This window comes from Drosophila guanche, unplaced genomic scaffold (genome assembly GCF_900245975.1).
Source record: "Drosophila guanche unplaced genomic scaffold, DGUA_6, whole genome shotgun sequence".
In the NCBI taxonomy this organism is placed as follows: domain Eukaryota; kingdom Metazoa; phylum Arthropoda; class Insecta; order Diptera; family Drosophilidae; genus Drosophila; species Drosophila guanche.
Window position 1 is genome coordinate 7045745 of NW_022995745.1, and position 142776 is coordinate 7188520.

At 46.3% G+C, this 142776-nt stretch overlaps 9 protein-coding genes across 20 annotated transcripts in view; 6 read left to right on the top strand and 3 right to left on the bottom strand.

The window, feature by feature from the left end:
- Positions 1–10875: 10875 nt before the first annotated feature.
- LOC117580860 lies at positions 10876–12528 on the bottom strand. The gene has a single exon (XM_034267608.1). The coding sequence runs from the start codon at positions 12497–12499 to the stop codon at positions 10898–10900; it is 1602 nt and encodes a 533-aa protein (XP_034123499.1). The 5' UTR covers positions 12500–12528; the 3' UTR covers positions 10876–10897.
- Positions 12529–15890: 3362 nt separating this feature from the next.
- Positions 15891–59178, top strand: LOC117581071. Of its 2 annotated transcripts, XM_034267947.1 has the most exons (9): positions 15891–16136; positions 22525–22548; positions 26150–26241; positions 26314–26425; positions 33133–33260; positions 38993–39135; positions 54106–54325; positions 55349–55734; positions 58437–59178. In XM_034267947.1, the coding sequence occupies exons 1-9, from the start codon at positions 16079–16081 to the stop codon at positions 58768–58770; spliced, it is 1497 nt and encodes a 498-aa protein (XP_034123838.1). In that variant the 5' UTR covers positions 15891–16078; the 3' UTR covers positions 58771–59178. The 2 variants fall into 2 exon arrangements, with proteins under 2 accessions (XP_034123838.1, XP_034123839.1); XM_034267948.1 differs by lacking the exon at positions 22525–22548.
- On the bottom strand, positions 17527–19810 carry LOC117581072. Of its 2 annotated transcripts, none has more exons than XM_034267949.1 (3): positions 19684–19810; positions 18533–18704; positions 17527–18466 (listed from the first exon to the last, which is right to left on the bottom strand). In XM_034267949.1, exons 2-3 carry the CDS (start codon positions 18672–18674, stop codon positions 17652–17654), a joined length of 957 nt encoding a protein of 318 aa, XP_034123840.1. In that variant the 5' UTR covers positions 18675–18704; positions 19684–19810; the 3' UTR covers positions 17527–17651. The 2 variants fall into 2 exon arrangements, with proteins under 2 accessions (XP_034123840.1, XP_034123841.1); XM_034267950.1 differs by lacking the exon at positions 19684–19810 and adding an exon at positions 18808–18893.
- Positions 59179–68831: 9653 nt separating the features above from the next.
- Positions 68832–69716, top strand: LOC117580977. Its single transcript, XM_034267772.1, has 2 exons — positions 68832–68907; positions 68969–69716. The coding sequence occupies exon 2, from the start codon at positions 68988–68990 to the stop codon at positions 69462–69464; it is 477 nt and encodes a 158-aa protein (XP_034123663.1). The 5' UTR covers positions 68832–68907; positions 68969–68987; the 3' UTR covers positions 69465–69716.
- A 650-nt stretch (positions 69717–70366) lies between these two features.
- LOC117580975 (probable isoaspartyl peptidase/L-asparaginase GA20639) lies at positions 70367–71574 on the top strand. Its single transcript, XM_034267769.1, has one exon. The coding sequence runs from the start codon at positions 70443–70445 to the stop codon at positions 71430–71432; it is 990 nt and encodes a 329-aa protein (XP_034123660.1). The 5' UTR covers positions 70367–70442; the 3' UTR covers positions 71433–71574.
- On the bottom strand, positions 71421–72855 carry LOC117580976 (UPF0454 protein C12orf49 homolog). Of its 2 annotated transcripts, none has more exons than XM_034267770.1 (2): positions 72463–72855; positions 71421–72395 (listed from the first exon to the last, which is right to left on the bottom strand). In XM_034267770.1, the coding sequence occupies exons 1-2, from the start codon at positions 72565–72567 to the stop codon at positions 71844–71846; spliced, it is 657 nt and encodes a 218-aa protein (XP_034123661.1). In that variant the 5' UTR covers positions 72568–72855; the 3' UTR covers positions 71421–71843. The 2 variants fall into 2 exon arrangements, with proteins under 2 accessions (XP_034123661.1, XP_034123662.1); XM_034267771.1 differs by having other exon boundaries at positions 71421–72392; positions 72463–72853.
- Positions 72856–73866: 1011 nt separating this feature from the next.
- On the top strand, positions 73867–102778 carry LOC117580699 (midnolin homolog). The gene is made up of 4 exons (XM_034267339.1): positions 73867–75122; positions 89698–89785; positions 98114–100330; positions 100393–102778. Exons 1-4 carry the CDS (start codon positions 74680–74682, stop codon positions 101101–101103), a joined length of 3459 nt encoding a protein of 1152 aa, XP_034123230.1. The 5' UTR covers positions 73867–74679; the 3' UTR covers positions 101104–102778.
- A 13172-nt stretch (positions 102779–115950) lies between these two features.
- LOC117580949 lies at positions 115951–117369 on the top strand. Its single transcript, XM_034267735.1, has one exon. It carries the CDS (start codon positions 116023–116025, stop codon positions 117121–117123), a length of 1101 nt encoding a protein of 366 aa, XP_034123626.1. The 5' UTR covers positions 115951–116022; the 3' UTR covers positions 117124–117369.
- Positions 117370–132450: 15081 nt separating this feature from the next.
- LOC117580742 overlaps positions 132451–142776 on the top strand; it is a 22741-nt gene continuing 12415 nt past the window's right edge. For 8 of the 9 annotated variants that reach the window (XM_034267418.1, XM_034267420.1, XM_034267419.1 and 5 more), the window contains exons 1-7: positions 132451–132796; positions 134331–135259; positions 135384–135633; positions 138227–139631; positions 140375–141269; positions 141341–141518; positions 141573–141744. In XM_034267418.1, coding sequence (XP_034123309.1) covers positions 134335–135259; positions 135384–135633; positions 138227–139631; positions 140375–141269; positions 141341–141518; positions 141573–141744 — 3825 coding nt within the window. In that variant the 5' untranslated portion in view covers positions 132451–132796; positions 134331–134334. Of the gene's footprint in view, positions 132797–134330; positions 135260–135383; positions 135634–136109; positions 136325–138226; positions 139632–140374; positions 141270–141340; positions 141519–141572; positions 141745–142776 lie in introns of those variants that run through there. The other variant, XM_034267422.1, reaches the window with a different exon arrangement.

Here is a 142776-nt window from a genome sequence, read left to right on the forward strand (position 1 = left end):
ACTGGGACGCCACTGCAGCCAAGCATTCGGGCTTGTCGTGCACGAGGAGGCCGCCCGGCACGAGGCCATACGAGCGCCACACGGTTAGAACCTCCGCTCGGGCCACGAATGGCTGGCTGGCTGGCTGGCTGGGTGCTTGTTGCCGCAACATCATCCGTTCGGTCGGTCGGCTCCAGCGGCGCGCCTTCGTCTTCCATGTCTTCGTTGTTGTCGTCGTCGTCGTCGCCGCCGCTGTCATCGTCTCACTCTTGGCGGCGTTTCTGCCGAGAGGGAAATTTCCGCTGCGGGGGCTCCTTTTCGTGCTATTTTAGTGACGCCGCTGCTGCTGCTTCTGCTGCTTCTGCTTCTGCTGCTGCTGCCTGTGCCTGCCTCACGTGTGCGTTAGGTCAGTGACGCTTCGCCTTGCGTTGCTTTGACTAGCGTCTAGCGTGTGGCACAGTGTCCAGATCTATGCCGTGCAACGTGCGGAAGGTCCAGCTACCATTGCTCCAATGCTCTCTCCCTCTGTCTCTCCAACAACGTATTTTTGCAGGTCCCACTAGTAACTCTCGCTCTTGCCTCCTATACAAGTACCTACATACTTACATGCATTGCACCATGCACTTACTTCTGCATCTCTCTCTCTCTGAATCTTTCACCGTTACATTTTTGCACGCACAATGATCGTGAAGGCTCTCTTGTTTTGCCCTCCCACTGCAGCTGTGGCGCGGAACTTTGAAATGAACTAAACGCATAACGGAACACCCTCTGGAAACACTTAAACTTATTTTTATGTAGAAATGTTTTTTGTGTATTTGTTCTTTTAAAGTTCACTTGTTGCATTCCATTCACATATGTATGTATTGTACATATACATATATACATATATACATACATACATATCTTCATGTATGAATGTATATCTCTCTGTGTGCGATCTGTATTTATATTTGCTAACATACATACATACATGCATTTCTGCCGACTAGAATGCGAGGTAGTAATGGTTCAACGGCGTGCGGGTCGGGGTGGCTTTGCGTAGGCGCTTTTCGGCTTCGATCATTACTCTGTCTCTTCTTTCTCTTTCTCTTTCTTTTTCTCTTTCGCAGCGACAGTCGCTCGACTCTTGTACATAAATAAAGTAATTTCCAACTTAACGAAAATTCCACTTCGAATTTGCACAGATATTTGAGTTCATTTTAGATAATTTGAATAATTGGCCCTCAAATCAATATGGGGCGTTGTATGGTAATGAAGCTGCGCATTGATAAGTAGGCAATCAAGGACACGCGACATTGTTCTTTGTTTGAGTTGGCCAAGAGTTGTCCCCCTACAGGAGGTCCCTGGTGTATAGATACGAATACAGCATAGATCCTTGTGGTTTAGCATACACCTGGTGGAAGCAGGGTGGAAGGAGTGTGTCCTGGCACCAGTCCAAACCAAACTTAATTATGTCCAGCATTAAAAATGCAACTGTCAAACCGTCGAGCGGTGCGACGCTCCCAAGATCATCCCTGCTTAGGGGATGTCCTTTGTGTATGTGTGCGTGTGTGTGAAGCCTTTGGAAAACTTTCATTATTCTCATTCGCACAATGAAGAGAGAAGACCACAGACTGCTGCATCCGTTGCATCATCCATTCCCCTCCTCGCTCTTTGGTCAATCTCCTGGCCCAGCCCCACCCACGCTCTCTCTACCATTTTGTCACCCATTGCGATTCCCTCCTTTGCCGAAATATTCGTGGAAATGTGGGTCACAAGGATACCCATTAATTTATAATAATTTCAACTAAGATTTCCACAATTTTCTTGCCCGGCCCCAAACACTACCTAACGGCTCCATCCCCTTTTGGTGTTTTGCCTTAACAATTTTCCACACATTTTCCATTCATCATCCCCCACGCAACCCCCTCCCCCCCTCCCTTTCCAGCAGCCGCAATGCCACTGTCAGCGGCCCCCGCAGAAGCAAAGTCAATTTCGCGCACTTTGCATGCCCCATGCACCATGCCGCATGCCACCCCACCACCACCACCCCTTCCACTCTGACAGGCTGTTTGAGTTTCCATAATGGCAAACGGGGGGGTGGCGTGGTCCCTTCCCCAGCCCCCTCTGGTGCAGGCAGCCTCTTCTGTTGCCCACAAGCCGCCATCAAATTTACAAGCGCAATGCATCAATCACGGGAGGGAGAGGGCGAGGGCGAGGGCGAGGGCGAGGGACAGACTGGCAGACACTTTGGGGCAGTGGCAGAGTCAACTGCGCTTTTTGCCTTACTCCACAAGAAAGAAAAGAAATGCAGAAAAAAATAACAAAAACAAAATGTCGGCCAATTTGACGTTAAGATGGAATTTGTGAAAAATTCATTAAATTGACTGCACGGCGCATTGCTCATTGGAAAGATGATTGAAAAGCGTGGGGGGAAAGTGAATGCTTTGAACTGATACAAGCAAGGAAAAGGATTACAATTTTCTGATCCTAAATCTGATGTAAATATCTTCCACGGGTCGATGCAGTGACACGAAAAAATACAAAACGAAATATTAATAATATTAATAACTCTCATGAATCAAACGAACATTTTTACCTCACCTTCAACTAAACTTTAGACGGCTAGTTACATTTCAGGGATAATTTCCCTTCGCACCCAAAAGCAGATTCAGCTTGAAGAGAGAAATTCCCATGAAATATGAATGTTGAGGAAGGACTGAAATGTAAGGCAAATGGATTTGACAACACACTCAATTTGTATGGAATAGGTCTCGTTTAGGTCTTGTTTAGGTCTCCCTAAACTCCTATTGTAGCATCCATGGCTGAGCCATGGCCTGGGTAAAGAACTCCCATTGATGAGCATTTACATAAATCCTTGGTAAAGCAATGTTTACAACAACCAAAAACCTGTTGCCATTCTCTGCAAAAACGCGCTGACAAACGCTGCCGTCACAGTAGTGGTTATCAGGGCTCGAATAGAATGGAAGCTGTACTCCTTCAGTGTTACTATAATTTGCGCCTGGAGATACCGCAGGCAGCCGAATCTGGTGATCTTGCCACACTCCAGCTCGTGCCGGTGATGGACTCCCGTAGTTCCATTTCGGTTCACATCCATGCTTGTATCCTCGACGATAACCACAGTGTCTCACTATTTATACAGCAGGATCTAGGCAAAATCACAGCCCACTCGAACAATTGAGTGCAGTAGAAAACGAAGAGAAATTAAGTTGCTTAAATTAAGAAAACTGAAGAAATATTGCTTGCAACTAGGTTTGAATACCAGCTTTAATTAAATTATTGTTTAGTATCCATTATTTTTGTTCTTCTTTGCCATTTTGTTCTCCTGTGCCATTTGGCTCTTCGTGGCTGTTGGGTTCTTCTTGGACAATTGGTTCTTCGTGGCTGTTGGGTTCTTCTTGGACCCTTGGGCGTTGTTGTCCCTCTGGTCTCCATGAACGCGTAAGTTCATTAAACAGACGACGTGTCTCGTGGTCGATTTCAATTGAAATGTTCTGAATATTTTCCAATGCGCAGTCTTGCATTATGTAGAAGCCTTCTCGTGTTCTATCCATTTTTCTACTGGAAAAGGTCCAAAGAATGCATCAAATAATGAACAATAGATGAAAATGTATGAAACAAACCTTGTGCTAGTGGATCTCTAATAAAACTCAACAGCTCCGTGCTCGCGGACTTAATTTAACTGAATTAAACTAATCAGCAATTACAAACTTTGCACCATGCGGCTCAATTGATCCAGACTGTAGACATATCGGGTTATCGGTTAAAGCCAGGGCTCGAGACTCTATCTGAGCATGTTATTCAAGTGGAATACATGTGTACCTTTTGAAGTGCTTTGAAAGTATTAAAATCAATTAAAAGTCAAGGGTAAAATTCCGTGAGGCCAATCAGACAATTTAAATTGATTCAGTTTACCGATCCAAAGAATATTCGCACCAGGGCCGTTGGTGTTGGAAAACACAAGTGTGTGCATGCAGCCCTGGTTTTCTGTTTTGCTTTTTAATTACATTTGTAATTGGTAGTTGCTAAACTCTATGAACATTTCCAAAGGGTAACGCGTTGAAAGGGCGCCAGGACAGATCGGCATAGGAACAGGCGGAAAATAGAAATCTCTCAGAGCTTCAAGTTGCTGGATAAATCAACAAATCAAATAAAATCATATACAAGGCTAGTGCTAGTGGCTGGAGTAGATGTGTCGAAAAGTGTTTGAGCCAGACGCCAGGCGCGCAGAAGCCGGAACGCTCCGAAGACAATCAAGTATTCAATACGGCTGATCTTCTCCGACGAGCCGAAGATGGAGATGGAGACTTGTGGTATTGGTCACTCTCTGGAACAGTTTCTGGAGTTTAAGCTGATCACTCGATACAGGCTGATGCCGCGCTTGCTGACCAGCAATCCAGCATCGAGATACTGCGGCCTTCAGCCGCATGGGCCATCGCATGGTCCACGCCCCAATATACTAATGTTTGTATTTTTATTTTGCAAGACATAATGTTTAAAGCAACAATTCGCAAGTTCAAGTGCAAAATTATACAATCTTGGAGAGCAGCGGCGTTGATTCCGAGATGACGATCTTGTTGCAGGCGAAGGCGTAGGCTCCCCGAAGCATTTGTAGAACAACATCGCTGCACATTTGTTGCCTGGGAACATTTGTCTGATGAAAAAGCGGACAATAATTCCCATACAATGTTGCAGCGGCCTTTGGATGCTCGTCCGGAACGTGGTGCCTGCCAGGGAAGTTCGCGCGCTGCCTACAGCTCCGGCAACTTGAAGCTCTGGCCGATCTGTGTCTGGCGACTGCTAAAGCCTCCAATGTCGATCAGTTCTGTTTCCCTTTCAGTGCATTTCCGTGTGCCAATCTACATAATACATAACAACATAATATAACATAATATACACCAATACAAATATAAAATAAATCAAAACAAAAAACCAGGGCTGCATGCAAAAAGTGTTGTTTTGCAACACCCAGCCTCCGTTCGATCCATTGAGCTCGTGCCCGACTGATTGCTTCTAGTGCATATCGATAGCTGATATATCGACAAGCGCACGCAGAAGAAGAAGAACGTAAACAAAGAAAAATTATTATTAGAAATCCTAAATTGCGCTTAATACTTCGTTGTTGTGTAAGAAATGTTCCAATTTTAAGTGACTACGAACGCAGGGAAGGGAGAGCACCGTGGCAGATGGCGTTCGCGTTGAGGATCTACCTTACATTTGTTAAAAGACTGCTTGCGGACTGTTTTGTGGTAAGCAACATCAAAATATATACATTTTATTGGAACTCCATCCACCATGCAATGGCATTGACACTATCCCATATGGTAGCATAAAACCATTAAAAATTAGCCAAAGAAATGATGTCGAAATTTGGTTTTGTAATGCGCAGAATGCTGCCCAGACTCAATGTTCTCCGCAGCATGCTGCAAGCATCCGAAATATGTTGCAGCATGTTTTTAAGCAAGCAGCGAGCTAGATGCTGACATGTGGGAGAGGAGAGCGCAAAAGAGATAATTTCCCCACGGCACTGCTTGTGGATGTTTTTGGGCGCTGCTGCTGCCGGTTGCTGCTGCTGGAGTTGTCATTAACCAAGTGACTTATTGACTTACTTATGAACCTGACCTCACACACTGCTCTGCCTCATCGTTTGCTCTGCACAGCCACCCAAGCAGTGGATTGGTCCTAGACAAGCAGTGGGCGGTGTGCCGCCGCCGTTTATCGCTCGTACATCAAGCGGACACCACGCAAATGGCGCTCGAGATACGTAAAAGACCGAAAACCCAATGCGTTTTCATAGCCAGACCAACCCTGTTCTGACGATTTTGCCCGAGTGGGGCACACTTTGTGGCGCTGCGGAGGCGATAACGCATAAGATGTCTCCATCTTCTGCTGCCCTGCGACTCCAGATGGAAGCGACGCCCGTTTCTGTAGGGTTGCATGAGTTGCTTCCAGCGAAAACTGGCTTAGCTAAAGGTATCTGAGGGTATCGCAAGAGTCTCTGCTGCTCTCTCTCTCTCTCTCTCTCTCTCTCTCTCTGTCTCTGTGTGTGTGGCAACAGTTTGTGGCTTTGTTTTGACTTTTATACTAAGTTTGTGTTTACTGCTGCGTTCGTTATATTTATTTGCTGGTGTGGTGTTGCCACAAGCGGTGCTTAAGTGTGTTTGCATTTGTGTGTCCGTGTCTTTCTGTGTGTGTGTGTGTGTGTGTGTGGCACACACTTTAACCGGATTATTAATGCTTGTCTAGCTGCCGCAAATTAATCAAGTTGACCATTCATTCATTCAGAGCCACCGGCCATACTCGCAACAGAACGACGTAAGCAGACGTAAGCAGGGGTCATGAAAACTTAATTAGACTTGAGTACAGCACCGCTCCTCCCACACACACACACACACACACACACTCGCACACACATCCTGCAGACCATCGCCATCAGTCACTGCTTTGCTCTGCTCTGCTTTTGCCTTTGCTCCTCTCTGTGTCCATCAGCTGGAAAAGTGTCCGCTTAATGTTGACTGCCTGCCGCTGATTCAATGTCCTGTCAACCTGTTATGTTATGAGCAAACGCTGATGGCTCCTGATTGATCTGATTGATGAAGGTCGCCGATGATTCGTTTTCGTTTTGATTTATTGGCCACATTAGCGGCATCCGTTCTCGTCTAGCCATTACAGAGAGAGATCCGCTGCCACGATGACTTGCCGCCCATCAACAAACAATCAATTTTTGTATCTTTATCTATGGGTCCATGACCCCAGAATGTTGACACCATCATCACCATGATTCCTATTCTGATTTAACTCTTTTTTTGGGGCACAGATTGCATATTTAGAGCAGGATTTCAAACAGTTTTGGAACTGCCAAAGGCCAAGATTTTCCCACATAAATGTAGGATGGTTTATCATTTCATTAAAGTTTCCCCTGTTAGTTTTTCTGTTCAGTGAACCTCTTTTTGTTGTTTATTGAAGCAATTTTTCATTAAATTTAGAACAGATTCAAAATCTTTCATGTCTAGATTTATCCCTATGTCTCCCATTCTTCCATTGCCTAACATTTTCTTGAACGTTTCGGCCCTTACTTCTTTTTAATTGAATTTTGGTTGTAAATTCCACCAAAATTTCGATCACAAAATGTCAACTGTCAAAGGGTGCCAGAGGGCTTCCCCTTGCCATGCCCATTGCCCAGGCCCGATCCGAGCCACATCTGGCCCATCCCCTTGCCGCTGCTGCATCCCGCGTAAGTTTGCTTGTTTGCTTTGATAATCCGCACACAGCTTAGAACGAGACGGGACGCGATGCTACGCGATGAGTTGCGATGGTGGAGCTGCTCGTGATGTTCGACCATCTCAATCCCGTGGCATTCCACGCCCACACCGGCGGAGTGCAGGTGCCCGGGACTGGGTTGAGTGACAGACGGCAAGACAGCGTGACAGCGAGGCAGTGGGGCGAGTAACTTTGTTTCACCTGCAAATATTTGCTTACAAGTGAAGTAAGCTTCGCTTCCATTAGTTACCAGCAGGGTCCTGCCTCGCCCTGCCTCTCCCTGGGTCCTCTGCCTTGCCTGCAAAATGAAATTTCGGCCAATTTTCTGCGCATTAGCCGCTGGAGCAGGCCGCCGACGCTGCCACTGGCCGAGTGCAGAAGCGTAACAATATTTGTTGTCACTTTTTTATTTAATACACTTTTTGGGCGCACCAGCAGCAGCAACAAGAACAGGCAGGGGTATGGGTATGAGTATGGGGTACCCGGGCGACGCACAGAAAGTGCGCAAGCAAACAAACCAGAGGCATTGGCAGACGGGGGCATGGGACGGTGGGATAACGGCTACACTGAGGAAAAAACTAAACATTTCAATGTCAAGGCAGTGTAAGATATTAACACGAACTACACGACTTGGGACAGCGCCTCGCGGTCGCTTCCACGTTTCTTTCTGCAAATGGAAGCTTTGCCTTTCAATTTACCATTCAGTTTTTCGGTAGAGCTCTTTCTTTTCTCAGTGTACTTGCTGGGAAGTGGCGTGAGGGGTGGCGGCGCTTGGCAAAATGAAATCATTTTCAGGTGTAAAACGCTTCAAGTCATTTACGAGACTGGTCAAAGGACCCTGCCATCTGTTCCCCCGCAGCAGCAGCAGCGGCAGCGGCAGCAGCAGCCAGCACCCAAGGCTGAAGTGGCATTCGATAAATGAAATGGCAAGCGGCAAATTTTCATTTTATTCGAGTTTATTTGGTTGGGGCAAACAAGCGTTGGGCCCAGAGAGAGAGAGCCCCAATCATTGTCACCTCCCAACTGTGGCCACACCCTGCCTCCTCCAACCAGCTCCATAACCTGCCATCGTCCTCTCTCGTCGGTCTCTGTCTCTCCGCTCCTGAATCTCATTTCTTTGGAGCCCCCATCTGGGTTTGCCTTCAATTTACGCGTTCAACATAAATTTATGCTGTTGCACCTGCTGCCCCAACCCATGCCCCTGGATGATGACCCCTGAGGCGATTTCGAGGGGCAGCTAAAGTGAATTATGTGGCCATGCACAAAGTTCCAACAAAACACCAGAATAAATCGAAAAACTTTTCATTTCTATTAAATAATTTATTTTCGATTTCATTTTTAGCATTTTTTCCCTCATCTTTTTGTGTGTGTTTTGGCTTTTATCTGGTTTTAAATTTATGTTATAAATGCATAAAATCCAACAAGGTTATGAGAGTGAGTACGGAATACGGAATACGTATGTACATATCTATGTATATAGAGTCGGTGACAGCATCTAGATTTGGCCATGAATCACTGCTGTCAAAAAAGGAGAGTTTAATGAACAAAAGCGAGTGCCAGACAGGGCAGCAGCAGTAGTTTCCTTTGTGAAAAGTCTGAATTATAAGCGATTAACAGAGATTAACAGCGATTATCCTGTTACCGATAGAGTCCTACAGCTTTCATTGCTCGCTCCCATAGATTTTGTCACTCTTTGTTTTTGAGTTTGAGTGCCCCCCGTCAATCACGCCCGCTCCGGCAAATAACTCATTCACATTCCATCAGCGTCGACAATGTCTTGTGCCGCCCACCTGCAAGGGGCAAAGGTGCGGGTCCTGAATGCCAGCCCGTGCAGGACAGCGTCCTTCATTCGTAAATGCCGAATTGAGACTGACTTCTGGCAGCCATAAATCTGACAATGAAAATTATGCTCTTTGCATTTAAGCTCGCTCACCCTTTCGCAGTATCGGGTAGCAATTATTTTCTGCCAAGTGTGCAGAACATCAATTCGGAACTGATGATTGCTTGTATTCAAATAAAATTGTAAAAAGGTTAAAATTAGCTCAAATAGCTGAGTATTCCCGAGGTTACTGCTTGCAAAGAGGTTGCTCTTTAACTGCTTGCTTCCCTCTTCGGTATGTTTCCACTGCTTGCTCTTTTGACTCCCTTACACCACTTGCTGTTGTCTTCCTCATGAAACTGCTCGCTCACTGCTTTGTTCTGTTTCTCCACTGCTTTGATACATCGTCCAACGCCGTGACATTTCGTTGCGGCCGCTGTAGTTATTATTGCCACTGGCTTTCGCTGTAGAGCCAGCGTGGCCAAAGCGGGGTCGCAAAGGCCAACCACCAAACGTACCTGACGGATGATTCGGTTACGTGAATGGTTTCGGTTACGGTTACGGCTCCAAACACAGGAGTCAGGAGTCGAAGTCGGAGATTGAACACAAAAGGCCTGTAATTGAGTGGAGCAGCAGCAACAGCAGCGGCAGTGCCTCAAATTTGCAACCGGCAACGCCCCACCAAAACGACAGTAGGTACATGGCTTGGCGAGCAACAACAGTGGGGCCAGCATAATCGGCGGCGCGTCAATTGAAAATGAGAATTGGAATTTCGTCCAAATAATTCCAATCCAATTTCCAATTTTACAACACACGAAACCCCTTGCAGGCCGGAACCCTCTCTTGGGGCCTGCACTGGCATTCCCTGGTCCGGGCACCGTGCACAGCGATGCTCCAATTCGTCATAATTAATGTGCCTGATTTGCAGGAGAACATGACCTGCCCGCCTGCCAGCCTGGTGTCCTGCCAGGAGCCAACGTTTCATGGATGGGAGACTGCGCTTCAATTTGATTTGGATTTGTTTCGAATTGCGGACCTCTCGCTTTATTCTAATTCGCAATAAACTGGGAATTGTTTGCTCTGGGCCACTCACTACTCCCTGCAGCAGGCACCCTCGACACCCTGCAGCTGCCTCTATTCGCGGGAAATGCAATTGCAATGGCAGCACCCAGCTCACCCACTGCTAATCACCATCCACTTCAATCACTCACAAAGAATGTGCCTACCCTGTACTTGCTGCATTTTTGGGGTATTTTAACACATGAACGAGAGAGATGGGGGATGATAAATCTAAATGAACCCATTCTATAGTCTGTATTTGGAATTTGCTTTGGCTATCTATGTATGTATGAATTATCATCTTGTTAAAATCAAACACAAAGAACCAAAATGCATTGCGCTCTCTCCAACGAGGAGCATTCCCAAGTCGTAATCCTTGCCAAATTGTGGCCTCCTTTTTTGCAATTTCTCTGTTTTCATTTTTATATGTTTTTTGTTTGTTTTGTTTTTTGTTGATGTTTCTGTTTCAATTAAGTAAACAGAAGTCAGTGCAGTTGATTTGCGAAATTAGTTGGCGATAGGAATGAGCAAACACAATTCAAATGCGATGCCTCTTACAGTTTTTCCACATTACATTAGCGCCAAACACATTCATAAGTATGGAGCATGGAGTCAGACGGTATTCGCTTTGTCTGTGACTATTTCGACACGCAATGGAAGACCTTTCACAGAAGCAAACACACGACAGACTAAGGTAGTTACTAAGGTCTAGCTATGCTCTCATTTTATATACACATTTCCGCTTCTATTCTGTACAATAACTCTAGAGCAAACCCCGAGCTAGGCTTCCGTGTCGTCCTTCTCAGGAGTGGATGCTTTGCCGAGGGGCAGCAGTCGCAGCGCACGATCTGGATGTGAGGCCGTGGTCGAGGTTAGCCCATGGCTGGTACTCGGCCGCTCTTCAGCTGTCGCCATTCCGGTCAGAGCTGTCTCTGAGCGTGTTGCCTTTGGCGCGACTGATTTCTGTGCCTTCTCCTGCCTAATACTTTCATAAAGTTCCATTACACTCGGCCCCGTGGAGCTGCCCCTCTGCCCCGTACCGGGTACAGCCGACACCTGATCCTGTTTGAGCTTTTGCAGGGTGAAGCAGAGCTCGTGGAAGCCATGGACCGTGTGATAATGGCTCTGCTGATGCTCCCTGAGAGGCACTCGGTCCATGCCTGGGGACCAGGTGTGCTGGTAGTGCGGCGCCTCTAAATCGAATTCAGCACCGAACTCCATCTGGCTCTGGCTCCGCGCCTCCCACCGATTGATGGCATCCTGGAGATCCGGCTCCTGATGGGCGGCCTTGAGGGCGGTGCGGATGTCGTGGCGCCAGAACTTCTGGTTCCGCTGCATAGCCGGCGTTACCTCCTTAATGAGCAGCACGATGACGCCCGTCACCCAGATGCAAATGACATTGACGAGGGCCAGGGCCATGCTGACCAGAGCACAGATCAGCAGCTCGGTCTCCAGATCGTTCGAGTACTCGTGGTGCTTGCTCAGGCTCTGGATGAGCTCGTGGTCGCGATCCAGGACGCGAGTGCCAAAGGCCAGGGCCCACAGCAGACCCGCGTTCACCGCCGGCGGCAGCAAGGAGGCTGAGATGGCGACGCCCGCCAGGGAGCCCGTGTTGCCGCCCAGAACGGCGATGGCGCCCGCAGCGCCTGAGGCGAGTGCCGTCACGACGCCAATGATCAGGGCATGGATGGTGCAGCGTGAGACGATCTCCTCGGTGAGGCCCGAGGCGATGGCGAAGAAGGGGCCCACGCGGAACACCAGAATGCCAAAGATGAAGCCAATGCCCGCCGAGAGGGCGATGCCGATCAGTTCATTCTTGAAGCCCAGCCACCAAAGCCCCCGGTCGCCGATCACCAGCCCAAAGGTGCCGGCAATGATCGGCCCCATCAGCGGCGAGATGAGCATGCTGCTGGACAGCAGCAGGTAGCTGTTGCCCACCAGCCCCAGGCACGAGATCAGTGCGGCGGCCACCAGCAGCACCACAAAGTCCAGCGTGAGGGTGGCATCGTTGCGCACCTGACGCACCACCTGATTGACGCTCAGGCGACACCTCACCGAATCCATGAACGTCTGCCAGCTCTGGCCGCGGCCATGGCTCGTCTGCTCCTCCTGCTCCGAGGCCTGAATCAGCGTGTCCACGCTGGCATTGGGCGCACTCGGGCCACCGCTTTCCTGTAGGCTGCTCAGCAGCTGGTCATGTCGCTCGGTCTGCAGCAGCAACTTCTTCTCCATCTGCACGAGGCGATCCAGGGCCGAGGCCAAGGTACCTCTGGTGCTACTCCTTCGATTCCGATGCCTGCTGCCCTGGCTCACCGATGAGGGGATCCTTAGCCTTGGTCCAGGTCGCCTCTTCTCAGGGGACACCGTGGCACTCTTTGGCATTGTTTTTCTTTGTTTTTGTGTGTTTATTTTATTGAGTGTTTGAGTGTGTTTTCAGTGTGTAAAGTCTGGAAATTGTTGTGTAAAAGGTGTCTAAAAGCTGGAAGACTTTCTCAATGGTAAAACAATCCATGATTATTTTTTATAGAAAGAAATGTATAGCTTTTGAGATCTTATTTGAGTTTGTACATTTATGTTTTTCTAGCGGTCGTTTCCCAGCTGTCAATGGCATAAAGTGCAGTGGCCCTCTACGCCCGCCCTAGCCCCAACAGTCTTGGGCTCTTCTTTTTGTTCATTAATGCACACATTTCCTTGGAGAAACAAAGGGTCAAAAGCGCTGGAAAATTGAATAAATGTTAATTGAAAGGAGTTCAGGAAAACGCTTTGGATTACTCCATCAGATACGATACCCTGCCACTCCGCCTTTCCATTGTTGTATTATTTGTTTTGTTATAAACAAAACTATAAAATTGTTGTGGGGGCTGGGGCTTCAGGCAGCGACGATTCTTCCATTTATCATCAAATAACTTTCATAACTTTTGCCTCAGTCTCAGGACTTCCCAAGACGCTGACAGTCCGTCAGTTATTCCATCGCTACATCCGTCAGTCTGTCAGTCTGTCAGTCAGTCAGTCAGTCAGTCAGTGAGGCATTCATTCCTTCAAGCATCTGGCACCTGCAGCTGGATGGGATGGATCCGCTCAATGCCTTCGCCCGCGATAGATATTTGCATACATTTCTCCAACTTTTATTCTCACTCATTCACAGAAACAACTCAGCCATGGATCTTCGCAAAATAGAGAGAAAAACTTATTCTCCGCCATTTTCCCTCTTAATGCTGCAAAGGGGCGTTGGGAGGTTGGGGAGGCTGTAGGGCCACAACTTTCGCTGCAGTCGTGGCGAAAGATGGGAACGGGTAGAGGTCGGGCATGGGCTTGGGGACTGCGACTGGTACTGGGACTCTCTTTTGTGAGTGAATTTAATTAAATTTATGAAAAATTTACATATTTATTGGTTTAAATGGCCAACAATTTTTCCGTCTCCCACACGCACAAAATACAGTGCGTGGCGAAAGTATAAGAACACTCAAGATGTTGCTTGAATTTTGTTTTTTTTTCGACAAAAAAGTCATTCAATGATTCCACATTGGAGGACTTTTTTGCTTTGCCACATTCTCAGTTGTAGCCTTATCACCATGTACCGCACTGCCTGCATGAATATTCATAAAAAACAAAACCAAAAAGCAAAAATCAAAATCTCTCGTGTTGGTGTGTTTGTGTGTGCCCCACTTGGAGGGGAAATAGTTTTTTGGAAATGCAAATAATTGTACAGGAAGGCGGCAAAGGGAACCCAACGATGGGTCGAAAGTGAGTTATGAGTAGCACTCATTTGCTATTCACAAATGCACACAAAACGTAGAGGGGGAAAGGGGACACAACAAACTTGTCCACACATACGACAAACGGACAGAGGCAGAGGCAGAGACAGCTCTTGTTTGCCTCTCTCGAGAGGAGCGCATCCCGCTCCCAATCTCGAGATCTCTGAAATGCTTTCACTTCCAGAGCCACTTTGTGCTTTAATATATGTACTAGCTAGAGCACATGTATTAAGGCAAAGCCCACGCTTAGCCGATTGCTGTACAGTTTCCAATTCGGCTGATTCAACTTTGAAACGAAAAAACCCAACAAAGGGAGCAACAGACAGAACCGATGGCCAATGTTTGTTGACGGACTTATCTCTGTACACCAATTCATGGATTTACTATTCCCATTGTTTCGAAATTAAATGTATTTATGTATGTACATACTCGTACCGTACAGCCGCTGCACGCACCAACAAGGGGCAAAATCAAATCGAATGAAATGCGTTCACAAAGAGCGAACAGCAACACTAACAGAAACAGAAACAGAAACGGAAACAGAAACCCTAAATGAATTCAAGTTCTATTGACATTTGAAACTAAAAATCGAAAGTTTTTTTGTGCATAAATGCTCGATGGCCAGAGCCAGCGAGTATCTGCGAATATATGTATCGGAATATACTGGTTGTTGACCAGTTTTGCTGATTGCCCTGATATATGCCAGTCACATCAGCTGATTGGAATTGTTCGGATACGGAAACGGATACGGATGCCATTGCCAGGTGTGTGTCCTGTCAGAGATTGCTGAATGTTTCTATCGAATATGCAACATCCAAGAGGAGCTCTTCGTGGAAGGATTTGCATCTTAAGTGACTTTTGTTCTGTGCTGTGCCACTCCAACACCACTGTAATCCCATGGCTATAGGCCTGATCGTTGGCAGCTAAGACTCTGTTAACTGCAAAATTTGAAAAGTTTAAATGAATATTTCTTCGGAAATCTAATTTGAAATTTAATTATTTGATGGCTTTTTTTCGTTCTAGACACGAAACGTTCGTTGGTCGAAAGACCAACTGGTTTGTTTGTGTGCGATCCGAGAGACTCAGCCCGCATGCCCCTCATTTGTGGGTTCACTCAGTCACGACACGAAGCCAATAAAGTTCTCAACGGTTCTCCAGCGTACAGCGAACACTTGTTGATGATGCAATAAGTCTCTTGTGTCTGCAGTTGATAACTGTATTATTCAATTAACACTTGATTGATATGCAAACACTGTAGGCCGGCAGCTCGCAAACGATACGAGTACGTCCGCATTTGGCATCTAAAATCAAGCAAGAACTTGTTCCAATCGGCAGTTGTTCCAATCTGATATCCAAGGCAGATGGTGCGATGGATGGTAGTCATGCATATGGATGGGTTTTGGGCAGACCAGCATAATGGGATGGTTGGAGCCCACATGGTGGGAGCCGCTCATTGAAATGCGCACGCATGCGCCCAGCCAGCAACGACTCTGGCTCAAACCGGCTGGCTCTCAAGACTGAGACGCGATCGAATCAATGTATTGCCCAGATACGAGTTGAGACACAGACCGACCCCACAGCAATACCAGTTCCGCTGAAAGTGAATTGAGTTTTGTTTGCTGAGCTCCCAACTCGAACTCGAACTATCCATCGAATGCTCTCGCACCCTACAAGCTTAACGTCGACCAGCGCTGAAGGTTTTGGTTGGAATTTCAACAGCAACTTGAGCTTTTCGTTCTGGACTTAACCGAAACCCACAAAAGTACCAAATCATTTAATAATATCTATAAAAATTATTTTGTTACTCAATTTGTAGCTTCACCCATTTATTTGTATGCCTTTTAGCTATGGTCAGGTTTTTTTTAGCTCTTTACCGCTGTATGCCCAGCGAGCATCTCTGCCACTTCCTTCTCTCAAAGCCACTCATCCACTCTGAGTGCTCTGGGCTCTAAGTTGGCCAAGTGGCTGGCCAGCACTCGAGTGTTGGCTTCTTGCAATTTGTTGGCCCAAGTCTTCGATCAGTTGGCGGTTTGCATTTGCTCGCGGCGGACGTCTCTGTCTCTCTCTCTATTTCTGTCGCTCTCTCTCTCTCTCCGTTTCGCTCGTATCGAGATCGCTGTTGAATCGATACCACGTTGCAAAAATCACCCAAGAAAGCATCGAAACGTTTCGAATCAGGCAGAGAGTGGTGCGTCGAAGCTTCAAGATGCAACTGCAGCATTGTCTAGTCGCTGCAACGCTGCTAATTGTGGCTAGTGTGAATGGTAAGTGTCCTGGAGTTCCTGCCGTACCCACATCCCCTCCACCACATCTGGTTAACGTTTCCGCATTCGTTACATCCATCTATCCATCTATCCATATCTTTATCTGTATCTACCCCTATATCATTATTATTTTTTTGTTTTGTGTTCAATTTTTTTTACTGTGTGTGTTTCGTTCGTGTTTCGAGTGTAAAAGAAAGAAGCCAAAATAAATGTGTAGAGTGGAATGGAGTGCCTGGGGGCCTTGCTTCCTGTACGACATCGAATGAGGTAACATGGGAGATGGTGGCATTTCACGACTGCTTAACTGGTTTACCCCTCATTCACCCTCATGCTGTCTGCAAGGTCAGCACTGTCCTGGCCAACTCGTAACTGGCTGGATGGAGGGGGACCGAGAGTGGACTCTCATCTCCAGCGCCATGCCGTATCACTCTTCCTTTTACGTAATCGAAGCGGCGTCTGGCAACTGCCGGACTGACCTCCAACTTGATTAGCGGCAGCTTTTGCAGCTAGTTGTTCATACTAATTAACGATTCAGCCAGCGGCAGCATCAGCCAGCGGCAACAGCAACAGCGGCAGCGGCACACATTTACATACCTCACGGATACACACGGATATCGGAAATATCTGCTAGTCTCATGAACTTCATGAATATGCAAATCTATCGGCGTTCGGTGGTCGGTGGTCGGTGGTCGGTGGTCGGCACATAGACATTTTCATGGTCAACTTTTGCTTTCGTTTATTTGCTTATTCGTCTACTCTTTTATTTCCATCAATAGATCGAACCCCCCTCGAACTCTTTTGCCTACCCGCCGTAATCAATCCATAGCCGTAATGCCCATATATCCGATATATATGTACATATATTTCTGTGCACATTTTTGTATATGTGTGTTAAATTTTCTTCTTTCGATTTCACTTTCTTTTGTGCCGCCTCAACGGGGCCGCCTGGCCCTGGTTTGGCTTACAAAACTTGTTTCCAGCGGGCGCTTATTGCCTGAATTATGTAAACGTTCGGCGTAAAGCGCTGAAAAAAAAATAAAAATGTAAAATGTAAATTGTAAATGGCTGCTGACACCGTAACAGACAGCGGACAGCGCGGACAGGCCAGCCGGGAATGCCAATCTATGTGTAACAGAAGAGACAGAGAGAGAGTGGCGGCGGGATGGCGGTCGGCAGGCAGAGAGATTTATTTATGCAACTTTTGATTGTGACATTGATTTTGCCTTTTGGTTTTCGTTTTAATATTATTTTGCCATCGAATCGCATCGCATGGCATTGCATCTTCTCAACCGAAAACCGAAAACCCAGCATCGAGAGCATTGCATAATTGCTTTTTGATACCCTGCCATCAGAGACGGGGCCATCAGGTAGCTCTAAACTCTTAATACTCTTGGCAGTAATTAACAATAATATTTATTTAAAATTTGTCTCCCTGTCTTGGAAATCCTTTATCTGAATAATTGTGTGTCTAACAATTTGTAATAGTTAAAACATTCTTTGACGGGAATGCTCCGCTTAAACAAGCATATCCTTGAGGTAGTCGATGATGTGGCTATATATGTTTCTCTTGAAATCGAGAAACAACCCTAGATAATCACAGTGAAGCTCCACACTAACAACCGGATCGCTGGGATTTTTGCTCGGCACTAGTTCCATGGTGTAGGACAGCTCCAAGGCGGCCAGCAGGGCCTCAGCTTGCTCCTTCTCGCTCGGAAAGTCTTTCGAGTTGATGACCTTAAAAGCCGCCTCTTTGAGCTCTGTGGGAAACTTCTTGAAATAGTTGTGATCGCTCGTCCTGATTTTCATAATATTTGAATTGTTGCCAAGCTTGATGTACCTATAACAAGGCTCAGGCCTGAGAGGAATTTCGTTGATTTTCTTCATTTTAGACTCCAAGGGAGGAGTCTTCAGTGGCTTCTTCACAGGCTCGTCATCTGGATAAGGTAGTTCAATTAAATTCAACTTTACCTCTGGTAACTGCGCCTGGACTCGACCAGGGTTGGGTCTTTGGATGGATTCAAGAATGGGTGCAGGAATGGGTTTTGGGATATTTGTTTGGATGTCTTTTGGAATGGCTTTTGGAATTGATTTTGGCATGGAGAAATCGGGTTCGGCTCTGATATGGTTCGATACATCGAGGATCAGCTCGTGCAGCTTTCTGCGCTGCTTGATGCTCAGCGAACTGATCTCCCCGAACAATGTGCCTCTGCTGGTGGACATCAACGCCGAAGAGTCGGCTTGCTCCAGCACTTCTCTGATAACCGGAATTTGTAGAATCTGCTTCCACATGTGCAGCGCTGCCGCTTGTTTGGCATTCTTCTTCGATGCACCTGCAAGACAAACAAGTGAAAATATTGCAAACAGCTGTATTCGTGTGTGTTTGGGTGTTAGATTACCCTCGCCAACGGCCTGCACATCCTTCAGCTTTAAATGACACAGAAATCCATCAGTCTTTGATAACACTTCGTACTCTGGCATTGGCCAGTTGGTCTTCACGCAGAACTCATTCAAAAATGACATCACAAACTTTTGCGTCATGGCGTTGGTCCACGAAGATTTTAAGTACAGCTGAAAAGGTTTGGCAAATTGTTTGGTTATTGGAAATACTCTTATCGTAGGTCGGGCCCCTGGAACTGCCTACTTGCCCACACCCAGAACGACTTGGATTTACCTTGTAAACCTACTCCTGACTCAGCCAGGGAGCTAAGGGATACGTTTTCCTATGTGTAACCACGTAAAGCGCCTTTTTCTAATTTTCTTTGAAATGAAAGTCTCTGAAAGTCGACATTCAATTGAGAGATCCGAAAAAAAATGATGAGCACTTTCGAGATAAATTCGTGGCTGCCATCAGTCATGCGTTTGACTTAAGCCAGTGTTGATTAATGCTTCGCATAGCCTGCGGCGATACAGCCCCAGGCCAAATCTCATTATCCCCAAAAGGAAAAGCCAATTAAGAGAAGGGAGAGGAATTCGTCGCAACACACACTCAGAGCCTCTCCAGCTCGCTGTTTCCTGCCGTTTTCTGCTCAGAGAAGAGAAACGATTATCCTTCCTTACTTCTTCGTTGCGCAAGGCCAAAGCGAAAGAAATCAACATAATTTAAAAATACATTAAAACCGAATTGCAAAGAACAGAAGGATGGATACGTATGTACACACCACTTGTGATATAGGTGGGGCGCGGCACAATGGGGTCTGCCTGTCTGGCTGTCTGTTTGTCTGGCAGGCAGGCACATGAGCCATTTAAACGCAAATTTGTTGACAAAGGCAAGTGGCTTTGGCCATTACACACTCGAAAAGTGAATGCCGAGGTTTTGCCTCTCCACGCCCCACTCTCTGTTACTCTCTGTGCCGCCAGCACCACCCCCGCTGTCTCTCTTTGGGGCTAACCAAATCGGCATTATTTACAATTTAAGTGTTGTAAATGCAGAAAAGCAGCAACAGAAACACTCACAGAGAGGCACAGAAAGCGAAAAACGGAAACGACTGTGGGAATACCCCCTCCCGAACCGAGTCTCGGGGCAATCGCTCTGATGATTAATGATTACCTCTCAAACTAGTTTTATCTCTGGAATTTCACTTCAGGCTAATAATATTTTATTCGCGATAATCTTGAGGCACTGAGCGACGCGTATTCATTCATGAAGTACGATAAGCGACCGCGGGAGACTGGCGCAGCGCAGCAACTGACTCGAGCGTTCATATCTCCAAGCCACAGAAGGCGACCAAATTATTTCATAATAATGCTCACTCTTGCATCTGTACATATCAGCATGAAGAGAGAGGCCAGTGTGCTCCGATTTATGGAAAGAGAAACTCACACGCTCAGAGTCCCTCCAGTTCGCGGCTTCTGCTGGTTCCTGCTGAGCGAAGAGAAGAGAAGAGAAAAGATTTCTCACTGCACTTGACTCGCACTGGGAGATTGAGAGGTAATTGGAGCCTCACTCTTAAGATTCTCAATTGGTTGGGCGAGTGAAATGTGAGTGTAAATTCTGCTGATATTGCATAGAGGGGGGCTCGATCAGCCAGACGGCCCTTCACATTTGAGCGGAGCCATGCACACATATTTATTGGTCTGTCGATGTTTATTTTTATTCAAGAGCGTCGAGCAGCCAGAGGCAATGCGCGTCATACGACACTTGAAATACGTGTGGCTTCGGTTTCAATGTGAGTCATTGAAAGGGTAATCTATGATTTCTTTCCATCTGGTTTTGTTTCATTTTCTGTATTGGTTTTTGCCTGCCTGTGGCATGTGCTTGGGGCATGTCAATATGCCCTGCTCTACCCCGCTGGTAATGGGTATTAAAAAATAGCAATGTTGCTAAAGGAAGCAACAAAAACATTTAAGCAGCTTAACACACACTCTCACACAGAGCGGGAGAGTACGCGAGAGAGAGAGAGAGAGAGACAGACGGGCAGGGAGTGAGTGAAGGAGAGACAGGGACAGAGACACACATGGACAGGCGTGAAAAATGAGGCGCAAAGCAGCCACAGAAATGCGTGAAAAATTACTCGAAAATGCCACAGCGGATAAACACGGAAACAACAGAAAAAAAGAACAGCCGAAAACCGTTTAACCAAAAACAAATACACTTGCAACTTGCAACTTGCAACTTGCAACAAAAGCAGAAAGAGACAGCGAACCCCAGCAGGCGAAAGAGAAAGAAAATGAGACAGGGACAGAGCGAAAAATTGGATAGACCATGGCCAGACAGAGACAACCGCTGAATGGGAAATGTTTTAAGTGAAAGAAAAATGAAAAGAACCGAAACGAAACGAAACGAAAGGAAAGGAAATGCAGGTAAAAAGAATAAAAGGGAATGCAGGCAGGGGCAGGAAAGAAAATTGAGAGAACGAAACGGAAGGCAAGGAAAAGCTGCAGCGGGGGAAATGCAATTTAAGCTGAAAACCCCACCAAGCACTCATTCATATTCGAGGCAGGGAAAATCCAATAGACTATCAATAGTATTCCTGCAAAATGGTTAGTCCACGGATAATCTGGACATAGGAGAAAGGTTTCCATTCAAAAAGATACTTAAAAACGTCTAAGTGCCATGGGAATAACAAAAAATTATAGCTACGATGTCCCCTTTTGCATTCATATGCACTCATGAGTATCAGGTTGGTGCAGTTGATTGCATTCCTTTTCATTTAATTGCTTTACAACACTTGTATTTACACCGTTTTGTTTTTCTTTACGCTTTTTTTGCCCCTTTTGGACACGCACTTTCGCTGCAGTCGCATTAATGAGGAAAACGATACAGACGATACAAATGCATAAAAATCATTAAAACAAAGAAGCTGCCGAGCAGACCACACCCAGAGAGAAAGGCATTTTGCGGCCCCATTCGACACCGAAATGTATACAATGTATTTTAATGAGGCACAGAAAACCGTAAGAGGCTCTGTGTACTCCTTCCACGTGTTTGTTTTCATTTCTGCCATGGATCGATTGTGGAGCACGCTCCCTCAATTTATCTTTTTGCGAAATGCTGTCTATAAAAACAACATTTCTGGCATCAATCATCGCTTTAAAGCACGCATTCTTCATAGGTTAAACCTAAACAAGAAAGAATTGATAATTAAGGGGTGAATGACCCGCACCGGTGTCGCTCTATCATGCTGCCTGAAGGAGCTTTTTTATTATTATAATCCTCAAATTAATTCCGTTCTTCTTCTGTAGCTCGGCTGATTGTTGATTTATCAAAAATCATTCACAAGAATTGAATTAAATTTGCAAACTGCCGAATGGCAGTCGATTTACTCGCTGTCCCTTTCTCTCTGTGTCGCTGTCTGTCCGTCTCTGTTTCTTCGTGTCGCTGCCGCGAGTCTCGCTTTAAACTGCCGCAAAAATGTTAAATAAATTATAGCCATGCGAAAAGAAAAATCGCCACTGCAACAACAATGCATTGCCGAGGGAAAAAACCAACAATTAAAAAAAAAAGGAGAATGAAAACGGTAGGGGGAGAGTGGTGAGAGGGGGAAAACTGAAACAAGAAAAAGGAAAATTATTGCACGATGTGCATAAAATAAAGATTTTTCCAGCCTTTCGCCAGGTTCTGCCCCATTTTGCAGTACGCTTCGGCTGGCGGACACTTTAATTTCTTCTTCAGAGCGGTTCGGTCCCTTTTCCGATCCCTTTGAACGAACGAACGGCCCACCGTTTTTGGGCTTATTTTTAATTATTATTTTCCGCACTTCCGCAATTTCTTAATTAAGGGAATCGAACAAATAAACACAAAAAGTATACAATAAATATTGAAAAAAAAAAAAGATGCAAAAGCCAAAGAGAGAAGCAGTTGCCATGTAATTGGCCTTATGACTTTTTAAATAAATGTACAATAAATTAATTATTATCATTATTTTTTCGTCTTTTCATTGCCGTGCAGTCATCGTCCCCGCAGCAGCAGCAGGTACGACGATAACAGGAGGCTAACAGTAACAATAACAGTAGTAAAGTTGCAACTCTTGATACTAACAGTGGGAGTTGTAGAACAACTGTAGATAGATGTTGGCCAGAAGCCAGAAAATATAAAAATATTTATTTATGCGTTGACAATAAATATATGCCGATAAATATTTCATCGTTAATTGTTTGTTGTATTGCATCTGCACAGAAATAACACAGTAGGATGCATAGAAACCCCAAGGGAGTATTAATACTATTAGTTTCCCCCACCTTGAATACTGAATGATTAGTAGATAGTTTGACTAATTGTAATATGATTTTCTTAACAAACAATTTCCATGCCTTTGAAGATTATACTGGCAGCCCTCACGTACTTACAAACATATATTATACGAGCACATATATAAATCCTTTTAAACAAAGTCGTGTCTCAGCAGAGTCTCCATCGATGGCCGGGTTGCCCTTCAATCCGTTCTTTTCCTCCGCTTTTATTTTGCTGAACTTTAGAGTGGCACTCCCACGAGACTTGAAACACTGCAAATACACAGCTCTCTCTCTCTATCTTCCTCTCTCGACAATGGGGGGCTGGTGTAAGCCGCTTAGAGGAAGTCGCCTCATTAACTGTGACTTCTTGTAACAGTTCCCGGTAATATCGCCCCTGCTTTGGAGTGGCCCAGGGCTAGCAGATTGACATGGACACGGGACACGGGACACGGACATGGCCAGATGGGTGATGGTGGTTGGTCTGGTTAATAAATATTAATTAGCAATAATAATTATATGAAAATGTTTTTGCATCACTCTCCACTTCTCCACTTCTCTGCCTCTCCACACTCACTCTCTCTCTTTTCTGTATCTTTCTTTGCTGTTGCTATTTATGGCGGATTTTTTCTCTTTTGTGGTACAACATTTTCATTTGATTTAATTTTATTTGCCAGTGGCTGTTTTTGTTGGCTGGTTATTGTTTATTTTACACACATTCCATTTAAATTAACTGGAATTTTGTTGCAATTCTGCGGCACTGTGGTTGCTGAGCACACACCGTGGATATACTCCCACCTCAAATATTTTAGCGCAATTTTTTTGCGCCATGCCTTAACCATTTTCCATGTTTATGAGTCTGTTCCATGAACATTAAAGCTTTTACTTTTAAAGCCATCCACTTAGCAGTAATCGGTATCAATTCGAGAGAGGCAGAGGTTGCAGTCATGCAACTCCGTTCATAATAAACCATATTTCCATCCTGAAAACAAAGAAAAACGTATCGAAGAATATGTGTGCAACAAATAAATAAATAAAGCACTGAAAATTGCCAAAAATGAAAACAGGGGATACGTGCATTGGAAGTTTTTTACAGCCGTATTTCCATGGTTGCTAAATGAATCCCACCGCTGCCCAAAATGCACTTTGGCTCTGGTTAAGTGAGTAGATGTTCGATGTCACACAGCGGAGTGGCACTGGTAATGGCGATGGCGATGAGGATAGGTTACCAAAAGTTCACCGAGTAAACGTACATACATACATCATACATCATTGCATCAAGATATGTACGCCAGCTTAAAGGTGAATTCAATTCAGCTGAGTGCGAATATTGTTTGCGTAGCGATTGAATATATTCGCAGCTCAATGCAAATTGTATGTTTAAAGCTGCATTTATGCGATAGCTTTTGTTGGGCATATAAAACTCTTTGATTCTTATAATCCCCTAACATTTTCATAGAGCATTTAGCTGTAGTTTTTTTGGTGGGGGGGTATTTGGCTATCAATTAATTGCCATTTGCATGCCCTGGCAACAGTGAAAAATCATAGAACCTGACAAATAATTATAATAATTATAATTATTGTGGCAGGAACAACGGCCCATGCTGTGTGCACGCACTGCAATTGTGTTCAATAATAGTTTTCATTTGATTAACATTTAGCGCCCAAAGTGGAATGAATACTTTATGAATAATTGCAGCGACAGCCAGCCCCACCATGGACGGATGTTTCGTTCCGCTAAATTCATCCCAAATTCCGGCTAAACTCCACATTTACCACCCATGGAAACCCGTTCGTATCGATTCCATGGCGAAATGGGAAACGGGAATATGGGCGCCAACATTTTGCTGTAGACTTTTGCTGTTTGCGTTTTAGGCTCGTGTTAATCTAATGCTGTTAGTCAATTTGTATTCATTATGGCTGAAACTTGTCCAAGACCGCGACAGAACAGTGCGCGGTGTGCTGCCCCAATCCTCCCCCGCTCAAACTTTTCCATCACCCTGTGCGGGGGGATTTTTGCTGGATTTAGATTTAGATTTTTGAAATATTTCCATTAATTTTGTTTCATTTATGCCATACCCTTGCAAAAGGGATTATGATTATGATCAGATTTGTGAAGCCAAAGGCAGAGAGAGTTAAATACTTTAAATACTTTAAAGAGACTTGTTTCTGTGCTGTCAAACGTTCAGAAAATCAAACACTCTATTTTCGTATCGTTCTGGAATGTATTTCCCGTGTGGCTTGAGCTCGAGAGATAAGGCCATGCAGCAGCGATCGGCCCTCTCTCTCGCTCACCCCCACAGACACACCACTGGAACAACTTTTTTTGCTGATAATGTAGTTGTTATTGTGCTCAGCTGCTGTCGCAAACAGTAGCAAAGACAGTAACACTAGAAGTCAAGATAAAATGCATATATGTGAACATCATCCCACCCTTTGTGCATGGATAAGTGCGTTTCTGCTGAGTTGTGTATAAACCTACTTGTGTAGATCACATTGCAAAAATGTTTATTTGTCTATTATTCCACGGTCGGATGGCAATTCACATGAAGGGTATCCAATACGTCGGGCATCCATGAATGGTTCTTATTTCTACTTTAGCTTTTTGTTTGAATCTGCACTTAATACTCTCGGATGTTTTTCCTTCTCTGGTTTATTGTTGTTGTTGATGTTGTTGTTGCCGTTAGTTAATCGAATGTAAATCGACATTTAATTATAACTTATCTGCCATTTATTTATTTATGCTCCCCTCAGACCCGCTTTGCATTTTGTGGCTTTTGTGTAAATGTCAAGCCGCCAAGCCTTTAAAGCTTATATTTGGCTTTTCCATAAAACCATAACAAAAAACAGCCACAGTCATACATACATACACGTGTAGATACAGCGTGTAGATGCAGCACAAAATCATCATAAATATACATTACGCGATTATAATTTGTATTTATCTGCATGCCCAGTCCCCTCTATAAATAATCTCCACATGTATTTGCATATGGGCCTATATATGGTATGCGGTGTGTCTATTATGCAATTAATTTGCCGGATATTTAAATTAAATGCGCAACTTAACTGCACAAATAAGTTAATGCAAAAAGGTTGATGGATTCTATGGCTCTACGGGATTACATGCAAATTGAAACTATTAATCTTCCTTGGGTAAGCTCCACAAGATGTACATGCCGACCCCTGACATGTACTCATCTCCAGAGTGTATTTATTTTTTAATTGACATTTCACATTCTTAGAATCCACAGATGCATACAAAAAATACCATTGAGTCAATCATCCAGCATAATCCATCAATTTGCAATTTCTAATTAAAAAATTTGCAATTTTCCCCACAGGCCAAAATAAAGAGAAGGAGGAGTTCCAGTGCCCCTCACACATTGCGAATGGCAACTATGCGGATCCTGCCACCTGTCGTCGGTTCTACCAGGTAAGTGGGCAGCCCCAACCGATGGTCTTTCATTTGAAATAAATCTCCCTCTGTCTCGTTTCGTCTATTTAGTGCGTGGATGGATATCCGTATTTGAACCGCTGCCCGTCCGGCCTCTACTTCGACGATTTACAGAAGTACTGCACATTCAAGGATGAGGCCAAGTGCGGCCCATTGCCAACAAGTAAGTCGTCCTTCCAAAAATCCAAATGAAAGAGAGGCCAATCCAAGCCAAGCCAAGCCAAGCCAAGCCTCTCTTTCTTGCTCTCTGTCTCTCGGTCGCTGGCTAAAGAGACAATTGAAAGTGCAACATAAATCAGAGAGGGAGCACAGAAAATAAAGTAAAAACTTTAAGTGCACTCTAAGTGTTGCCACCAAGAAAGAGATGGCACCAAGCGAGGAGCCACCAAGGCTCTGTGTCTGTCTCTGTCTCCCTAGATCTGGATCTCTGGCTGTGCAGGCAGGTTTTTCTCTCCCTTTGTGTGTGTGTGTGTGTGTGTGGCAAATGCCAAGCAGTTTGCTAAACGATTTCCAGTGAAAAACTAGAAATATAAAAGCGAACTTCGAGCCGAAACAATCGCCTGTGGCTTAGTGAAATGGCTGATGGGATGGGGGAGACCACCGCAGAGGAGCACCCAAATTTATTAGAAGCTCAACATAGAATTGGGCATTCTATTACAATTCGCAGGACACACAGAGGCACAAGGATATACACACACACACACACACACACACAGTAGAAGCAGAAGGAGAGCCATAGAGACAGAGACAGGGAGAGAAAGACATTTGTCTGGGCCGGATGTTGTGCATTAGGAAGCAATTTTGAGTAAATGTCGCATAATTCATTTATGGTTACAAAGTTCCACATACAACCAACGATTCCAGTGAGTCCTGAATGTGTGTGTGTGTGTGTGTGTGTGTGTGTGTGTGTAGAGCCAAAAATCGAATCCTATTCGATGACAATGCAATGAGCAAAACGGTGGCGACCAGTGCCACACACACCGAATCCCCTAAACATTGTCCGCTCTATTGACTTGCCTAACGAGACGCTGCCCAGACGGGGAGGAGATGGAAGCGCCACCTTCAGGCTCCAGCTTCAGCTTCAGCTTCAGCTTCAGCTCCAAGATGAATGCCATGTGCTTCTCCACACTGCCTGTTCTGTCCTCTCTCCCTCTCCCTCTCCCTTTCCCTCTCTCTCTGTCATCCCACAACATTGAGTGCACTTCAAATGGGGCACAAACGCGACCGCTTAAGAATAACCAACTCCCATCTATCCATCTCTTGCGCTGCTCTATCCTCCCCTCTCTGTATAAGTATATGTATATGTGGGAGTGTGAGTGTGAGTGTGGGGTGAAGGCCATTAAAGCTTACATTTAAGATTTAGTTTTCAGTTTTACGGCAGTTCTTAGCTTCAGTCTCCATGCACCTACAGAACTGGAAACCAGTTTGCTTCCTTTTCCTTTTTCCTCTCTCATTTTTTTTTTGCCATACACTTGACAAATTTCACTCTGGAGAATAACCGCAAAAGGGAAATTGTCTGTATAGGAACTAGGTAACGCATTTGGATAACAGTTTTAATGGCTATACGATTGCTCAGACGATTAGGAAAAATTATTAAGAGCAGTATTATAGAGAGGGTTTGTGAGGGCGGGTAGTTACCAGAAGCAAGTTACTGCCACGAGTCTGATGTGAAAGTGAGTTTTAAGGAAGTAATTCGTTTATGGAATATGCTGCATTTCTCTTTGGCAAGTGTAGCCACACGAAAAGGCCAAAAATTCAACAGAAACGAGCATAGAATTAAATGCACACACAGACATGGATATAGAAGGAGGCGAGAGTGAGAGAGAGAGAGAGATAGAGGGAGACACAGGCATATGCAGAGTGACATATCGCTCACATGCAAGCACGCACTTTTGCAGTAGTCGCCATTCCGGTTCCGGTTCTAGGTCCTGCCTCGTCTACGTCTGTGAGCAGTCCCATAGCAGATGCGGGGGGTGGGCAGCGGGCACACTGGGTACTGGTCGTTGGTCGTTGGTCGGAAGGCAACCGCTTGGAAGAAAGCTGCGACAGCTAAAGCGTTTTGGGGATTTGCGTAATACCAACTGGAATGTTGTCCTCATATAAATAGCTACCCCTCTCCACGCTCAACCACTATATGTGTGTATGTACATATGTGTGTGTGCTGAAGAAAAGTAATAACATAAATGACGCACACAAACACACTATCTGTAGCAGTGAGAGAGAGAGAGAGAGAGAGAGAGTGTGTGTGTGTGGGGCAAGGCAGGACGAGGAGAAATATTGCAGCAGAGATTAGGTCAAAGCTCTCTGTGCATAAAAATGTTGTTTCTATTTTTTTCGCTGCTTTTCTGCTGACGCCAGATACATAAAGGCGATAGGTATATAGTTCTATATGTCCATATACATATACATATCTGATTCCCAATTTGTTCTTCTTTTTTTTTTTTGCGTCTGTCGTCTGCTGCCACAGGAAATGGCTAACCCTATATAACAATTTTTGCCCCCCCTCCAACTACAACTCCGATTCGGCCATTTGGCAATTTGTACGTTTGCCATTCGCAGCATTTTTCCAGGAGATGAACGGGGTGAAAGGGTGCTTAGATGTGGGTGTTTTTGCTTTGTGTTGCGGTGGTGCGAGTGAATGTTATGTCACACGTCCATGTGGCTATGAGACACTGCTAAGTGCAGGCATATGATGCGTATCATCATCAAGCCAATACGCTGGAAATGGATCTTACTGTGCCTCGCATTTTTCCCTAAACCCAATGACATGCTCAAGTATTTGCCTATACATGAATTAAACAGCTTCCTAAAACCAAAGTGAATGCAAAAACAATTTCTTTTGTTGCTTAGCTTAGCATTAAAAGAATCACTTTGAAAGACACTTCGCAAAACCTTTCAAACTGCCAACAGCAAAAGCCTCGCATAAGCATATGTGTCTGTGTGTACTCGTAGTTCAGCTAGCTCTGGCTAGGTGTACATACGTGTGTCTGTTTGTATGTAATTTCAAGGAATTTCATCCAAAATGAGTAAAGAAGCAAACTAACTGATTGCCCCATAATCGTCTGGCACTTTAATTTAGCCAGCCATCTGCCAACTGCCTAAGCCAGACGGGGGATTAAAAGCTCTTGCCAGCCGAAAGACTTCCTCTGCAGCATCCGTTTTTGAACCAAGCCAAGCCAAGCCAAGCCAAGCCCCGCCCTGCCCCGCACTACCCACCCGGCACCATCATCGACCAACAGATTCATGACTTTGGCCAAATCTCGACTGACGAATTGCGTATACGCAACGGAGGTCTCTGCACAATTTGAAATTGTGACAGCAACTTGTCCCCCGAAATAAATAAGCAAAAAGTGGCTGAGATTTTCATTATATGTACGTACAAGTGAAGATACAGCTGCGTGTGTGTGTATGTATGTAAGCATGTGTGTACGAGTACGAGTACGAGTACGAGTACGAGTTGATATTCATTCATTCATACAATATATGCTATACTCGTACAATGCGCATATAAATGCGAATTCATTTCATTTCGATTTGAAACTGCTCTGCTGGCAAAGCGAGAGACACAAATTAAAATATTTAAGCCAGTTTTTTACTCTTGAAATTTAACAACATATCACGTGGTCTAAGGAGAGTCGTTTTTGGAATGGTGGACAGGCATTTTGGACAGGCAGCATCAGCAGCAGCAGCAACTGACACCCAAATCTACCCAATTCGCCCGCCCGCACACGCACGCACACGTATGCAGAGGAGCTGAGCTGATAAAATTCAAAGAAAAATGTTTTGCACTGAATAGTTTTCAATTTCATAATTCAGTGAGCACGCTCAATGACAGCATTTCAATATTGCTTACACAACAACAGCAGCAGCAGCAGCAGCAGCAGCAGCAGCAGAATGGCAACAGAAACAACAACTCGAAGGAAAACCATTCGGCAGATTGATCGAAGATTGATATACCTCGGCAGATCTAAGGGCAAACGTTGATCTGCCAGGCACTCCGTGAGGGAATAAAGAAATATCCGAAATATGCACATAAATGTGAGAACTATGATTATGATCGTTGCTCACTTTTCTGTTGTTAAACTGTTCCCTAGATAATGCACCATTGCTGCATGCACGGACACTTATCCTGTCAAGTCAGAAGCCATTATGCTCCTCATTTTCGCTGGGTACTCGCACTCGTAACAACTATGGACAGCAGTAGCCAAATATAACGTATACGCATTGTATGCAATGATGCGAGTCGTTGTCTATCCCCGCCCTCTGTCGTCCGTCCTGCACGCTCTCTCTCTCTCTCCCTCTCTCTCTCTTCCAGTGTCTACGAGCATAGTCTCTGGCAGGACAAAATGCATAAGACAAAGTTACTAAAAGTGTTTATTACATTTTATTCAATAACTCAGCACAAGTTGCAGGCAAACACAGTCCTAGCGTAGAAGAAGGAGTGGCAAGAGAAGAGAGAGAAGAGAGATTGCATGGGAGATTCTTGAAGTTACTTTTTGAAATAATAAAATTTTATGCATTTACTTTTGTGTGGGGGGCTGCTTGCTTTCCAGGCCCCCTAGAGAATTTATGTTGATTGCAGTTCTGTCCTCGTCCACACTGTCCTGTCCATTCCTGTTCTCTCCTGTCTCCTGGTCCCCGTGGTGTCCTGTGTGTGTGTGTGTGCGTCCTGTGTCCTGGCCAATTAATTGCCAAGCATTTCATTTTCATTGCCGTTATTTATGATGTGACCACAAATATTTTTCAAAAAGGCATTGATATACCACAAGATGGGTTTTATTTGTCGTTTTTTTTTCCTTCCGGTTTCCCTGCTCTTTTTTTGGGCTTCTCTCAATTTTTTCAATATAGGAATCGGATCAGATATTTTATGTTAATATTAAAAACTATCCCCCAACCCAGTGCAATGCTCATTCATATTTATTGTGTGCTTTATTGCATTTTATTTTGTGTAAACTATTTTTCTTGCTGGCATTACATACATGCCAAAGGTGGCACAGCAGGTGGGGAATTGTGTGCACAAAGAACAGCACAGAGAGCAGAGACAAAAACTAAAACTGAATCAATGCCAACTGCAGAAAGAGAGAGTACACAGATCCTATACTGTCCTCTTCCCGTTCCGTTGCGAAGGACAACCTTTGTGCCGCTCTTTTTTCCCATCCTTTGTTCCTGCTTATGTGCTGGCTGGGTATTAGGATTTTCATTTGCATAACTTTGTAGCTGTGTGTAATTAAATTCCGCTTGATCCAAAAGAAAGACGCAGTTGGAACTGGTGGCATTATTACTCTGACACTCTCCAAGACAAGCTTGAGACTCTGTCAGGCACTCGTCCAGCTACAAAAGAACTCATAAGACTGGAGTCTGTCAATCGAAGTCTGCCATCATTAGTTGTTCTTTGCATTCGGCATTCAATTGATTGATGATGTGACGAGAGAGTGGAAGCATAATGGAACCTGTAAAAGGGGTTAGGGGTCACAGCAAATTATCATAGACATCAGTCCTTATTGGCCATGCAAATGCTCCGAAATGTGCTGAAATTTCGAACATTCTTTGGTTAAAAGTCTTGAAAGCAGCCATTCAATTAAATTGTGGATGGAAAATCATAGAAAATCCAATAGATGACGGTCTGCAGTAGGTTTCTGCTGAATGACGCAGATGAACATTCAATGCCCAATAATTTACGGAATATTAGATCAATTTGCCTTCACCTGCTGCTCACACACAATGCCCAGTTTAGCCGCTGGCCCAATGACACTTCTCGTACGTACACACATACGTATCAGTGACACCACACGGAACCTGGGAATCCACACAGAGGCCGGCTGCCACACATTATGCCACCAGAAGCAACCGACTAACCAGGCAGACCATGCAGAATGCAGCCGTGCCCCGTCCCGAGCCGTGAGTGGCAGTGATTTAGAAATTTCCTTGGCCCCTGCATCAAAATCAAATCAAATCAACGCCTACAGCGCAGTGAATCGATAGCGTATCCATGGCGAGTGCTAATGCAGTTAGTGAAACTCCAGATATATGAACGTACCACCGCCAATATGCCGCCGTCAGTGATTGGTGCGCTGAGGGGAGGGGGATGGGGATGATGATGGGGATGGGGATGGGGCACAAGAAATGCATTTCATATTTGCCTTCATCGACTCCCATCGATGGTATGGTATGGCCATTGCCATTGGCTTCGACCGAGCATCGTTTCACCTTTTGTTTTGTGAACTTTAAGCGAATTTGTTGACTCGATCACGGAACAAAGCAAAACAAGGCCGGACTCCCTGGATGCAGGCTGAAGGTTGAAGGATGAAGATGCCAACGATAAAACACAACAACAAAAAACCAATTGAATTCTATTGAGTTTTGGGACTGGCAATCACATACTCGTACACGGATGGCCCTCAAACACACGCCCAACGCCGCCCACATATGCAAATAGCTTTCGACCCCGTCAGTGAGAGAGGGAGAGAGAGAGCTCAGGATTTAGCTTAAGGTTATTTGACTTTCGCTCTCTCTCTCTCTCTCTCTCTCCTTCTCTGGCCCACCCACACACAGACACGCCACGAGTTGGAGCATCTCTGTGCGAGTGGAGACTGGCGACTGGCTGGGATGTTAACTTTCTTTTAACTTGTTTCTTGCACATTTCGTTGGTTGTCTGTGCTCGGGTTGCTGGCCGGGATTCTGGCCTCCTTATTGATATTTGCTTGGCATTGTATTGTTACTTGTTGACTTTTAACTTTGGACAAGCCTCTCGATGCACTTCACTTCGATTACCATCCGGATTGGATCTTGCATAACAAAATAGATTTTAAATAATTTTCAAACTGATTTGTGATTCCTTCTCTCTATCTCTCTCCCACTCTATGTGTTTAGCTCCTGCCCCTGCCACGGATGCACCGGCAGACACCGCCCAACGCTGCAGCACCGAGGACTGTACCCTGCCCTACTGTTTCTGCTCGAAGGATGGCACACAGATACCTGGCGACCTCGAGGCCGAAAAGGTAACTAAAGATACTCGTATAAGAGGGGGAAAACCGATGTGGGATGGATACACAGCCTGTATTTATACATGTGTAAATGTATATACGCATCTTGTAAAAAACACGGCTACAATTCCATTTGGATGGGTGGCCACTCAGGTGTGTCTAGGGTATCACGCGCTGGTTCACACATTCGATTAGCAGAGCGTAAGGCTAACCATTGATTCAGCCATCAGTTGTTAAGTGTTTTTCCCTGAAAAATCCTCATCTGCTCATCAGAGCCAACTAATTTTTCTCAAACAACTCTCCACCAAATCTGCACGCTTCACCTACAGACTATACGTAAGTCGAACCTTTGGTGAAACCCTTCAGTGCAGTGGCTCTCTGCTACTTGTTGGCTCTTCCATTTTTCCCATTTGCATTTAAGTGTTAATTTGCAAGGCGATAAATTTCCAGTGCATTGACAGCTTTTATTTTTACGACACAGAACTGGGGCTATGGCAGCTGTGGATCGAATCGAATCGAATCGAATCGCAGCGAAATGCTTTGGATTGGGATATATGCAGCTATCCTTCTCTCTCTATCTCTCTATAGCGCTTACAGTTCTCAGCGAGTTCTCAGTTGAGTGGGATGGTGTGGGCTGGCTGCTGCCTCCTGCTTTTACCTCCCTCCTGTCTGTTTGGGCCATGGTCATAAATCTATGTATTTGCATTCGGTTTGCTCTTATCGTCGCTTTGCATAAGGAAATTGTTCTCTTGTATTCGTCGTACTTTTTGTCCAGAACTCCCGCTGCCCCTGCTCGTCGCTCTCTCTCTCTTGTTGTCCGCTGCCGTGTTTGTCCTTGCCATACTGTTGCTGCTGCCCCTGTTGATTCGAATATCCTGTTTAATAACTACGAGTACACGCTTTGTTTATTTGGCCAAGAGTTATGCGCTGCCTAGAGGAGCAGCGGCAGGGGCAGGGGCAGAGGCAGAGGCAGAGGCAGGCAGTCAGCAGCCAGAAGACTCCTTTGGCTTTGGTTTAAAGCAAATTGATTGTGGCACAATCTCAACTCATTGCAAAAAATCAATATCTAAATATATATGAACAATTATTTTGCAGTTCTTTGCAATAGTAATGCGTGCGTTTGTCACATGCCAATTGATTGGCAGTTCAACCTCAATGAACAAAAAATATTAATTAAATATAAGGTGCATTGCGGAAACGCAATCAAAACAGAGTTCTCACGTAATGGCACTACTTGAAGGATTCAGGCACTCATTTTTCTTCCACTGGATGCTCAGAGTGCCTCTTTGATTCATACACAACTTTCCATTAACCTTTTCCAAAGCATTTTCCATTGCACGCATAGCACACTCGCGTTGGTTGACTTTTAAATGAAATCATTTGCAGCGTGTTCTGCTTTTAAATTATGTGTGTATAAATATTTCCCGCTTTTCCCGCATTTGAAAGCGCGGAAAATCAGCAGTGGATCTTTCACCCTCAGTTCAATCTGCGGGTATGCGCCTGCCCCCTGCTCTGGGCTTCTGCTCGGCGATTGACAGACAGTTTGTAGTGCACATTAGTTGTGGTTTCACTTGCATAATAACACGAGCACTCGCAAAGGCAGTGGCAACAACGCGGGGAGTCGGTCTCCAACGACACATTGAATGCTCTGTGGCTCCCAGCTACATGCGCTCCAGCCATAAGCATCTCCTGCCGCGCTGATCAACCCCTTTTGGCGAGTAGAGTATCGTTTGGCTGCACAAAAAAAGGCGGCACAAACAAATATAAGTTGAAAGCAAAGCGGATGTTTATGTGGCAGGCAGCGGCAAATCGCAGACAAACAAATACAAATACATTTATGGATACAACACACACACGCACTCACACTCACACTCACACATACAAACAAGGCAAGTGGAGCCACTTAATTTTCGAAATTGAAATGTGTATCTGTCCGCTGCCATCCCACGCCGCGGCGTTCTGTCCGTTCTTCGTAGTGGTTGTATGTATCAGTGCGTATGTGTGTGTGTGTATCTGTATGGGTGGGTGCTTGTTTAAGTGTTATTAGCGCTTACACGTGTTCCCACCAACAAGCGGCAACCGACAACCGGCAGTGGCAATAGCAGCGGCAGCGGCAGCGGCAAGCCCCAAAACAATTCCATTTGCTGACTGAATCTTTGTGTCTATGCATGTGTGTAGATCTGTGTGCGAATCATGCGTGTGTGTGTGTGTACGCACATAATTATAATTAATATCATCTCAATTAACCGCAAACAAGCGGTTCATTTGCGCATGCCAAAAACTTGCTTTGATTCGGATTCGCCTCGCACCACGCATCACACATCACGCATACGCAGCGTATGCCCGCGCCACCACGGCTTTTCAACTTCACACTTCAGCTGTGCCCCTCTGTTACTCCCTTCCTTCCTTCCTACCCCTGCCCAGAGTGTGGTTTTTGACTTTTTTTTACCACTTCTTTCTTTCTTTTTACTTTTTTTTTGTCTGTCTTGGCATTTCGATTATCGTTTCGCTCCATTTCACAATGTGCGGCCAATTTCCGCAACGCAAACCGGATAGCTAGCCACCAAAAAAGTAAAGACATTTATACACCCTTTTGGGCCAAAACGAAGTAACTTTGAAGCGTAGAAAATGACACCTATTTGGCCCTAAATACAGTCATAAGAGAGAGTCTTCAGTGAGTTATCAATCAGTCAGTTGCCGTCGTACAATCGACTCCATCGCGCATTAAGTGTATGGGATGGGTTGGGGAAGGGCTGAAACTGCGGCTAGCAAACCGCTTTTGCTCAATTTGAATTCGAATCGAATTTGATTTGAGAAAATGAAATGAAAAGATGGCACAGTGTCAACAAAAAAGTTTGTGGATGGTGGAATGGAGTGCTTCTAAGAGGTGCCTACTGAGTGCTGCTGAATGGGTGGACGGGTGAAGGGGTGGATTGCTGCATGGGTAGTGCAATCAATGAGCCGTTCAATTGTCGCTGCGATTGAGCAACTGAGCTATGCAAATATTCGCCACCCAGCCCAGGCACCCCACAATCATCAATCTACAAGCACTATCTCTCCCCACAGTGTGGCTGGCAAACTTCGGTGCCGCCACCTCCAGCCTGTCATGGCCTTCGAGAGGTGGGTGGGTGTCTGGCGCGGGGTGGCTGCCATATTTGCTGAAAGACTAAAGTGCAAACTTGAGTCGCATTAGGCGAAAATTATCAGCGCACACAGAAAAGTGCAGCAGGCAGGGGGCGGGAAATCTGTGACGAGCTGCGTCAACAGGAGACTTGAGTATCTCTGTTTCCCATCACTTTTATCCTCTATTCGATTTGGCCATATAGTTAGTTTCTCTATCATGCTTAATGTATTGCATCTAATCTCTACTTTTCATAATTTTAAAATATTTCAAAAGATCATAGCTGGAGTTACTTACCACAAAACCCTCTGGATGGGTTTCCTTTGTTCCAATTATGATCACAAACTCAATTCGAGACTCATCGCATCACTCTCGCTTGAACTCTTTTCTTTCATTGTTTGATTCCCGAAAAATTCCAAACCTTCCTCAAATCCTTTCTCTCTAAAATATTCGACGTTTCGTATAATTTTAAACCCCAACAAATCGGTTCTCAATGGGCTCTACCAGCTAATTTACTTGGGTTCTAAGGTTGAGGGAAGCTCCTAGTTTCTGTTTGTTTGCAAAGGCTTGAGCTGCGATTTGGGTCACGGAAATAGGTAATAGACGATGGATGATTCAGCAATATGGCAATCGCATAAAGTTCAAAGAGCCACACAATGGATTTTCCTCACTTTGGTCCTTATAGACGCCACCAAAAAACTTGGCCCAAGCTGGCAAATTTTATGATTTGTTTTAGCCTTATCGCTCTCTCTTCTCTCTCGTTTTCTTCCTGTCGCTCTCTTCTGACATTCATTATATTTGCAATAATATTTTTAGTTCATAATTTAGCGAGAGCGCAAAAAAGTTTTGCAATTGATTTGCACTCATTTTGCGGAAACGCGCCTTTGAAATATGCCTTTCAATAAAGCTCTCGACCGAGCGACCAACCGACCACCAAAGGCAATAAGAAGATTCATCTGAGAGTGAGTGTGGGATTGGAAGTGGAAGTGGAAGTGGAAGTAGAAGTAGCAGTGGATGTGGGACGGCTGCGATGCGATGGAAACCAAATGAAAAACCAACCAACGGATGGGAAACGAAAGCAAAGGAAATGCTGTCAAATCGAAGCGAAAATTTCAATTTCAATGGCTGTCGGGAGCCGCATCACACCGAGCCACACCAGAGCCACATCCCAAGCATGGTGGCTGCCACTGCTGCTGCTGCTGCTGTCGGAGACGACTCCACCGTCATCTAAGCCGCACTTAAGCCGGACCTCCGCGCCCGATGCCGATGCCGATGCCTCGAGTGTTTCACGCCTCTGCATAATTTTGCCAGCTCTGTCCAACACCGGCTGCAGGCCGTCTGGCCATCTGTCCGTCTGGCTGTCTGGCCGTTTGGGGTTAGGTATCATCTTCACATTAATATTGAATTTGTACAATAATCCTTTTTATGTGTCCTGCAATGAGCGTTAAGTGGGTTTCTGCCGCCGTGCCTCACGCCTTTATGGCCAGCTCTCGGTCGAAATGCATTTCGAATTTGTGCTCAACCTCAAGTTCAACCTGTATGGCAGCTTGCTGGTTCTCCTCAGATTATACTCTAATGCTGTCTGGGGTTGCAGCTCAAGCGAGTGATTTTACTGCAAATTGAATGCTGAATAAGTTAAAAGACCTTTTGCACAACTCCTTGAACCCTATAGTCGATGGACAATCGATTGATTAGACAGCTGAATATTCAGGAATATATAACAAAAACATTCTGGGAGATCCCTCTTTGGCCTAGGGTATTTACATTTCGAGTTTGCACCCTTGATTTTCCCACCCTGTTTTTATGGAACTTCATTTCGTTGGGTTTATTATTTGTTATTTTACTTTTCCCTTAACCACATTTCTCCGAGGTCTTTGATTATGGAATTGCACTTAAAGTATTGCAAGTTGCAACAGCCACAGCAGCAGAAGCAGCAGCTTCTTCTTCGCGTTTTTCGGGTGCCAATTTTCGTAATTGAATTTTCGGTTTGTTGCTGTCTTCGTGTATTATTGAGTATTATTCGAAATGAATTTGGTTTTGCGATTCTGGCTTCGTTGGCTGACTGGCTGGCCGGGTGGCTGGCTGGCTGGCTGCCTGGCTGGCCACATGCCCCACTAATTATGTTTAATGCTCAAGTTGCAAGAGTTTCGCGTTACGAGTCAAAAGTAGGCAATTGCCACGGGTGGCTCAGTGTGCGGGGGGGGGGCACCACCAGCTGGTGGAAAAGTGCGGAAAAGTGGAAAAGCGCAACCAGGCGGCAACGTAGACAGGGGAAAAACAAACGCAAAATGCAAAACCTTCAATTAGAGCTGCTGCTGCGGTTCCAATGCCATCCCATGCCCGGCTGATTTTGAGGTCGGCAATCCTCTAATTGGGAACGAACCCCCACAACACCCGACCCCTCACAACACACACGTGCGGTCATAAGTGTATGTGCAGCAGCTTATACTTATATCGTATGTAGATAGAGGCAATGTAAATGAGCAGCATCATATAATTAAGAGATTTTCCTCTTAGGCAAATCGCCTGACAGGGGGCTGGAGGCCTGACGTAATGATGCCAACAGTTTACAAGATTTAACTGTCAAGCTGTGAATTTTCTGTTTCATCTTCTAATTCTCTTGCAGATCCCACAAATCATTATGCTGACGTTTGATGGTGCTGTCAATCTGAACAACTACGATCATTATACGAAAATATTCAATGGAAAGCGCAAGAATCCTAATGGTTGCCTCATCCGTGGCACATTCTTCCTGTCGCACGAATACAGGTGAGTTCTGTTTCTTTTCCGTTCTTGTGTTATTTCTGTTGTGCTGGATTCGGGTTGCAAATTGAAGTTTAATAAGCCAGCTGGGTGGAAGGCAGAGTGGCACTGCCGAGCTGACACTTGACAATTGATGTGTTGCCCCAGCAATTCTCTGTTGTCTCTGTCTGTCTGACTGACGTTGCTGTGCTGCTCGTTGCCTTGGGTTGACAGCAATTTTCCAAATGCACATTATTTTGGCATTATAATATTACGCATACGCAAGGGATGTTGCTTCTGCTTCTGCTTCTGCTGCAGCAGCGACAAAACGAACGAATGTCTTGCTCTGCAGCTCTCCAGCGCTCTCTCTCTCTCTCTCTCTCTCTGGAAAGTTCTGGGGGGCACAGAAAGTCAAGTGTTCTCTGTAGTCGGGTTCTGTTTGGCAGACAAAGTTTTTGTTCAAAATACTTGTCACATACTTGCCAGGCCCCCACATAGCTGCACCCCATCCGCACACCCACATCAGCACTTTGAGCCCCATGCGAGTATGTTAGTCAAGTCCTGCCCTGCCCTGCTCTGCTCTACTAATTGTTGTTGATAAATTGGGGCTGACAAAGTTATGTCAACTGCAAAATGAATTTTCGCCAAAATATATGAACTACATTTTGACAGACTTATAAAAACGACAGACACACGCGCACATACACACACACAGAGGCAACACTCAACAAAGTAAAAGCCCAGCAACAAAATGAAGGAAACGAAAGAAAATGATGAAGGAAAAGCAACTACAATACAACGCCAGCAGTTGCAGAACATACGAGTCTCTATGTGTGAGTGCGAGGGCGAGTGTGAGTACATAAAGCGGCAGAGAGTCGTGGATAAAGACAGTACAGTCTACGTATCCACAGCAGTGTATTGGTAGGGAGTAGCTAAAGCTACTATACAAGTAGCAGTTGCAGTAGCAGTAGCAGTATCTGGCTGTAGCAAGAGCAGTAGCTAAAGATAGAGGCGATGTTGTGGCAGTGCAGTGAAAGCAGTCAGCATGCATTGCCCAAAAATTATGTGAGTGCTGCCACAACAGTGGGGAAAAGGCACCAAAAATAGCAATTGGAGAGTTCAGCTCAAATTCTATTTATTTTCTTCATAAAAATGTTATACAAAAATATTTGTTCGTAGAAAAAACAATACCTAATATTTGATGGTTCTCTCGATACGTTTAATAATCTCATAACTAGCTCAAACAATATCGGATGGCTATAAATGGCTATTATAAGGAAGCTGTAAAAAATAGAACTCCTAGTTCATCAAAGATGTAATTGAGCAGCTGAGATTTATGTACCCATCCATCATTCCAATGAAAATGAAATATTACAATTAAATCGAATGATAATTTTCGTACTAATACAAGACCAATTACCACTTTTGGTTGCCTGCGATTGCAGCTCTTTACATCAGAATTCCTGCCTCATTTGGCCATGGTGCAGATGTGGGAATAGCCACAGTTGGGGCATGGCAATGGCATGCCCCAAAGTGTAGCATGGTAGCCTAGCACTGGAGAGGGGAGTGGCTGTGGCAGTGGCAAAACTAAGTGAGCGGCAACAGTCAAAAAATTTGCGAGCCGAGCGTGAACGGCAAAAATCTTGAGTGAAGTTTAAAAGCTTTTTTCTACTTTTGCACCACAGCTCGGAGGAGTGACAGCCGGGATGGCTGGCAGAATTGAAGATGGTGGGGTGTTTGGCCAAATGGGGAATGCTGGATGGGAACCAGTTTTGAAGTTGAATTGAAATGCGCTGAATGGCAGTAATTGCCTGAATATGTTACACATGCACACACATGAGTGCGCTAATCGGACTGTCACCGTGTTCCCAATAACAATTTCACTCGTACGCTAGCTCTAACTTTTGCTTTTGCATGGGGAATTCTCATGCACAGCGATCTACGTGAGATGTCATTTACTTTGATCCGCAATGGTTTCATTGGTCTCTGAGTTTCAAGCTTTCAAAGGTTTTATTTCTTATATCTTATCTACTTTTGTATGCTCTCCTTTGTGGCTTTGTCGTTTCTTGCTTTTCGTCGCATTTATCAACCTTAATTCTTATATTTTGATGTCACGAAAATTGTATGATAATTCTTCGAAAGAAATCATAAAAATATATCGCTTGACCTCTGTACAGCTTTTGGCAACCCAAACAATATTTTCCTTACCTTTTTCCATTTAATTTCTGGCGAATCCTGCGACTAGGCAAATGAGAACAGCACCTCTCAAGTCTGTTTATATACTCTTGCTTTTTTCGGGCGAATCATTTTTATGCTTCTGCCTCGGAGAAATAGAGAAACGGAGACACACTTTTCATTTTTTTGTGTATATATTTTTGTTGTTGCTACCCCTCTCAGCCACCCCGCTTTATGCTGCAGCCCCATAAATAGTGGTAAACTTGCAACTTGCCACAGGAACAAGCAAGAGAGTGTGGTGGTGTGGGGTTGGTGAAGGCGAGAAGCAAAAGCACAAGACGGGTGGCAAGAAGATGTGGCAAAAGAATCATCTGCCTGCTCTCCAGTGCGGAAATGATTTAATGCGCTCGGCAACTCTTCAGCTTTTAGCTTATTTTGTTAAGATTTTTATTCTCAATTTGTTGTTGGCTTTTGTTGCTGTTCATTTTTGTGTGTTTTCTGTCTCTGTTGCTGTGGCTGTTGCTGTTGCTGTTGCTGCCACATTTGCCTGGGGCATGATGATTTCTGAGAGATCCTGTTGCCGTTGCCGCTGCCACTTCCCCATCCCCATCTTTCACCCACAGTTGCGGCAAAGTATGCAGCAAATATTCTCTTTTTTGTTTACGGCCGCTGAGGCAATTAGTTTTGTCAGTTCTCTGCACGAGGAACAAGAAAAAAAAGACAAATAAACATAAAATAAAGAAGGATGAGAGAGGCGGGTTGAAGTGCAGCGGCAAAAGAGACAAATGTATATTCTCTGTCATTCGGTGAATGGCGGTGGGTTCTGCGGTTCCTTTTGGCACTCACCCTCACACACACACACACACACACACACACACACACACACACGAACGTCATGCAACATGCATCATGCATGCATCATGCTCTTCTATTTTTTTTCGGTGTGGTTTTGCGGTCAGCAATTGATTTAACAAAAGAGGAGAACGAGCTGGGATTATTCTCCAGCTGTAAAAACAAAAGTTTCCTGTAAGTATAATGAGAATGCTTCATCTATAATTTTATACACAGCAAACGAAGGCACATACAATTCTGTTTGAAAGACATCGCACTCTTCATTCAATGTACAATATTTACGGCCTGGCCTCTGGGTAAAAGATTTAAATTGTTTGTTGCCATGAAACACCATAAATGTTTCATCTCTAAGGCAGAAATTCAACTTGTTCGCTCTCGTAAATAAAAGCATCACCACCTTTCGTCGAAGATGCATCAGTGATGGGGACATGGGGCATAGGGCATTGGGGCATGGCCAAAAGAAATAATCAACTTCAATGTCGAATATTTATTGCTTGGCCTGAGGATAGGGCCCCATATTTTATTTGCATTCTTTCTATTTACTTCAATTGCCAGACTGCCAGACTGTCAGACTGGATCTGAATCTTTTCGGTAGCTGTGTGATTCATTCCCTAATTGCTCGACATCGACGTACTGCAAGCAGAAGAGGTTCCCCTCTCTGTTTTTTGGGAAAGAATCGGGGGCGAGGGCCTAAGATGAAGAGCGGTGGCCCAGCTGCTTAGAATATTCATTTCAATTGTCATTGCCAGCACGTTCGCCACGGCAACTGGGAGCTGTTAACTGGTGGAAGTTTCTCCGGAGTCCGGTAGAGAGGCTGCAGGATGAACGATGTTGGGCGAGCCAACAGCGAGCTGTTTGTTATTTATACGCCAAAATGTCACTGATAACGAACTTTCCTGCCATTGAATGGTGCTTCCTTCTGCTCAACTTCTGGAACTGCTGCTCCACCTCCTGTAGGTACTCGTTCTACTTGTGCTACTGCGGCTAAGAAAACAATCAGACAATTGCCACAGGACTTTGTACACTTTTCTGACTGCAGGCTAGCAGGACTTACGCACAGATACGAACACACACACACACACACGCACACACTCTTTTGGCTGTGGGACAATGCCAGTTCATTTGTATTTGGCTTTGGTAAACTGCAAAAACCCAAGGAAAAAATTAAGAACAATGTTGAGGGAAAACTTTTTGCGCAGCATTTTAATTGCACGCAAAAACTTTTAACTAACTAACAAGCCGAAAACTAGGCAACACCTCACTGCACACACACACACACACACACACACACACACACACACACACACACAGACTATTACACACACTAGCACAAGGCAAAAGCGAATGCAGGTCTAATATTTAATGCGATATCTGTGGATACCCTTGAAGATCGCTTGGAAAATCTCTACATGCATTTTTAGGCATTCAGTTTTTGTTTTCTTAGTGGAACTTGTCCGCAGTGATTGCTCCTATGGATTTATAGATTTATTTTTTGTCCGTAAGGCAAAGATTAAGCTGAAAACAGGAAATATTTTACATGAAAAGATACTATCGTTTCAAAGTAATTGCATTGCACTCCTTTTAAACCAGTTCCTACGAATAAAACCTATTGGATTTGTTATAACCCCCCATCTGTTAAAGGGTATACGCAGTGAAGGAGATGGAAAATAGAGTTTGGTGCAAATGCGAGAGCCAACTAAACAAAAGCGACTTGGGGGCCAAAATCTAATTTTCAAACATTTACGTTTTAATTTTACTTGTTAACAATATGCGAACCACTCCGCCGCACCTTCCGCTTCAGAGACAGACAGTCAAACAACGAGAAGGAGAGCAAATCAAGAGCAGAGAACATGTGTGTGTGTGTGTGTGTGGGCGAGAGGGGAGCACTCACTGAATAAACATGAGCGACTTTTGTGGTCTGCTACGGACAAAACGAGATTGAAATCGAGTCGCGTTATGCTCAGAGCTGGCTGGCTGGCTCGGGAGGGGGATAAAGTTTTATTGCTGGCAAACTGGCCACGCCCCCACTCTGGTGAATCTGACTCTGACTGCGTGTCTGAGGGAGGGGGAGGGCACCTGAAGACCGCACAACTTGCAGCAGCAGCTGCCTTAACTATGTAATTATTTATTTTAAATCGTTTTTTCTACGCTCTCATCTTTCCGCCGTCAAGCGAAAGAGCAGCACCGAGAGGAGGGGAGGGTGGCGCTGGACGTGGATGGGTGGAGACTGGGCGTGGCTATTAGTTACACCTAAACGGTTACCAACGACGCTGATACGAAGGTTTCACGCAAATATTTGCGTCCATCAGAAGTGCAAAGCAAAGCAAAGTAAAGTGAACGATTGCAACTGAATGTATCGACAAATGCAGTCATTGATCGATATGTTCTCCACAAAAATATATCCTAAATGAACTCAAAAACTCCTTCAAAAAACTAAAAATTCTTTTTTTTGTTGTATCTTTTCATTTGATAATCGCATTATCCTTGTACGTCTGACTAAACAATCCATTAACCACGAGGATTCATTAGCATCCAAGTCCATTAACTGGCATTCAAAGCCATTCCCATTCGCCTTCATTGCTCTGCATATTTTATGGGGCAATCTGTTTAGTCCCGACGGCCGATGGCACACAAACACACGCACACATCGATTAGAGGGACATTTATTATGGAATCAATGAAACACAAGCTGCAACCGCAGCATGCCCAATAGGGCGCCCAAGACATTGTCCCAGATTTCAGTTACACAGATTCTCAAATGCAAACTTACATACTTGCTGGTGCTCTTGTATGGGTAATTGCCTGTGTGCCTTGTCATTTGATATTGCATCTCCCGTGTTGTTTGCCATCGCTTGACCTCATAAGCCGCACAGACGTAGAGGCAGGGACGGGGCGTGACGGGCAGGCGAACAGACACAAAGGCGAGCCGAGCCGAGCCATCAGCAATTACCAAAAGGTGAACTTTGACACGCGTAGTCAACACCTTGACATTTTGCAATTCCCAGCAAGCCCCAAGCACCCAAAAGAACCGAAATCTGTTTAACGTCCCTTACTGGCACAGCCTGTCCCTGTCCCTGGTCTTGGACCTAGGCCTGCGCTTGTGTCAGGTAATTTTTTGCACCTCCTGCTCCTGCTCGACTAAACAACTTTGATGTTCCGGTTTCCTGCCCCATTTCGCTGCGGGCACAACACACGCGCCTCCACGAGCACACACATATGCATGATGTCCTGGGCGGGTGTTCTGAAGGCGGGCGGGAGCGCTCTTTCTGGCTTCAGAAAAAAGTTCGCTTTTCATTTTCATTCCAGTCCCGTTTCGGTGGCTTAATATTAATAACGTGAAGCGGCACGGCGGCTCCTGAGACACTGGCTAACCAACCGGCCTCGGTAGCCGCAAGCCAGACGCCATACAGCCTGTCCCAGCTGCCAGCCCATACTGTTTGCCACAGCTGCCACGCCCACTTATCGTTACCAAACGATGCTGCAATATGGCCAGGAAATACAATAGAATTGGGATAGAATGAAAATAGAATGGATAAAATAGAATAGGTGTTACTGGTACTAGATAAATGGTTTATATATTTAAATGATTTATTTGTGGATGATGATTTTGTTGTCCTTAATTTGTGGGATCACTAGTTTGAGTGTTGACTTAGTAGGATGTTGAAATGGATATGGATGGGGGAATAAGAAAGAAATTTCTAGAACACAACAAAAAATATTTCTACTCTATTTAACATCAATGAATTGCAACCACTGTTCTACACTGTTCTATGTAAGTCTCCATTCTCATTCTCAACTCTCTCGCTTTTGTGGTAAACTCTACCTTGATGCTGCCGTCCAGATGCTGAGGGAAATTTTCTATGCCTAGAAGCGGCCGCAGCAGCCTTAACGTCGCGCGGAGGTCGCGCGCCTGATGTTGATGCTGATGCTGATGCTAATGTTGACGTGGCCATGCCCCACCCTTGTAATGCCACTGCCACTATAGAGAGAAAGAGAGAGAGAGAGAGAGAGAAACAACAGGAAAAACAATAGCGACAGCGATGCCGACATCTTTAGCTTTAAACTTTCTAAATGACCTGAACAACTTTTGAGCAGCTGTCTGTCAGGGTTTGCAAGTTTTAAGTTGCCATCAAAAAGGTAAAATAAATAAGTGGGTATGTATAGGGTCGTGAAATCGGACTAAAACATACCGTTTAAGCGATGAAAATGGAGAAAAGTACCAAATTTCACCCAAGAACCTGCGCTTTTCTTAGAGATTTCGTGACGTAAATGCTTCGATTTGGCTAATGGAAATATTATCCCAACCCTTGTGCCTGTTACAAACCTTTTCACAAATACAGCAAGCCGCTGTACTTCCACGGCTAACGGGCACAACAAAAACGCAGGCCGCAACTTACAGAGAGCAACAGAGAGACAGAGAGAGAGAGAGAGAAAATACAGAAAAAGAGGGAAAGAACTAAAGCTAAATAGGGCCAAAGAGATAGGGAAAGATTTTTGCTGGTGAGGTAGGGAGAAACAGAAGTTTCATGCATGCAAATTCCACTTTAATTTGCTCCAACTGTCGGCGACATTGTTGGGGGTCTGTGTTTCGTGTGCTGTCGTCGCCTGGCTCCTGGCGCTGCCTGCACTTGGCCGACATTGCGTATACGCATTGTTGCTTTGTCCCGTCAAGCCCCTGTAATTGCCAGGATCCGTTTCTGTTTCAGTGTTTCGCTACTGCTACTGCTACTGCTGTTGGCTGTGTGTGGGGTGTGTCTCATTAGGACATACCCTTTGATGGCAGCTCTGCTCCTGCTTAATATTCGTCTCTTTTAAAGCCTCATGTTTCGTCAGTCTGGGCTTTGCCAAACTTACGACTTTGCATTCAACTTTGTAGATACTTGTTCTTTGAGTATTTAGTTGCTGGCCCTGTTGAGTGATATTTCGTTGGTACCTGCCAAAATACATAGTTTCCTCTTTGCAAAATGCACCAAAGAGGTGCAAACTTTATTTTCAGATTTTTCTACTCATTTCGGGATATTAACTGACAACATTCGTTGGCTTTGATGGCTATGAACTTAGGTAGTAAATAATATGAATTGAAATATTAGTTACTAGGCAAAAGGCAGCTGCATCCAGTTAATATTCAATCGATTTTAATCCAAAAGAGATAACCTACTCCTCTCGATATGTTTGTTCCTGCACGACATGTGAACTTTATTGGCGACCAGTGAAATGTCTGTGCGAAATTGGGCACACGTTTAAAGAAGGCGCTTTGCTGCTTCACTTCTTCGTATCCCTATTTTCTATATGCTCGCATGTACATACATATCTCCATGCATTTCTCCTGTTTCTGTGCATCTTTACGTATTCGTGTCTCCCTCCCTGTATCCCTGACTGTTTGGTACTCCCCATCTCCTCTTTGGCAATTGGTTTAGATCAGTGAGCTGTGCAACGCTTCTCTCTTACTCCCTCTCCCTCTCCCTCTCCTCTCTCTATCTTTCTCTCTCTCTGTGTTTGCAATTTGGTAGGAAAATATCCGTAACGTTAATACTTCTCGTACATACGTCGTATGTAGATGCCGCCTCGGCTAATGGTTGCGTGTGTGTGTGTGTGTTTGTGTGTGTTTGTCCATTGCACAGGCAGCAACCTTGGCCTATCCATGTGTTTTGGGTGTTAGAGTGGGTGAATGCCGCCCAGTTTTGGTCGCTTTTCGTGTTTTTCTTACTGCAAATTGTTGATGAAGGCTGGATTGTTGTTCTGGTTCTGGTTCTTGTTCTTGTTCTTGTTGTTTGTTGCCGGCATAGCTGTTGTCGACAATGATGATGAGTCTTGGTCCCTGGCCCCGGTGCTGGGTCTGTGTCTGTGTCTGTGTCTGTGTCTGGCTCGGGTCGAATGCCCCATTCCGTGTCTGGGCATTGCAGCCTGGACAGAGCCGTGGACTGCATGCAAAGGATATTCTTACCAGCAACGACGAACAGAGAATGACGACAACGAGAATGACGATTTTCAGGATGACGACAACAACAATGAGGACGAAGACAACGACAACGACAACGACTACGACTAAGAGTATGATGATGATGATGATGATGATGACAATGTCGTTGATGCGAAATAAAGATAACGACAACGTTGACAATGACTATGACAACAGCCCAATGACACTTTAACAGCTCTTGCAGGTGCCTGCCTGTGCCTGTGCCTGTGCCTGTCCCTCCAAGTGCATGGTGTATCCATTTTGCTCAAGCTCCACTCCGTTTGGGTCCATTAACTTTCGGAATAATCTTGGGATTACAAACGACAGATTTTACTGACACTGAGGATTAAGCGACAGATGAACAAAGAATGCAACTACAGATTAAGCTGGAATGGCAAACAAAAATGAAGCTACAACACAATTGACAGATGCAACAAAGATGTGACACTGGAAAGTCTATCAGATATGGCATCGCAGTTTGTCTTTGGGAATAAACTCAACGGAGAGCAAGCTGATCTTCTGCCTCGATTTACATGAAAGTTAATTTATATCCGCGGAATTCCTTGAAGATTTTGTGTCTCTCGCTCAGCTCTACTTTCCTTTAATCAAACTGATCCAAATTGAATGATCAAATCTTCCATTAAAACAATTAGTCTTAATGCTAGGGTATTGGATTCTTCGCTATCTTTTACTCCTCTGACATTTTGTGTGTGTGTGCTTTGCATTCTTTCTTCTGTTTTTCCGTTGTCTACTTTTATTAGTTCGTTCTTGTAATCACTAACGCAATCCACAACATGCTCTGGATTGCACCCATCCACATCCGCAGCCACATTTGCCCTTCACTCTCCACTTTTTGACTCTCTTTAGATACATAGCCACCGTGCCACCCCCTGTATCGCAACACCCACTATCGTCTATACGTCTGCTCTTCGAAACCCCCCGTACTCCTCTCCCCCCTCGGTTATTGCTTAACTGGTGTTGATAATAACGATGATCATGGAGGGAACGACGGCAAAGGGAATTGGATTGGGAATGGGAATGGGATTGCCAAACGGGAAACGAGAAACGAGAAACAGGCAGCAGGCCATAATTTTTCCATGTGAACAGTCTCCGTACACGAGACTGCACCGTGTGCCCCTCCTGCCCACTGCCACATACTCGTACTCCTCGCTAACCCTTCTTTTGAGGATGCACTTGCTGTGGCCTTTCCTTCCTTCACTCGTTCTTTTGCCAAGTCTTGGTTTCTGCTGTACTCATTTATTTCGGAGAGGGTATTATGCTACCGATTTACAGGATATATCAGTTTATATCTTATGGGTTCAGCAATATCTTTGGATGGGTACAGATTCCAAATTGCATCCCAAAGCCATAGAGCAATTCGCTAGAGTTCTCCAATTTCATATTATTCGAATCTGGGAGAGTATAGAAAATATTTCAATCTCCGCTTGGGGTTTGCTTTCTTCTGTTTTTCTTTTGTCTGTTTTTGTTTTTTGTTATTTTTTTGTTGTTGTGTGTTCAGTGCTCTCTCCCCCCATCTGCTTTTTTTCTCTTGCATATTTTTTTATGAGTGTGTAGGAGCCTTCGAAGAGCTTTATTGAAAACGGGACAAAGGAGTAGCGGCGACGGTCCAAGGATACACGGAGTATGCAGGCAGGTTGGGGTTTGGTTGGTGGTATGGAGTGATGTCGAGGTTATTGTTTTTATGCCTTCGCCAAAGTCAGGCAAGCTCGTTAGGCATGGTCATGACACACACACACACACACACACAGATGCAGATACAGAGCTCTGAACACACACATACACGCACAATATGCTCTCGCCATGCAAATGAAGTTAGTTTTTGGTGCAAGGCACAGGAAAAACAACAAAAAGCTCAATGCTATGAACACTTTTGCAGCCAGCCATGAGGCTGGCGAGGCGTGCCCCGGACAGCCAAGACACCCACCAGCCCCCCTTAAGCCAAGGAAGGCAAAAACAGCAGCAAAGAAAGGAAAGTAGTCAGAACGGCAGAACCTGTAGATTTGGCTTTTAAAATTACATTACAAGAAATTGTATTGCCTTCTCTGGGCAGGCCAGAAAGAAACAAATTGAAGAAAAACAGAAGAGAAACATTTCAGAAATTCTCGGACCGAAATTATGGATACTCTTGCAGATTGAGGGATCCCTGAGGGATTCACCTGAGGTACATTATACAAACTAAGTTACCTCCCAGATAGGTAGATGGTTATAGGAATTGTCAGACATGACTCTATCGAGCTGTGTTCCAGTGAATTTCTTCTCGTGAAAGCTTCATTTATCTTCTTTCGGTTTATTTTACTTATCATTTGTGGCAATTTCTTAAATTCACATTTAAATTTACAGTCGTGACATCGATCCGGTAAGCTGCTGCCCTTCGATTCAATCCGCATATTCCAATGTGCAGCTCCTCCTTCTGTCGTTCTGCCATTCTGCCATTCTGCCATTCTGCCACCCTGTTAAACTGCCATGAGAAGAGGCAACCAAATCGGCTTTGCTTATTTTTGGTTTCCTTTAAGACTTGCTTCACCCTTGGTCCTCTCTTGCTGCTTCTGTGTCTGTGTGTGCTTGTGGGTGTGTGTAATCTTACAATTTCTAATCGTTCAGATTACATGTGTTTCTGCCTTTTTAAATGCAAATTGAACTTGTTAGCAACCGCAACACAGAGCAGAGGCCAAACCACTCAAATGCACACACACACACGCAACACATTCATGCATGCATGTGTATGTTTGTATGTGGGAGCCATTAAGGCTAAAAACTCAGCTTGTAGTAGCAGGAAAATGTGGGAGCAACCAGACGATGCAAAGACATTGCCTGCCCCTTAGCATTCTTTTTTTTGAGAATTTTCGTAACGATTCGAAGAAAAAAAAATAGAATCCTTCTCTAGTCTCTGCCATTAATTGACGCCATCAAATTTCCAAATTTGTATCCTATAATTGTCATCACACTCGCACAGATCAATCTGCATAGATCATTCCTCGAAAAGCTTCTCTTTCTTTGCCGCTTTAAGTGGCAGACAACACATTGACTGTGGTGGCTGGAGTGGGCACGTTGTGTCTCAGTGAGTGGTGCAGAGTGGGCCTTCATAAACCATGCTAGTTTTTTATTTTCGTTAAAACTTTGTGAGTATGTTTCCCCCCTCGCCGACACACACTCACAGTGCACTTCGTCTTTGGCTACTCGCGACAAGGCCAAAGGGAAATTCATCAAATATGACTCTGAGTGTTTGACGCACTTCTACCACAAGCTCTTGGCCCGAAACTTGGCCCTCTGCATCATCATCTATGTCTTGGCAGTTTTTCCTGTGCTTTGTTGCCTATTTGGGCCTATGCCTGGCCAACTCTGTTAATTGCTGCTGGCATTTGTGCTGGGGCCAAGGCCTCTCCACTCAACCATCTCATATATTCAGTGTGTGTTTGTGTACCCTTAAGGAAATGCTAGACCCAAGTTTAGCGTTGGGTCACACTGAACCGTATGATGTGTGTTGAGGCTACCTTAAGATAATTCAGCTGCGGATTCGACCCGCCATATCTTTTTGCTTGCTATTGTTATGCCATGCCATATAAGTGTTGCATTTGTCATACTTTTTGGTCACACTGTTTAGTCACACCATCCGTCACAGCATTGGCCGCATTGTCAACCCACTGTCTGTCTGTCTGTCTGTCTGTCAGTCTGTCAGTGTGTCACATTGTTGGCAACACTGTTTGCATGACTTTTCTTGTTTGTTGGCTGCTCTCTCTCTCTTTCTCTCTCTCTCTCATTCTCTCAGTGTGTTTTTTGCTGTGCAGTTTTCCTTCATTTGGCCTTGGCTTCAAGTGCATCTCAGTGTCGGTCCTTTTGCTTCCTGGTGCCTCATCTTTCCGTTCTTCTATTTTTGATTGTGCTTCTGCCTTGGCTTCTGGTTCTGCATCTCCGTCTCCTTCGTCCAGCTGTTTGTCTAACAATTGAAATGTCATGCAATAAATCTACCCCACACACACACGCATACGGATATCCCCCACATGAAGGAGGTAAGAGTGCGAGGGAGAGTGAGAGAGAGAGAGAGGGACGTGGGTCCCCATCCTGAGGCCCGACCCAGGCTTTTCAACAACTTTTCACATTTCCACATTTTTGCATGAACTTTTTGACGATGTCAGATAGTTTTGTGCCCGTGCGCCATTGTTTGAGAGTGCTGCTACTGCTGCTGCTGCTGCTGCACACCGAGTGGGGGCAAGCCTCTATGCAACGGGCGTGGCTGCAACGCCTACGGTGCATCAGCATCAAGTGCGTCAGCAGCAGCAGCAGCAGCAGCAGCAGCAGCACCACTGCCACCAGCACCACCACTGCCACCAACACCCAGAACAACTGCAACTACAACTACAACTACAACGCGAACCAGAATGAGAACTCATCGCATTCATTATGATTTTTACTTTTCGTATTCGTTTCTCAATGGGCACAAGGGGCAGGTCATGGGCCCGGTCGCAGAGTGTGTACGGGGCGAGTACGTATACTCGGGTGAAAAGTTTGACTTTAGGGCGTAATTTCATTGCAAAATATTTGCACAAACAGAGAGCCGCACACACAACCACCAGCCAAGAGGCAGTGAGAGGCAAGTGAATGCTTAATAAATGCTATATACATTCATGCAACATTTTCCTTATTGTTGCAAGAGTTAACGTCGGGTGGCGTGGAGTGCAAGGGGGTAAGGGAAAACGTAAAGCCAACTGGAAAAAATATAGACAAAACATTCATAATTTTATTTGCATTTTTTTATTCGTAGTCGTGTGCTCGTATTTTTCCATCGCTCTTTTCGCAAAACTATGCATTACTCCGTATTTGTTCATATTGTAAGGCTGCAGGCGTCCTCTACTCTTGCTCCTGCACACAGATACACAAACGCTCACAGAGATAAGAGGGGATGCGCACAGACACACACGCACGAATATGTTTGGCTTGTGCTTTGCCTTTTGTGTTGCATACTTTTGTGAGCAACTTTTTGTCCATTTTAAAGGCGAGAAATTTGTCGAATTGAGCAACATAGCGAATCAAAGTGGGATGCCATACGAATAGCCATTCCGAGATTATATTTATTATTTATATCAAATTCTAAGATTTCTTCAGCATTTAAATACATTTTAATGCAATTTAGTGCGTTCCATGACACGAATTTAGTTGAAACTTTGGCTTATCTGGTTAATATTTACAGCGTTTGTTATGTTGTATCCTAGGGTATGTACATCTCGTTGCTTCCGCTACCAAAACAACTGAGGTTGTGGCTATTTTTTAAGCAGCTTCTCCACACCCACAAACACATCCATCATTGGCCAAAACTTTCCCCAGGCCGCCTCAGCCCGTGCATTTTTGTTTGGTTTCTGTACAATTCTTCTAATTGGCAAAAACTTGAAGTGTGTGAGGCGGGGAGGGGTGTTTGTGCCGTGTTACTCCATGTTACCCAGTTAGTTTCGAACTTTCCCCGAAAACTATGCTTGTCTACGCGTCCTGCTGTCCACATGTGTGCATGTCCTCCTTTGTGTTAAGCCATCAAGTGTGAAAATGATTTGCTAACAGTTGAGCAAATAGGCAACTAGCACACATTTCCATCGTTTTGTTTAAGTTAACAGTGGAGAAAGTCCCAATGCATTAAATTACAAATTAAAATGCATTTTTATTGTTTGAAAGGGATTCTCGAGTACGGCAATTAGAGCTGTTGCTTGCTAGGACAGTGTTTGGAGTAATTAATACGTTTCCAATACTGCTTTAAAATGTTACCACTTCACGAGTTCAGAGTGCGTCTTTGTACTGCTTGAACTGCTACTTGCGACTGCGACTGCGACTGCTTGAGACAGTTGTCAAGATATGTGCAATGCTTGCACTGCTTATATGAATGACCTTCTTTTACTGATTTTTCTTGGAGCACATCTTAAATAAATTCCATTACACATGCAAAAATATTGATGTATCTTTAATGTTGAATAAATTCTGAAATCGAATTCCTTTTCGTTCGATTGCAGCAACTACCAACAGATTCAGCATTTGGGCTATGCCGGACACGAAGTGGCTACCGAGAGCATATCGCAGCAGCAGGGACTCCAGGACAAGGGCTACGAGGAGTGGGTGGGCGAGATGATTGGCATGCGTGAAATTCTGCGACACTTCGCCAATGTGTCCGTCAACGATGTGGTCGGCATGCGTGCCCCATTCCTTAAGCCCGGTCGCAACACCCAGTACAAGGTGAGTCCTCGTTGACATTGGGGAATTGGCAGAATGCCGAAAAGAAATGCAAACAATGGGAACAACAATTGACATGCAATTTCGATTGCATTTCCTTGAAATCAGAGCCACAGACGATCTGATATGAAAACAGAATCGAAAAGTGATTCACTTAAGGCGGTCTGCGGCCTCAATATCAATGCCAATTCCCACTTGCACAGCACATTTAATCGGAATTGAAAATGTATGCAATTGTTGACTCCATCCAAAAGGCAATTCCAATTTCTGTTCACTTTTTCGGAGTCTCAGCTTCAATTTAAATGGAATAATTAAACTTAAAACTGGCACAAAATTGAAGCAACGTTCAATTTTAATCACTATGTAATTACTTTATTCAGCTTCAAGATAAGGTCCAATAATCGTTGCTTTTCGACAAAAGAGATGCAGTTTTATTTTCATTTTCGCAGAGGAGAAATTCTTGGGAATTTCTTAAAATCGTAACTCAAATTCTAGTTCAAGCTTGATAGTAGCTTGAGGCCTATTCGAGCAACGTTTATTCATTGATTTGGCTTTAAAGTCAAATTGAGTTCAAACGGAATTTACACGAGGCTTGTGGCAACGTGGCTGTGGCAGTCCTAGCCGGAACCTCAGCACACACGCACGTGCAAAGGCTTTGACTGAAGCGAAAGTTTCTGCTTGACGTGACATGACATGACATTAATGTCACAACACATATATAACGGTTCAAGTGGCCCATTATGTGGCAAGCTGCCCTGCCCCTTGCTCTCGTTGAAAGCTGCAGCCGAAGCCAGTCGAATTCATATCTTAAACAGATCTCCTTATGCAACATAACATAATATAATTTACTGGAAGTGACACAAGCGCCCATCAGCATGGGCATGCCTGCTGATGAAGATACGTTTGTCATCTGTGGGTTGGTGTTTGTGTGTGTGAATGATGGATCATCCTCCTGCTGCTGATTTTGCGCCATTGCTTTGCAACCAATCGACTGATCCACCATAACCATCTGCTCTTCCCATAAAGGTGCTGGAGGACTTTGGTTACATTTATGACAGTTCGATCACTGTGCCACCAGTAGCCGTGCCCGTGTGGCCCTACACCCTGGACTACAAGATCTCGCACGAGTGCAAGAGCGGCACATGCCCATCGCGCACCTTCCCCGGTGTCTGGGAGGTGCCACTGAACACCCACTACGTGGAGGGATTCGAGGGCGGCCACTGCCCCTACATGGATCAGTGTGTGCTCCACAATCTGGATGAGGAGGAGGTGCTGGCCTGGCTCCAAGAGGACTTCTCCCGTTACTACGAACAGAACAAGGCGCCCTACATGATGCCCTTCCACACGAACTGGTTCCAGACCAAGCCACTGGAGAATGGACTGCACAAGTTCCTCGATTGGGCACTCGAATTGTGAGTAATGCATTTACTTTGTGAATATTTTTCACATTTTTAGAAAAGCTTTAAAGATGCAAAATATTTGTGATATTTCAACTGATTTGTCTTGATTTTTGTGTTCTTCGATTTAGAGTTTTAGGGCTCACAATTTTTCATAAATTTACATTTGCTTTTGAGAGGCTTATTTGGTCGTTTCATTGCTGCGTTTTTCTGTGCTGTTTTTTTTCTCTTGTGTTTTCTTAATTGAAAGCCAACTTTGGAACACGCTCTCTAGCACTCCATCTCCCCTCCCCTCCTCTCCTTCTCTGTCTCTGTCTGTTTCTCTGTGTCTCTCCATCTTTCTCTCACACACATGGGCAGCTGGCGTTTCCTGCAGTGCACTTCCGATTGCCGCTGGCAAGTTTTATATTCAATTAAAAAAAAAAGCCAAGTGAGATGGAGAAACGAGAAGGAGCAGCACCGACAAGAGAAACCCCAGAGCAGCCGAGCAGCGGCAGCAGCAAAATTGGCAATTGCTATAAAAATTGCTTGTAGAGGCGGCGGCACATGTTGCCCGTCGACAGGTTGAGCCCCGGACGGAGTCCAACGTACACGAGAGCCTGATCCAACGGGGCAGTCACTCAACCATATGCACAACTCTCGCCGGAATCTCAGTACAGCGTCCCCTATCTGCGTCTCTCTGTCTCTCCTTTTCCTTTTCCTTCTCTCACTTTGACTTTCTCTTCGGCCGACAATGGCGACGCTGCGGTCAGCGTTTAAAAAAATCATCAGCAACAGCAGACGCTGGATAGCGCCCGAACCAAGACCCATGCCATGCCCTGACCCAGGGTTTGAGGATAAGGAGCGAAAAAATCGCACGTTTTAATGAGAAAAGTTTAATTTTGTTAAAGTTTCATTTTGAAAAATATCAGCGGAGGCCCAGGCCCCGAACCAAGCAGCAGAGAAAGCCCCAGAGCAGGAGCAGAAGTAGAAGTAGAAGTAGAAGTAGAAGCAGGAGCCGTTGCAGGAAGCAGGAGCTCAGAGCAGGAGCCGGAAAGGGAGTAGAGGAGGAGCGGCAGCACAGGGAACAGCGAACAGGGAACAGAGGCACAGGAGAAGAGCAGGCCAAAGAAAACAGAAAGGCCAGCAAGGCAGAGCATTAGAGGCCGGGGCTAACTAAAAAGCCATGTTAAAACGCACAAAAACAACATAAGTCAGAGCCGCCGACAGAGACAGCCATGGCATAATAGAGAGACACAAGAAGAGTGCGAGGAAAAGAGAGGCAGAGAGAAAGAGAGAGAGAGAGAAGAAGCAAGCGAAAGTGGCATACAGCAAGCAAACACCAAAAACTTGCTTAATGAAGTTATGCTGATAGAATCGCACTTTGTCAGCGGGCGAGCGCCTCTCCTACCCCGCGTCATCGACAACACTCCAAAGACCTACATCCGCTACTTCCTGCGTGCTTGTGTGCTTGTGTGCTTGTGTGCGTGGGTGTGCACATATATGTACGTATGTTTGTGTGCGTGGCAACATTTAATATGCTAGATTGCCTCACATAAAGGCTCTACTTACTCGAATAAACATTTCTGCAGCGAAATACGATTTGATTGAGTATGTGGATCGAAGGGTTATGGTTCGATGCAAACAGATTTCCTAGGAGGTAGCTGATCTGCGTTTGAGTAATGTTTGTCAGGGTTATATCTATGGATATCTGGATATATCTAATTGCCAAAAGCAATAGCACGATTGCTAGTCCCTTTTTGGCAGGCGCTCTCTTTCGGCTAGGTAATTCCCTCCCTCGCAAAATGGCAGCCAAAGTAATCAGACGGACTAAAATGCTCTTTGTATGGGTAACAAAACGCAACTTTTTACTGCTACCATTTGGAAACCCAAGAAATGTTAACTTAATTTTCCACAAAATGGCAACACACACACAGCCACTCGTGCCCGTACTCGTAAATATCCGCACTTTCCCTCACTCGAATTCGCACCTCATGCATTACCTTACGAGAGAGCAAGAGAGAGCGAGAGAGAGCAAAGTTAAGAACTAGAAAGATCTGACCCACCCAGCAGTAGGGGAGTGGGACGACCACCCCCCGAAATGGGGGAATGACGATGAGCTCTCTAGCAAAGTGTTGGGGGGAACACTCGCCGGGGAACGCCGTACAGCAGCAGCAGCAGCTGCAAAACTATTTCTCGCACAATTGTGCGAAGTTTTTAATTAGTGTGAATGACTTTCAACATTGCGTTGGTGTGTTCAGAGAGAGGCCGAAGCTAAAGCTGTGGCTGTTGCAGGCTCTATGTAGCAAAGTGGAAGGAGGTGTTGCTGTAGTGTTTGCATGAAATGCCCGAGTGAGTGAGTGGGAGTGGGAGTGGGAGTGGGATTGGGAGTGGGAGTGGGAGCGCTCAAAAGAATGCCCTAAAGTTTTCTTTTGCATCAACTTTGTACTGCCAGAGCCACTGTACCTCATCAACAGCGTCATCATCGTTCTCCAGTGTCCATTGTCCACTCTGCTCTTTCCACTCTCCTGTTGTAGCATCATCCATTTGCAGTGTCCGATTGCACGGTTAATGGCATTCTTTTTCGCGGACACCTGTGTGCGTTGTCATTGTCTTAAGTAACTCCGAAACAGAATACAAACATCGAAGATGTGTTAAACTGATATTAGGGAACACTCCCTACGCACTTGCACTTTATTTCATTTCATTTCGTTTTATTTGTCTTATTTCTCCCACAGGCCCGACGTTTACATCCTGACGGTGACCCAGATGCTGCAGTACATGACCGATCCCAAGGAGCTGCGCGACGTGAACACGATCGAGTCCTGGAAGTGTGACAAGAGCATCGCCGTGGCCCCCAAGCCCTGCAACATCTGGCAGACCTGCGCCCTGTCCTTCAAGATACCCGAACAGAATCTGACGGACACCCGCTACATGGAGACCTGCCGCGAGTGCCCCAATGTCTATCCCTGGCTGGGCGATGCCGGCGGCACAGGCGTCCAGGGTCGCGACAATTACATCTTCTCGGGTGCCGGCGGCGACGAGGCCGAAGATGACAGCGCTACCAACTAGAAAGTGTTTATCTATCCTCCAACCCCAGCCACAACAGCAGACCCAAACCCACTCCGATGTCTCTTTTCTGTTCCCCCGGACCTACAGTTTTCCTGTCTGTTTTCTTGGTTGTTTATTTTTTTTTTTTTGTATTTTTTTATCGTGTTCCTTGTGCTTCCAGTAATTTCTTACACACCACACACATGCCAGTCATGATGATCCAATAATGAGCTCCTCAGCTCATTCATTTCCACTTTTTCCACCCCTACAATACCCCCCCCCCCCCCCCCCCCACCACCACCTTCCCCGACCCCTTTCTAATACGCATAGTGCTTAAGCGAAATTTTGGCAGATTGTTCTTAGTTTTTAAGCGACAAAATGTAAAAACAAGTTTTTTTGTATGAATAAAAATGATTATTTCCAAAAGAACAACACAAAATAATGATAGCTGCAGTAAAAAATGTGAAACCTCGCCATTTCTATTGCTTAGAAATTTCTGTTTAATTTAAGAAAAAATTCATTCTAAAGCCTGACCCGTCCTTCTGGTTTCCTCATCCATGCTTATATTTGGAAGCTGTTTCCATATGCGACTCCTGACTTCTGGATGTGTCGCAGCTGTAGTTGCATGGAGTCTTCATCTTCGTTCCAAGGATGTAGCAGTCCATGTTTCTCCTGAGATTGACCAACGTGGTGCTCCAGGTCCATGCCAGACAAAGCTGCACAGCTTCAAAGTCATCATCATTTGGCGAGTGATTAAAGGAGGTCTCCTGTGGGCTTAGGGCTAAGTTGTCGCCTCTCACAATTCCTTTGCCTGGTCTGGCTGAACTGCGAATGAGCTACGTAGTGTTTCTGCATCTTTATATGCCTGCAGCATATCTTTCGTACCCAATCCACATTTGTGCCCCTTCATTGGCCTGCGATCTACGGTCTTGGCATCAAACGTAATCGAACAAAACTCGCACTCACATTCACATTGGCATTCACAGGCGCACTCACACTCACACTCACACTCGCATTCACATTCGCTGTGGTGCAGCCACCATCCACGGGGAGAAGCATAAATACGACCAACAAATTTTCAATTACTTGTTTGGGATAATATTTTCGGGAAATGCAATTTGTCTGACTAACTTTATTCATTCATTTTGGGGGGCTAGAAGTTGCTGCAAGCACACACACACACACCGACACTTGTTCTAAGCAAACAGCAGCAATGCATGTCCTGCTTCCTTTTCCCCTCTCACACCAACATATGTGTGTGTGTGTGTGCATGTTTGCGTGTGTTTGTGTGTGTGTGTGTGAAAGCGCCTGTTTGCTTGTGTTTGTAGTTTTGTTCCGAAAAACAAAACTTTTGCAAAACGAACAGAACGACGACGCACAACGGACAGAGGTAACAAACACTCATCTGTCCCCATCGCCGTGCTCCTGCTCAGTGTTGGGTAACTTCAACTGGTTCCGACACCAAGAACAACCAAGAACAAGTGATGGACGCTGCATAATTACATATATAAAGAGCAGTTTGAGGCTTACTGGGGAGCACTTAAGATGTCTGCTCGATGTCCAGGGATTACAGAGGTTCTTTCAAAGGAAAGCATACCATGGGCAAAGGAGAGGTCTGATGTCTGATGTCTGCACAAATTCATTGCCAAATCAGATTCCCATTCTGCATGCACAACTGCGAACCATTTGGAACTAGTTATCGTGGACTTGCTCAACACGGACGCACGAGTCGAGCACATACGAGTGGCGACAATGGTGGCGGATGTTGTTTGTCGCGCTTTAAGCAATTCGCCTGCTGTCCCCTGGCTGTGTCCCCCCCCCATCCCATTCTTCGAGTGCCTGTGTATGTGGTGTGCGTATGTTCTGTGGGCATGGCCGGGACACACCTACGCCTCCATGGCTCCGTGCCTCCGTGCCCCATGCAGCGTGTTCCCTTTGAAGCGTTGCACGTTTTTCTTTTTTGAACCCCCGTTGAAATTGTAAAAGTTTTGTGATTTTTTCGCCGCCCTTTGGGCGCGCATTGTCAGCATTGTTTGCCGCTCCCGCTCCTGATGCTCCAGCTCCTGAATGATGTTAGATGCTCCCGCTCCCGCTCCCGCTCCCACTCATGCTGCTGCTAGTTGCTGCCGTGTCTAATTTCTGTTTTAAATACATAGTTGATATCGTTGGCAAAAGTTGCAAATTGTGCTTTTGGCTGCTGCTAACTGTTTTGAATAATGCATAAATGCAATTTGCAAGTTGAAACGAGTGTGGTCGTGTCCTTTACGATGTTTTGGGTGAACCCGGTCACACTTTTGGGTCTCGCGCGAGCCACATATGGCGCCAGCCGGACGCCAACACAGCACCAATGCTATTACACTGGCCAGAGTGATTTATGTTCTCCGAGTCATCGATTGCCAGTTAGCATTTATGGCACTTTGGGGGATTGCCTGTGCTTGGGGCGGCTACCCTAGCCGTCAAGTATCCAAAATCCCATCGATGGCACTTGCTTCGAGGCAGCGTTTGGCTGGAATTGTTTTAAATGAACATTAACACATCTACGAGTGTGCCTGGAGTGGAAACCCTTCAACATATCATTCGATCCAAGGAACCTCTGATGTAGGATACCTCAAAGATGGTATTTCTTTCTCGAAATATCTTAAATATTAATCTGTACCCCAGGCATCTTCCAGCCGCACTCTCTGCCAAGAGATTCCTGGAGGGCCTCAAGGGCCGTACTTCTGTGGATCGAAAAGGAGCGGAAAATCAAGGAAAAGAGTGTTGAGGTACCGTTGGCCAAGAGCATCGCTGCCATAAATGTAAAGAACAATCTACACACGGCCTGGAAGACAGAAGATTACAAAGAAAATGATTTCGCCCAGGGTGAAACCAGGGGCCAAAAGCCAGGAGCAGATTCTCGTCTCGCAGGAGACTGATCGAATGCGTCTAACCCAGCAAAAAGCAGCGATTATCGATATGGGATGGGTGCTGCTGACAGTCGCTCTGGTGTCCTGCGCCTGCCTGTGGGAGAAAGCTTCACTGCTGCTGTCAAGCTGCCTGCTGCTTGGGCCACTCTTTTGGTCCATGTTCCTCGGCGGCTGCGGCCACTTGATGGGCATTAAGGTGGTTGGCGTTGCCCTCTCGTTGGGGAGAGAGTCCCTCCCTTTTCGGGATTGGACTTGACCTGGACTTTGGAATTTGATACCATCTTCAAGATATCCTACGCCATCATTTACTCTCTTTCAGGCCTCTCGTGGGCAAGCGCTCTGACGCGAAGCACATCGAATGCCGTCTGGCGCTCCAGTCTTTGGGGCTTTCTGCTGCCAATTATGTCGTTTTCCAACCCACAGCTCGCAGCATAATCCTGCCTGTTGCCGACATGATCTTTATACTGCTGACCATCGTGATCATCCGCAGTGAGCTCTGCAATGTCTCTTTTCTAAGCGCTGAAGAGATTAAAATAGTTCGCGCTGACACATTGAAGTACCACCACGACAGACATGGAGATGGGGACAAAGGGAAACCCAGAGCGTCCAATCGTCAAATCAAAAAACGTAAAGTAGAGGAGCATGAGCTGTTTTATGTTGTGTATTCAACTATTTCATTATATTTCTAGTGATCGTTCGGCAAACTTTTTGAGCCAAAATTGATGAACAAAAACTCTGTAAATTGGGCAGAGCTGTAGACATTTGAATTAAATAGGATCTCAAATATTCAGTAACAATTTTGAAAGCTGGAAAATATAAAAAGACTTCCTGTTTTGATATCTTAAGTAGAAGATTTGAAAGAAGATGTGGAAGATTTTCCGAGGCAATACAATTTATAGAAATCTACCATTAGCCAAGATTGGGCAAGTTTTCTGGAATTGTTTGAGCTCGTTGAATGTGTAAGAGAGAACTTTGATCAATAACTATCTCGCTGATCTTTTAGGAGACAATAATAAAGGAAAAAACGTTTGTAGAAATACAAAAAATATTCCAAATAATTAAACTTGTGAACTTTTACTTGAAACTTAACTTGAAGCTCTATTTTTGTATATAATTAATTAAGAAAAGTAAATAGTATTAGTACATTTTAGTCTGCCTTTTTGTATGGATCTTGAAGAGCATCTGCATCCTTCTGCTTTTCTTACTTTCCTTCCATTATCCATGGCAGCCTCTTTTTCAAAATATTTCTGCATAGAACTCTTTCTCAATGTCACGTTCTTATAGCTGTGTGCGTGGCTGTATTTGCAGTGTGGGAATGACAAAGGGCTGTGGGTTAATTGTTAGGCGGCGTGTGACTTTTCCAGCCACAACTCTCAAGCCGCTCGTCACCACACACACACACACACACACACACACACACACACACACACATGCCTGCTAAAAAGTGTCAGACGAATATGATGTCAAGAGCGTAATTATTGAATTACTGGAGCCACCCAGCCCCACCCCAGACCATTCAAAGAGCAAACACAAAAAAAAAAGTCAGGTGCCATCTGGTCATATTATGCAACATAAAGTGGCAACTTGTAAATGTGTAAAAATGGCTGTTCCAACAAGGGGTTAATACATATGTGCATGTCGTGTCTGTGTCTGTGTGTGTGTGTGTGTGTGTGTGTGGTGCACACAACAAAAAAACCAAAACATGGCCATCCTCTGTTGGCTGACACCAACGCCATGGCATGCCAAAAAGCAGAGAGAGAGAGAGAGAGAGAGCAGAAAGTGCTACTCGTACAGTGGTCACACGGTAACTGGCACGTCCACACACACCTAAACACACACACACACACACCAATGTACCCACTGTCCCTGCTCTACCCACAAATGCAGCTGCTCCGGGCATTCGTTTATGCGGTTAAAGTAGTGGCAAAAGTAGTAGCCACCGGCAAAAAATATAACAAAAAAATATAAAAGAAAAGAAAAGTACGACAACAAAAAAACACACACAAGTAGCAAGGAATTTTTGTAGTCTTCAGACATGTTAGATACCCATTAAAATGGTCTTTGAATTTGGCAAACACTTGAGGAACTTATGCTGCATATGTGCCAGTTGGGTGTAGCCACCTGAATATACCCTTTCGTGAATAAAAAACCCTACCATGAGGGGGTGTAGCATTCAACATTTCAGCAGCTCCGTTCCATGTGTGTGTATGTGTGTGTGTGTGTGTGTGTGGTTGGGGCATAGCGCGTGCCTTTTGGCGTCCCTGTGGTAGGTAGCTGTTGCACACACAGAGGCAGCACAGAGGCAGCAAGCACTTGTACTCGTACTCCCCCACTCGTACACTCATCCAGGCTGCTCCTCTTGCATTGCATCGCATCGCATCGCATATGCATAGAAGCATAGAAAGAAATGTTTACCTTATATTACCGCTATGCAGTCGGACCAGAGTCTGGCACTGCCACTGCCCCACTGCCATGTAGTGAGTGGGTGGAGGATTCTGTGTCGGAAAACTTTGTCATTTAGTTAGGTGTAAGTTAGTTTTTTGGCTTAGCCGGGCAGGCAGCAGTAATGCTGCAAACACTTTAAGCAGAGACCGAACGTGGCCGGAAGGCGTGAGGCATGCAGAGAGGACGAGCCATGGCCAGAGTGCTGCTGCATGCCAAGGAAGGGTGTACCACATGGAGTTACCTTAATTTAGTGCAGTTTGCAAAATGTGCGTACGTGTAGAAAGAACCAGACACCAGACACCAGGCACACACATACCCACCTCCATAAGGGAGAGGACTGAGACTGAGACTGAGAGTGAAGTTAGTTGGGCCCCAAAGTTGACTCTACATTAAATCAAACACTTGGCGAAACATATGATCAGAAAAGTTGCTAAAATACACCACTTCCCTGCCACTTCTGCTGGAGGAGTCATGGAAATGAGGCCGGCCGGGCATAGGGAAATGACTCAAACGAAGGACGAGGACGAGGACGAGAACGAGGGCCAAGCCGTGGACGATTGCCATGGCGACGGTGAAGCCGGAGTAGCATTTTGAACGAGTAACGTCCTGAAAGATTGTTCCTGTCAGCGGTTTATAGTTTCACTCATGAACATGAAACATTTAATGGACTGCCAGATGGATGCATCAGCCTTGCATCGGCTGAACATTTCTTGTAACTTCTTTTCAACTGTCACAGTAAGTAATTGTTAATTTTTGCTGGATTTGGTGTGCGATTACTTACTCCTTCGGATTAACAACAATAAATCATCAGCTTTATTAGGGAGGGGGTGGGTCTCTTGCGCGAATTTACTATCCAAAGATATTGCCCCACTGCCACACTGCCACACTGCCACACCCAATCTATGACGATTAGCATTGCGCCTATTGCCACGCCCAAGGCAAGCGGGGAGGCAGGGGTGTCACCTGAAACACTTGGGGCCATGCTGATTATTTTCTACTTTGCGACATTTAAAGCGGGCTGCGAGGCCCGGGGGTCGGGGTCGGTTCGAGCGCTGTGTGGCATGTGCCTGTGTCAGCAACAGCTCAGCCGCGACGTGGCATGGCGCGTGTAAGGCAACAGAAAATCGATTAACATGGCTTTAATAGCCTCTCTCACTCCCTCCATGTTGATGCTGACAATGGCGTGGGGGGCAGACGCTACAAACTTTTCCACGCTTCAGAGAGGCAAATCCAAGTCCGCCTCCTCCTACTTCCGGTGTAAATGGGACAGCATCTGGGGCGGGGCGGGACGACGTGGGTGGTACTTTGGGTGGTATTAATTGTGACAGATTCGAGATTGAGCCACGAACCTGATTTTGTTTTAAAGTTGCCCTTAAAGTGCGCCACCCGAAAGACATATTGATGCGCTCAGAGAGGGGGTCAGATGGGTCAGAGGCCAGAGGTCAGAGGGAAGCGAGCAAATGGGAGCACAGGCCAGCTGTAATTGACTGGTCATCGCCGCGGCAGCTGCCGCAGTTGTCGGCTAAATGCAATTTAATTGCACCAAACACTGAAAACCACTCACAAAATTTGTAATAAGCCATATCCACGGCACACACACACACTCCATCAAAATCCATCAATAAATATTTCAAATCTAGCCCCAAATGAGGATTGAGCTCGGTCCTGTAATCTGCAGTATCCCGAAAAACCGTAAACCGAAAACAAAAAAATAAATCAGAGAAAATCCTCAGCTACAATAATATTTGTAAATCAAATTTTTCCACATTTTCCCGCATGCAGGTGTGCGTGTGTGTGCGTGTGTACGCACCCCTGAACAGCTCTAATTGAAAATGCAAATTACATTCGAACACGAAAATGCTCGTAATTATAAAACAAGAAAAAACAACTTCACGCCGGATGGCCGATGCTTTTAATACACTCTACAAGCGGGGAGTATTTTGCTTAAATAATTTAGCGGTCAGATGCAAAGGGCACCTGTGAAACTGAAGCTTGGCCAGCTAAATGCTGTTGTTGAACCGATCTCGAGGCTTAAAAAAGGGTATTACTGTGCCGCCTGCATGGGTTATTAGTTCAAAGAAAAAACAACAAACAAAAAGGCAAATAAAATGCAGGCCACACCATCGATTGCGTGGCTTACACACACATATTGTTTGTACAAAGATCACACACACCATTTTCCATGCCACACTGCCTGTACAACAGATGAAAGTTACCCATAAAAATACACATTTATTTCTCAAAAACCGTGCAGTGTATTAGCCCAGGACTAGCCACGACTTTAGGCTCATAAAGTTGCACCGAGAGGCTATCAGAATATATAATGGAAATAATACAAAACAAAGCCCGTCTAACACATGCCCATATGCATATGCATATGCCCTGCCGTAATATTCCATCTAGTATTTCTAGTAGTTCTGGCTTTGGTTCCTTGCATTTTGACAAATTGGCATGGGGCTGGTCGGCTATATAATTCATTACGAATGCAAACATTTGGTATGCACGCACTCGACATTTAAATGGAGTGTGCAACAAGCGACAAACGAACAAGCAAGTACCCTGGGAGCACGCTGAATATTAATGCTGAAAAGATCCTCAGCATTCGAATTTTAAATTTAAATTTAAAAAATTTGCCTACAAGCAGTGCATTTCTACCGGTAATGTCACTGCTTGAAAGCAGATCAAATCGGTAAGATAATTTCCCTTTTTTGATAAACTGCTTGCCCACAAGTTTATCATCCACATGTTTCCCCTGCACAAGTTGAACTGCTTGATCATTTAGCATCCACACGTTTCCCCTGCACTTGCTAACTGTTTACAACTGCTGCCCCTTCCACTGCTTTCTGCTGCTTTCATCATATAATTTCCCCTGCCACTGCTTACAACTAAACCGTTTTTTTTCGGAAATACTTCAATTATTTTTTTAGGGTATTCCGCTAACCGTATCCCCGCATCCGCATACGCAGTGGAGTGACCAAATAAAACAGCTTTCCAAATGTCAACGCAATATATTTATGCAAAATTGATTTGACAACAACATTTGCCCGAACAGCAGGAGCAGCGGGCACCACAAAATTGCATGGTAATGAATTACACCCAAATGTGAGCACAAATACACCCCGTACCCATTGAACCAACAATAATAATAATAGCCTGTTAATGACAAGGGTTTTGTGGACACCGAGCCACACCCACACCCAACCCCAACCCCAAATCATCTAAAAGAAGACTTGAACATAATAATTATGCCATTAACCAAATACATGCACATGTACATATGCATGCATGTGTGTATGTGTGTGTGTATGTTCTCCACATGTCCATCACAGCGCAGCATTTACCAACACTAACTCTTAGTATAAACTCAAGAGCCAAGCACAATTCGATTGTTATTTAATGAGAAACGAGAAATGCACTTTATGGGTCAAGTTCTGACTGTGGCAGAGATTAATTTTGGTGTTTTATATGGGCATTCCATGAGGCACAAGCACCACACGTGCGCCGTGCGGTTACAGCTGTGGCTGGTGCCAGCACCTGGCCGCTGTTTGCCATTGCACATGGTGCCACCCTCATGGGTCCGTCTCTGCTCATAAGTAGATCCCTCAGTGCCCAGTGACCAGTGACCAGTGCTGCTGCCTCCCTGTTGCTGTTTGTAGTTTGATTTAGATTGGCTACGGCAAGCAGGGCCACAAGAGACGAGCTGTGTGCTGCAGCCGGGAACATCAACGGAAGTTTAGCGTATTGCAAGTGGAGCATGGAAATCGTACACACACAGCCTGTGCCTGTGCCTGTGCCTGTCGCACATGGAAGGAGCAGTCGGAACATATGCAAATATATGCACATGTCGACATAAGAACATGCAAGCCGTCGCCGGCCACCAAATGAGGAGGCCAATGGAGTTGATGGAACCAACTAAGATGCCTTCATTCGACGCACAGCCACGACACAGCCCTGCCCTTAACTCGCTGAATAAACATCAGACTCCATCGGAATGGGCAGCTTCGTTTATGCGGAGTGAAAGTGAACAATTTAAATAAATGAAATTGCAGCTTTAGTTCTCAATTTATACCCTCAAAGTGTACGCTGAATAATTATTCATAGTTCGTGATAACGCGCAGCTTTCGTGTGAACATTGTGGGCACAGCAGACAGGCAGACAGGCAGGCGGGCAGACGGGCAGGCGGGCGGGCAGCTTCAGCCTTGAGGTCACTGCAGATGCGTGACGCGTGAAAATTCGTCAAATGCAGGCCAACTGACACTCACACACACACACCAGTGCTCCTCCTCCTGCTGTTGCGTTGCTTAAATATGCACAAAGAGCCACGCAAAAGCTCGACACGAAGTGTCTTGGCTTGGGCATGGCACTAACGAGGGCTGGGTTACGGATGCGTATCAACTGATTAAGCCAGACACAAGTCAAGGCAAGTGCAGCACCCAGGACTGCCTGTCATGGCCGCGAGCAGAGGCATCCATATGGTAACAAGCGCTTCAGTTCACGCCACTTGAACTGCAATTAAAAGTTCAAGTCCAGCTCGGAACTGGATTCAATTTTAATCGCATCGGAGCCACCGTTGCCAGCTTTCAACGGGTGGTGGGGGGGGAGGGATGGGCAACCCTTTTTTTGGATGCAACAACCCTTCACACATCAACTTTCACTTTCGCAACGTCATTTTCCCAGGAAGTTTTTGACAAGTTGTAACATTTGCATTTTCAAATTGAGTTTAAAAATAATAATTTTGTTTTGCAATAATTATCCTTCGCTCGCAAATCGAGAGCGTACAGGTGTAGGCCTTTGATTCAAATTTTCAGTAAGTTTTTCTGCAAGTCATTTACCCCGTTGTACTCAGATAACTTAGAAATCCGCCACAGTATTGGTTTAGCTGAGAAAATGCCACCCAAGAAACGCATTTGCAGGGACCACCAACTTCCGTTGGACGACGGGCCCGTGCCCGAGTACAAACGCCGTCCGACATATGTCCAAAATCAATTGCGCAAAATACGCCAGAGCTCTGCGCGCGTGCAGCCACCCGCAGCCGAGGAAAGTGTCACCACAGCTAGCCCAGAAGTCGCTGAGGATATTCGCAAGCCTGTGGCTACACAGCTATCACGGAAGGTTCTCAGACAAATTAATTGTAACACTAAAATGGATCCGGCTTTGTCGCGCTTACTTGCTGCTGCCGATATGACGACCGAGGAAATACGCGCCGAGCGCATCAACCAGACCAAGAAGGATCGCCTCAAGTATCTGATGGGGAAGGTCAATGCGGAGACCCCACCACCTTGGCATGAAGCCACAAACATTTGGTACGAAATCGTTCAACTGGAGAACAGCATCGACGAGTACAAGCAGAAAGTAGCCAAGTAGAAACAAGAATCAAACACCAAGGACTGTCAAACGACTTCCACAGCCACCAGATGTGAGCGCCAAGCACCAATTACCTGAGTGTAATACACACACTAAACACTAAACACTAAAGACTAATCACTAAACACTAAACAAATGTACACATAAATATTAGCAAATAATTGTAAAAGGTTTCATTGGTGTATTAGAGCCAAGCCAGCCCTATTATATTGCTCGGGAGTTGAAGCTCCGAGCGGGCGCTTTAGCTCTGAATTTGCATGTCTCTTTTTTCTTTTTGGTTGAAGTTACTTATGGTTTATGAGTAAGTGTTTGCTGCATTAGTTGTTGGCTCGAATGATACGAATGGTTTGGTTATGCCTCCATGGAACTGCGGCCAGTGTTTGCTCTGGTTCTTGCAGGTTTTTTCGCTGCTGCCAGAGCTACTTCCAGGCTGCTACTGTGGTCACGGGCTAAGGCTGTGCTGTTGCCAAATCGTTGCCATCCATCTGTAATTGTTGACAATATAAGCCACTTATATATCATATATTTCATTGAAGTAACTCAAAGGCAGAAAAGATACATTTGCGGGTTCATATTTGGTGTCTCTTCTGCTTAAGGAGTAGCTGCAGTCAGTGTCCCGCCCAACAGACGCGTACAAGTACGAGGTACGAGGTAGAAGTATAATTCTTATCCACATCAACAACCACATTCAGACGGACACACACACAAAACACATGTTTGTTGTGCGGCTTATCGCGGGTGCAGGCAGCGGCAAACAGGTCTCGCATTGTATGCCCTTACGCGCACAGGCAGCAAGCACTCCCTGCCATGCCAATCGAGTTGTGTGCGAGCAAAGAGCGGCCTTGCATTGATGTACCTCCTGTGGAGGGTAGCACAAAGAATCAGCCATAAAAGTAGAGCCCAGCAAGCGTCGTCTCACTCCTCAACTGGTCGAGATAGCAGCAACATCGACGACGACGAGAACAAAGAGCTGACAGAATGCCACGCCCAGTGCTGCTGATACATGGAGGAGCTGGGGAAATTCCGCAATCGCGCATCGCGGGCAAGTTCAAGGGCATCAAGGAGGCGCTGCGGTGTGCGTGGGGCAGCCTGGTGCCGGCCAGTGGCGAGGGCCAGGGCAGCGCCCTGGACGCTGTCGAGGCGGCCGTGCGCAGCATGGAGCTGGACGAGAACTTCAATGCGGGCTACGGCTCCTGCCTGAACACCGACGGGCAGGTGGAGATGGAGGCCAGCCTGATGGAGGGGCGAGACCTGCGCGCCGGCTGCGTCACTCTGCTGCGCGATGTCATGCACCCGATCACCGTGGCGCGTCGCCTGATGGAGAAGCAGCGACACACGTTCATCGGCGGCGAGGCGGCCCAGGAGCTGGCCCTGGCCACGGGCAGCGAGCGGCTGCCAGCGAACGCGCTGGTCACGGAGGGCGCCCGCTACACGCTGCAGCAGTTCAAGGAGCAGCTGGCCCAGGGCAAGGATCCCTTCTTCGCACGCACCGAGCTGGCCGCCGAGCAGAGGACCGACCCCAGCGGCGAGACGGTGGGCGCTGTGGCCATGGACCTGGATGGCCAAATTGCTGTCGCCACCTCCACCGGCGGCATCACGGGCAAGTGGCCCGGTCGCATTGGCGACACGCCCATCCTGGGCAGCGGCACCTACGCGGACAACGCCAGGGGCGGCGTCTCCTCCACCGGCCACGGCGAGACAATTATGCGCTACAATCTGGCCCAACGCATCCTCGCCGCCATCGAGCACAAGGGCATGTCCGCCCAGGCAGCCGCCGATCAGGAGTGCCGCGCGATGACCAAACGGCTCGGCGGCACAGGCGGCGCCATAGTTGTGGGCCCCGCCGGGGATCTGGGCATCAGCTTAACCTCGCAGCGCATGGCCTGGGGCTACATACAGGACGAGACCATCTTCTACGGCATCGATGGCCAAGTGGTACACCAGGAGCCGCTCGCATTAGGCACTTGAATGGTTCACATTTAATGGCTCAAACAATCGTCTAAAAAAGAAATCAAAATTACACGTGAATAAATTACTAAAGTTACGCCTCCCGAGGGAGCTAAGCAATACACAAAAAAAAATAAAATAAGTTCTACTATGATGAAGTAAATGGTGTCCCATAATTGCATTAAATTTTGTTCCATCTGCGGGCGGAATGGGTCCGCTTTGTGGCAGTCCCTCTCGTCTGCTACTGTCTATTAGCCACATAAGTTCTAGTTCTAGTTCTAGTTCTAGTTGTAGTTTTAGTTGAAGGTAAAGCTAAAGAGTGCACAGTTGAACGTCTTTGTTGTACAAGAAATCTCAACGTGAGGCAACGGCCTAGCCTAGGGGGCAGGACATAGATGGAGAGCGATAGAGAGCACCTGCGAGCGCTGTCAGCTAGCTGTGGACTGGGGCCTGGGGCGCCACGTCACGCTGCGATTCGTGGGCCTCGGTGAGGCCGTAACAGTGCTTGGCCAGCGCGTCGCGATATTTGTTCTCGTGCTCCACGGAGTGCGAGTTGGTGCGACACTTGACCAGGCACAGCTCAAAGTGATCCGCGACGCTGGCGTATATGTATTTGGGTGTGTGCGCAGACTGCAGCACCTGCTCGAGCAGCGGCTGCTTGTCGGGATGCAGGCAGCAGGACACGCAGTACTCGTACAGGCGGCAGCAGTTGGTTGTGGCGTTGCAGCTGCGGCAGCTGTAGTAGCCGATGCCGAGCATGTCCAGGTTGCAGCAGCCGCTGGGCAGCATCTGCTCGCGCAGGCACACAAAGCCGCGCTCGTCGGTGAGCAGCTGGCGGCCCTGCACCGAGTTGCGGCAGCGCAGCTCCGGATCCCGCGTCCGATTGATGTGCTGCTCCGGCGCCAGCACCTGTTGCGTCCAGAGGAGCGGCCGCGTGCGCTGCACCTCAAAGTCGTCATAGTGCAGACCACTAAAGGCGCCCTGTTGCGTCGAGAAATGTTCGTGATTAGCTTTCCCAGCGTCTAGACTCGTGTTTCTCAGTGCCACTCACCCGATCCAAGAGATTGCCCCAGATAATGCACACGAGCAGCAGCAGCACAAGGATTATGTAGATGATGCGTCGTCTCAGCAGGCGTGTAAGTGCGGCTGGCCACATCGTATGCTAGTGACCGCATCCCAGCAGCACAGCCAGCCCAGCCCCGCTACCAGAGTCAGAGGGCCCACTGTGACGCCGAATGTTCGGCTTGCTCCGCTTGCTGCTGTTCTGCGACAGCTCTCCACTGGCCCACAGCCTGCATGCGCATTGGGTTCACTTCTTCCGCCTCCTGTTTGTCCTGCTGATGCACGTGGTAATCGTCCTGTGTTCAAAACAATCAATTATTTATTTATTTAACGCGTCCCTTTGTTGCAACTGTAAACCAGTGTGACCGCGGATTTATCATTCAACCATGCCCCTTGAGCCTTATAAATATACCGTGATTTAGAGGAACATTGCTTGAAAATACTACACTGTTACCGATATACCATTACTCATGAATCGGACCATACAAAGCTCCCAGCCCGAAGACTATATGCTTATTCCATATATTATGTTTCACTTGCAATAAATTAATCATATATATGCTGTGGTAGCCTTTTAGATCATATACCTGCCAGTGTTGATTGTTTTGTCGATGCACAGGGCTAGCTGCAAGAAATATCGATACTTAAGTGCGATAGGCGGATCTAATCGCCGGTTTATGTTCAAAAAAACATTCATAATATTCTCTGAATCAGCTTGACCGGCCCCTCTTCTAACAGCAAACAAATCAATTGCGATTACATGTGCGTACTAAAATATTTCAATTTCAGAACTATCAAAATCGAGGAATGTAATTTCCGATAAATAGGGTCGAGTGGGTTAACAAACAAACTTCAACATCGGGCGGACATATCGGAGTTTAGCCCCAATTATGTTGTGAAGATGGAAGAACTGCCACCCCAAGCACTCCGAGCACATTATAATATTTAATTATGTGTTCGTTCCCTCTCCCTTTCAGAAAAAAATACAATTTTTTTTTTTAATTATCAGTTAATATACATACTTGTCTCTTTTAATAATTTACATACATTTACATACTGAAGACAAAGCTCATGAGGGAGGGTTTTGAATGAAAAATTTAAATACAACTTTGTAAAATATAAGGTCATAAGGCATACAATCCAATAACAATGAGTATTTATACTTTCTATTTACTATTTATCAAATATAACATCAAAATCGAGGAATTTGCTGTAAGACTACGGTATTTTGTACGGTATATTTTGAAAATGAAAGAGTTTTCGAGGCCCGACGGTATATTTTATCGATAATTTTGCGGTCACGCTGTTTATAAAAATGCATGGAGGATTGAAATTCCGGGTGTAATTTACCTTGCAACCCTGTAATTTTTGTGACGTTTTACATGTGGTCGACACCTTAAATTATCCCACAAAATGTCACAGAAGCTCGCTTTTTAAAGCTCAATAGTACAAACAAATTTTTCGAGCTGTGTCGGTGCTTGGTGCTGCTGCGGTTGTTTTCATTTGTGAATCTTAAAAGCAGAACTGTGTGTGCCGACTGTGCCGACTGTGTGTGTGTGTGTGTGTGGTCGAGGTAGAGAGAAAAAAAGTAGAGAATAGGCATCGCTGAGATCGAAGAAACCCAGTTTGAATCGATGCGAAAACCACAAATACGAAGAAACCATTTACAACAGTACTGAAGGCGTGCGTGTAACGGGCAGCAACAGTAAATTGAAACGTAACCTCTTCGGCCCTCACATAATAGCCCCCCCCCCCCACACACTGCCTTTAACCGCATCGCTTCGCATTGCGCATTACGTTACGGCAACGGTTACGTCGTGCGTGCCTGCCTCTCGTCTTTCTGTGCCGCGGTGCGTGTGTGTGTGTGTGTGTGCGTAAGGTGTGGTGTATATAGAAAATCGATTGCAATTGAACCAACGCCGCAGTCGCCGTAGCAGCAGCCGCGTGTGCCGTTAGGATTTTTTCCATTACTAAAAATCGTGCGCGGTGCTGGGTTTTTTTTTTAGTTTGATTAATCCCGCGCCACAGTTTTCTGCAACATATCAGATTATTGTTTTACAATTTTTTTGCTTGTGCCACCCGCTATTCGGTGATTGCGTGTGTGTGTGTGTGTGTGTGTGTGCGTTTAAAGGAGAAAGAGAAGCAGCAAGAACGTAAAGTACGTACACTTCATCGCTCTCTCTCCTAACTTCGTTCCGGATCAAAAATGGATAAGCCAACAACAAAAACCACAACGAACACCGCGCCGTCTGATGCACAGAATGAGGCAACAGCAGCAGCGGCAACACAGCCAAATGCTGGGTGTGGCAGCACCACCACCACCAACAAGAGTAACATCAGTGGCACAACCACAACTAACGGCACCAGCAGCAACTGTAATGGGAATAGGAGCCACAGCAACGGCGTCGCCTTGCAGCGTTTATCATCATCGACAACAACAAGTGTAAATGGAATCGCCACAAGCAACGGCAACGGAAGTGGCTCCTCCACAAACGGTGGCATGTTGATTAACCTCAATATCAGCACCACCACCGGCGGCAACTTTGCCGTCAGTGTGGAGCCCCACATAAACGTGGAGAGCCTCAAGAAGATCATCGCCAAAAAGGTGAAGGTGGCAAAGGATCGCATATGTCTGCTTCATCGTGAAAAGTGAGTAGTAATGATCCGCCACTAATAAGGTTTTCAAAGTCAAATCCAAACCCACTTTAACCATTTCCCAAACCCATTTCTAAACTACTTTAACCCTTCTGCGACTCGTAAGGCCCCGCCATGGATTCTTCTTCGCTTCTATTCTGTCCACCGCTGTTTTTTCAGAGGTTATTTTTTGTTTCTGCTATACAGATGCAGTGACTGCCTTTGATTATCGTTTATTTGTGCTCTCTCTCTCTCTCTCTCTCTCTCTCTCTCTCTCTCTATCTGTCCCTCTTCTCTCTGCCTAACCTGCCTCTGCTCTGTCCTTTTCGTTCTTTGTGTAGTGCCTCTCTTCTGCTCGTTCCGGTTATTATTATTATTATTGATATAACCTCCAAAAATCCACTAAAAAAGAAACAAAAGAAAAACATTTGAAGGGTTAAGTATCATAAGAGGGGCTTGCAGGGGAATTGTGCAGTGCAAATTGATCTACACACACACACATAAGAGAGAGACAAACATAGGCAATGCGATTTCATAATCAATTTGTTGCTTAGTCAAAACAACGCAAATGAAAGAGAGAGAGACAGTGATGAAGAGTGGTGAAAAATAACAACAATAAAAGGGGGAAAAATGTGCGGCACATAACACGAAACCGGCAAAAAAAAATAAAAAAAATTAATCAAACAAAAACAGAAAATGCAAAGCGAGTCGAGTCGGTCGGCGTGAGTGTGTGTGTGTTGGCCGTGTATGTGTTAAGGAAGAGAGCGGGCGGAGAATGAGAGAAGCAGCCATAGTAGGAGCACCAGCGTGCCGCCAACTAGTTGAATGGGGGAAGCAGTGCTACTGTTAAAGCCTGCTGTTAAGTGTAGTTGTTACAGTTACAGTTATAGTTTCTCCTCCTCATTTTTGTTGTCCCCTTAAGAAATATGTATTCCTAATCAGCATCAAAATTGGAGTTCTCTCGTTTTCTATTGCAATTTTCTCAGCATAGCAATGAGTGCAACAGTTACTTGCACACTTGCATGGCTTTCTCTCTTTCTTCCTGTGTGGTATTCATTCCGCTTCCTGTTAAGCGCTACTATTATTGTCTGCAGGCCTGCCTGTTAATGCCTATTTCTGTTAGTGGTCTGTGAATAGGCACTGCTATTTCTAGCTCTTCGCCCGGGTGTGTATGTGTGTGTCCTCGCGCATTACAGTGGCTTCTTTTTCAGTCTCTTTGCATGCGGGTTTCTGCCTGTCTCCTCCGTCACACGAGACCGACAACTGTACTCGGACATTGTGCATCAGTCTCCCTAACTCCCCTTCCTCACATCATTTGTATTTTCAGCGAATACATAGATTTCTAATTGAGAAATATGTATGTATGTATGTATGTACTTTAGTCCTCCCTGCCTCTGTACATTATCTTGCCTTTGTGTGCTGTTGCTACTTCTGCAACAAAATCAGAAAACTTGACTGATAAGAATTTGTGCTTCTTTCTCGCTTCATCTCTTCTGTGGTGGTGTTCATCTGCTTCTTCTTTGTGCACTGATTCTGTAGCTTCTTTACTTGCTTTGCGCTGATGCCTTTCTTTCTCTGTCTGTCTGTCTGTTGTTGCATCTGTTTTATGCCACTTTACAGCAAACAACAAAAGCAAAATGGGCAATGGCGTCACGGTTGCTTCTGCTTCTCCTCTCTCTTCATCTTCTTCCACTTGAAGTTCCCTTCGTTGTTCATCTTTTAATGCTCCCTGCCAGCGTCGGCTTGGGCAGCGCTGCTAACCGGCGCGCCAGCCACATGTGTATGTGTATGTGTGTGCGTGGTGTGTTTTCTATACGGTCTGTGGAGGAGATTTTTTGTGCCTTTGTTCTTGGTCTCTCCCTTCCTCTTCATCAGCTTTTGCTGCTGCCTCATAATGATGCTGTGGACCGACCGACCGACCGACAGGCTGCGCTTATCGGACACAGAGGCAAACGGACTTGGGCTTCTCTTTGTTTGAATGTCACACACACACCACACACCACACACACACACCACACACACACACACCACACACACACACACACACACACACACATGCATCGTTAACCCGTAGATGAGAGGCAGCCATAGAGATGCCACCCCCGCATGGCATAGGACTGATAACAGCAAAAAAAAAAAAAGGAAGACCCACCACCACCAGAGCGAAAGCAGCAAAGAAACAAGGCTTTCGGTGAAAGCTTATTCACACCACCAATGCGCCACCACACCATGACAGCATTGCCATTGCCACTGCCACCAACAGCCCAGAAAAACCCTCATTTAACCACCAGCTAGAAGACGTGCAGAAACTTGGTGAAACAACTAGCCAACAAATGAAGACAATGTGGCACTGTGGCACACATGAATGAATGGGAATTTCTCTGCGAGGAGGCTTCATTTATTATAAACTCACCACCGACCGAAACTCAAACACCATCGAAGCCAAAGCCCAACCCAACAGAAACAAAAAACCAAACCCAAAATGAAAACTCAGCCTAAACCAACCCAAACAATCCTCATGATTATTGCCATGTGGGAAGAGAAGAAAGAAATGAAGAAGTGAGAACAGAAAATGAAAGAACTAACAGAGAACGGAATGAGAGATAATTAACAGAATGATAAAAGAGGCAATGATCTATTCCATAAACAACCCTTTAACACACATGCTGGAAAAAGGCAACATAGTAGAAATAAACAGAATGTCTTTACTACTAGTACTTTAATTAAAAACCATATTCAAAGTTATTCTGCAACAACATTTTACCAGTTCGATTTAAGCTTAAGCGTAACTACTTTTTTGTACATATGTATGCATTGTGTTTATACTGCACATTGCATAGAGGAGGAAATACCATATCAGAACAAAAAAAATTCTTATAGATTAGATTTGCTTGCTATCAGCCTCGCCCTCGCCCTCGCCCCGTGTACCGTACCATACCCGAACAGAGCAGCTAGGTATGTGTGTATGTACCTCTACCGTGTACTCGCCGAGTACTTTGTGCGGCGCACTCTGCTCTCAAGGTGTAGTATGCTGTGTTGTGGTGTGTGTGTGTGTGCGCTGTTCCAGCTATGACATAAGGCAAAGGCGCCCCACATGTCACCTTAGGGTTCTTCAGATAGAGATATGTGTACGTTTTATTGTGTGTGGAACAAATCAGCACAGGCACAGCGCACACGCTATACAGTGTCTACAGTCGGCGCTCTGTTTTGGCTTGGCCCTGGGATCGCCGCCGTTGGTTCTGGTTGCCGCTGCTTTTATTATCAACCGTTTTAATTTTAGTACGGGTGATTTTCTTCCAATTTTGATTCTGCTTCTGCTCTGGCTAGAATCTGCGGAAAACCTTTGAAGTTTTTTGTTGATCTTATATTTTTCCTTCCTTTACCCATTCGGTTTATTTTGAAGGGTATCATCTGAACCTGAACCACACTGCAAAAGGAGAAGACCGATGTTTGTAGTGGAGTACGGGTATGAGGGAACGGTCGGCACTTGGTGGTCGGGTCGGGTCTGTCTCCTCTTCCACTTCAGCCACTGCCCTCTGCGACGTCATCAGTTAGCAGCGCGTGTATTTATTTTTTCTCTTTTCTGCTTTGCTTTTCTCTTACTTCTCTCTGCCTGTGTGTTAGTGTGCGGTGGTGAGTTTTGCCGAGTGTTGGGTTTCGTGGTAGTTTTTTATTTTGGTTTTTGGTGAAGCGCAGAGCACAGCCCGCTCCATCACTGGACACCACGTTTTTTCAGAGGGCTCCCCCCAAAAACTTTCAGAATCCGACAGGTTACCACCCGTCCATGCCATCCAGGCTTTCGTTCATTAAGAGAGCTCCATTCGTGTCCGTTTCCTCACCTTTAGGGTGTAAAAAAAATAGTTGCTGCGTAGTAATTATTTTTTGTTTAGTCTGTTTATATTTTGCGTTGTTTGCCGTTGATTAGACAGCAGAGCAGTCGCCGTCGCAGTCGCGACTCGTGCGAGATCTTGTTTGGGAAGCGTGCCCGAGACGAGTCGATGCTTTGTTCTGCTGGTATCCTGCTATCTCACTCTATCAATCTCTAGTCGGATAGAGAGCGGGTGAGAGAGAGAGAGAGCTTGAGTGAAGATCAGGTTACACAAGACATAAGCGGCGGCCTGGGTTCTCTCTCCCTCTCGCAGCCTGCCTGCCCTTTTGGGCAAGATAGACAGAAAGAGAGAGGTTCATACCCTGCACTATATTTCACGCTTCTCTCTCTTTCTCAATATGCTTGTACGTGAAAACTCGTTTAGTTTCTGGGAAAGTAACACCAGTCTGTCTTTTGGAAGAGTGGATGGGGGGTGGGGAGGCTCACTGAAGCCATCACCTGCTGCCCTTGCTTCTGCCTTCTGTACCCCGCTATCCAATCCATCGCTTTGCCTGCCAATTTTCAAGCCCCACAAGTGGTGCCCACAGCCCCTTTCGCTTCTCCAATGCACTATTCTGAAAGGGTCGTCCATCATTTGTTTATGGCTGCCCTCCAGGCTTTCATTTTAGCCATGGCTTCGTGGGGCGCTAGGTGGCGCCACGCCCCAATTGGTGATGGGTCTCTGCTGCTTGCCTGATGGTACTGCTTAATACCCTGCATTTGCATGCATACCAAGAAATAAAGTAAATGCAACTCTTTATTCAGAGACTCCTTACACTGCTCGACCTATTGCACATTGAATTTATATTACTGCTTGCATTGTCCATTCCAATGAGGAGTCTGTGTCTCAACATATGTTTCTTTTTCCACCCATTGAGTTTTTAGAATAAATCTATCTTGGTTTAGGGACAGGGATAGATGCTTTCCACATCCATCGCATGTTGCAACAAAGTTGCCAAAAGCAGCGCTGCCTGTCAGCCGCAGCAGACGCTACACATTAAAAATAGAAAGCAGCAAGAGAGAGAGAAGGAGAGCAGAATATGGTTTGAATGGTGAATGGAATTGGGAATGGGATGGAAATGGTGGGAGTGGGTTCAGAGTGGGTGGTTGCTCTGCTTCTGCTGATGGACTGCTTCTAACGGGGGGCTGGGTTGTGTTTTTTTTTAAAGTTTATTTAAGGTGTTCCGGGGCCTCTGTACATCCATATGTATGTATCTCTGCGGGTATTTGTGTGTGTGAATGTTTGTGGTCTCGGGGTGTGTATCTGAAAGATATAAAAAATACATAGAGGCAAAATCGGAGCTAACGGCACGTTTGCATGTTTTTGCAGAGGCAAATAGTGTGTGTATCTTGTATCTGGCAGATACATCTTTAATTGTGCCAAATTGCATGCAGCAGCAGCAGCAGCAGCAGCAGCTGAGGAAGCAGCTTCATTCGCATGTATGTATACATGCTGAATCCTATTTATGGAACAGAGAAAAACACCTTCTGCTGCGGTAATGGCGATGGTGGTGGTGGTGATGATGATGATGATGGTGCATTGACACCACCCTCTATGCCCCCATGCCAGAATCCAGCCACGAGCAACCAAATAACGTCTCCCGGGAAATGAACGCATCACAAATTGCTTTTGCTTATGCAAATTCAAATCAAAATGTTTCTTCTAAACTGTAAACCACCCTCCCTCACATAACTTCTCACCTGCCACTCACCCACCACTAGCACCCACCCTTTGGCCTAAGTCTTGTTCTAGATCTTCCGAAAATAGCCAACAGTCGAAGACAAAAGAAAAGGCCATAGGAAGAAAATAACGAAGGAATATTGATAGACGAACTTTAAGCTTTTAATAAGTAGCAGATCTAGATTCGATCTAGACGATGTTATTCCTACTTGATCGGAAATCGAAGAAATCTTTGTCCACACTCCACTTCCCACCCCACTTCTTCCGCGCGAATAGATTCTTTGAATATGGTTTTTTTTTCATTCATATTTACGGCTGTATTTTCATTCTGAGAGAGCCAGAAACAAAGATAGATGAAATAAAACAGGTTGAGAATGTGCCCGTTCGTAAGGATATCCGACTTTAAGATGCCCTCATTGCAGCATTATCATTATTTTTGGGGTACAAACCTTAATAATATGTATGACAACTGCAAGATGTGTATATAATATGTAGCTGTATATGCAAAACTTGCCTTTACTTTAAATATTTTTGTCCATTACTGTGTTCCAAGAGTGATCTGCATGCAGCTGTACCTGCAGCATAGCATACCCATTCCCCAGTAACATACAAGTAAAGGGTATTCAAGTGTCGCAGTCGCCGTCACAGGCAGCGTCATCGGGTATTTACTTTCAATGAACGAACAAGAAAGAACAACAATAACAATAATCAACTACTTACGGCATCGATAACGTCATTAGAGGGGGAGGGAGATAGCGGAGGAGAGAAGTAGCCACTGCACACCACATCTCCCCAGCCCACTCGTATGCAGCCTCCACACAAACGTTTTAATGTGTGCGCGCTCTTCGCTGCTTCTGTTCTTCTGCGCGCTCTTTCTCTCTCTCTCTCTCTATTCACATCTTGATCTGCTGCGGCCGGCCGGCAATTGTTGTTTGTGCAGTGTACTGTGCCGCCGACTGCATTTTGCCTCTCTTGTTAATGTTCTTGTGTGTGTAGTTGTGTTTGCGCTGCTGCTGTCTGCATGCGCACTGCAAAGTGCAAAGTGTATGAATATAAGGTAGACATTTCCGAGAGACTTAATTACAATTCCTTCAAATTTTATTTTTGTGGTTCGAAGGACTTCTGAAATCGGTAAAGATAAGAGACTATGGTCTCGAAATAATGACTCACCTTTAGGGGTGATACACCTTGGCTGTGCCAATCACAAATCTCTCTCAGCGTCGCTCTCCCCATCTCTGTCCCTGCTTCTATATATTTGCATTTTCAATGTTTGCCCTTTTGCAAAATGCCTTCCGGTGGCCGCTGCTGTTGCGCCGTCTATGTGGCTTGTGAATTTGTTATTGCCGCTAACTGTTAGCGGCCGCAGCAGTGCAGCAACAACATTGCCTTTCAGAATCAATAGTTTCTTTTTAATTTTCAAATTAGAATCACTCGTGGGCGTGTGAGGCTGCTGCTGTGGGCGGAGGAATTTTGTTATATTTTTTGTTTTTCTTTTCTTCATTCTCATTTTCTTTGAGTTTTGTTTTTTTCTATTTTTAGTTTTTTGTTTCGCTTTTTGCTGTGATTGTTCATTGTTTTGTGCAGGTCCGCCCACCCCTCTAACCCCCGCTGCCCTTATGTTGATTTCTTTGTTTAATGTTGTCTTTGTTATGGATTCTGTTCGGTGCTCTGTCGCTGTTGCTGTTGCTGTTGCTGTCTCTTCCACTGGCACTGCCTCTGCTTATGCTCTGCCTTCTAGCATTTCCTTCGCTACTACAGCCTCCGCCTAACAATTTGCGCTGTTATGCCCTCTGCTGCAGTCTCTGCGTCAGTATTTTTCCCTCTAATTGCCTAAGCCTCTCTGTATGCATGCAGATGCGAAGCTGCACGTTACACGTTACCTTTTCCACCGATCCCAACTAAAATTGGAATTAGATTTACCTCCTTAAAAACATTAAACACCGACTTAATATTCATGTAAACACAACTGCGAAAAAGCTGTAAAAATGTAATTTCGGAATGGTATTGGAAATCAAACTTCATACTAAGCTTGGGCCTTCGTTTGAGGCACAGCTTTCCTCAGCTGTTTTCATCGATTTTCCCAGCACATTTTCCTCCTCCCCATCTCACTTTTGTTTAACCCTTTTGCTGCATCGTGTGCTTTTTATACCCCACGCCTCGTCTTTCCAAAACAAAGGCTTAAACAGAATGCTCTTGGGGTTTGAGGTTTGGTGGAATATAGCGAGAATGAGAGAAAAGCTATGGAAAGAGAGAGAGAGAGAAAGCGAGTGATATGTATAGACACACATACACTGAGAGAGAGAGAGAGAGAGAGGTACCCCGACTAGCATATGGTCAATGCCAGTTCCGGGTTCTAGTCTCCGGGTTGGTTGGACATTTTTGGACAGAATATTCACCATCAGCACAGCACCTCCATCCCCTCCAAACTCTACACCCCCTCCACCGTCATATTTCCCGCTTTACCTCCTCCTCTTTCTTTCAATAGCTTTTTGGGCCGGAAATGAATGAAAGTCATCCGGTTCCAGCAATGTGCTTTGATGGGCGGATGGTCGGTGGTTGCTGCAACCCAACCCTCCAACCTCAGGGATGAGGTTATGGCTATGAGATGTGAGATGTGAGGGAAAAGCTTCTTCTGCCAAGCTGGAAATTGCTGCTGCTATTGCTGCTAACAACCAACCACCCGCCCATTCTGACCAAGTGGGTGGATGTGCCTGTGGATGGTGCATGCATCAAGCAGGCTTCCTTTTATGGGTGTTCCTGGCAATCAGAGCCTGCCTGGGATTAGTTGACTTTAAAGTAGCCTCTGCCCTAGGGGTGGCACGAGCTGAACACAGAACACCGAACAGGCCTCCAAGCAGGCAATCGGGGGATGCATAGATGGGGATCAAAATGTTTTAGTATCTGCAATAAAGCCAAGTATCTACACCACAATTTCGATGTATCCAAAGGGGGGGCTGCTGCCCATTTGCACACGAGAGAGCGACACAGAGAAGACAGGGAAGACGGAGACACCGAGAGAGATGGAGACAGCTGATAGATGCCGTATGAAATGATGGAAGAAAGGGATTGCGGTATTCACAGATATCAGGAATATCTTAATAGTATTTCGCATTTGAAATAGAAAATCGATTACGATTTGGGGCTTTCCCCCTTTTTCTCCCCAACCCTGAACTGTATACTTGGTGTTCTCTGTGTGAAAGAAACGTCTTCATGCTAAAATATCTCGACTATCACGTTTCTGTGTGCATATCTGTCTGTCGCGCACTCAAACAAATACGAGAAACACTTCCTCATAGCTCTTTGGCAAATATTTCGTCAATGGTCTCGCGAAAATTGTTCAGATTCACGATTCTGTTGTCGTCTGGTCTGTTGTCTAATCAACAATTTCTTGTAGAACGCGTTTGCATTTCTTTCCTTCACTTGTCTGCCTTCTCCGCATCATACGTTCCCCTCCCTCCACTCGCTGATAACTCGAAATTGAAATTGAAATAGCAAACAATCTATAAACAATAGAAACAACAAGCAGAGTCGGTCTCTGGCTATTGAAAAAAAAGACAACGAACAAACAAAGAACAAACGAAATTCAAAACCAGATCTATTAAATTTGTGTCCTCGCTCAGATTTCATGGGTATGGTGATAAAAGGGGTCGAGTCAAGTGACCAAAAGAGAACAAGAAGATGTCTCTCTGGTCGGATCGATCTAGTAGAAAATGTTAAAGGTCTGATTAGGGTACTGGATGCTGCTCCTTTGTTCTATGTTCCTGAAAAGTACAGAAAAGTGTCTTGGCTAACCCTTTATTTATGTAATTCTCAATCAGGATTTTCTTCGTGTCCTGCGGTGCCTATGTGTGGGGGTGGTGGTACAGTTGCCCTTGAGCATTGGTGGAATTGGGGGGTGTGGTCGTGACGCTGGCAGAACATTTAAAGTGCGCCACTGCCGCTGCTTGCTTGCGTTTTTCCTTGCTTCTGCTTCTCCTTCAATCGACTGCTTCCCTCTCCTAGCTACTGGCTTCAATATACTGCTTTTCATTTAGTTTCCTTCTACTGCTGTGCCTCTGCCTCTGCCTACTCCTGTTCCTGCTCCTGCTTCTCCACTGCTCTGCTGGTGGAATTTTCTCAGTTACACAGCTTCAATTTCGTCTCTCTTTTCCTCTCCATTCAATTCTTGTTGTTCCTTTTGAGGATAGGCCTACCCTTGTGCCGTCGCAGCAGAGAGAGAGCGAGAAAGAGATGCAGAGATACATTGCTGGCAAATCCTTATACACATACTATATACATCTGTATATCTATGTATATCCTTCCTCCTTTCCCATGTTGTAGGTACATATTTCTAGGCACTAAACCTGATAATTTACGCAGCAGTAGCAGGAGAGCGACAGTGGCAGTGACAGTGCCCAGCCATGTGTCTGTGCCACAAGGTGGTGGAATTTAACGACAAAAAAGGGGCAATTCACTTGGGTTTTCTTTTCGGTTTGAAATTACATTCTGGCTTCTGCCTGAAAAATGCTTTGATAGGTGTAAAGAAGCGCAATAAGCAGAGGCAGAGTAGGGGATGTTTATGTTCAAAAAACATAAAACGTAAAAGAAATGTAAACCTAACCTCAACTCGAGAGTCTTCTCAGCGATGCAAAAGATTTTCAACTAAAAGCTACATAGAATTAATATAAAACATGTAATTAAAGAAATTAAGCACAGTAAAATGATAAAAGTATCCCTTGAAAAAACATTAGCTATCTTGAGCCTGAAATCTAAGAGAATCTTCGATGCTTTGTGGCCAGAAACTACTGCGGTTTACTCTGTTCGGGGGGAACACTTTAATTTGTACTGTTTTTGAGGAAACTCCACCGTTCGTTACAGTTTGAGAAGCCATCTACATCTCCTCTGCTTCCACCACCTTTATTGGCCCTGAAGCCAATTGAATTTTGTACTCCCTTTTCGACTTGTATTTTCTCACCTCTCACTCTTACTCCCACTCCCAATTTCTGCCTCTGGCTTCATCTCCTATTCCTCCCCCCTCCCCCCTTTCTGACTGTCTGTCTATCTTTCTGTCTGGGTTGCCAGGCCTCGGCCCGGGCCACGAGGCGGCGGTGGCGGCGTCGACGGCTCGTCGTTTGGCCTTCGTTTTGCGTCAGCGGAACCTCGCGTCGCGTCAGATTGCGTCGTCGTCTGCCTATTGCGTAAAAGCAGCGACGCTAGCAGAGAGCCGTCAGCAGAGGCAGACACAGACACCCTCGCAGACAGACACAAAGTCTATGCGCGCATCCACACACACACACACACACCCTTTTTCCTGTTAGGCTTTAACAGAGCTTTTCCCTGTATTATTTGAGAAAAAGAAAAACGTTATAAAATAAAGAAAAATCAAATTTAAAGCTGAAATTTGGGAGGAAAAAATTCCCTCCAGTCTCTACACACTCTGCCTCCCACTCCTATCGTTCTCTCGCTCTCTTTATGTCTATGTGTCTCTCTCTCTGCCCCTGTTTCCACTGTGGTGAGTTTCGGTTTGTGGCCATAATGCGGCTGACTGCTGACAATATTGCAACATGTGGCTGGCTCAGCTCGGCTGGCTGTCTGCCAGCCTTTACGTGGCAACGACTTTTAACATTATGCTTCTAACGTTATGTGTCCGCTTACGTGATTTGTTGGCCCTTTTCTTTTATATATGTAGAGAGAGAAAGAGCCTGCTGTATTTCGCGTACTGGTGGCTTTGAAGCTTACGCCATTAAGGCCGGCTTCTGCTTCGTTACGTTATGCGTGACGTTGCGGCATATGTAGCCCCTCCTGTGTTTTTGTGTGTGTGTGTGTCCATGAGGTTGCGTGCAACATTGGCTGCCACGCCTCTTTCGTTGACCCAAATACAGGGTTTCGGTGCCGTGCAGCAAAGCAGCAACAAATCAAGCGGCAGCAAGCAAGCGCGCTAACCCGAAATCTTATCAATTCATCAATCATGCATGCAGTCATTAAATGCGCTCTTCGCTTTGCTTCGTTGCGTTTCGTTTTAACTTTTCGTGGCTGGTTGCTCTCTTTCACTCTCAATAGCGCTCTCTTGGTTACCGTTTTATGTTGAAGTTGCCGGGGTTACCGCATCGGAAAGCAATCTCTCTTTCTCTCTCTCTCTCTCTGCTTAGAGCCGGAGACTGATGCAATGGCCCAAGCCCATTCTCATACGGTTTGGTCTGCCACCTTCTTATAAAATACACCTTGCGTGACACTCTGTAGTTTTTTTACCTTTCCTTTGTGTTTGACCAACACACTCTCTCCCTCTCTCTCTCTCTCATTTTGCTCTTTGATGGAGCGTAATTACAGTTAAGTCATTTTATGCTCCCTGCGTACAGTCACCTCTCTTTCTGTCTTTCAAAATGTAAGCTGCGACCACTGCACCTCCATCTCCATCTGTTTCTCTGAATCTCTCTCTGAGACTCTCTCTCTTGTGTACCCACCTGTCGCCAAGGAATTCCTTACATGCCCCACCCCCCATCACTCCGTACTGACGTGCCTCTGCCTCTGTTTTGTGTGTTTTTTTTGTTGTTGTTCGATTTGTGTTCGAAATTGCTTGCCCCTTTTCTTCCCCTTTTTCTGTTGTGGCTCGGTTGGGCCTCCTGGTGCGTTGCTAGCCAAAACAAATTCAACTCCCTCTCTCTACATACAACACAGTATCGATATGTAATGCACCCGACATCAACATTGATTTTACCTTAAGTTCATACGAAATATAGTTTGTACATTTGCATGGCTTGGGACTTAAAGCCATGCGGGCCGATTTTCGTTAACCCTAGACGAACTGTTAAGAGACCAGAAAGAGCTCTGACATCGGGGGTTAACGCAGTTGATTGTTTCTCCAATTTCGAACATGTGGATTATCTAGAAGAGTTACAATTTCAAAAACCTCGGAAATAAATACGAGCCAACACTATCCGTTCCTAAAGAAAACGTCGCACTGGTACCATTTCCGTAATGCAATCCTTTATCGGTTTCTCCTATGTATTTTTCTGTTAACAAACAAAAGCTCTCTAGTCTTACTCCGGCTACACATTTCATGTGAAAAACGTACAAAACAAACTCCTCAATTTCCCAGGAAAAACGCACAAAACAAACTCCCATCCTCCAATGTCTCAGTCGACGTTGGCAATGTTACGATCCGATCATCACACATGCACACACGCATACAGCAGAGACACACACCAGACAAAAGCTAAGCATTGCGTCACCCGTAGAAACGCAGACGCAATTGTTTATTAAAAAATTCGTGCCGATCCCCCTGTCTCCACTAGGGTTCCCTGCCCCCGTCACCATGTGCAAATAATGGGAAATAATTCTTGTGGGGGGGGGGTCGGTAATTTGTAATGTGAAACTCCCCGCCTCACTGCCGGTTTTTTTGTACTTTACTTATAAAGTTAAACAGAATTAAATAAATAGCCAAGCAGCTGTGTTGCTTATTTGTTGCTGACATTGTCCGTACTGTTGTTGTGTGCTGTTTAACACCTGATCTGATGCTGTTGCAGAAGTGAAAAGTGTCAACAGCGTTGAACACAGCTTGGCGGTGCGGCACACGTAAATGGACACTAGGATACTTCGAGTACTCAGTTTCTTAAACAGACATGACTTAATCTTAATCATTCTGCATTCACACAATTTGTGGGATCTTCACATTATAAATTCATAAACCAGCCAAGAGTATGAAAAAAAAAACAGCAAGAATGAAATATCAACGGGTATCCGAAAGTAAAACAGTAACAGCAGTAAAAGCACCAGCACCCACTTCTACACCCCTTGTACAACCCTCGAACGGTAGGGGCAAACCTGTAAAGTGCTTGAACCTTTAATTTTTTTGCTTGTGCGCTTATAAATTGTCATTTAGGTTTACTCTCCTACTCCACCTCTTCCTCCTTTGCCATCTCCCCTGTCTTTTATATATGTACTTATGTATATTGTTCACATATTTTCTCGTATTTTATTCTGTGGATCAGAGTGCAATTCGACAATTTGTCGTATTTCTCCTGTGGTGTGTGTGTGAGGGGATTATATTGAATAAGAACACAGGGAAAAAAAAGCTGTTGCTAAAGTTCTAAAGAGCAGTGAGGAGGAGGTCCCCCCGCGTGTCTGACTGGCGATGAGTTCATTCTCATTCATACTAAAGTTGGCCAATCCTGTGTGGCTCCTGTGTTTGCGCATACCTTAGATAGTGGGAGAGCTTTGGCAACACTGGAGTGTAGTGCAAGATGCAGTTGACAAATAAATACACGAAGAATGAATTTTCTCATTCTTGAATTGAATTTATCTTTCTCACAATACTCCCCCACTCTCCACCTCCAGCCCACATTTGGTCATTTATCAAGCGAGATATCTCAGAGATATGTATGTAAGTACATATCAGTATTTCGATAATTGAAATGCAACCTTATTTATTGTTCAAGTGGCAAAAAACGCATCGACTTTGATGTGTCTGCTCTGGTGCCTTCTTCTTAATTGTCTACCTCCCTTTCCCCCGTACTATCCTCTTTATTCTCCTTCTACCTCTTATTGACTGGAGCTACACTCTTTAAAAGGGTATTTGAATTATGAATATATTCTTGATCAGTCTATAATAGCATCGGATCACTTGTATCTGCCAAATAAAAAGTGTAATGTAAAAAAAATGTGTTTAAATTACATTCAATTCCAACCACATCGGATGTATACAAAATTCCATCTGCAAGGGTATCAATTGCTTCGCCAATGCCGATCTATCCGATTTTTCAGATGCTTGTCTCAAATGTCACTTGAAATTTCATTACGCATGCGCGCGAGTGCTGACAGCAGCAAATCAACGCCAGCCTGTCCCTTCTCGCTCTTGTTCGCTTTATGTCGTTTTTTTTTTGTGAGTGACTGTACCTTGAAGTGTTTTTATTTCTATTGTTTTTCAAAATTGAAAAACAAGAATCGATAAATGCCACGTTTGTTCTAATTCTACTCATTTTCGTTTTCAAATATTTGATATTTACTGCAGCTATTTTTTTGTAACAATTTATCATATTCTTTTTCGATTTTCCTTCTTCTTGCAGAGAACTACAGGATGGCACACTCAAAGATCACAACTTAATGGATGGTTCCAAGATCATTCTAATACCAAATGTAGAAACTGGTTTATTGGTAAGTTGCGTTTACCTTAACACACGAATATCGCGATTATTAACTAACTCGTTGGGCAATGTGTTTAAGAACTGAAATGACATAAAAAAGACCAACAGGTTCAGTTTTTATTTCAGTTTGTGCAGTCATTGAGTTAGCAGTTAGAATTCGATTGAAGAGTGCATTTTGTGGGCAACTAATGACAATTTAAACCCGAATTCGGTCTTCCGTTGTGGAATTTTGTGACTAATTCTATTCCGAATTCCAATTTGAGTTCGAATTGGATTTGCATTTGAATTCTGCTTGCTCGATTGCTGTTGATCGTTTTTGTGCGTTGTCGTCATTTGTTCGTTTGCCAAAAGTTGTTTGACATTAATTAATTTGAATCTCTTTGCATATTTATTTTATTACACGCAACCAACACCGCACCACACACAAACACAGGCTAACAGACATTTTGTTTTGCGATTTGGACTCTTAACTAAACGAGTTTTTAGCCTACTTTCGGATGGAGTACACACCTCAAGAGTCAGGGACAGGGACAGGGGAGGCTCTTTGCAGGCTTTTAATGCATGACAAATTCCAACTCGAATCCAAATAAGAGTAGATTGAAACATTTATTATCTTTTCGGTGCTTTTGGGTTTCCTTTTTTCTCCCTCTCTCTCTCCCTCTTTTTATGTCTTTCCCTCTCTATCCACTCTTTGAAGGTTTCTTTGTGCGTTGCATGAGAAAGTTTTTGCCTGAAATTGAAAATTTATGCGACAACCTACGCCGCCATCTAAAGGTCAAGTTTGCATTTGTATGCGCGTCAGGGCCCTGGGTTAGTCGCTCTCAGTCCATGGCATGGCAACAAACGCGGGAATACGGTTTATGCTAAGCGTGAGCGTCTGTTGGGAGGGGCAGGGAGTAGTACCATAACTATGTAATCTCTCTCTCTCTCTCTTGTGTAACCTCTTCTTTGGCTGCCGTCATATTCTCTTTTTCTCGGCTCTTCTTTGCACTTATTTTTTCCCCTTCATCTTCCACTTGTGCCCTACTTTTGTCTCGTGTGTAGTTGCGGCACACACAACCGTTTGATGTACCGTTTCGAGTTTTGAGCCCCCCACAGCCAAGTCCACTGATCTCTTGGCTCGCTGTGTATATTCTCTCTCTCTCTCTCCGCATTGCAAAATTTGCTGCTGCTTGCTCTGGTTGCAGCCCCTTTCTACTGTAGTAGTGCCATATAACCGTTGATCGTGTATCGTTTATTGTCTATGCCGTGTCAATCGCCATAAATCTTGAATGAGTCGCTCCTCTTCCGCTCCCTCACTCTCTCTCTCTCTCTGGCTTCACCTCATGTGCTGTGTTGTGACATTCGTTTTATTTGCAGTCGAAGCTTTAGTTTCGGTTTCTTTTGCTATACCTTCAGCCATTTCCTCCCTTGGTTGACTTCACTGCAGATAAGCAGATAAAAGAGACAAAAGCATGAGAGCAAAATATCTCAACATCTTAGAGTTAGCACATGGTACATAGAAGGTTAAACATAAGGCATAAAAGAGCCATTGAAAAGAAATAGGCAATCTCAATAAATTGAATCAAAATCGTTGAAAATTCTCAGAAATATTTCATATTTCATCGGAAACCCACTCCGGGTCGATGTGTCGGGGGAGGCATTTGTTGGCCGTATTTATTGCATTTCATATTGCATTCAAAGCACACTTGTAAACGTGTCTCTGTACCTCTCTCTGCATGTGTGAAAATATATAAAATTTCATGCAATTTTCGTGATGAACAAAGAAATATTTTGGCGTGCACGAAAAATCCATAAAAAAGATCCAAAGCACAAAAACAGAAGTTAAATTTATTTATGTACGTTGCCATACATGTGTACACATAATCTGCCCATGTGTACATCCATGTGATATTTGAGAAAACAAGAGAAAGCAATACAAAAAACCCAATAGAGAAACAAAAATAAATACTGCATTAAATCTGCACCACTAAAATGAGCTAAAACTGTCTCTTTTTCATATTCTAATCCCATTTATTTATTCCATTGAGCACCGCAACAGACAGCAATTTACTTTTCTAGAATAAATACCCCTCGTATAAGAGCAAATTCAAACCAAGCACCCGAGCTACGAGGCAGGCCCCAGTATATTCCCCGAAATTCAAATTCGAGCTCCTCTTCCGCTGAGGTGGTGGGACGAGACGGCACTGGACGGACACTTCTTTGTCTCTTGCTGGAAAGTCAATAAAAAAGCTGATTAAAATTTATTTACAAAACGAAATGAAATTGCAATATATTCGTGCAAAAAAAAAAATACAACAAAAAAACCAAAATCCACAGACACAAAACAAATACGAAAAGAAATGTTTAAATAGCCAATTAACAATTTGCGTCTCTTTGGTTGTTCTTTCTGCTGCTTCTTTCTACTCTTTTCGGTGTTTCTGTTCTTCTTTTTGGCTTTTTTTTGTTTTGTTTTGTTTTTATTTGTATATATTTTGTACTTGCTAATTGCCAATGTTCGGCATTTGGGGAGCAGTCTGTCGGAATTGCAGATAGATGAGAAGTCAGTCCCTCAGTCGTTTTTGGTGTGTATTTTGCTGCCTCTTCTCTTTGGAGGAAAAGGTGTGACCTGGCGCATATTCCATCTCCCATTTATTAATCCGCCTCTTTCATTATAAACGATGTAAGAATGCATTGATCCTCTGACCATGCCATGGACTGTAATCTGTTCTCTGTGTGACGCATGATATTTCGAGTTTTTGCCACCTCATGTCATTGCCTCCTAATTAACGCCAAAAATGAAAACCAAAAACACTTGCAATTCGGTGGCAGGCTGCCGCCTTCTACTCTGTGAAATGTGTGTTAACAAGTGACAGGTGAACTCGATGGAGACATCTCTCTCTTCTCGTTCTTTACGCGGAGGCAGGATGAGTAAGCCAAAAGGTGACCGGCAACGCATGGCATAAGCCATAGTGTGCGAGTATCAAGAGGTATTCTCGCACTCCTTTCCATTTCGTCTAAGCAAAAAGAAAAGTAAAAGTACTGTCATCGTATAAATAAACGAGAACATACCCCCTAAATATAGTAGTACGATCCGTGCATATAGTAGATGCGAATGTATCTGTCACGGCATTTGCATATTGCTCCAATTTTATCTTGACACATTCTGTCCGCCCCTCACAAAAATACTGTACACAGATACATCTACAGTACATCTGCAGGGAAAAAGAGAAATGAGAGAATTATTTCAGCTGCTATTAACAGTAATAATATTTTGTAAAGTTTATTATCGCAACGAAATGTGCAAGAGCGGCAAGGAGATGGGAGGAAAGGGCAATGCACACTTGGCAACATGCTATATTCCTACTCCTCCGATATAGTATACATACATATATGATATATGTAGTCATCGTTCCGCCAGATGTTGATGATGATGATGGGATATGGGGGTGCACATGTATGACATGAGTGGGTGTTGTTGATGACGAAACTTTCGATTTTGCTTAGTTTTCTATAAATATCAGAATTGTTCTGCGCGGAGGCTTTAAGCTATGCATGTTAACCATTTAAATTGGGAAAGCTGGAACAGATTAGATTAAGAAAGTGAGAGGGGATCGTCACATGAAGCACACAATTCGTTTTCAAAGAATATCGAAACAGGTGGAGGATATATGGCACTTGCTGTAGTGGAAATGCCAACCTGAACGGATGAAATGCAACAAGGCAACAATAATGCAACAATAATAAATAAAAACTGTATGAATATGATAATGAAGAAGTGTTCTTCGATTCAAATTGGATGACACTTTCTCCGTTCATTTCTTTTTGGCACCACCAGCAACCGAATGTCGGTTAAAGTGTGTGGGTGGCATGCACCAACAACCCGAACGAATGCAAAAGAAATGGAAAGGAGAACGGAGGCCGCAGTCTTTCGAATCATCTGTCGAGTGGTTCTGTCCCGATTCGTTGTTATTATTTATGCCATTTAAATGATGCGCTGGCGTTTACCTGTCAAATTAATTACTTTTGCTTTCGGTTTGGCCTTTTGGACAGTCGCAGTCTGGTGTCGCAGCCTCTGCGCAGAGGGAGGGAGCGTGGGGGTGTGTTGCATAGATTTATGAAAATGATTTTTAATGGAATTAATCGCACAGAACAATTCGCAGCAAAAGCAAAAGACAAAAGGCGCAGACAAAGGGCGCTCGCTGTGGATACTGATGATGATGGCAGTGGCAGTGGCAGTGGCAGCGCCAAAGACAAAGCAAAAAAGATGGTACGGAACGACATGGAAGTGGAACAGCGGTGGTGGGATGCTGTGCTGACTTTGATGGCTCATAAAAAGTGCCAAAAAGCCAAAGAAACATTGAGAATCTCCACAGATATGCGGATATATGTAAACTCCGGCGGCGGCGGAGTGTAGGTGTAACCAGACCAGACCAGACCACAATTTATGTGTCCTTTGTACATATGTTTTTCTTTTGGAAGCAGAATGGGAATGTATTGGGGGAGGAAGATGAAGGATGTGGTGGACAGGTTATTAACCAGTTATATTTGCCGCTTTGTCTCTCTTTCTCTGGGAGAATCTCTTCTCAGACTTTTTAAAACATTTCTATTGATGGAATCGTTTTATTACTGAGTTTTATTTAGATCCCTTCATAATCATCCTTATCATTTCTCATCCCCGATGCAAAACTTAATCTGCATCTGCCTCGCAATGGTGATGTGTCAACAAGTTGTGCATGGAACGGAAATACGCAGGAAAGAAGAAGAAAAGAAAAAATTAAATAACTTCTCTGCTCACTTAATTTCCGTCAATCCGGTTTATCGGCGACGCCACGGCCACGGCCACAGCCTCAGCCTCAGCCACTTGCTCCGTCTGCAATCTCTTCCCATCAGTGAATCGGATCCAACAGATCTGCAGAAAAAGTGTGCTGTTAGGCGGATGTGCGAGACACGTCTTGAATGAGTGACGAGATGACTGTACCCCGATGACCGACCCATTCCATTGCAGATACTAGATACTAGATACTAGAATACTCCGATTGATAACATTCCAATCATTCCCTATCTCTCTCTTTTCTCATTCTTTTCTGTCTGTATCTTTTCTCTGTTTGATCACAAGTAGATACTAGTATTTGTATCTGTATCTGTGTTTGCTATACTCTGTGTATATTCATTTATATTTATCATTTCTGTTGAATCGATTCGCAATCCCAGAGCTGTTGCTGTTGCCATTTTGTAGGGGGGACGGACCTGTGAGAGGGGCTGTGGTTTGTCTTTCTGTGTGTGTGTGTGTGTGTGTGCTTTTGCCATTTACAAATTGCTATTATTAGTTGGATTTAATTGCTTTTGGGGGCATGAGTAATAATTGGCCAAGGAATTCACTTGTCGCATGCGTTGTTCCCCCCTTTAAGTAGTATTCGCTGTAATCTCTTTTTAATGGAAAACTTTTATAGTGGCGCTTTTTTGTTGCTGTTTCTTGTGGCGCCTTGTGATTGGAATCGATTTGATTCGAAGTATTTTTTACACAAAGTTTCCTATCATTAAGGTGATAACAAAGCAAAGGCAAAGGCGTGACAGCAGTGAGACAGAGAGAGAGATCCGCATTGCTCCTGGGCTGACTTATCTAAAGGCACCCAGAGGGGAAGCCTCTCTCTCGTATGATTTCATTTCCCGCGGGCTCTGCAATGACACATAAGTTCCACAAACAATAAAAACAGTGAATAAAAAAGAACCGGCACAACTATACATATATTTGCCTTTAGATAAATGTATTTTTAAGCCGAAAAAGCAATGCACAAAACGAAGAAAACTAAAAACAAAACTGGTTCCAGTTCCCCTCAAACTGTGTGGTGGCCGGTGGCGGCGGTAAGTGCAAACTGCTTGACGCAATGCTTGTCCATTCAGATAATGAAGGCAAACACAGGCCGCCTGGCTGGCACTGGCGCCGGTCTTTGTCTTTGTCTTTGTCCCCAGCCACTAGTACTATAAAAAAGAGGCGCAACTAATACGAGTGGTGCCCGTACGTGCTCCCCCCGGCTGCACCCTGCCTGCAAAACAGTTGTGTGTGCCCCTTATCAAACACAGGCCAGCGCAGCGACCAATTTAATTTGTTACAAATTTTAAAGTGCGCTGAAAAACTTCCATTGGAATGGCAGGCCACAAAAGCTACGCAATAAAAATAATTTCATGGTCAGCAAACACGAACGGAACACACACATCTGCACTGCATACACAATACAAAGCACACAGATTGCTAGAGAGAAACTAACGCAGAAAACACACACACACACAAAAGAAAGAAAAGATTGCTTTGTCCAAAAAATAATGTATGTACGAGTGTTTTTATGAACAAATTTGTGTGTGCGACTTGCGCTTTCATACCGCTGATTGCTGCTGATCTATCGATTATGTAGGAGAGGATCAACAGGGATAGATAGCAGCGGGGATGTTACATCTGAAAACCAAGAAACTGCATGAAGCAGCATTACAAACCAAAGCAAGCAGTGCATGAGTGATGGAATATAAGACTCTCTTTTCTCCGGACTATGACGGAAACAATGACTGAAGCGATAAACCCAAAGACAGAGTTAATAACGATGATAGGTTACCCTATTTTAGGAACACAACTAATGGGGACCCCCTCTCGAAAACCAGTTTAAACACAGATCCAAACATCCAAACCAGCAAAATCAGATCCAAAAATCAAAAACCAAAAAAAAAGTCCACTTAATTTGCACAAAGTTAATAAATTACAGCATTGCCGTGGTGCCGCCTGCCTTTGTTTTGCTTTGTTGTTGTTGTTTTAAAATTTGAAATTTTCGATTTTGCTGCTGCTGTTGTCGTTGGCGTTGACGCCGACGCTGGGGGGGAGGTGACGTAAGTTGCGTGCGACGACGTCAGTTGACCTTGGTACAGTTAGCCAGCAGCGGCAGCCATGGATACAGTCACAGTCACAGTCACAGTCGAGCAGCGGCAACGTCACCAAATAGGCCTGAACATCATAGCCGCATTTTGGGCCTTTGGGGATACCCTATCTTCAGAGCAGAGAGATCATGGGTGGAGGCTTGAAGAAAGAAAACAAAACCTGGGATCTAGGCTCTTAGGGTTTCCTCCTTCTGTCCGTACATCTACTCTTAGATTTGAATAAAAATTTGATCATTGTATCAGAATAGCAGCCTCGATCGAATGATGTGCACGAGATTGATGTTGATCCCATCTGCCAAAGAGTGGAGAGTATCTAAAGCTTCGATCTCTCCGAAGAGGTGCTATTTTTGTTAGTTGTTTGGGTTTGTTGGTTGGTTGCTAGGCCGCACTTTTGGTGTAAACTTTTTGGTGGGGTTGCATAAGGTCTGCTGCTGCGTTAAATGCGGCAAAGGGAAAGTGGATACATACTTACATATGTACATCGTCATTGTTGTTGTTGTCGTAGTCGTTTTCCATCTGAACAGAGTTTCAGTTGAGTTTCGTCTTGTGCTTTTTGTCTTCATTTGAATATTATTGGGTCACTGTGTCACAGAGGCAGAGACCCAGAGCCCCAGAGTCAATAAAAAATGACCCCCAAGCGGGGCTCTCTCTCTCTCTCGCACTTGAGAGTGCATGTGGCAGATATATGTAGACATATATTTATGCATGAATCTGCATCTGTATATATGGAATGGAAATGATTAATTAACCGCAGACCCCAGCGTCAGACCCCTGAGTCGCACTTGAATGCCCTTTTGTTAACTGCGTTATTTGTGGACAGAGGAGGAGGAGGCGCAATGAAATCTCTCCTGGATCAAGGATAAACGAAGATTAAAGAGCATCAGGGATCTCTACGAGAGAAGCATCAGAGAAAGAACATCGAATCTCTGGAATGTCCGTCCATAGGGATTTCACTGTAGTTACTGTTGCTTGATTTTGATTTTACGTAGAGAAAGGCAACAAAGGCAGTGCATTGAATCACGTACCACAGAAACAGCAACAACAACAAAAGCAAATATTATTGGTGCTGAAAATGGGGGGTTTGGTTCTGTTTTCTGGAATGTTGTGGTGTGGCAGGGAAGGGGAGGAACAACTACACACATTCCATATGTACATTTGTCAGTGCTATATGAATGAATTCATTAAATGGAATGCTGCAACGCGTACCGAATTCTCGTTAGATAACCACACAGGGAGCATAGCGAGGCAAGCAGTAGAGCGGAACATAAGCTAACAAGCAGTTAAGCAAGCAGTCCAATCCTGCAGTCCAAGAATGGTGCACGCAAGTCGTGCTTGAAAAAGCAGTTCAGTCCTATAAGCAGTCCAAGCAGTTGCATTCAAAAACGAATATAATCCACAAATCTAATCTTACCTTTCCTTCGCTCTTCTCTTGCAGGCCCAGCGTCCGGAGAACACAGTGATGCAGGCCCTGGAATCACTCAACGACTCGCAGGTCAATGACTTCCTCAGCGGCAAGACGCCGCTCAATCTGAGCATGCGCCTGGGCGACCACATGATGCTAATCCAACTCCAGCTGAGCACAGTTAATCCGAGTGCCGCCACTGTGGTATCCGCATCTGGCGGTGGTTCCGTCTCAGCTGCTGCCGCTGCTGGTGCCACCTCCTCGTCCACCAGCTCCAGTTCCAGTTGCAATGCGACTTCGGCAGCCGCCGCTTCTACATCTCTATCGAAGGGCGGTGGCGGCTCCTCTTCCACCGCCGGATCACAAGCAGTGCTGGTGGGTGGCGGTGGCTCCTCCAACGGTAGCTCATCATCATCGCACACCCGTGCTCGCCCCTCAGGCCAGCGCCTTGGAAAGATCGGCCATGGGCACGTGCACAGCCATCAGCATCCGAGCCTGCATCATGGCTCCTGGCACGGACATGGGCATGGCCATGGGCATGGGCATCACCATCATCATCACCACCACCATCATCATCACCATCATCACAACGCCTCGGCGGTGGCCGCCGGCACCGGCGGGGGCATGTCCTCGCTTCGCAAGATGTTCGTGGAACTTCCCAGTACCAGCCCCAGTCCCAGCACCAGCTCTAGCTCCAGCTCCAGCTCGGGAGGGGTAGGATCGAGTGCTGCCACTGCCGTTGGGAGCCACCGGGCCGGACCTGGAGGAAGGCAGGAGAGCCAAGGACAGGGCCAGAGTCAAAGCCTCATCAATTCACCCGATCTGACCAAACTGCTGATCAAGGGCGGCATCCCGAATATTGTCAAGAGCTTTGCCCTCAAGGAGACAAGGCGCACGACGGTCAACGGATCATCTGGATCGTCTGTCGGTCCCGCCACCGGCAAGAACCTGCTGGAACAGTCGCCCATCAAATCGCTCTCGAATCTCGTCTCGAGCCCCATCAAGATGACAGCCATCAAGAACATTCCCTCGGGCTCGGGCTCGGGCTCGAGCTCGGGTTCGACTTGCAGCTGCAGCTCCACCCCGCCCACGGCCACGCCGCCTGCCTCTACATCCAGCAGCGCCTCCGCTTCATCGGGTGGCGGAGTGTGCAGCAGCAATGGCTGTCAACAGGATCCAATAGCCGCCAAGCTGACGTCGTGCCTCTGCACGCGTCTGGCCACATCGCCAGTTGGCCAGACGACAGGGGCATCATCCGCGGCGGCTGCCCCTCCATCTGCTTGTGCCTCCGCCACTGCCCCAATGTTACCGAGGTCCAACAAGTGCCCCGACAGTTGCATTGGCTTTGCAGCGTCCCGCTCCTCGGCCAGCGGTAGCAGCAGTAGCAGCACTAGCGCTGGCAGCAGCAACAGCAGCAGCCTCGGAGTCACCTTCTCCGGTAACTCGATGATGCACAAAACCGGCAACAACCGCATTGCGCGCTCCAAGCACCGCCACTTCCATAACCACAGCAGCCAGAATCAGTTCTACCAGCAGGCGTGCGTTAATGCAGCCGCCTTTTCCGCCTCAGGATCGGGATCGGGATCGGGATCTGCCTTGCGCCGCAAGCAGGAGCAAACTGGTGCAGCAGCACCCACAGCTGCTCCCACAGCAACAGCCCCTCAAGCCACCATTTCAGCCTCCTCAGACCCGGATGAGGCATCACTGGGTGTGTCCGACACTCGGACACTGGCCGAGGCATCGCGCAATCTCACACAGACGCTGCGCAAGCTCTCCAAGGAGGTGTTCACCAACAAGATCGATCTGTCCGGGGCCAGTGTGAGCAGCTCCAGCAGCAGCAGCGGCGGCGGCTCCTCGGGGTCCGGTGGCAGTGGTGGCAGCCACGTGGTCGGCGGCTCTTCTGCGGGTGCAGGCGATGAGACACCAAGGAAGGGCGGCTCCGGGGCCGTCATTGAGTCGATGAAGAACCATGGGAAGGGAATCTACTCTGGCACCTTCTCGGGCACCCTGAACCCCGCATTGCAGGACCGCTACGGTCGCCCCAAGCGCGACATCTCGACGGTGATTCACATTCTCAACGATCTGCTGAGTGCCACGCCCCAGTACAGCCGCGGGGCGCGCATCAGCTTCGAGGCACCCAGCGGCTCCTCCTCGAGTGGGTCAGGCTCCTCGTCAGCATCCACCTCCTCCTCTGCTGCAGCAGCAGGAGCTGCAGTCAGTGGACTGCACCATGGATCCCGCGGTAAAATTGTAAGTGACGAGCAGCTCCTTTCCATTGAGACCCTGAAAACTAATCAAATTCTCTCGTGCAGTACTCATCGAAGCATCACAACTGCGTCAAGTGCAGTCGCGCCCACCAATACACAGCCGTGTCGACAGCCTTGACTGGCGGCTACTCCGCATCGAAGGCATCCGCAGCGGCAGCAGCGGCCGCAGTACTATCCTCAGCCTCCACATCATCCAAGTCCGTGCACAGTTGCTGCCTCCTGGAAGGCAGCAATGGCAGCGGCAGTTCAGCAGCCACATCCATTCACAGCAATGGAAATGGTTGCAGCTGTCGCTATCGCCTTGTGGCCGGTGCCGGTGGGGAAGAGCGCGAACGCGAGAAGGAGTTCACGTGCCAGAAGTGCACACAGGAGATGGACAACCTCAAGACCAAGTCGAAAATGGATCAGCTGCGCCTGGTCATGCAGCAGCACAAGCAGAAGCGCGAGGCTCGCAAACTCAAGAGCGGACCCTACGCGGTCAATGTCAGCAATGCGGCTGCGGGGTCCAGTGCAGGCGCTGAGGCTGCCTCTGTGGGCGCTGGCGCCCAGTACAGTGCAGTGAGCGCCCTGGTGGCCACTGCTGCCCAGGGAACTGTCGGAACAGCAGGAGGAACTGCAGCAGCCACAGCAGCAGGGGTTGGCGGAACAGCCACAGCAGCAACAACAACGACCACCGCCACAGCCACAGCAGCATCGGGGGCCAGCAGCGAGGTGCCGCCCAATCACATTGTGGAGGAGGTGGACACGGCTGCCTAAGCAAACCCCTCAACCTCAACCTTGTCCTATTTGTTTAGCATTTACTAGTTTATGCTTGAAATCTGTTCCAGCAAGCAACAAACACACAATCCACAACAACACCAACACGAAGGGAAATAAGTTAAAAAGAAACGGAAACGGAAAGAAGAAATAGAAAAGTAACAGAATAGAAGGATAGAAGGGAAAGAAAAACTTACTTAAGAGTGTAATCATCTAAAAATGTAGTTTGTAACCCCAACCGATCCTCATCCTTGTGGATGCTATGACGAGCAGTCCACCATCCACTCGTTTTGCTCTTCCATGCGGAGTCCTCCAATCAGCCCATCCGGGACGGTGGAGAGAGAGAGAGAGGATTGGAGCTGTTAAATTAATTGTAAGAATTCTAATTGAGAACACACACAAAAACCCGATGAAAAAACACAACCACAAGATGAGAATAATGTAGAATGCCACGACTCCACAGGGCTCACCAAGAAGAAGCCAGGAGATCGTATGCAAAATAATATTTGTAAATGGAATTTAGTTAAATTTGTTTGTTCTATCTGAGGGAAAATATTTCGAGTAACACTCTACTCTAGTAAAGAGAGAGAAAGAGAGAGAGAGAGAGAGAGGGAAAATTCAAATTGTTAAAATCTGAACCCCATAAAAATGTAATAAAAAAAAAAATAAAGGAACACACACGTAATATTACATGCATATAAATCCATAAAATAGCAATTATGAGTAACCGAAGGAAAAGAAATTCAAAAGTGAAGTGCAGAAATCATTTGATAAATTATAGAAGAACCAGAAATTAGAATTTACTTTAAGAACACTTTAAGGACACACACACACACACACACCACACACACACACACACATGGCTTTGGCAGCTTTATATTCAATATTATGTTAAAACTTAAACACGAGAGAACGAGGATCGATCGCTTTAACCTGATTTGCCTTAATAGAAAATCGTTTATTTTTTCCGCCTTATCTTTATATATAACTTTTTTTTTGTTTGTTTCTGGATCACAAAGATCACGAACATTTGTGTTTAAAACGGGTGAGCGAATGGAAGGATGGATAATGGTGGATAATGAATTGTTCAGCCACCAATCCAATACAATCAATCCATTCAAAAATCCACACCACACACTACAAGCTATTACTATTGAATTAGTTAGTAAGAACTACCTATGTTTCTTCGATTCTATTAATTTTACCTTTGAGAGCACACAACCCTAATGCTTTATGTATAATCTGTAATCTTTAATCTATTATCTATAATGATGATTACTATTTTGGATTGCAAGTATATCGTAGTTTAGTTTTGAAAAACTGTTCTCAGTTGCAGTTTTCAGCGGATTTATCAGTTAATCAGTTTGGAATATACAAATACTATACACATATTATTGGATACGTAACCTAATTCATGACTATTTTTTTTTGTTTGTTGTTCAACACTTACACTCGTACTCTTACCCGATTTAATTCTGATTCACATGCAGATGAGTAATGCAATTAGTTTTTAGGCAAGTTGAACTCTTGATTTTCGATTGGAGTACCTTTTGGCCCACTCCACCCGAGTGCACCCAACACTACAGCAACAACAACAACAACAACAACAACAACAAATACAAGAACAACTACTTTTGATTTCAATAAATGTTTAGTAAATGGTTTAGTTAACTAATTTGTTCTGTTTTATTTATTTCATTTTCGTTACGTTTATGGATTTTTCTTTCAGTTTTCTTCAGTTGAGATAGAGCTGCTTTTGGTGGAAACTGTACGCAGAGCTCTACCGTTATAATGTGCAATACACACACACACACACACACACACACACACACACATGAGAATTGTTTTCTTATGAATCGAGTATAATTTAATTGAAACGTTTTAGTAATTAATTATGTGCCAATTGCAAGTAAAAAAACAAAAAACAAAAGCATGATATATGTATGAAACCCTAGTGAGAATTGTAAATTATATGTCAAGCCCCCCTCCTAGCCCCACCACACCTCAAACACACACACACACACACGTATAAAAAGAGAAAGAAAATGAAGAATGGAAGTGCAGAAGCAAAAACAGAAGCAGGAGCAGGAGGAGCATCGACCAAATTGAAACTTTTTATGATTAAAACGAAAACAAAACAATAGGTACTATATTTTATGGTGGTAGTTATATGAATAAGTCAACAATTATGTGCAATTTATAAGGAACCTGTTTTCACCCTTGTTTTAAATGTTTTCACTATCCCCCCAAACTATCCATATTATATGAATATGCCTAGGTTTAGTATGTATCTATCAGTCTATCGCAATTAGGCTTAGGAAATACATAGTATATGTATGTACCATATAAGTTATATGTACGGTAACAAAACTAGAATATAGGAATGAAACGGAAGAAATATTGGCATGGAAGGAAATTTACAATGGAAATGGCGGAACTGTGAGACAAAAGATGAGAATCATTCGAAACATGGAAATGAGGGAAATGGCATGGCACCGTACGGGCAACAAACTTTGGTTCAGATAGGATTTGGATTTGGATTTGGATTTGGATTTGGATTGATTATCGGACTCGGTTGGACTATTTCTCAGCATATCTGCGTGAATTTCTAACAAAGTACAAAGACACACAAAAACTATGCGATTTTTTTTATATATACATACATATAACATAGTGCAAATATTTATACAACCACTCACTTGATCGATCACCCATTTACCTTCCCACATCCACACTAACCTTTTCCTTGACAAAGTTTGAACACAAAACAAATGCGCAACATTTGCTGAAACCAACTAAACCAAAAAAAAATAAGAAAAACGCGAAGAAAACCCTTGAAAATTATGAGGAAAAAAGACAAGAAACACACAAATTTAAATTGTAAACTAAATTAAATTTTTGTCGCATTAATTTTTGCATAGTTGAAATTTATGAAAGCGGAGCCCTTCCCCCAAAACCAAAAATGAAAAGCGCACATCGAAGGCATAGGCCATCCATAGGGATGCATAGGGACATGCATATGCATATATATATTTTTGAACTGACATTTTGCGTCTCTTTTTGTTGACATCTTTTGAGTCTAAGAGCAGCCGAGCTATCGCAGGAGGCAAACGAAACCAATCGATTAATTAATTACGAAATTAGCAAAATTATTTGACGCCCTTGAGCGGCTTAGAGGAGCGCAGTTGAGAACATCTAAAACAACTGAAAATCACAAATTAACTTTCTCCCACTCACGTTCCATGTTCCCCAATTAAATATTGACAACAGCAAAAAATGTAAAAACTCAGAAAGAGAATCAGTTTCAAAAGATCTCTCACACCCCTAGGTGTTAAGTGGTATAGACAAATTTTAATTCCAGCATCAAGAGTGCATTCACAGGCACATCACAAGGGATATGCATAGGCACATAGACATAATCTTATGATATGTATATCCCATGTGTATCTCGTGCACAAATTAGCAGAAATTTGGCAATTTGCAAACAAACCATCAAAACTCGATCGATTGTTTCTAACCATAAATGGCTAGATGGAAGGATTTGATACAACTGACTGTATCTCTGTTGTCACTGTCGAATGTCTTGATAAGATGCGTAGCCCACAGTTGACAGATCGTAATATAATATATTATATACATGTATTTTTTTTGCATATATAGACACATACATGCATACGTACATATGTACACACTTATGTAGAGGAAAACCTATGGTTAAGATTACATATAAAATAATAAAAAGAATTTTCGTTTGCCATCACTTCGATTGTTGTGTGCATTGAGTAGATGACCGTGAACCTACACATATACACGCAAATATACATATAAATATATGCATATACCTTTAAATACGAATCTATGTAGATGTACACAGTTTGCCATAGCCGAAATCGGAGAGATGAACACCAGCAGGCCATACCATTGCATGTATAAAACGATACAGAGTAAGAAAGTGAAAAACAATGCAAGTAAAAGTATTCATCAATAAACATACATAATTTCCAAACACAAACGAAAAGGACTAGATGGTGGAGTGTACTACTTTTTGGTTGGGAAAACAAGTGGAACTTGGTTGAACTAGATTGATGTCGATAGAAGGCCGGGTAAACCAGATTGACTACAGCTAAATCTATTCAAATTAGACAAACTTTTCCTTTCCGATATTTATTTTAGTTATTTTATCCAACAGGATATATTATTCTTATCAGGAACCTTTGGCTTCCTATAGGAGATAAAAGCAAGAAAAAACGTGTAATAAGAGTTTTCCAAAAACTCCCAAAATTCTATGGAACCATCTAAAAAATTCACATAATTCAGCAGAGCTCGTGTAACGTTTTCAATTGTATTTAAAGAGTATAAGTAACCCCACACAACAATTTTATAAAAATAATGAGGAAATTAATTTTCAGCAGCAATTCTGCGCCACCTAGCGGCGTTTTCAACAAAATTCTTATTGGAGCGAGGCTCAGCGCAGAAGAGCTGGCCTGGAAAAGCGGAAGACGACTTCATCGCTTGCCCAAGAACTTCTACAAGAGGGGGCGAGTTATTATAGTGTATATATGTATGATCTTGATCGTGATCTTCATCGTCGACCACATCGTTAATGTCACCGCAGAAGCGGAAATGGGCCATAGGTAGTGCCTCGAGCGGACAGCCTCACGGCAGGAACAGTGGTTAAAAAGCGCTTCCGCTGTCAAATATGTCGATTGAGTTCGGTTGATAGAGGTTGAAGTGGATGAAACTTGGTTGAAGATGGCAGAAATATAAGGAAATATAAGGATAATATAATATAAGGAATATAAAGAAAAGTCAAGCAAAACGGTAGCCAAACCAGTTTATTGGTAATCGAAAACCTCAAGACAGCTTAACGTTTTTTTTTTTCAAAATTTGAAATGATATGAGAGCTGAGTATTTCTGCAGAAAAATCTGGCAAAATATTCAGTCAGTAGAAACAGCAATAAAGTATGGAAAAAGGTTGATGCCCATACCCAACTCAATCTAACTCTTTCCTGCATTCAGAGTATTGATCACAAATCGATGGCTTCGCATAAGTTACGGGGAATACTCGTTCATCGATTATGGAAGGAAGGCTGTACCATTAATAATAAAGATTATGGGGCGTTTACAAGAGGTTGTCATGACAGTCGTCTGACATTTATGCAACTTTACGAGAAGGAGGACAACGGACTGGCATCACATCAGATTTCCACCCCGCCAGGACATCGCTGAGTCGATGGTCGCCGCCCAGCCCAGACCGAATGACAAGTCTATCAATTTTTCACACACTCCTGGCGACACCACTAGAAGGGCTAAGGGCTGCCAAAGGGCCAACCCAAGACGGACTGGGTGTCGAGGGATGTCTGGGCATTTTCCGAGCGATTAGAAGAGTAGGCCTTCCTCCTTCCTCCTCCCTCCTGCCTCCTCCTGTCCCGCGACAGTCAAGGGGTACAGGGGTACAGCTCATCAAAGCCCATCAAAGGCTGAGGGCATGCAAAATGTTGGCTTCATTGCACAATTTACCTTTCTGTGTGCGATCTTCGGGTTTTTGTTCGCTGCATATCGAATGCAATAATTTCTGACAATTTGCGAAATTTAAACGTCATGAAATGCAATGTCTTAAATTACAACATCGATAACCCTTCGGTGGGATCTCGAATCTCTTATCTGGAACCCTCGTCCGCTATTGCTGCTCTTTTTTCTTGTTGTACTGCCAAACTTATCTGAGAAGTTTGCATCTGTCATGCAGTAAAGTTTTGACATTGTCTCACTTAAATGTTGGCAACAATTGCAGACAGAATCCTTTGGATTGGTGCGATCTTTTTCAAGTTCGGGCTGAAGAAGTAGTTTAATTACTTGAAGTTGTTATCCCGCCTCCCGCTCCTCGTATGTTTGCCGTGTTTTGGGCCAGTTTTGATTTTGTGACTTGTCATGCGCTGACAGCTCAATCGGGACTATATCTTATGACAGCGCTCCGAAAACTGTCGCGTCATGCTTGGCCAGCCGCAACAAGGAACAACATCCACATCCCCTTCCCCAAGCCCAGACCCATACCCGTACCTATCCACAAAGAGAATGTCCCGAGATTTACATGACAAGTCAAGAGATGGGATGGTCTGTGTCCTGTCTTGCTTTCTGCATTTCCATTATGTTTCCTTTTTTTTTAAGGAAGAATCCTCCGGAATGCGGAAGGCACTGATCGAATTTAGTAGTCCGACCTGGACAGATGTCAATCAAATGAAATTAACACATCATCATTGGAAAAAAAAAAGGTACACATACGAGTCGTTTTTTGCGCTCTTTTGGGTGTCCCTGTCCCGCACTCGTTTCGGGCTGGGAATATATGTAGAGCAAGAGTCTTCGATTAGCCCGGGGCGGGGGCACGGGCGAGCTTGTCCAGCCCCGATCCCTGGTTCCCTGGTGATGGTGGTGGTTAAGTCGCATTAGGCGCTAATGTTTTTCTTTTCGATTTGCGCGATTTTCGCTTTCGCGATTATTGCGGTTGAATGCATTTAGCAGAGCTCCGATTTTAATACCCTGCGCATAGGGTATAATGTTTTTTTGCCAAGCACAAGCACAAGAAATAGAGCGGGATCCAGGAAAGAGTCGATATAGACTTGGCACTTATAAGTCTAAGCTACCAGCAGATAGTTTTATCCTATTTGTAATCATTTTATTGTAATCCTCATACCAAAGTTGAGCACTTCACGAAGTTTCAAATACATGCTTCAGGGTATTTGCAGCTACGACCCAGTCCAAACTAGTCTTTCCTTTCAGTCTTCTTTTTTGCATGATCTGAAACCCCCTAAAGTGCCCACTGTATCCCGGGCATGGAAATGCCCGAGGTCGCGTTGGTACTAATGGGATTATGTAATATCATTAATCAGCCGAGTGAAATCGGAATCGGAACTGGAAAGCTGAAGCATATGACATGTGCCACCTACCACTCAACTCAACCCACACAAAAATGCCGCGATAGAGGGAGGAAAACAATGGATGTGTCCAGGAGTGTGTCCAACCCCCATTCCCATTCCCATTCCCATTCCCAATTCAATCGACACGCGCTGCTCTGTGTCTGTAATTATGTAATTACCGATATGGAATACCGATACCGATAGACTCTGACCATCGCATATCGCACTAATTGCATTAAATTGTCCAACACGACAACGATCGCTGGCCAGATGACGCTGCCCGGCTCCGCACCATTCCATTCCATATCATCTCATCCGATCCGATCCGATCCCGATGTCCTTCTTTGTGTTTATTTTTATTGATACTTGCACACGTGCTTGGCTAGTTCCAGTCCCAGTCCCAGTCCCAGTGGCTGTCCCTGTGCTGTTTGCAAGTTGTTTGAACTATTTTGATCGGTTTACATTTAATTGGTCATGCAGCAGCGTTTTGTCCGAGCGCGCTGTAATTGCTTAATTTCGAGCTAGGCTCGTTGGTGCCAGAGCTGGCTCATCATCGGGGGGGTGGATTGATGTCGCATGGTCCCCCGAGGCATGTCCGAGATGTTTCATGGCTATCATATCACTTTCAGCCAGGTGCAGATACAAAAAACTGCACGGCACTGATGTCTTGTCGGGCGTGTACGATCCCATCGATGGTATGCTTTAAACTCGCTGTTGAGTCGGGGATCATTTCGTTATGAGCTACAGTCTAGATCTAAGTAAAACTCAATTCAATAATAATTACTGCATAGTTTACACAAAAACTCATCGAAATGTTCCAATCAACGTTGTCCATTTAAAAGTATATTAAATACATATTATGCAATAATAAAAGTAACAGACAGCGGCACGAACCGCGCCAGGGGAGAGTGTGAGCGAGAGCGAGAGCGAGAGCAATGTCTGTCGGTCTGCAGGCAGGGAGGAGTATCCTTGTAAGCTAATTATCCATGGAATATGTTGTGCGCCGTGCTCCCTCATCGATATGGTAATTTCCTGCCACCTTGATTGACAACTGATCTTCATTTCTTGCTCGCACTGAGCCTCCTGAGCCAACTGATCCCTTTGTTTTCGCGCAAACACTCATAAATGATGTTCATGCGCTGGGACATGCCCCAGACATGCCAGGATAGAAAAAAAACCGACTGCATAAAAAAAAGGAAACATTTCCCACGTAACCGAAGAGCTGAGCAAAAAACTCGGCACCCTCAGAGTGATGGGAGAAGGAGGAGAAAGCAATGTTGTTGCAACCATAGCTAACAAGCCTGTAATTACTCGACAAAGATTGTTGCCATGTAACACCTTAATGGACTTAACGTCAGGGCCCTCAGGGCTCCGGAATTCTGTCTCTGGCCTTGTCTTCGTCTCCGTCTCCGTCTCCGTCTCCGAGTCCTGGCTGCGACTGACGTGACGGAGTGACGTTACCCCCCCTTGGCAGGCAAAATTTGCATAAAAAATTCAGAAATACGTTACCAGAAAAAAATGGAAATATGGAAATGAAAAATGAAAATCCATGACCGTGGCGAAAGATAGAGAGAGAGAGTCGAATCCTTTTTCGGGCTGGTATTTTGACATGACATCGTGGAAATATTTATTTGTCATCGCCTTGACAAAAGGATTAAAAGCAATCATATTTTACGGACATGGAAATCCATGTTGCACATCCCGGAATTAGCATAGGTCCAATTGGGCAGGACACCCAAGAGATGGGAATGGGGAGGAGGCGAGAGAGATGGAGGGCCGGCAAATATTTTGACACCCAGTCCCGGACAAAGACAGTTCAATTATGAGCACACGAAGCAGATCAGTAAGGAAAGGGTTAAGGGGTTGAGAGTCTGAGGTTGGGATCGAGAAAGGGCCAGGGTTAGGCAGTTGACCAGCCGTCAGGACTTACACGAATCGAATACAATGCAAAACAAATCTGTGCTAAGTCGACTTAGGCACAGAGACAACTGTGGCAAGATCAGCGCACACATTCACACTCTTTCCTTGCACTTTCCTGGCTCCGTCTTGTCTTTGCTTGGGACAGCTGCGCTGGTTCCTCAGCTACTCGGCTCCTTATCGCTGTCCCACATCGGGTGTCCTCACTAAATGCAGCAATTAACTTAAAGACTACCTCAAGACATTCTCGACGCAGAGTCGCAGTGAGCGAGGGAGTCAGCCAAGCGGATAGTCCAAGTCAGCCTCTAATCGCAAGTAGTTGCACTTCCGACAATTACAGCACGGGACGGGACGGGAGAGGACGAGCAGCGCAGAAGAGCGAGCAAGGGCGCAAGTTCTTGCTGTTCCTTTCTGTGGGGGAGTGTGTAGAGAGAGAATGCGGTAATGATTGCGGTTAAGTTCTGCTCCTGCGACTGCTTTCTCAGGGTCATAGCTGGCTGGACATCCGTGATGTCGCCGTCCGCCGTCCGCCGTCCCATAATTGGTTTTCCATATGGGGGATTTTTCTCAGCTGAGCAGGAACAAAAAGCCAGGGTCGGAGGAGCTCTCCATCTACAGCAGCCGCAGCTCAGAGTCCTCCCTTTAGGCAAAGGGATAATAGGCGAGACGTCCGATCGGCCTTAATCTCAGTAGCGGCTACGGCCAGCTGCCTACAACCACCGCACTGAACCACATTGCACCGCCAAAGACATTGGCATTTGCTCTAATTTAGTGAGCCGGACAGGACACGAGAGGAGAGGGGACTACGTTTTGGGCAATTTTTGCGAAAAGGAAATGAAATTGGCTCATCTTGTGACCGGTGAGTGGACAGATCCTTTGTTGCAGTCCGGCTGCTGGATGGTTCCGTTCGGCTCGGCACTTTCACGCTTCTTAGACTACCATCGTCACAGCGTGTGGAACGTGCGGCCATTCCAGAGCCAGAGCCAGAGCCTGATCCTGAGCCTGAGACAAAGACTTAGGGGCCAATAAATCTGCTCAACGATCGGCCACGCATCAACTCTGACAGGACCCTATTGTTCCCCTTCAAGAGCTCGTGAGCCGAACAAAAGCTGGACCAAGCCGGAGCTCTAGACGAATGCAGATCACCTCGAGAGTTCATCTCGATTGCCGCATCGGGCCATAAAACCAGAGGCGCCAATTGCGGTGGTATGCAAAGGAGGCGCCGCCCAACCCAAACAACCGATCGCAGCGGTATTCTGTGCCAAGGAACTGAACTCTTTGCTTTCAGGAATATAAAAATTATTACAGTGCAATAAAATGGAAAAAATTCGTTCTCTTTTGGATTCAATCTCTTTCAATGTTCAGTTCAAAGAGTTAAAGTCCAGAACTCCCCATTCTCTGAGGTGTGGATAAATATAAAATTGTTCATTTTCGGACACGACATTTGGCTTGTTGTCTCTCAGCTATCTGCCCCATACATGCTACTTTCTTAAGTGGGTCGTTGAAGCCATTCAGGACCTTGGCCACACCCAGCAATTAGAAGAGGCCCGACTTGGTCTTCGTTCTTCGAGCCGCCACGATCTGTTGCAATTTTATTTTTTGTACTTTTTAAGTGTGCAAAACTGTCGCACATAAATTTTAATTAACTTTACTTTTAATTGTTGCAAATTTATGAGGGGAGGGGAGAGGCAAGGACATCTTCTGACTGATGCTGCTGCTGTTGCTGCTGCTGCCGTCGCGTCTTTTGTGGGCAGCGAGGCAAATGACAAACGAACAAACCCAGAAATGCAATCATGTTGGGTATGCCGTGGTAGGGAAGCGTCGGGCAGGCAGGGTACGGCACCGAAACACACTCGACTAGGATCGCGATGCAGGGATCGGCTCCGAGGATCCCTTTTTCCCTGCCTGTGGGACTCTCTCTGTTTTTGCTCTAAATTATTTGCCATAATTTCAGCGAGTTCCCTGCGCCCCTTCGGTCCTGCAATTTCTTTAATTTTTTTCTCTGTTCTCCTTTTGCCCACTTCCCCCTCCCCCCTACTCGCAGCGTTGGGAAAGGCATGCGGCACGTCACTCAGGCCGCATCCTTTCCTCTCCTCTCCTTTACTTTACTTTTCTCCGCTGCTCGCATTGTCGTAATTTACTTCTGCTTGTTGGATGCTGCTGATGTCGCTTTTGCAGCAGACAATCTCCCGTTGTGTGTGTGCTCTTCATTATGGCATGCATTGTCTTGTCTTGCTCGCTCGCTCTCTTCTTCTGGCTGCTGTCTTGCTTGCTCCTCGTTTGGCATGCTCTCCTTCTGCGTTGCTTCTCCATCTCCAGCGCTCTTTATTTTTTCAGGGTCACATCAAGTCTGAGTCGCTCGCTCTTCTGCACATCCCGACCCCTCCTAGTCCTCATCCACAACCTTCTTCTCCTCCTCCTCCTCCGTCTGCTGCTCCTGTGGGCTACAATGGGCAATTTCAGCACAGAATTGCGTTCGTTTGAAAATTGTCTCGTATTTGACAGTTGACAGTTGGTCGACTTTTGAGTTGGAAAGTTATGAGCGTAAACATGGCAATGGCTGGGCCCGTTATTGCCATTATCCTTTATGTACTACCTACGTATGTGGCACAGTTCTGCCAACTCATGTTGAGGTGCAGCCAACCTCTCGTCCCCCCCCTTGGGAACGACTGCCGTAGGCGTTAGAGTGTCATGGGTTGCGCTCTGATGGGATTATTTCTGGCGAAAAAATAGATCACAAAAAAGTTATGAAATCAATTAATCATTTTTGTCGGGGACTTAAGAGCCATTCGTGGGTTCCGTTTCATATGATAATACAGTTTTACCATTTCTCTATGGTACATACCCACAAAATCCGTTCATGAAGTGCTGTCATTCCATTCTCAGTGTCAAGGGATCCGTTAAAAATGGATCCTGAAAATATTTGCAATCAATAAATCATATTTTTGGTTCCGTTTGCCTTCGATAATACGTGTTCTATTTCCCTTAATCTGCGCAAATAGGTTAATGAAGTCCTGAACATTTCACTTTCCCATTTTACATTTCCCCTTTTTTTATGCCACTTCCCCCTCTGGCCGCCGCTGGGCTCTATTCCTTATGCAAAACGCAAACAAAGCCGCGCGACACACATTTGATACACTTTGGGCCTTTTTGAATCAGTTTTGTTTTTGGTTTTTTTTGTTGGCGGCGAAGCAAATCAAATGTCAATAAATTTCGCACACAATGCAAAGCAGAAACGCATTAATCACATGCAACAACAGTGTGCTGCAGGACCAGAGGTAAAGGGCTGCGAATGCGAATAAATATGCAAAGGTGAGCGAGCGAGCGAGAGGAGAGGCAGCGAAGCAGAGTGAGAGAATCGCCAGGTTTATGCTCCATTGAGCAACGGCATTGCAAATGCAAATGCAAATCGCTCATGAAAGGCAAAGAGTGAAAGTCAAGTGGCACTTCGTGGACGCGCTAAGAGAAGAGGGCGAGTAAACACGAGCGAAAGAGTAGCGTCGGGGCCGAAGCTTGTGATACTCTAATAGATCGTTCAATGATGAACGCATGAACGATGCATACGAAATGCAATGGACTCGAGTTGGATTCGGTTATCTAAGGAAACATTACACTCTTTCGCGGCTTAAAGTTTGCGCTAGCTACCATTAAGACAGAAGAAAAATACCTTCGGCTCTGTAAACATCTCGAAAAATTCATAACTTCCTTTGCAAGGGTATAGAAATGCATTCACACCGCTCTGCTGCGCTCCTGCGGGCAATTTGCATAGCGATCGTGACTTCGGGCAGTCCTCGGCCGGGTCGTGTCCTGGCTCTCGGCTCTCGGCTCTCGGCTGGCCCCTCATCAGGCCTCTTGTACTCTTGTCCCCGTTAATTAAGCGTAAAATCGTCGCACACTAAAAAAGCGACAACAAAAAGCCGACGAAAATTCAAATTAAATTTGAGTGGTTTTTGTGCATTTCTTTATACGAGATGTCCTCGTGGGCTCGACAAAAACCGCAGAAAATGCGAGGATTATGGTAATTTTGCCAGCGAAACGAATCGCATTTGAGCGGAGAAGCGGAGTAATCGAAGACAGTTCGGGACAACGTTCGGCCACGCCTCGTTACGAAAGGATGCTCGTTGAATCAAATTAATCAACACGTTAGGCCCGAGGCGACAGAGGGATCGATCGGCTTCGATCTTTTTTTTCGCCGAAAACTCTCTCAAAAACTCATTTAATCCTTTTGTGCGGCTATGTAAACAGCTATAACTCAACGGCACAGAAAGGAACCAACGCAGAAGTCCTCGCGCCAAAGGGTACAACGAGCGGAGAAACGAGGCAGAAAGTAAACCAAAAGGAGATTTCGCAGGGAAGCGAAGGAAAAGAGTTGAAAAGTTGAGAAATTTGCAGCGGTTTCAGCTCCGGGGTTAGATGGAACGGATGGTACGGGGCAATTAATTAACTAACCCTTACCGCCTTTGTGCTACAGGCACAAAGATGATCGAAAGATAGTCGGAGAGCAGAGCAAACAAAGAGAGCAAAAGGATAAGCAATGAAAAGCAAACAACTTTCACCGCAAAAAAAGAAAGAGTCGAAGGAAACGTGCGAAATATACGATCCTCGCTAGGAGCAATCTTTCAGCAATATATCTCCGAGAAAGATCGCAAATAAAGAGCTCAGGCAAAGATGAGGGAAAGATGCAAGCGAAGAAATGGCCGAAGAAAGTGGTTTCGCTTCTGGTGCTGGCTGCAACTAGATCTAGATCTAGATATGTAGTTCCATCGCTGGATAATCTCCTTTGGTCACGGATACTTTGAGTGATCGCTGAACGAGATCGTTGCCTGTCCGCTCTGATGACTGCGCTCATCACTTGAAGATCACTTCCATCTCACTTGAAGAGATCCCTTGAAGATCACTTAGCCATCACTTCACTGGCGGTTCGGTGGCGCTTAAGGACCCGCAGGTCGGAAGCGTTTCTCCAGCGCCGCTCAAGTAGACCCAACAGCTGGTCAAAGGTCACACATGTGGGCAGTTATCGCTGATCTGTCATCAATAATTTAGATCTGTTTATTATTTCCATATTCATATTTTTCGGCACTCCTTGAATCGATCCACAAATTGACAAAGCAGACCACTCCGTCTGAGTGGACGTGGAAGACTCTTAGTTTTTACTTTACTACTTTACTTTCAATCCATGAATCCATGAAATTCTTCATCTAGAGCAGTTGTCCAATCTGGAGATCCAAACCGACTAGTGAGGGAATGCTTTAATGCAGCTTGGACCTACATATGTCAGGAGCTTGAACCGTCGCGTTCCCAGCGTTTGTAACGTTTTCTAGCGTTTTCTAACGTTTCCTCCCGGAAGTGGCAAACATTTTCAATTATGAAAAACGCGAGTAGACTTTTGTATACTTGCTCAAATGTCATTTGCGGCCGCTAAAGAGCCGCAATTAATGGCTGATGTGAGACAAGTGGCAAGGAGGAAGCCAGGAGCTCCCTTAGTTGCAGGAAGTTGTCCAATCTACGGGCCTGGCTAATTAACCTGGCTGCTCCTGGGCCCTGGGACATGGACAAGTGGCGAAAGGGCCTGTTGCTGAAGCTCTCGCGACCCTCGGTGACATTCAAATGAGGGAAGGGCAGGGCAGGGCAGGGGAGGGGAAGGGAAGGAAACGATAACTTCCTTGAGCGCGGGGGAATAAAAGCAAATTTAATAACTGAGCGATGTCTGATAGGGATCTAGACATCATTTCGGGACTGCTCAACCGCACCAGGAGCAGGAAAGAGAATTGGGAAAGGAGCTGGCTAAGGTGTTAGTTGGATGGCATGCCAAAGAATGGCCCAAAATTTGTGGAGAAACCAATGCCAAAGGAGCAGCAGCAGCACAGATAGAGAGCCAGAGAGAGAGAGAGAGAGAGAGAGAGCCAGAGAGTGCGAGTCCTTGGCCCGGCGGGGTGCGCTTGCGCAACAACCCCTAAGGACGCGCGGGGTATAAAACGCAGCCCTCGCCCCGTACCGCTTCAGTTTGTCAGCGAGAGCAGTCGAGAACAGTCGACAGAGATCTAGATCTGTTTTTTTTTTTACCCGAGTCCACGAACATACGAGACCAATCATGCTGAAGTGGACCGCCTCGGCCCAGCGACTGAACGAGCTGTTGCCCGCAGCGGAGGAGATCCAGCAGCCCAGCCAGGCCAGGAGACTGCAGCGTCGGCAGCGGCGTGAGCGGAGAGCCACGATAGCCAACAAGGAGAACGTGTTGGGAGTGGGTTACACCTCCACCCCGGTGCCGGCGGTGGTGCGGCTGAGGAACAGTCCTTTGGTCCTGGCCCCGCTCAGCGATATACGGAATGTGACGCCGGAGCAGCACTCTGCCTCGCCCCATCTGCGTCAGCAGCAGCAGCAGCAGCCGCAATACCAGCGGGTGCAGAGCGTCCACTATGCCAGCACCCTGCCACGCTACGCCGAGGAGTACTCCCCCAATGCGGCGGCACTGCTGCTGCCCAGCGGCCAGCACCTGGCCATGCGGGGACTGGCGCCCCTGGATCCCTTCCTGGAGCAGCCTCGCTACAAGCAGCAGCAGCAGCTGAAGAAGCGCAAGCTGGAGGCGGACTTTGTGGCCACCATGGAGGTGCCACCGGCCACAGTGCATCCCGCGCCACTGCGCCCCATCACACCGCAGCCGCCATCCTCCGCCCAGATGGGTGACCAGACCCTGGACAAGCTGATCGACGCCATCCTCGACTCCGCCTGCAAGGCCGATGCCAGCGCCAAGAAGAAGCCGCGCCGCTCCACCTTCAATCTGCGGCGCCGCACCCTGGTCAAGCAGCAGCTGGAGTCGGACTGTGCCCTGACACTGTCGCCCTCCTACGCCCCTGGCGACGACCCGGCCAGCGACTTGAGCTTCAGCACCCTGCCGCTGGCCCTCAGCCAGCCCCTGACACTAGTTCCCACTCCGGAGCCAGCCTCGCCAGTGTCAAAGCTGCCACACCATGTGCTCCTCCAGATGCCCACGCCCACAACCGCTCGTGTCCAGCCACCCAAGCTGGGGGACAACACCTTTTGCCTAGAGACGCCAGTGAGGAGGCTAAAGCGCGGCAGGGAGGCACAGCCGGCGGCATTGGTGGCCAAGGAGTCGCCGCTCAAGCGCTACAAAGTCGATGAGCGCAACTATTTCGAGGTGGGCCTGGCCCTGCCCTCATCCATATATGTCTAAAGAAAGAGAGAGTAAAGGAAAAAGAGAAAACGAGAGAGAGAGAGAGAGAGAGAGAGAGAGAAAGCCGACGCTGACAAACGGGGGAAAAACGCTTAACCATGACGCTTATCTAGTTCCTAAGCCTAAACTAAGTCTCATCCCTGTACATATACCCAATTTTTCTCAATTATTTTATTCTCAATCGTAAGTAATTTATTCCCAGACATTCTTTTTTTTTGCACGCTGCTGTTATGTAGTTTTTGTACTCCAACCTTTTTTTTCATTATTTAATTTTAAAGAAATATTTATTAACGTCTTTTAATGTGTATAAAAATTATCCTTTTTTTTTCAATTAAATACAAATTTTATTAGTCAAATTTATTGTGGAATTTATTGATGTTTATCTATCGATGGAGGATAAGTTTTCAAGTTATTCCTAGAAGTTCTTTGAAGAAAAAAGCAAATCATTCTAGCTCTGCTATTGGTGGGTGTTCTATTCGAGACAAATATGCCACACAATGTTATGGCTTAAGTATGGCAAATCCAAACTCAAAGACTAGGCTCAGTAATGCCAAATTGTTGCACAAAACTGTGTGCTAAAATCCATATTTATGCAGTTGCCTGACCAAGCGATTGGCTCTGCTTGTGCTGGAGACCCAAACAAACAACAGCGAAGCGGGAGCGTCCCTAGATCAATGATCAAAGAACAGGTACACTCGGCCAGCGGGGATCATGCGGCTCAGCGCGGTTTGTGCTCAACGCCCCGTAGAGCAGCAGCAGCAGCAGCAGCAGGAGAAGGAGAAGGAGAAGGACAAGCGGTGCCAGCTGTCCAAATTCCCTTGTTTGCAGCCTCATAGTAGCTCGTGCGGCGGGGCAGGGAACACAAGACACAGGGCACAAAGGACACATTCTTATCCACATGACACTTGTTAACACTTTGACGCCCTCGCACACGTTTTTGGCACTGTAACTCGATTTGAGTGCAGTCGGTCCCATGTCCGATCCCCGATCACCGATCACCGATCACCCCGGTGCTGGGTTAGGTAGAGCCCTAGTCGGAAACCCGCTTAATCCGCTGCTGGTGCAACAACCTGTGCCACGACCTGTCATCGGCTCTCGTATTCTTGTGGGTTTGCCCCTAATTTGTAGACCATTTAGACTGCGATACGTACGAGGCGCGGACCAAGATAGATAATTGAATTACATTTTATTGTTCATATTCTCCGTTTCCCATTTTTCCATTTCCCGGTAACCTGTCACGTTTCCCGTTTCCCTGCCTGACTGCTGCTGGTTGCACTTGCTCTCCGATACGATCCTCTCCTCTCCTCTCCTCTCCTCGCTCATCCCATCCTTTGCGATCCGCTTCGCTCCGCTGCCAGCTGTGCTCACCCGCATCGTTAAACCAATTTTCTAATGTCGCTGGCGGGCCACACCCCTTAATGGGGTAACCCTTTCACGATGTTGGCCCAGAGATGAGACGAATTTACATTTCTTGGCCGTGACAACAGTCATGTTTCCGTCTTCGCCTTCGCCTTCGCCTCCGTTTCCATTATTCCCAGACCCAAACCCAGATCATTTGTTGGTCGGCCCCTGCGTGTCACTTGGTTAATCGATAAAAATTTAATTAATTGCTTGTAAAAGTGATAAAAATTACTACAAAAAAAAAAACACAAAAAACAAATGCTCAATGAGCTGGGGCAACGGAGAGCGTTGGCGTTGGAGTTCCTGTCGCTGAGTGTTTTGGGGCGAGGCTGGTCACAGCTGACAGGACACAGGCAGGGAGCCATGCAATGTTGATTTTTTAATATTTTTAATAACTTTTATTTCTTATGGCTGCACAGGGCATCCTTCGGTATTTGCCAGAGGTACAATTCAACTCAATCGATAGCCAATTCTGTCAGACTCTTTCTCTTTCTCTGTGTTTGCGGTCCGCCCATCTGCCACTGCCTCGGCAAGAGGCTCAACCTCAGCCGCGGAGCGTCTCAGAGTCTCAGCCTCATCGTGCCTCACCCTCAGAGCATTGAATCCAAATCCTTCATTATGCAGTTAGTTAATCAACAGCTGGCCGCAAAGAGGAAGTGGCTGAAAAGGATTCGCGAACTCCGGCTCGGGGGCAGGACCAGATTTCGCCAGATGCCAAAACGCATATTGCGATCTCGTTTCTTGTTTTCATTTTCATTTTCATCCTCTCTTGTTTTTTGTTCTCCCGTTTTGCCGTTTGCCGTTTGCCGTTTGCCGTGATTGACAAACAAGACGCTGGCAGTGTCGTGCCTCCGGCTAAATGCATGGAAGGCACCTTTTGCGCCTCCATCCCGCCACGCTGCGAGGAGGAGAATCTGCCACAATTGGCGCGCCACTGGCCGCGGGGCAAGTCCAGACCAACAGCCAGAGTGAAAAAAGCGAGAGCACACAGCAAGCTGCAAAATCTTCAACTCCATCTACATATCTACGGCTCTATGGTGGCTCCGCTCTCCAACTGACTCTGCCTTACCCCTTACCTTGGCGCACAAAGCTGATGATGCACGTAAGCCGGCTTAGGAGTGCGTATCCCGGGCATCCTTGCCATGTCCCGGACTGTCAGTGAGTGTGTTCCAATAATTGCCAAATATTATGCAAACAATGGGCATCCAAATCGAGACGAAATCCTCTTTTGGGCGAGGCGAGGCGCCGCGTGTGGCAGCCTCAACCTCGAATCTCGAATCTCGAACCTCGCTAACCATTAATATTTAAATCCCCCCGCGAACATTCCTCACCGTACCGGGGGTAGGGTGTGCGGAGCCTGCCGACATCAGCATAATTATAATTCATTTTCCAGCGAGGTAGCTGAAATCTGTTAATGATAAACAAATTTTCCACTGCAATCTGTACACAGTGGATAAAAAAAATCAGTGGAGAAACTAAAACGAAAGGGTTGCTGCAACACATTCAAATTCTGTTGCAACGCTGCGTGTTGCTCCTGCCGCCGGCGGGTTTGTTGCAAAAAAAAAAACAAAAATGAATCAAAGCCGAAGCAAGCAGAACTCAAATGAAATGAAATGAATTTTTGCAAGTCTGTTAATTAGCTTAGCGTTGGGATCGCCTGGACTGGAATGGGCTGGATGCATGCTCGGGATGGGATGGAATGGCATATGATGAAGTGGGCACTCGAGATGGATCGGTGTGAAAGTCAAAAGTGCACCTCCGATGATGATTGTGGGTAGGGCAGGGTGGTTCCATGATGATGATGATGATGATGATGAGTGGGCAGTCGCTGACTCAGATGACTCGGCCTTTTTGCAGGGTACAGCGACAGTTGGTCCGTGGCAGCCGGCCACGTGTACGGGTGCAGGCACGTGCCGCGTGCGGACCCGACTCTGCCGCAGGTCACAAGAGGAAGTCATGCAAATTTTTTAGCCAGAATGGCAGGGGTTGCCTGCACTTTAACTAATGATGCAACTATTCTCTCGGGCGGCGAGTGGAAGGAAGCTTTCGGAGTTCTGTGTGTTCAACCCGCTGTAACATGGTTACAAGGCATCCATCCAGCCCAGCCATCCATCTGGATGTACATAGTTGCAAGTTGCTGTGAGTTATGGAACGTTGCATGATCCAAAGGGGGTGACTGGCTGCGCATGCGACAAACAATGAACAACTAGAACAGAAGGCAGGCTACTTTTCGGGCACCGTAGCTGCGGATACACTACTTTTGGCATCAGTATGGCATCCGATTTGAATGATAATTATGTACTGCAAAAAGAAGCATCCAAGTAAGGCTTATGCTATATTTGCTCAGCATGTATGATCTACTTTTGGTTACACGAAGATGCATAAATCCATTCATCGGTTGATGGATATTTTTAGCATTGCTGGTCAGCACACACCATACCCTCGCTTGAAGGGCATTCAAATGTATGGAATAATATGGAGTGGCAGGAATGAAACGCTTCCGGGCGATTACACGCGTGCCATCCCACCCCTCCCCTTGTTATTTGGGTGAAAATTTACATTTTTTTGTTATGGCTCTGGCTTATGAAAAACAAATATGAACGAGAGTCGGAATCGGGTCGAGTGCACCAGGCGGCAACCGCGGAAAGCGGAAAAGTTGGACAGGGGGAAAGGGGAAAATGAAAAGGCAACTAGAAAGGCATTAGGAAAGTAGCTCTCTTTTTTCCACCATACACCAACAGGACCAGCACCACCACCACTCTGCTCTGCTCTACTTTGTTCTACTCTTTTCTGCTCTCCTTTTCTCGCCTGACTGTTTGTTGTTGCTGCGCAGTGAAGTGGACAAGCGGAGCGATGTTCGAAGCTTAAACGTTTTGTAAATCGCTGACATTTGCCTGTCACTTTGTCAGCTTGACAGCCGGCGTCGCCTGCCCATGGCCAGGGGATGCATACATATGCTTCCATAACGGGTAGGGGGAGGCGTGGCAGGCGACATTTTTTAACGGTCCTACGGTGCCACGTCCATCCATTCGCTGATTGACATAATTCGCACTTGACTTGCTGCGCCGGCGCGCATTAAGTGAGCAAGCCAGAGCGCATGAGCAGCAGAGAACATGGTTAAGGATGTCATTATGCGGCGTACGGGATCATAGCCACACGGAGCAGAACTGAGCCATGAGCAGAGAAAAGCAATGCAAAATATATACCAAAGAAACTCTTTGAACAACTTAAATGTTTGAGTCGCCGTATCTTCAAGTATATCCATTCTATCACCAAGAATCAAAAATCCTGTGAAAGATGATACAATTTTCTTTTAAACTCAATTTGTTGTGTGCATATCCGTGCTGCAGTTTCTGCAGGAGAATTATAAAAGTGCAAAACCTTTTTGGGGGGTCTCAAAGTCGGAGGAAGTGATCTGCTCATCGAGTCCATCTTATTCATAATTTCAGCGCAATACAATTTTTCCATGAAAAGTACAAAATATCAGACTAACTATTGAAATGGCAAACCTCATCGAATCTACCATAAAATGTCGAAATAATATTTGAGAGATTGCCAGTTGAATGTGTTGTGGTCGAATAAATATTATCAAAATTTGTTCAGTGTAGCAGTCATAATGGGGAATGAAAATGATATGAATCTGTCCTGAAATGGGATCGGCATCGGCATCGGCATCGCCATCGCTGCTGAGCTGCGCTAATCGTCTGATGAAGCCAAAGCACATTTATTTATTTATTCATTTTTTTCCCCCGAACGGTATCAGTTTGCGGATGGGTGACAGTGGGTGACGCGTGCATTGTTACTGAAATAATTTGGTAAGGTTAAAGAGAAATAAAGATAAAGATCCATACATTTCTCAGAACCTTACTTTATTCTGCTGAATTCAATTTCTAAAAATTATTTTCCATATATTAAATAATTTTTATAAAATGGTAAACAAAACGGCAGCATTGATATTCCCAAGTCCAAATGTCAGCGTCAAACTTCAGGCTAATTAGCAGATAGTTGCCTGCGTGGCCCACTGTGCCACAATGTAGTCGAATCGTGGCACTGGTAGATGCCGTTCCGCCGCTGCGCCTGCGCCTCGCTCCAGCTCCGTGCCGGGGGTGAAAGCAACTTTCGGCGCTAAGCTGCAACGGGCAGGGGTGGGAGATGGAGCATGGGAAGGGGTGGCCATGGCCCAGGGGGTAATGCAGATTTTTATCTGATGGGCAAACAAAAACCGCAGTGGGTGCCAGTTCCACCACCCCGGAAAGCCATGACTCGGAACTCGGGACTCGGCAGTCGGCAGTCGGCAGTCGGGACCCGGGAACCACTTCCACTTCCACTTGGCTCGCGTTCGCGTCCTCGTTCTCGTATTTGTATGCGCATCGTGCAACGTCATTGGCAAAACAAAAGCCGATGTCGTTTATGTTAATTTATGTGCTATTAAAAGCGGCGCGGGGCACTTAACTCGTCATTGCCCCGGGCCTAATTCCCGTACCCGCCGGCCACGGGCATAGCGCTTATGATTGGGCGCACGTGACGCGACTGGACGCTGAAGGATCTAGCGCAGCCACAGCAAATCGAAAAACCCACTCTAAATGAAGTTCATTACTTAACTTTCAGCCTTAAGGCTGAATCGAGTACGCGCTATCGAGTAGTGCAGCAGAGAGGTATTTAAAAGGAATTAACTAATGGAGAAGGTCAGCGAGTCGAAGTCGAAGTCGATTTAGTTTAGTATTCAAATAGGTACGGTAACCATTGATCAGTAACAATATCAGTGTTCAAATATGTTTCACTATGGCTATGGCATTCACAACTTAATCAAAGGAATCAGCTTGTGCAAAGAAGTCTTCAGTCTTCAGTCTGCCATTTGGTTATGCAATCAAAATGAATGACAGCAAACTAGCTGCGACCTCCAGTGCGACTTCTTTGTGAGTTGTCGAGTGGCTAATGGCACTAAAACGCATTGTAGTTCCCCATTCGATTGCCATTCGATTGGGCAGGCTGTCAACTGTGGCGCCGCTAATGAGGAATCGAGATTGATTTAGCCACCATGACAAATTAAACGGCGCTCGGCTAATGAGAAAACCCTAAAAATCGCTGTAAAAAAACTGAAGGAAAACTGTTGAAAAGCCGCACGCAAACACACAAAAGGGCCGCAGCGCAACAAAAACGATTTTTCTTACATTGGAAATTAAAAAAACAAAGAGAACACACAACAAAAAATGTGTCAAAAACGCACCAAAAAAAAATAGATTTTGTGTTGTTTTTTCTATCGCTGCCGATGCCGCCGCCGCCGCCGTTGTTGTTGTTGTTGTTGTTGTTTTTTAATGCCGTTGTTGGGTGTGTGAATCAACCACAGCAAACCCCTTGCTAAACTTGCATTTGTGGAGGGTTTGTTTTTCCTTTCTTCACAAGACAAACAATGTATTTTTCCCATTTTTTTGGGTGCAGTTTTTTGCGCGATTCGCACAAAGAAAGTGGCTCGAAAAGTGGCAAATGAAGCGTTGATAAAATGCTCAAGTCACGTGAGGATTTGAAGAAGCGAAATCCGATCATAGATCATCATAGACCTCAACCCGTGGCATCCCAGCGGATCCCTGAGAAAGCAGCTGTGGGCTCTGATCTTTTGCTAATTGCTGTCAGAAACTTCCTAAGCGATCTAATGAATGTGCAGGCAGTAATTTATAAGAATTTAATGAGAAAGTTCCCAGACAAAGGCATGAAGGGATCCATTTGGAGCTTGAAAGGAATTTTCATTGTGAGCTGAATCTAAAAATTGTTCAAGTTATTCCTTGAACTTACCATAGCTAAGCAATAATTTCTCTCATAGCTAATGGTAGCTGCATCCACATACCGTTTCCACATCCCTTTCTCGATGGAAAGTAAACAAATTGCCTTGGAGTGCCTAACAATCGATTAATTGGCTATTATTTGGGTTGGCTCTGATCTGCCCAGCGAGCACATAGATCATCTCGGGGACAGCAGCTGCTGGCGTTCGGTTAGGGGCTCGGGCTGTGTACCAAACCAATTGCATTGAGTGGACAGTCAACGCCCAGTTCGGGGCCTAACTTTCGGTTTACCGGCGGCTATCGGTGCTAATCTAAAACGTTTCCCCTGCCCCCCTTCCCCGTCCGCGATATAGTTTTCTGCTGAAACTGGGCCTTGGTCCGAGTGTGCGTGTGTGCGTGTGTGCGTGTGTGTGGGCATTCAACAAAGCAAACGCTGGGCTGACCACGTGGTCAGTCCAGCCCAGTCTGAGGTGGAGTTGGAGGTGGTACGACTGGAGAGGCATGTTGGTACACTGGCCGCAACAATGGTCGCGTTTAATTACAGTTATTGTCGCACCCTTAGCCTCTCATTTGCATTTACCGGCCAGCCAAGCCAAGCCAAGCCAACCTTGGCTCAGGCACGAGTCGAGTGCGGGCGCGTGTGGGGTTGATGGCGAGGGTGCGCACTCCGCACATACCGTGGAGTAATGCATATGTCACCTTGTGGCAGGGCCTGGTCTTGCGCGTATAGTGGGCCGAGTAATTAGCATAATAGTTGAGCGTAAGTCCAAGTATCAAGGAGCAAGAAACAGCGCAGACAATTGCATTGCCCATTGCCCTTTGCCCATGGAAAGTGTGCGGGCGCCGGTCCGCAACCGCGACAGCAACAGCGACCGTTTCATTTAATTTCTCTGAGCAGCCAGCAATGAAATTTATGTAAATTAAATTAAAACTAAAGGAAAACTTCCTCAACAAGCGGAACCAAGAGGCAGCCGCGACATATGGCCACCTACTCGCCGTTCAGCCACCAGCGACAATTGTGCGGATGAGTTAGAGCCACATAAATTTCAAGCAGCTACGACTGTCAGCGCCCACAGTGTGCCACAGACGGGGAGCAGAACGGACAAGAACAGAAACCCTTCCTCTTAACCAACTGGGCGACACTTAAGATAAAGATCGGTAGGACGACCAACTGACACGCCCCCGGGCCAAGGCCAACGCCTTGACAGCTTTAAGTGATCGCTGGCTGGCGAGTATCTATGGCATTTCAACGCTGATCTTTGATTCTAGTGGAAATCCTTCTACAGTTCGTAGTGGATCAATCTGGATGGTTCGGCTTCGGATTGATGCAGCAAACTGCGTGAAATTCTTTCTGGAATCATCTAAGAATCAGCTACAGATGAAGCACAAGTCTGGAAACGCTGGATATTCAATCGTTGGATAGATACGCTCTGTTCAGACAAACTCACGCTGATTTTTCCTGTCCTAACATGCCTCTACATGCATTGAGCACCCACAACAAACAAGAGTTTGCTACCGTTTGCTGTCTGCTCATCTTACAACATTGTAAACTCCCAGCGGTGTCTTCTGCCGCCACCTGAAACCCTTTTTCCATGTCCAACAGAGCTAAAGATCGCGCTGATCATTGCCTCCGATCATTGGCTATTTAGGACTGACTGTGGATGAGGCCATAACTCTGCTATCTTCTGATCATATCGATTGGGATCGTATCGACATTTATGGCGCATAAATTTCTCCCTAACTTTCTGCTTTCCCTCTGCCTATGGCTGTGGCTCTGGCCAGGCCAATTAAGTGCAACGAATCGGGCCAAAATTCGTCACAGGCTGACATGGATTGCGAAAATTTAAATACGGAACATCTCATCTCCCGTGCATCGCGTCGCTTGGGTTGGGAGACAGAGAGTGACGTGGGACAGGGACCAGGGCACACAGGAGACAGGCAACAGGGGACACGGGACAGGGGTGGCTGATTTGATCCGATATGATCGCTGGCTGATGCTGACTGCCCCTGAGTGTCATCAAAACAATGTTTGCCAGCTAGTTTATGAGCTGCGCCTCATTTCTCATCTCATCTCTTTACAATTTTGCATTTTGCATGTTACCTTTTGCATTTCGCATTTCGCATTCCACATTTTCCCAGTTTTTCGTTTACCTTTTTTCAATTTCACATTAATTTCTTTTCAATGTGCCGCCGCCGCCGCCGTTTCCATTCCCATTCCCATTCCCATTCGCATCCCAAATCCCAATAGCAATCACTGAGGAGAATTATGCAAAAATATTGACCGCAGCGAAATGTCCACAAAAAAGTGGGAAAATGCCATAAAAAGTTAGACAGCAATGTTTGCCCAACGAGGAGGGTGTGGAGGGTCTGGAGGGTCTGGGTTGGGGTCATAAAAAAACTAGAAGAAAAACCAACAAACCTATTTCCTTGGTCAAGCGCAACGACAGGGGGTCGAAGTTGATGGCATCGCGGGGTGTTTGCTCAAGAATGAGATTATCAAGCTTGGGGTTGGGCTGATCTTTTCGATCAGCGGGGCATCTCCATTCAGTGTGCTAATGAATGGGAGATGTGATTAGATTTCCCATTCAAAGTACACTTCAGAGTTCTCTGCTGGGTCTATGGCTTAAGCTGAAGTGAAATAATATCCAAGAAGTATAATAGTTGAGTTCTCTTTCAGGAAGGTTAATAAGAGATCACTTCAGTCAAAGATCGTTAGCATGTCCCATCCCACACACTTTCGTTCCAGGGTTAATCAATGATCATCACAAACGATCGATCAAACGGATGCTATGCAGATGGAAAGTGTCCCATCGATCGATCGATCTGCCACCTACGAGCATCGCTTAATGCCTCATTTAAGCACCTTGGGTCAGTGGCAGCTTGAACTACAGACAGGATCCGCTCCTGCTGTCCGGTAATCATTCAAATGAAGTGTTTTCCATGATCTCTGGCCGTTGCTTCCTGTCTCTGCTAGGGGGCGAACTGTCAACGAGCACTAATTAGAATGTCAGGCGGCTGAGTAGACCCTGGACAGCCACTACCCACAATCCGGGTAAAGCAATGCGCACAGGAACGGAACCCACACCAAACAAAACCAAACCACACCACACCACACCACAGCACCGCATAGGAGTGGAGAGGGAGACGCGTTGCCTGCTTGACGGATTGATGGCAATGATTAATGATGTGGCCAGCGTGGCATTGGCATTGCGTGACAAGTTTGTTAGTAAATTGAACACATCATGGATGCGGTTTGTGCTGCCCCTTGCAGCTTGCTGCTGACAACTTTGCCCGACACGATTCCGATTCTGAGCATCATTAATCTTGCGACATCGTCCACTGCACGACTGTACTTTGATCCGCTGTGGCCAGCATTAACTCTGGCAGCGGTAGTCGAAGTTGCTAAGATTCGCTGTGGATTTGCCAATGATTTCCCACGGCGATCGGCGACTCTTAAATCGTTTTTAATGAAGTTGTCATAAACTGGACGAGAACGCCGCAGAATCGCCATAATGCAGAAAGGAGCGCCCTGGCCCTGGCCCTGTCCATCGTTATCCCAAAGAGCAGCGGTGCGTGAATTTCCAGGACACGATCCTTGCTGATCACCGACCGTCGCTGACCACAGGAACAAACAGATTTTAATGGGAAATCAAAGGGAAATTTATTGGAGAGAGCAGATCATTGTTCTCCGACTTGAATCGAACGAACCCTCACGACGTTTGCATATCGCGAGGCAACTCTCCCTCTCCACCTTTCCCTCGCTACCCAATCTACCTCAAAGATTAATGAGATTTCCTATGGGTGAAATATCCATACATTCGAACAAAGATTTGTATATTTTTTTATGTTTCTATTCCATTTCTTTATCTTGCTTTTTTTTTTGGGTCCTTTCCTGCGTTTTTTGTGTGGATTTTTTATGGCTCGTTTAGGTGATTGGTAAACAGGGCGCTGTCTCGTAATTTACATGAAATTACTTCATTTGCCGGGGCCTGGTGCCCTTCATTTGGGTGTCTTGTGGCCGCCGTGTCAGGTCGAGCAAACAAATCGTGAGAATGCAAATCAGTCAGGGTCTGATCGTCTTCCATCAAAGTCAGTTCGAGCTCGAAGCCCGAGCCTCAACTAATCAGCGATCCATCGAACTGGGGCAGTTCGATCGGCTCTTTCGTGTGAGTAGCAAGTAAGGAGCAGGCAGTAGGGAGTAGTGGAAGCAGCTGCTGACCAATGGACACGCTCGCAATTAGCCATGAAATTTTCCATCTTGCAAGGACCCTTGCTCGCTTTGTACTTTGTCGCTGGACAGTGAAAAATGCCACATCCATGTGCAAAATGATTCATTCTTGCATTTTTGCTAATATCTACTTGTAACCAGGTTATGAGTTATGAATGGACACAGGCAAAAGATCTTTGCCGCTCTATAATTTAGTAGAACTCAATTGATTTCATATGCTTCTGCATGATTCCATTTTTGATCGGTGATCTATGCAACAGAAAGGGAATAGTAGAAATGATATTTACTCAAGCTGAATGCTTGTACTAGGCAAGGATTGACCAATGCAGCGGAATAATCTTGAACGGCTGAATAATCTTCCCGCTCTGATTGCCGCTCCGGCTGCATTTTCCGCTTGCAGGAGCAGTGGAGCAGATCAGTGCCTGGGGTCTCGTAAATCATTATGGCAAATGTCATTCGGCGACTTGACATGCTGCATAACAAGTTCCGCTCTGCTCCTTTCCTTTCCCTTCATTCGTTTTGTTTTTTTGGTTAAAAAACCGAGTTGCATTATTTCGAATCTCAATTTTTTGTTGGTGCCTCGCTGTTGTTTTTTTTTTATCTGGCTGTCAAATTACTTGAGGGCGCCGCAATGTCTGAGAATTATTTGTGGGTACGCGAGGAGGTAGATAGCGCAGTTGCAACAGACAGCGACAGCGACAGCGACAGCAGACACAAGACACGAGAGGAGGACACAGAGGACGAGAGGGCGAGAGGACGCGGGTCGTCTTAGGACCTTCGGGCACTGCAATGCAGACAACTTCTTTTTTTTAACCCTTTTTTTGCTGTAGTTTTCTGGTGCTGTATTTTCGGGTGGATAAACCTTTTTTTTTCCAACTCTTTCTGCCCGAAACCTTTCTCTTTCTGAGCGCTGTGAGAAATGCAAATTCGGCGACGAGGAAGAGGTTTTGGAAAAAAGTTGTTAAATTTGTTAGCAGAGCCACTGGAAACTGGAAGGAGCAAAAAAGCTGCACTAATTTGATTTCTTCAAAATGCAGTCTTGAGAAGGGTCTGTCGCTCTCTCTCTCACTCTCTCACTCTCTCTGTCCCTGCTGGCTGTCTGGGTCTCCTTCTTGGTCTCAGTGTGGCTGGGCCCTGGCCATGGGTAGGAGGAGGGTGATGCCTGGTCTCCGATCTCCGATCTGATGACATTGAGGACCGTTGCCAGAGCCATTTTTTGGTCATTTATCAAATTTCAAGCAAAAGCAGATCAGTCCCAGCACCGTCTCCGTCTCCATCTCCATCTCCATCTCTTTCTGCATCTCTTTTTGCTCTCTATGAAGTGAATATCACAACAAAACATCAGGGACATCGGGGACATCGGAGTCTCTCATTCTGGAGTCCTTTTTGGGCGCGCGTTTTGTGTTCCTGTCAATCAAACGGCATCAATGATTCTTACCCATTTGTACTTGCCTCATGTTGCAAGCTGTCATTCCGCTGCACTCCGTTCCTTCTCTCTCTCTCTTTCTCTCTCGATCTGGATTCTTCCCACATTTGGCATGCAAATTTCAAGCAAATTCCCTAATCTGCAATATTTATTGCTTACACGCCAGAATCAAGTTCCCGCAATCAACGGCGGCCCCGAAGTGCAGTTTTGCACAAATTAGGCAAATCCGGGGCCACCCATATGCCAATCCGCATGCATATCCGTATGAGTCAAGGGTTTATGCCTAATGCATTTGCAATTAGTTTGCCAAACCCATCGGGAACCAAAGCAAACCCTTGCCCCGTCACCGTCACCGTCCTCGCCTGCGACTCCCATTGGGACTCGAATTGAATTTATAATCGATTTAGATCAGTTTTGCTAAACTGCCAAACACACACACACACACAAAGTGGCCTCCGTCCGCCTGGTCCTGGGCCCAAAATCCACCCCGAAGACAAGGCATCCTCCTGTAACCCTTCCATCAAAACTTCCCGTTCTCCGCTGCCGCTGCCGCTGCCGCCTGCCGCTGCCTCTGTTGTTGCTGTTAATTTTGTTTTTAATGAAGCGCGAATTACAAAAACATGGAAATCGTATCAATTACAGAGACAAAAATCTCTGGCCCAGTATCAGCCTCAGTATCTGCCATCAAAAGCGCAAACATGGGATTTGAATGGCTGCAAAATGATCCTCCATGGGTCAGTCAGTCATCTGAGATACTGAGGATATGGCTTATTGAGGAAGTTTCTATCTGATGTGTAGAATTTATAGAGGCAACAGACAGGGAACTCAAGCTAGTGCTGCAATGAACCACTTTTCGTGCTAAGGAAGTTTAGAGACTCGTAGTATGATGTCCGCCATGATGAGCCGTGGGGTACGGCAAGTCAATGGCAATCGAAGGGGCACAATGACATAACAAATCCATCGATATGCAGGACCACAGCTGCCTGGGACTCTTGACGGACTCTCAAGGAGCAGCGTGATCGAGCAACCGTTCGTGAAGTGCCCAAGCGGCAGGGAAAACGACTTCCATGAACCACGGCTGACACCCCTGCCCTCGTACACCCACAATCCTTAAGGAATACGCACTGGAACTGGGACTGGGAATGGGAATGGGAATCGCATTGCCATTCGTATTACCATTGAATGGAAATCAATGGGTCAAAAGTTGATGCGAGAGCTCGTAAAATCTGAAGATCGACAGGCGACGTCACATAAACAGTGCGCGCATAAAGACGGAGCCCGAACGGCTGCTAATGTAAGGCACGGGACCTCATCGGAGGCATGGCCGAGAAGGTTGTCGTTGCCGGCATCTGGACAAATATTTACCGAAGCTTCGCTCGTAAACTGCTCGCCTACGCACAATGGACCCGATAGATACCTTTTGCGATCCCGAGACCAAGTACAAATCAAAGTGAAAGTAATGACCAGCGAAGAGGGAGAGGGAGAGAGTGAGTGTGAGTGTGAGTGTGAGAAGGCTAGAAAGACTCCCGCTGGACAGAGACATTAGGCTACTGTTTTTGTAGTCCCGACTTCTGCTGCTGCTTTGGCTTTGGCTTCTGCTCCCTCTCCCTCTCCCTCTCCTCTCTTTTATTCAACGACAATTGTTCCACATCTTTTTTGGACAACACACGAGACAAATCTGGGCTAAGACACCTTGCGACGTCGCCGTGTGGGTTTCCTTTCTTTTTTACAGTTCCCCGACAGCTGGCTGGCCCTGGCCCATTGTCCACCGCTGGCAGAGGCAAAGCCAGGACGAGGACAAAGAAGTTGTTCGACGGACCGTTTGGCAGGGATTTACCTGCTTAGAAGAGAAATGCAGCGCAAGATGAAGAGAAAGCTGGAATGAAACGGAAGAGAGCAGATCAGGCTCAACAGGCAGCCGCTCTCTTACTTTCACTGGCTGGCGCTGCCTGGCGGCGAGCGGCGGAAGTTGCTCTCACATAAACTGAAGCTACAATCCAAAGCAAAGAGAAGAGAGCGCGCTCACTCTCTCAATGGTGCACAAGCGCGGTGGTGGATTGCACGCATTGGCGCGCATGCTCAGTAGCAACATTTGCCAGCAACATTTAATTACCCTGTGGGTCAAAAGGTATATATAACTATATGAAACGATATGTGCACTTCAACGAATATATGGTCTGTAATTTCTTGGATATTCTGTTGGTCTTCTAACATAATTAAGCAGGGGAAAAAAATGTATTTATTTAGTCTGGTGCTGCAGCAGCTGCTGGGAATACATAAATCTTGGCATTACTTAACGCAAAGAGGGTATTTTAACGTCGATGCTCCACCGTGGTAAGCACGTTTACCAGCAACATGTGTACGGATCAACAGCAACATGGCTGGGCAACAAAACGTGGCCGTCGGGTGGGTACGGTGGGAAAACGGATATTTCCAATATTCTTTGATTTCGTTTTTTGATATGAGTTTGTAATAGTCCTCTTTCGGCCGCGGACAAGGAAACAACAGAAAAAGTGTCGCATTTTTTTTTCTGAATTCAGAAAAGTAATGATAAAACATCCAAATTGATCATTTCGTCATAGACCAAAAAACTCTAAAAAAAATCTTCGCAAAAGCTAAATTTCCGTTTCCCACGCAACAAGCAACAAAACTTTTGGAAAGAGAAAAACAATTTGTTTTTTTTTGGTGTCTGGTTCAAATTTAAAATCTATAAAAATCCGTTGATTTGGTAAACTCGTGTTGGAAATCCTTCAAAAACGTGTACGGTGCCCCAGGATTGAGACAGAGAGCTGTGGCGCAGGACACAAGGCGACCTGGTCGCAACACAGATCCAATTTCCAGGTGAGTTATCGCACTTTGAAGATTAGGCAAACCTGATCAAACGGTCATTCGAAACGGGACTCAATGAAACCCAAGGAATGATCGATCCATCAATTGATCGCTTGATAAGCTCGGTCCCTTCAATCCCTGCTCGGTTACCCTTGGCACACCTGGCACACACACACACACACACACACACACACACACATTGACACATAGGCACAAAGGGGCACGCACTCACACACTTACAATTACGATCGCACCCATGAGGCGGTTGTCGTGTTTGTCTTTGCTCTAGCTCTAATTTTAATTTAGCCAGAAAAAAAGGCTGGCGATGGAGAAAAAAAAACCCTAAGACCCTAACCCCTCGGAGACGGAGACCCAGATCCAGATCAGGGCGGAAGGAGACCCACAAGAAAAGGGGTGGTGCGTCGTCGTCTAATACATTTAATTTGTTGCTGTTTTTTTTTTGTATTCCTTCACTGCTCTCCTGCTACTCCTGCTCTCTCACTCGCTGCTACCCCGAGCCGGGGCTAATTCTTCAGGCACAAGTCACACGGAGTGTGAGGAGCAGGGAAAAATGAATTTTCTGCCAGGAGAAAGATCGAATCATCTTTTGGGTAGGAAGAATAATATTTTTTTTGCTCGCCTCTGCCCCGACTCCGACTCCCCGACTCCCCGACTCCCCGACTCTGTTGTTCTCTCCTGCAATTCTGCTCGGCTTTTCATCTCTCTGGGGTGACGTTTATGGATTACATGAAAATCCATTTCTCTAGACCTGTGTGTGCGAGTGTTTGTGTGTGTGTGTGCTGCATCTAGACTCTAGAGGGTACACAAGACACATAGACAAAGGCAGGGGATCTGGGACGGATCTTTTGTGTTCCCCTTTGGCTTTGCCGATTGCCGATTGCCGCTTTTTGCAAAATGGCATCATTATGCTGGGGCGTAATTGTTGCACGCAGACAAGCACAGATCTATGCTTACACAGATACACACAGATACAAGGATACTCACGCACGGGGGAAAAGGAGACACGATGAGCCGCTGAGCAGGATCCTTGGCCGACTCGCTCAATTTTATGGTTGGCAACCGCAGCGCTTTAAAAATCTGTTTCGAAATTAGCATAAGTTTAATTTCAATTTAAATGCAAACCTGAAATCCGCATAAAGCGCGAAAGAACCTGGATGACTGAGGCCTGAAGCATAAAAGAAGACGAGAACGAGAACGAGGACGAGGACGAGGGACCTCGGCTCCTTAGGAGTACGTGAAAAACTCGTTTGCCGCAAAAACAATTTGCAAATGATTCCTGCTTTGTTTGCTCGCTTGCTTCCTTCATTTGTTGTTCGTTTTTTGCATCAAAAATTGTCTGGAAGTTCCCAAAAACAAACACACACAAAAACTAACCAAGCACGAAAGAAGGAAACCAGAATCCGATCCCCTGTTTGCTGCCAGCTGCCCATCGAGCAGACCTCTACCAAGATCCAGAGATGATCATCAGCTAGGCACTCCATCCATTGATAGATACTTAAATCCTTTATTTTATTTTCCACATCAGGGACATGCCAACCATGACACGCATGCATCGGCACTCCAGCTCCAATGCCGTGGTGGAGGAGACGCGCGGCCGTCGGCGCGATGTTGGGGCCGAGGGAGAGGCGAATAAGGAGAACTACGGCGTTCACTTTATGAGCAGCCCCTTCGGCAACGCCAGCCTGATTGCCCTGCAGGACCTGAGCAATGTGCACGGCAAGAGTCCGCAGCGGCGAAGCTTCAGCGAGGGCAGTGGACCGCGTCAGGCCACGCCGCAGCTGGCGGCTCTACGCTGCCTGCCCCGAGCTACAGCTGTGCCCCTGGGTGCTGCTGCTGCTGTTGCTGCTGCTGCTGCTGCTGGCAATGGGAGTGGCAGTGGGAGTGCCGCTGTGGGTGTGCCTGTCCTGGAAGACTCGCAGTTGTCGTCCTCGCGGATGGGCGACACCACCCTGGATCGCATGCTGGACGCCATCATAGAGTCGGCGCGCAAGGAGGTCCGCTGCAAGCACACAACAGCAGCCGCGGCTGTTGCAGCCCCAGTGGCAGCCACCAATGTGCTGGCCGATTGCGGGGAGTGGAGCGAGAGCAGCGTCCACGAGATGGAGGTGCGCACACCCACCCACCTGAAGCGGCAGCGGGTGGTGCGGCGCAAGAATCCCCACAAGACAGCCCACACGGCCACCAGAGATGGCCAGAGCCGGAGTCGCAGCCAGGGCAGGAGGCACAGCGCAACGCCAGTCCAAATGGAGCATGTGCCCAGCACGAAGCGCTGCCTCAGCTTCTCCAGCTCCACGTCCAGCGACCTGGACGACGATGAGCAGCTGGCCAAGCGCAGTTCGATGGCCTCCACCACATCATCGAGCCACTCCAGCGCCGCCGGCATTGACAGCCAGCGGGGCAGCATTGATCTGAGCATCGTCTACGATGCCCAGCAGCGACAACTGAATGTACACGGTGAGTCCCAAGGCGCATCGATTGCGGTAGGTCCGTGAAAGCACTCGCACCTTCAGGTGGATAGGAGAGACCATCAGCTAGACTCATCGGCTAACTCTCTCCCTTTCTCTCTCTGCCCTTTTAGTCATTCGCTGTCGTGACTTGCAGCGTTCTCATGGGACTGGCACTGGCGTTTATGCCTACGTCAAGGTGGCCCTGGCACCCGCCCAGTCAGCTCAGCCAGCCATGAACTCGGGCTTTCAGCGCACCGCCGTCCACCGTCACTCGAGCCGTCCGTACTTTGATCAGCGCTTCAGCTTCCCCATTCCGCAGGAGGAGGACTCGTCCAATCAGCAGCTACAGCTGGCCGTATGGCATCGGGATCGCCATTTAAAGTGAGTACGAGTAAGGTCACAAAACAGTTTGTCAAAACCCATTACTGAGCCCCAGCTCCTGGTGTCCTGTGTCTCAATCTCATCTTGAGCCCATGTCATTCACCCTCAATTGTAGGGTGGGGACTGGGTGTTGGGGGGGTTGGAGTGCTTGGAAGTGAAGAGGGTTGAGCACTTGGAGCAGGCAAAAGACTAAGGTCTGGGCGTCTGGTTAATTGTAACGTTTTGCTCAGGCCTCGTGGAACTTATAGCGCCTGCTGCTTGCTGCATTTCCTGCACATAAACAACCCCATTCCCAGTCCCCGCCATAGCCCCCACAGTGGGTGCGGGTTGCCCGAGGGCCATGCATGTACGAGCATGTTCCATCTACCGTCCACATTTCACATTTCACATTCCACATCCAGGTCATGCGCAGTGGAGCGCCTTTTCCAGCGACTTTCGACTACAAATTTCTGGGCTGACCTGCGCCGCGGCCCGCCAGTTCTCCAGTTCTCAGTTGGAGTGCCAAGCTCGCGCGACGCTAAACAGCAGCACCGTGCAATAAAAGGGCCAGGCCACAGAGCACAGAGTATCGGAGAAGCATCGAGTAGCGGCAGCGGCAACGGCAACGGCAACGGCCTGGCAACGCTCGAGCAGCGAATGTGCTAAAAAGTGTGTTGGACATCCGCAGATTCCACTTGGCACTTTGATAATTGTAACTTCCATTCATATTTATTTGATTATTTTTGTTCGAGTTCTGCTCCGACATCCGACATCCGGTGTGCAAGTGTCAGTGTCCGCGTCCGCGTCCCAAGCCCCCAAGGGGCGGGCAGGCAACATCGAATTATATAACTGTGTGAGTGAGGGCCGCATGGAAAGTGTAGCATACTTTTGGGCATGCTGCTTAATCGAATGCGAACAGGAAGTGCTCAGCTCTCGCTGTGATGTGTGAGTGTGCGAGTGTGCGAGTGCGTGTGCGTGTAGCAGGAAGTATGACAGACTCGACAAACGTGCCGCTGTGAGTCGTGGAGCAAAAGTTAATTGAAATTCAAGGACAAGAAACCCATTTACCACTGCAGTGCCGAGAGAGAGCGAGCGTCGCCACTTGACCAGTTTGTTCTGTTTGCAGTTCTAGCTTGTGGCACTCCAACTGGTTGGTTGGTTGCTGCCATTTGATGCCAGATCGATTTGGTTAGCGATTATGCAATGGTCACCCCCATTACACGCAAAGCACACACACACACACACACACACACACACACGCTGGCCCGCGACATCCAACACACAGAGTCCAATCCTTTCGCTGACGGACAACTAATTGAGCTGAGCCAACTAACTAAATGGACACCCGGGGAATGTCGGCCAGCTGCCATTTGCCATTCCCATTCCCATTTGTCTCTCTCTCTCTCTCTCACTCTCTCTCGCTCGCTCTGTGGCAGAGTCGCTCGTATTTGTTATGCATGCATAATGTAGCACGCACAGAAAAGCACACACATCGAAGAAGACAGGGTAAATGTGTAAATTGTGAAAATAGTTGGGCCAAAGGACTCGTTTTCGAGCGCTTTAAGTCAATTTACAAAGCGACTGACGGCTGAATTATTCATTGCCTGCTTTTCGGCGAAGCCTTCTACCTTTCGCAGTCCACAAACGGCCTCCTTCCTGTCTCTGCCACTTCCACTGCCGCCCTGCCTCTCTGCCACTATTCGCATTACATTTTTAATGCCTTGCCCCCATTTTGGGCCACTCTTGAGTGGGCGGTCCTTGCCTTGCAGACAATCGCGATTGCAATCGCAAAAGAGAACCCCAAAACAACAGGAAAAACAGAAAACAGAAAACAGAAAGAACTCCACTCCACTCAACGTACTTTATACACTGCCAGCCATCACCGACCACAAAAATCAATAAAAGTGACCCAAATACGCGCGCCAACTCCAGCTAGAGTGTCGGCAACTGAAGCTGAAGCTGAAGCTGAAGCTACAGCTAGAGCTGGGAGTGGGAGCCACAGCTAAAGGACGAGCCACAGGATATGTAGATAAAGCTAGCCGCTAGCACCACGCAACCACCCATCAAAATTGGCCGGCCAAAGCGCATTTCCGGGCCATGTGGAATGTGGCAAAGAGAGAGAGATAGAAAGAATGTGACGCCAGCTTAGAGCCGCTAATTGATTTATGTCACGTACGATGGCCGCTCTCTCACCCAAGATAGTGGCAACCTAGGGTTAGGGCTAGAAGGTGAAGCAACAGCGGAAGAGGAGGCGGAAGCGGAAGCACGAAGATTGCCTGACCGAACTAGACCAGCGACCAGGGGCCTATAAATAAACCATTGAAATGCCAGTGCAACGTGACGCACAGTGTCCAAAATTGTTATTATACAATCAGGGCTTTACCTAACGTTCCGCACATGTTGGGGCAGATCCAATCTTGCAGTCAAATGTGCTGAGAGTGTGGGCTAAACAGTCGAAAGGTGTTTGAATATCTTTGATTGGGTGAATCATTCATGGGCTCAAACTGGAGAGCAAGAACCTTTCTTTCCAATGCATAAATGATCATTTAATTGTTTATTTTGTTCCCCTTCCTTACTAAAGATATTTATTTTCTCTCTCTTGTTGCTCCCACAGACGCAGCGAGTTCCTGGGCAGCAGCACCTTCCCGCTGAGCGAGCTTCTGGCGGAGAGCCACAGCGTGAGCGGATCCTACAAGTTGCAGTCACAGTCACAGTCGCAGTCGCAGGCATGCCTTAGTAGCTGTCGCAGCAGCAGCAGCCGGAGCAGCAATCACGAAGAGCAGCAGCAGCAGCAGCAGGAGCAGGAGCAGCAGGAGCAGAAGCAGCTGGTGCCATCACTGGCAGAAGGTTCCGATATGGCCACCACCACAGCCACGCCACAAAAGTCGTCAGCAGCGGCTGCGGCGGCAGCAGCAGCAGCAGCAGCCATGAACCTGGACGAGGTCATCAGCATCAGCATCGACAGCATGGCCGGAACGACGACATTGGGCAGGGACGAGTGCCTGCTGCAGCCGCAGCAGCCAATGAAGCTGAGCAAGAAGGCGCTCCATCAGCGGGACGCGGACGAGAATCTCTTTCTGCGCTTCCTCGAGCTGGATCCGCCTGCCGATGGCAATGCGAACAGCACCACCAACGCCACCGTCGGCGGCAACAGCACGTCCAGTGGGGCGGGAGGCGGAGCAGCGCCGAGTGGTGGGGCAATCGCCGCAGCCATCTGCAATGTGAATGCCAATGTGAGCAACGCCAATCACCTGAACGGAGCCAGCGGCAGGCGGCAGTCGACCATGGCCAGTGGGGGTAGCGGAGGGAGCGCCGGCAGTGGACAGCGATCGCTGGGACGCACACCCTTCACGATGACACGGCGACTGACGCGAACGGAGGAGCGGGGATTCGGCTTCTCCATTGTGTGGACGCATCCGCCGCGCGTCGAGAAGGTGGAGGCGGGCATGTCGGCGGATCGGTGCGGCATCCTGCCCGGCGACTATGTGATCTTCGTGGACAAGCACAATGTGGTCACGATGCCCGAGGCTGATGTTCTGAATTTGATACGATCGCAGGGCTCGACCTTGACGTTGGAGATATTCAGAAGGTCAGGCGCGGGCGCCACAATGGCCATTGAGACAGCCACCACAACGGCAACAGTCGCCGCCGCCTCCCTCTCCACATCAATGGGAACAGCGGGAACTGGCACTGGCACGGGATTGGGAGCAGGTCTTTCCCTCTCCTTGGGCAACTCCAATGCCAATGCCATCACACAGCAGCAGCAGCAGCAGCAGCAGCAGCAGCAATCCCGTCAGCAGCTGGTTCTGGGTTTGGAGCGTGAGGATCTAAGCAGCAACACGACAAACATGATGAGCTGCTCTCTGCAGCGGACGGGCAGCTCGAGACCAGCCACCCAGCCACAGGCGCAGCTGAGCAACAATTTCTCGCGTCCGGCGACCGCCTGCTCCGGCACCACCTCCTCCATTGAGGCCGCCAAGCGGCGGCTCCACCTGCCTCAGGTCACCTTCAGCAAGGAGGTAGGCAAGGGCGTTTTGGTCTAACCCGAATAACCCGATTCGATTCGATTCGATTCCCAATCACCAATCCCAGGGGGATTTCCCGCATTGAGTTGCAACCACATTTTTTTTTTTTTGCGTGTATTTCTTTTCTTTTGTTGCCATTTGTACATACTTTGCAGACCGTTTATTGTTTAGTTGTAGAGTTTAAGCTATCGCCATGCTGGCTATCATTACGTACTATTATTAATCATCATTTTTTTATGCCCAACCCAAAACCCAAGCCGCCATTAGGAAACAAAAATTAAAATAAAAACAAACGCTTGACAATAAACATCTTTTTTTTCTACATTTTATTTGCGTTTGTGTTGAGTTATTTCTTTATTTGTATTAAACAGAATGGAAGGGTTTTTATTTATGTGCTCTGTAAGGTATTTTATTGGTTGCCTTTTGTTGCTTGACTGCCAGTTATCTGTCCGCACTTTATAGCCCCATAAACCAGCTCGTATGTCCAGATATAGACTAGATGTACGACCGCTTTCCGCACCTAAATTACATAGTAGAAGAATTCATTTGGTCCCCATGGTAACCCAAAGCCAGGCCACAGCTAGAAATGTTCCTCAATTATCGTGCACCGATGGAGCACTTTCCTGCCTCCCGTTTTCATCGATTTGAATCCATTCAAATCCTTATTTATATTCAGACATTTTGTCATCAAACTTTTTGAATTTGAATCATCTTTAACACTCTCTCTCCCTGTCCAGTCGATTGTGCCCATAACGGACAATCGGCGTCGCTTCCTCCTGCAGCTGATTAGCCGGGAACAGAACTTCACGTCGGCCCTGCACTTTGGTGTGGAGCGGTTTGTGCAGCCGCTGCTGGAGCGCAAGGATCTGATATCGCCGAACGACCATCGGACGCTGTTCCAGAACATTGACGAGCTGCTGCGCATCGCCGAGGATATTCTAGAGCAGCTGTGCAGCGGAGACCAGCACCAGCACCAGCAGCAGGAGCAGGAGCCGCAGATGAACTTTGCCTCGAGGGTGTACCTGTCCAAGACGACGGCCATATGTGCGGCCTACAAGAAGTACTGCAACGGCATCAAGCGGGCCGACTGCGTGCTGGTGAACAAGTCGCGGCAGACGGGCTCCGAGTTCATAGCTTTCATCACGGAGCCGGTGGTGCCGCGCAAGCGTCCGGATCTCACCATGTTCATCCACCGTCCGCTGCAGCACTTTCGGGAGATACTCAAGCTGATGCAGCTGCTGGCGAGCAACTGCCACGTGGACACCGAGGAGCACAAGAACTTCAGCAGCGTGATCGGGGAGCTGCAGGCGGCCTACCGCGAGATCACCGTCAGCAGCGGCCTCATGGAGCCCCTCGGCGAGGGCCGGCCCCTGCTCACGCTCCAGGATCTGGAGTCCCGCATGGTCTTCACCAAGTGCAAGCCGTTCACGCTGGCCGTGCAGGGTCGCCAGTGGATCTTCGGCGGTGATCTGTCCCGCGTCGAGGGTCGCTCCATCAAGCCCTACTGGACGCTGCTCTTCAGCGACATCATCGTCTTTGCCAAGGTTAGCCGCGACCGGGTGCTCTTCATCACCGAGGAGCCCGTGCCCATAGCCAATGTTGTCGACTCCTGTTTCCACATGCGCAAGAAGAGTGAGTCCCAATCCCACGCTCCCCCTGGCAGTTCTTATTTCAATTTGTTTTGCCTCCCCCACCTGCGGCAGCCACCGAGTTCCGTTTGACTGTGGATCCGAATGGGCGGCTGGCCGAGAGCCCCACAGGCTACTGTGCGCCCGATCTGAGCCGGACACCGAGGCGAGGGGCCCGCCGCAAGAGCCTCATCCTGCGCGCTCCCTCCCTCGAGCTGAAGGCCGTCTGGCAGAACCTGCTGCAGCGCCAAATGTAAGTCTTTGCCTCTCCCCACGCCCAACTCTAACCCAAATCGAACCCCTGTAGATTTCTGGTGAATGCGGCACTGGGCTCAACGCCCCTGTCCAGCCCGCTGGACTCGCCGGATGTGCTGAACACGCTGGTGCCGCTGAGTGATATCGGCATGACCTCCGCCTCGATGGCCTCGATGAAGCTGCCATCGCTGGACAGCATCAACCTCAAGCAGCAGAAACAGCAGGTGCGTCTCTTTCGTAGCAAGCGCCTGGACAGCGGCGATTCCTACGAGAATCTGCAGCGACTGGCCAGCGCCGTGCGGCATAGCTGCGCCACCAGCACCACCGCCAGCGCCACAACCAGTGCCTGCGCCGCCACCCAGACGCCGCTGCAGTCGCAGTCGCAGTCGCAGTCGCAGCTTTGCTCCGCCTCGCTGCCCTCGCGCACCACGTCACCAGCCCGGCAGGGCCTGGGTCAGGGCCATGGTCATGGCCACTCGAATGGCTCCTGTGGCGGCTCTGTGCCCAATGGTGTGGGTACCACGGCAGCGCTGGTGAGTGGCGGGGCGGCGGCCTGCGACAGCTCGCTGCGGCGCTTCAACACGAACAGCTCCTGCCTGAGCAGCAGCGGCAGCCTGACGGGCCCGGGCACGGGCACGGGCACGGGCCACACCCACACCCAGACCTCGGCCCCATCCCTGTCTCTGCCCAGCGCCAGCTGCAAATGTCTCACGGCCATTCCGGAGGCAAGCATCGAGCCCCCGCCCGTGCCAGTGCCCGTGGCCACGCGACCGCCCTCACAGAAGCTTCTCGAGTTCAGCCTGAGCTCGGTGGGGCGGTCGTTCATCGACGAGGCTGCCATTGGGGGGGTCGGGCAGGTGTCGCTGACCACCCCCGAGACGCCGACGCCGAACATTTCGCCCAGCTCGCAGCAATGCAACTCGGACGCCTTCTCGAATGACTTTGTGCCGCCGGCGGGCGGGCGGGCGACGAACATTCCGCTGGCCGAGTTCGGGGGCTCGTGGGATCTGCTGGAGCTGGACCTGCAGCTGCACGAGGTCAATCTGGATCCGTGCTACGACACGGATGTGGAGGAGTGCATCTTCCTGGGCGACGGGGACCGTGTGGGCATCGAAGGCGCGGACAATCCCGACGGGGACAATGACGAGGACAGCGACGAGGACAGCGTGGTGGTGGACGATGATCCATTCGGCATGCTGCCCACCAAGCCCACGCCACCGGACTCACTGGATCTGTGATTTGACTTTTGGCTACAA

Bases quoted from the DNA above. Each gene is read 5' to 3' on its own strand.
- LOC117580860 (XM_034267608.1), bottom strand. From the start codon at position 12,499: ATGCCAAAGAGTGCCACGGTGTCCCCTGAGAAGAGGCGACCTGGACCA.
- LOC117581071 (XM_034267947.1), top strand. From the start codon at position 16,079: ATGCAACTGCAGCATTGTCTAGTCGCTGCAACGCTGCTAATTGTGGCT. The intron at 26,426-33,132 runs GTAAGTCGTCCT...CTATGTGTTTAG, and splicing joins GTGCGGCCCATTGCCAACAA to CTCCTGCCCCTGCCACGGAT. The intron at 54,326-55,348 runs GTGAGTCCTCGT...CTTCCCATAAAG, and splicing joins GTCGCAACACCCAGTACAAG to GTGCTGGAGGACTTTGGTTA.
- LOC117581072 (XM_034267949.1), bottom strand. From the start codon at position 18,674: ATGACGCAAAAGTTTGTGATGTCATTTTTGAATGAGTTCTGCGTGAAG. The intron at 18,467-18,532 runs GTAATCTAACAC...TTTGTCTTGCAG, and splicing joins TGTGCAGGCCGTTGGCGAGG to GTGCATCGAAGAAGAATGCC.
- LOC117580977 (XM_034267772.1), top strand. From the start codon at position 68,988: ATGCCACCCAAGAAACGCATTTGCAGGGACCACCAACTTCCGTTGGAC.
- LOC117580975 (XM_034267769.1), top strand. From the start codon at position 70,443: ATGCCACGCCCAGTGCTGCTGATACATGGAGGAGCTGGGGAAATTCCG.
- LOC117580976 (XM_034267770.1), bottom strand. From the start codon at position 72,567: ATGTGGCCAGCCGCACTTACACGCCTGCTGAGACGACGCATCATCTAC. The intron at 72,396-72,462 runs GTGAGTGGCACT...TTCTCGACGCAA, and splicing joins GGGGCAATCTCTTGGATCGG to CAGGGCGCCTTTAGTGGTCT.
- LOC117580699 (XM_034267339.1), top strand. From the start codon at position 74,680: ATGGATAAGCCAACAACAAAAACCACAACGAACACCGCGCCGTCTGAT. The intron at 75,123-89,697 runs GTGAGTAGTAAT...TTCTTCTTGCAG, and splicing joins TGTCTGCTTCATCGTGAAAA to AGAACTACAGGATGGCACAC. The intron at 100,331-100,392 runs GTAAGTGACGAG...TCTCTCGTGCAG, and splicing joins ATGGATCCCGCGGTAAAATT to TACTCATCGAAGCATCACAA.
- LOC117580949 (XM_034267735.1), top strand. From the start codon at position 116,023: ATGCTGAAGTGGACCGCCTCGGCCCAGCGACTGAACGAGCTGTTGCCC.